This window comes from Equus asinus, chromosome 20 (assembly GCF_041296235.1).
Source record: "Equus asinus isolate D_3611 breed Donkey chromosome 20, EquAss-T2T_v2, whole genome shotgun sequence".
Lineage (NCBI taxonomy): Eukaryota > Metazoa > Chordata > Mammalia > Perissodactyla > Equidae > Equus > Equus asinus.
This window is the reverse complement of record NC_091809.1, coordinates 24,770,672-24,914,850: the sequence shown is the minus strand read 5'-3', so window position 1 is coordinate 24,914,850 and position 144,179 is coordinate 24,770,672. Positions and strand designations below refer to the sequence as shown.

Below are 144,179 nucleotides of genomic sequence, written 5' to 3'. Positions count from 1 at the left end.
CCACAACTAGAAGGACATGCAGCTAGGATGTGCAACTGTGTACAGGGGGGGTTTGGGGAGATAAAGCAGGAAAAAAAAGGGGGGGGGATTGGCAACAGTTGTTAGCCCAGGTGCCAATCTTAAAAAAAAAAAAGAAATATAAAATCATTAATAGAGAAATCATTAACAATATGCTTCTCATTTTTACAGAAAGCGTAGGGTAGGGAGAGTCTGTGAAAGTGAAGAAGATAGTCAGTTTGGAGAAAACTTCAGCCTTCTTCCAAATCTCAGTCTGAACAAGAAAACTACAGGAGCTAAACCATGGGGATGCAGTGCATGTGGAAGAGTCTTCATGCATCATTCATCCCTTAAAATGCACATTAGATGTCACACTGAACGTAAAACATATGACTATCAAAAATATGGAGAGAAGCCATATAAATGTAAGGGATGTGGGAAAGCCTTCACTTATTTCACTTTACTTCGAGCACATGAAAGAACTCATACTGGGGAGAAGCCCTATGAATGTGAAAAATGCAGTAAAGCATTCACTTGTTCCAGTCATCTTCTAAAACATGAAAGAATTCATACTGGAGAGAAACCCTATGAATGTAAAACATGCAGTAAAGCATTCACTTCTTCCAGTCATCTTCAACTTCATGAAAGAATTCATACTGGAGAGAAACCCTATGAATGTAAAAAATGCAGTAAAGCATTCTCATGTTCCAGTTCTCTTCAAGTTCATGAAAGAACTCATACTGGAGAGAAACCCTATGAATGTAAAAATTGCAGTAAAGCATTCACTTGTTCCAGTCATCTTCGAAATCATGAAAGAATTCATACTGGAGAGAAACCCTATGAATGTAAAACATGCAGTAAAGCATTCACTTGTTCCAGTTCTCTTCAACTTCATGAAAGAATTCATACTGGAGAGAAACCCTATGAATGTGAAAAATGCAGTAAAGCATTTGCTTCCTGCAGATCTCTTGAAATACATGGAAGAATTCATACTGGAGAGAAACCCTTTGAATGTAAAACATGCAGTAAAGCATTCACTTCTTTCCGTTATCTTCGAGTCCATGAAAAAAGTCACACTAGAGAAAAACCCTTTGAATGTAAGATATGTGGTAGAGCCTTCTGTACTACCACTTATCTTTCAAAACATGAAACAACACACACAGGAGGGAAGCCCTATGAATGTAAAAACTGCAGTAAAGCATTCGCTTCTTCCCGTTCTCTTCAAATACATGGAAGAATTCACACTGCAGAGAAACCCTTTGAATGTAAAATATGTGGTAAAGCCTTCAGTTATACCAGTTCTCTTTCAACACATAAAAGAACTCATACAGGAGAGAAACCCTATGAATGTGAAAACTGCAGTAAAGCATTCACTTGTAACAGTTTTCTTCGAAGACATGAAAGAACTCACAGTGCAGAGAAATCCTATGAATGTAAAGAATGCAATAAAGCCTTCACTGCTTCCAAATATCTTCGAGTCCATTTAAGAAGTCACACTGGAGAGAAAGCCTATGAATGTGAGGAAAGTCAGAAAGGCTTTAGTTCTCATGCAAACTTTTGAGGATATGCATGAATGCACACTAGAGGTAAAAGCAGGTAGATAGAAACAATTTGGGATTGTGGTGATCGCACTTCTTTCTTGAAGGCATGAAAGGACTCACTGGATAAAAACGTCTTGAATGTTCAGAGCATGAGAAAGAGTTCAGTTGGCCTACACCCTTCTATGTGAAACTCCCACCAAAAAGAAATGTAAATGTAAGTCATATGAGAAAGCTTCATGGAAATTAATTTGTACATGAGGTTCTAGAAAACTTTCAACAGGAAAGAGTCGTTATAAAAGTGGTAAATATATTGTATTTATCAAGCCTTTCTTAAAGTGCGACATTAGACTGGATTTCTATAAATTACTTCAGAAACAAATATTGAGGTGAGATGATTCTGCTAGTCCTTCAGAAGTAGTAAATAAGACTCAGGTAGTGCATTTCCCCTAAATCAGTTAGTTTTTTTTTTAATAATGTTTTAATTGTTCTGTGTTAAAGGGCTATTGAAAAATGGCAGTTTGTATTTGTTGTGTTTTCTTACTGGCCTTGTATTTACAGTTCCTGGATATGCCTCATCCATTGTACATATTGTACATGTTTTAGAGAAAGTGCCGTTTTGGGGGTGGTGGGTGGAGGAGCCTGTTTTTATTTTCTGTACTATTAAACAGTTGGAAAAAATTATGTATGGCAAGTTTATCCAAGAGTGTGCTTCCTGTGAATTCTTATTTTCCCATTTGGGCCTTTGCTGTTTGTCCTTCCTTCTGACTGGTATTTGGTGAATAGACTGAATTAAGTAGAGGCCTGTGGCAGGCAACAAAATCTAGAGCTGGACACCTCACCCCTGTACTGCGTTATGTCAGTGAGAGTAATCTGAACAGCGAGATCTTTAAGAATCCGTCCCCTTTATGGTGCCGTGTTTGGAATTCCCAAGTGGCCTCACTTGCATGAGATTTGGAAGGCAGAAGCACACAAGGCCTTAGGCCGATTTTCGAGCCACCACACAGGGATGGAGACAGTTCCATAGGAGCTTCAAGGACACCATCTTCCATCCCTTTTTCTGGATTCTTTGCCCTTCTTGTCAAGAGTATCTTGAAAACTACCAAGAATTAGTTGATTTCCATATTGTTAGAGATGCATTTTCCACTAGTTTCACATCAAAGATCCATTCAAGTTAGGGTCTTTCTGTAAGGCCTCTTGTGTCCACCAGGAAGCTAATTCAGACATTCGTGGTTGGGAGTATTCTCTGATTCCCCTTTTCTCTAGAGGATAATTGACTAAAGTCTAAGCTGTATAGGAAACACTTTTGCTGTTCATAGTACTCATGAGCACATTTTCCTGATTCACCATGGCATCTACAATGGGACATGAAAAGAAGAACCTGCAAGTTTGTTTCTCTGCTGCCTTGTGCAGCAGCTGCCTCGACCCAGTTGTTCCATGTGAGAACAATCACCTTTCTCATGTTGGGAAGACTGTGTGTGTTTCTGGTTACGTGTAGCTTGAATGTATTCCCTCGATGTGTTTTCAGTGACCTTTGAGTGTATGTCAATAAAAGTATGTCCATGTGTTTGGGAAATGAACACTTCTCTAGTTTCACTGATACATTTTATCAACTGTTCCAGTCCATCATATGTTAATAAATATTATCATGGATTTCATTTTTACAGACTATTAATATCCATTTTTGCTTATGGATTTTCAGATATACTTTGCAATGTTCTTCATTTAGTCATTATACATTTTGAGTCAATTTTATCATGTGCGGTCCAATTCAGGTGTTTCTTCATCAGGCAAACTGTAGTTCTTATTCTTTTACAGTGTAACTTTTGTCATGAAAATAATTTCTCATTCATTTTTAACCCCAAAATTAACCACCATGTTTTTCCTCAGTGCCCTCTTCCAGTGACCTGCAGGATTGCACCTGCAGTCAGAGAGGGGTGTAAGGAATTCTAGTAAGAATGACCACAGACCTAAAGGACGTTGAGGTGTAGCGGTAACGGTGCTCAAAGGACTTCTTACAAGATTTTGGCCTGTGTTTGTGGACTTGACTGCTATTCAAGGAGGCAGGTTATTTTCTGTATTCAATGATGTGAGGAGGTAAACTTAATCCTAACTTTTGTAAACTTGTTTTTTTTTGTGAACCGAGTTATTGTTTTCTAGAAGGCAAAAGAATGTAATGAGTGTAAGTTAATTTTTAAGAAGTTCCAGTCAGTCGTTTTAGTAAGAAGAAGGAAAACAGCCATTTTTATGATGTGGACTTTTATCCTTCATCATTTTTACCTCATAGGGTCACAAAATACTGTTAGTTTTGTCTTGGAAACTGTGTACTTTTAATGAACAAGCTGTCAGACACTTTTCTCTTCAGCAGGGTAAGACTTGGCCTTGCAGTGGATGCAGCCAGCTCCTGGTCCTCTGGAACAGCTTTGCCTTTCCTACAGTCAAAACACCGATGTATTTCCTGTGGTGAATTAGACACTGTTTACTGTGAAGTACCTCATTGAAATACATAACTTCTCTTCTTAGCATCCTACATAACATTTTCAATATCTGCTTTAGACTCAGCTGAGGCCTTTGAGTTTAGGTAAATTGTAAGACAGTGCAAACCCAGGCAAGGAAATAGGACCCCTGTGCCAATCTGACACCTTTCCTTCTCCGGGACTGTGCTCTTGCTGGTACCGTTTCAGCGTCCCTCACAAGCCATGCAGTGTGGAGTCAGTGTACTCACTGTAGCAGAGCTGAGACGCAGTAAGATCTGGATACAGAGCATGAAACAGACAAGTCCTGGCAGTCCTGGTGCTTCCATGTTTGTGGAAAAGCAGAAGTGATGGACACAGTGAAGCTTTGTTTTATAGAATAGAAGGAAGGCCTTTGAAGAAAAGTAAATAGCATGAGATAATAGGCTGAGGTGTGTTTATATCTTTTCTTTTAGGGTAGAAGAGCGAGGATGTCATTATTATCTGGGACTTGAGACTTCCTATTGATCTAAGCCACAGATATTTGTATTGTCTTTTGTTTTTAATGTCATTTGAGAGGATTTTTATATTACCATCAAATATTTAAAATGTTATTTTTGGCATTTTCATTTTGCTGCTCTGCAGACTGGAGTGTGCAACATGCACCCCAGTAAACCATGGAGTTCCTCCCACTTAGAGAGACAGTTGCCTTCACCTGCACTGTTCTAGCTCATCCTGAGTGAGTTCTATGAGTAGAGTGACATCTATGTGAGTCCGCTGTGATCTCCCCATGGAAACACCACAAAGAGTTCTGGGTCGTTAGAGGCAGTCTTCAAAGGAGCATTTGAGGTGAGCTGGAGAGAGAGAGTGTAATTTTTAGTAACATCCTAATTGAGTGTAAGAGGAGAAATGGGAAATTTTCACCATCTTTTCATCACAGGGGTGGCTGGAAGTCTTTAATTTCAATGATCCAGAAAGCCCCGGAGCCCAGGTAGCTGATCACAGGTTTCATTTCCGTATGCTTAGACGTCCAGCACATGGTGTGGAAAACTGGGGAAGAGCAATAACAGCTTCAAGGTTTAAAACAGCAAAGGGAAGGGAATGTTTTCCTTTCTTTTTTTTTTTGTTTTTAGTGTGAACTTATGAATTGGAGGGGTTTCATTCAAATGGACAGCACAGGATTGTTCTTTTCAGGTGATGGGATGTTTTTTACCTCTTGATGGCAGTATTCCTAACATTTCTGAAAACTCATGAAAGCACTTAAGCATTTTATATATGTGTTATATATGTACTTATTAGCAAGTGAATAGTATAATTCCTTTCATATGCTAGAAGAATGTCAAGGTCTCCTGAACCTGGATTTTTATGTGGTCAAATCTTTCCACCACTGTGGGATCCTTCTTAGGCCCGTTGAAGACTGAGTCCTTCTCAGTCTTCAACGGGCCTTTCTTGCAACCCTGGCTTATTTGAGAAAACACCCCCTAGGGTTGCACCTGCCCTCAGCTCGTGCTCATAACAGGAGTGAAGTGAGAGGGCTCCCAGACTCTTTGAGTTTAAATCAGGTTCGTGGACAGGTCTTTGGAAATTCTGTGGTTAGAAACATAAAAGTGTATCCCAAGCAGAATCTGCCTGGGGGCATCCTCATCCATGGATCCTCATCCATGTGGGGACATTTTAAATATTTGATGGTAATATAAAAATCCTCTCAAATGACATTAAAAATAAAAGACAATACAAATATATGTCCTTTTCAGTGCCGTCCATAGACCATTTGCAGCTCTTCACTTCCCAACTCAAGCCTACTCTATGTCTGCTTACTTGGGAAAACCTTTGAAATCCACACGTCTCACTCTATATTTTTTCTGAGGCAACAGGAGGGGGCTGTGAACTGAGACGGTGACAAAAGCAGTGGTAGAAACCATGTCCTGGGCATATTCTGTCAGCCACAGTGACACAGCCATCTCAAATTTATCAGATCTGCTTGCTTACTTATTCACACAACACTTAGAAATTGACTTACATTGAATTGGGAACAGAAGGCTCTGGAATGTTTGAAATAACATTCCATTCGTGTCCCCCTCCCCGCAGTCCTTCTCAAACATGCCTTAGCCGCCTCTCATTGAGCATCCAAGCGTCTCTAAACCCCCATGCTGGACATAAATTACCTAAGGCATTCTTGTTCCAGAACTATTCTCTTCATTGGGTGCTGCAGACAATTAGTGAAGCCACTGTGGCAACTGACAGAGTCTTTACGTAAATAGAGTGCCTTCCAGGGCCTGAATGGATGATCCTCCAAGCCAGCTTCCCATTTTGCCTTGGGTCCTGATTGTAGGCCCTCCCAGGCTTTCTAATCAAAAGCCTCCTCATTGAAGAGATGGGTATTTACAGCATGGAGCCAACATTGCTCCTCTGGAGTATCCCATGAACAGTCGAAAGTGCTTTGTTCTTCTCTGATGTTATCCATTCTGAGGAGATCATTTCCATTTTAGACACACTGGCCACTTGGAGAGTCACTTAGGAGCACATGGGTAACCAGGGTGTTCGTAAACTTTATGGACAGTGTGAACCATCACAGCCAACAGAGTCCACTGCAGAGATGGTGCCTTCTGTCGCTACATCAGACAGGCCATCCTTGATCAGAGAATGGACTGAATCATCAGACTAATCAAACAACAGTTATGTTAGGAATAGAAACTTTCTTAGCCCAGAATCCAACCCGTCTGTACATTTTTACAGATCCTGGGCCATTACCCATGATCCAGCTGTGCAGTCCCACGAATAACACCAACCCATTATCCAAGGTTGCCCACTATGTCTTAAAGAATTGTGGGAATATCTTGCCTGTCAAATACCCAACTACAAATCTGGCCTCTCCTTACTCTGCCCATATGAAACGTCAAACTGCAGAGGGTGATTTTTATTGCTCAGGGTGATCAATTGACTTGAATTTCTGAGACACATGTCAACACCTCAGACCTGATGGTGTTAACCTTGGCCTTACAGTCCCACATAATGTGAAACCACTTACAGACCTCTAACTTAAGACTCTAGGCAAAATTCAAGTGATTTCCCTCCTCTGCCATGGTTAACCCAGTGATGGACCAGTGAACCTGATGTGAAAAAGCAAGTCACTGGTAATATCATCAATGGACACAACTTCCACGATGAGGAAGTCGTCCCTACAGCTGATGGCAAGTAGACTTGGTAGGCCCATCACCACCTCCCCTGGGCTCCTTGCTGTGCTCAGACCATGGTAGAACTTGAAATGACAAATTACTCATGCCATCATACATTACCCTGCTGAAGCCAAAATGCAATGACTGGCCAAGATGCTCTAAATTTATTGATATTATCAGCTCAATTCTGAAAAGGGGAAACACTGGGCTCTCAAATCAGTTTTTCAGTGGACATTTTCCCTCTTTTACCACCGCAGGCTACCCACCTCCTAGGATGGTCTAATGGCCTCCTCAGGCCAGTTTGCTTTCTTCTCGATAGGTCTTCCTGCTCGTGGAGGCATGGATTAGACTCACTCCCAGTCTTTGGGGCTCATTGCTTTGTTGTCATTGTCAGGCTCACTGGCACCTGATAGATAGAAGCCTTTCCCTGCTGGACATTCCTGCCAGAACGGTCACACCTACAGGTCTCTGGTTTATTGTAACAGTGCACCCTGGCCAACACTGTCGTATCCTGCTGCCAAGTCTTACCCTCACATCGCCTGTAGTTTGTGTGCCCTGCATGTCGATACTTCATTTGAGGCACCTTCAAAACCCCTCTGGCTCATCACATACAGATGTGCTGTTTTCCTACCATTTGCCCTCACATGCTCATACTCATGGGAGTCACTGGTACTGACCCGGTAACACATGAAATCATTCAACAAACATCATTCCTGCCAATCAAGAAATGCCCTAAACACTCAAAATTCGTGTAGCAGACAGCTAGTGTTTGAGATGTTTTCCCTGAAGGAAAACCCCCTGGCAGCCGTGGTAGCTGCAGAGCAGTTGGCTTTAAAGTATTTATTACCCATCCGGGGAGAGCTCTCATCCTCTAAGAGGGCTGCCTGTGGTATATAGGTAGGAAGGTGCCACCAATAACACAACAAATGAGACAACAGGTTAAAATAATATCACTTAAATATTTGAACAGTTGTGGAACCATACTTACACTTTTCTGGATCCCTCCACACATTTGGATGATGATTCAAATTTTTTTGAGCCTTTGTCATCTTAAATATATGTTGTTTGCACTTTGCACATGAATGTCTAATTAATATTCAAATCAAATGTATTTGAATAAATAGTGGTATCATTCAGTCAACCAACCTCAGGACTGAACACTAATAAGACACTGACCCCAGGTTTGATATTTGACTCTCATTCAGCTGTAGACACCTGCTCACCCTGTCAGGCCCACAATGTTAAACAAGTTATGAAGGTTGACACGTGGCCCTGTGCTTTTTATGTCCGAAGATAGGAAGCTGAGACCTTTAAAATGTGAAGCCTCTAAACCTACACACCTTAAATGGCCAGCCTATGGTCCTTTGCACAAGCCACATGAAGAATCTTTCTCTCGCCCTACTCTCTTTAGAAAGCATTTTGGAGTAATAAACTTTTGTATTAACTTAATGCATGTGGTGACATAGTCCTGATGTCTGGTCTCACAAAGGTAGAGTATTAATCCTGTCCCCAAAAGGGCAATGATAAAACAGAAGGCAACTCATCGAAAATGTCTCTCATAAAGCACAGGAGCCCAGTGTTGGGAATTCTTAGAAGATGAGAATAAGAAATCCAAGAGCAGATTTACTATGAAGGAGTGATGTCAGCGACATGGCGGGGTGAGCTCACCCGGGACTCTCTCCCCTCCAAATTACAACAAAAAGGAGCAACTGCTTTCCAACCAAAACATCCTAATAACACAGAGATCATCAGAGACCCACAGCAGCCAAATGATGGAGGGTGGAGAGGCGGGAGCGCCCCTCGGAGGAGCTTGAGCAGGGTAAAAATGAACTTTGCTCCCTCCCCTAGAGACTGGGATCGCTTCCACAGGTGAGGGAAGGATGGGGGAGGGGTCGTGCATCCAGGGCATCGTCCAGGACTCCCACAGACCTGTCTAGTGGAAACCCTCTAATGGGGGAAAGCTTTAGTGGGGCGGGGGGGCCATAAAGCCAGGGCCCCATGAAAGCAGAGAGTGAGAACTGATCAGAATCCAGGTCTGCAGGCAAGAGAAGGTGCCCCTCCTCCCCGAACCCGTGCTGTGTGCTGCCATCATGGCTGAAGGCGGAGGGCTCAGAACGCACTGCTCTTGACCCCTGTCTAGTGATGACATGCTCTAACTGCAACCGAATAATAGCATTATGTGCAAAAACTGCTGCTCTTCCATCCAGCAATTTATAAAAGCTCCAGACCAAAAGGAAAACAATAAACACACAGAATTATGTCTGGAGGACTTGGAAATGTGTAAACTAAGTGAAAATGCATTCAGAATAGGTATCGTCAAAAAACTCAATGAGGTAAAGGGAAATATAGAGAAACAAGTCAATGAGTTCTGGAGTTACTTCACAAAAGAGATTAGAACTATAAAGAAGAATCAATCAGAAATACTAGAGATTAAAAATGCAATGGATCACATAAAGCAGAATACCGATTCCCTGAATGCCCCTGTAGACACCATAGAGGAGCAAATTAGCATAATCGAAGATAGACAAGTTCAATGGCTGCAGACAGAGGAAGACAGAGAACTAAGAATTAAAATAACAGAAGAAAATCTCCCAGAAATAGCAGACTCAATCAGAAAATGCAACTTAAGAATCATTGGAATTCCTGAGGGCATGGGAAAGGAAAATTCAGCCAAAAGTGTGCTCAACGACATAATAGCAGAGAACTTCACAAATCTAGAGATTGAGAGAGAAATGTGTATGGAGGAAGCTTTCAGATCTCCTAGATTTGTCAATGTAAAAAGACCTACTGCAAGGCATATAGTAGTAAAAACGGCAAAAATGAATGACAAAGTAAGAATAATCAGGGCAGCAAGGCAGAAGAAAATAACCTACAAAGGAACCCCTCACAGACTTTCAGTGGATTTCTCTACAGAAACCTTACAAGTTAGGAGAGATTGGAATGACATACTCAAAACCTTAAAGGATAAAAATCTTCAGCCAAGAATACGCTATCCAGCAAAAATATCCTTCAGATATGAGGGAGAAATTAAATCTTTTCCAGACAAACAAAAGCTAAGGGAATTCGCAGCCACAAGACCTCCACCAGCAGAGATCCTCAAGAAGGTCCTCATACCTGAATGAAGAACAAAAGGGAGAAAGGGGTCACAAAACACAGAGTAGGGAGACAAATAGATGGAATCAGAATAGGATAGCAAATATTCAAGTATAGCATACAATAAAGGGAAGGAAACCACCAGATCAAAGACAATCCTATCACTCTTACCACAAACTCACAACACAAGTTGGAATAAGAGATGAAAATAATAATTTAGGAGGGGAGGAGGAAATGGACTGAAATAGTCTAGGCTAAGGAAGTAAGAGACCTCCAGAAAGTGGACTATGTTATGCACGACATTCTGAATACAAACTTCAGGGTAGCCACTAAACTAAAAAACAGAACAGAGACACAAAACATAAATAAGGAAAAATCTAAGAAACCCAGCATAAGAAATTGCAGAAGTCAATGGGTAGGCTAAAACACACAGGACGAGAAACAAAGGAAAGGCGGGAAAACCAGAAAACAAGCGACAGAATGACAGCATTAAGCCCTCATGCATCAATACTCACCCTCATTGTAAACGGATTGAACTCTCCAATAAAAAAGACACAGAGTGGCAAAATGTATTAAAGAACAAGATCCAACAATTTGTTGCCTCCAGGAAACACACCTCACCTCCAAGGACAAACACAGGCTCAGAGTGAAGGGGTGGAAGACAACATTCCAAGCTAATAGGAAACAAAAGAAAGCAGGTGTCGCAATACTTACATCAGACAAAACAGATTTCAAGATAAGGCAGGTAAAGAGCGACATAGAGGGCCAATATATATTGATCAAAGGGACACTTGATCAAGAAGAAATAACGCTTATAAATATCTACGCCCTCAACACAGGAGCACCGAAGTTCATAAAGCAACTATTAAGAAACCTAAAAGAAGGTATCAAAAATAACACAATAATAGTAGGGTACCTCAACACCCCACTCATCAATGGACAGATCATCCAGACAGAAAATCAACAAGGAAACAGTGGAGCTAAACGAAAAGCTAAAACAGTTGGACTTAATAGACATATGTAGAACACTCCCTCCAAAAACAGCAGAATACACATTCTTCTCAAGTGTACATGGAACATTCTCAAGGATAGACCATATATTGGGAAACAAGGCAAGCCTCTACAAATTTAAAAAAAATTGAAATAATAACAAGCATCTTCAATCATAATGCTATGAAGGTAGAAATTAATTACAAGAAAAAAGCTGAAAAAGGCATAAAGATGTGGAGACGAAACAATATGCTATTGAACAAGCCAAGGATCACTGAAGAAATTAAAGAAGAAATCAAAAAATACCTGGAGATGGATGAAAATGATAATATGCCATACCAACTCGTATGGGATACAGCAAAAGCTGTATTAAGAGGAAAATTCATCACAATACAGGCACATCTTAACAAACAAGAAAAATCCCAAATAAGCAATCTTAAACTACACCTAACTGAATTACAGAAAGAAGAAGAAACAAAGCCCAAAGTCAGCAGAAGGAGAGAAATTATAAAAATCCGAGCAGAAATAAATGCTATTGAAACACAAAAGGCAGTAGGAAGGACCAATGAAACAAAGAGCTGGTTTTTTGAGAAGATAAATAAAATTGACAAACCCCTAGCCAGACTTACAAAGAATAAAAGAGGGAAAGTTCAAATAAAGAAAATCAGAAATGAAAGAGGAGAAATAACAACAGACTCTGCAGAAATACAAGGGATTATAAGGGAATAGTATGAAAAACTATATATACGACAACAAAATGGATAACCTAGAGAAAATGGATAAATTCTTGGACTCCTACAATCTCCCAAAGCTTAGTCAAGAAGAAGCCGACAATTTGAACAGACTAATCACAAGGAAAGAGATTGAAGCAGCAAACAAAAGCATCCCAAAGAATAAAACCTCAGGACCAGATGGCTTTCCTCGGGAATTCTACCAAACTTTTCAGCGAGGATTTAATACCTATCCTTTTCAAGCTATTCCAAAAAATTAGGGAGGATGGAACACTTCCTAACGCATTCTATGAGGCCAACATGACACTGATACCAAAGCCTGACAAGGACAACACAACAAAGGAGAACTACAGGCCAATATTGCTGAGGAACATAGATGCAAAAATTCTCAACAAAATTTTGGCAACCCGAATTCAGCAATACATCAAAATGAGCCTACATCATGTCAAGTGGTATTCATACACAGGGATGGTTCAACATCCGCAAATCAATAATGTGATACACCACGTTAACAAAATGAGGAATAAAAACCACCCAATCATCTCAATAGATGCCGAGAAAGCATCCAACAGCCATTTGTGATAAAAACTCTGAACAAAATGGGGATGGAAGGGAACTACCTCAACATAATAAAGGCCATATATGACAAACTCACAGCTGACATCATACTCAATGGGCAAAAACTTGGGCCATCCCTCTGCAAACAGGAAGGAGACAAGGATGCCCTCTATCACCACTCTTATTTAACATAGTACTGGAGGTTTTGGCCAGAGCAATTAGGCAAGAAAAAGGAATAAAAGGAATCCAAATAGGGAGGGAAGAAGTGAAACTCTCGCTGTTTGCAGACGACATGATCTTAGATAGAGAAAACCCGAAAGAATCCATTAGAAAACTTTTAGAAGTAATCAACAACTACAGCAAAGTTGCAGGGTATAAAATCAATTTACATAAATCAGTTGCATTTCTTTGCTCTAATAACAAACTAACAGAAAAAGAACTCAAGAACACAATACCATATATAATCGCAACAAAAAGAATAAAATACCTCGGGGTAAATTTAACTAAGGAAGTGAAAGATCTATACAATGAAAATTACAAGGCTTTTCTGAAAGAAATGGATGATGACAGAAAGAGATGGAAAGACATTCCATGTACATGGATTGGAAGAATACACATAGTTAAAATGTCCGTTCTACCTAAAGCAATCTACAGATTCAACACCATCCCAACCAGAATCCCAATGACATTCTTTACAGAAATAGAACAAAGAATCCTAAAATTCATATGGGGCAACAAAAGACCCCGAACTGCTAAAGCAATCCTGAGAAAAAAGAACAAAGCTGGAGGCATCACCATCCATGACCTCAAAACATACTACAAAGCTACAGTAATCAAAACAGTATGGTACTGGTACAAAAACAGGTGCACAGATCAATGGAACAGAATTGAAAGCCCAGAAATAAAACCATACACCTATGGACACCTAATCTTCGACAAAGCAGCTGAGGGCATACAATGAAGAAAAGAAAGTCTTTTCAACAAATGGTGCTGAGAAAACTGGAAAGCCACATGTAAAAGAATGAAAATTGACCATTCTTTTTCACCATTCCCCAAAATAAACTCAAAATGGATCAAAGACCTAAAGCTGAGACCTGAAACCATAAGGCTTCTAGAAGAAAATGTAGGCAGTACACTCTTTGACGTCAGTATTAAAAGGATCTTTTCGGATACCATGCCTTCTCAGAGAAGGGAAACAATAGAAAGAATAAACAAATGGGACTTCATCAGACTAAAGAGCTTCTTCAAGGCAAAGGAAAACAGGATTGAAACAAAAAAAGAACCCTCTAACTGGGAAAAAATATTTGCAAGAAATACATCCAACAAAGGCTTAATATCCATAATCTATAAAGAACTCACACAACTTAACAACAAAAAACAAACAACCCGATCAAAAAATGGGCAGGAGACATGAACAGACATTTCTCCAAAGCAGATATACGGATGGCCAATAGGCACATGAAAAGATGTTCATCATCGCTGTGCATCAGGGAAATGCAAAATCAAAACTACACTAAGATATCACCTTACACCTATTAGAATGACAAAAATAACTAAAACAAATAGTAACAAATATTGGAGAGGTTGTGGAGAAAAAGGAACCCTCATACACTGCTGGTGGGAATGCAAACTGGTGCAGCCACTATGGAAAACAGTATGGAGATTCCTCAAAAAATTAAAAATAGAACTACCATATGATCCAGCTATCCCACTACTGGGTATCTGTCCGAAAAGCTTGAAGTCAGCAATTCCAAAATCCCATGCACCCCAATGTTCATTGCAGCATTATTTACAATGGCCAAGATGTGGAAGCAACCTAAGTTCCCATCGACTGATGATTGGACAAAGAAGATGTGGTATATATATACAGTGGAATAGTACTCAGTTGTTAAAAAGAACAAAATCGTCCCATTTGCAACAACATGGATGGACCTTGAGGGAATTATGTTAATTGAAATAAGCCAGATAGAAAAGGACAATCTCTGTATAACTCCACTCATATGAGGAATTTAAAAATGTAGACAAGAGACCAGATTAGTGGCTACCAGGGGAAAGGTGGGGTGGGGGGTGGGCACAAAGGGTGAAGGGGTGCACCCATAACATGACTGACAGACAATAATGTACAACTGAAATTTCAAAAGATTGTAACCTATCATTAATTCAATAAAACGTAAAAAAAAAAAAAAAAAAAGGAAAGAAATCCAAGTGCAGAGACATTGTATGATAATGTTTCTAGGTGCACTAGTCAGAATAGAAAAACTTTGAAACAACCCACATGACTTTAGCAGTAGAATCAGTAAGTGAAAGTGGTGTAGTCTCCCAACGGAAAATACAGAGCAACAGAAGTGAGTGGATGATTTGTGTTCTGATATAAAGAGTTAGAGTGATCATTCTCATCTTCACAAGAAAAAACTGAACAACCTGAAAGCAGCACCTCTTCCTAGATCCATCAGTGACTTGAGATGACATGGCAACCAGTGCCCCCAAAATGAGAGACAGGTGAATATAGAGAATTACCATCTACTGTGAGTAGAGATGACTGGAGCCAGCCACCTCTAGGAACACTTAAACTGTTAGAGATGAATTTGCCAACGTGTGGACTAGTCTGAGAGTTAAAAACTTTCAGGATTCCAGTCTTAGGAACCTCCCCAAATTCATGATTTTTTCTTACAAGAGGCCAAGGAGGTTCTCACTGTGGAGAGTGGAAAAAAAGGTCTCGTTCTCCATGCAGGAAGTGGGGGAAACATTTTGATATACACACAGAGCATCCTCTCTGTAACTTCGGCCATCTCTCAAAGAAAACTAATTTGTCAAAACCATCTCTGATTGGGGAAAGAGCAGTCCAACAGCTTCCAGACTCTTTAGTTTTCCTCTCTGACAAAAGTGCAGGAATATGGGGGCCGGCCTCATGGCACAGTGGTTAAGTGCGCACATCCCACTTCTGGCGTCCCGGGGTTCACTGGCTTGGGTCCTGGGTGTGGATATGGCACCACTTGGCACACCATGCTGTGGTAGGTGTCCCACATATAAAGTAGAGGAAGAAGGACATGGATGTTAGCTCAGGGCCAGCCTTCCTCAGCAAAAAGAGGAGGATTGGCAGCAGTTAGCTCAGGACTAATCTTCCTCAAAAAAAGAAAAAAATGGCAGCAATACATGCTAAGAACCTGTTCCGAAGTTTACAGTCCAGGAATTCTGTCCCACCAAAACATTACACGCTGCATCATAACAGGAGATTTTCCCACCCTAATACCTTCCCACAATATCAACAGGGATCCAGTTCAGAAAGAGTGGATTAAAATGGGGTTGCAAGTCACAAACTCTATGTAAGATCGAGTTTCTAGGTATCCTCAAACACACAAGGGAAGAAAATATGAGGACACTAGAAGATATTGAAGCCCTGACACCTACAGCTAAAGTGAACATTGACAGTCAAAGGTGTGTTCAAGAAATCATACCACCTCATACTAAAAGACAATTTACCTCTTATCTTATTGTGAAAGTTCACAAATATGTGGAAATTAAAAAAACACTCTTGGACAATCGCTAGGTCAAAGAGGAAATTAAGGGAATTTTTTAAAAATCTCAAGACAAAAATGAAAACAACATAGAAAAACTTGTGAGATGCAGCATAAGTAGTAATAAAAGGAAAGTTTATACCCATCAACAACTATATTAAGAAAGAAATATATCAAAATAACCAAAAATTACACCTCAAGGAACTAGAATAAGAACAACAAACTAAACCTTAAATTAGCAGAGTTAGGAAGTAATAAACATTAGAGCAGAAATGAATAGAATATAGGAAAACAGAAAAATTTAAAAACTGTCAGATCTTTGAAGTGATAAACACAATGGACACACTCTTAACTGACTATGAAAAGAAGAGAGAAGACTCAAGTACACAAAATCAGAAGTGAAAGATGGCATATTAAAATGGATGCCTCAAGATAAAAAGAACCAAAAGCGACAATTATGAACCTTTATATGTGAACAAATTGGATAATCTAAAAGAAATGGATAAATTCCTAGCAACATACAGCCTACCAAGGAAGAATTACAAAATAGGAGCCTCAATAGACCAATAACAAATCCAAGGAATTAATACCAATCCTTAAACTCTTCCAAAAACTAGAAGGAATGCTTCCAAACTCATTTTTTGAGGCCAGCGTTTCCCTGATACCAAAATCAGACAGGGACATCCCATGAAAAGAAAACTACAAGCTAATATCTCCGTTTCAACTTGACTTGGCCATAGCGCCCAAATATTTAGTCAAACATTCTACTGGATAGTTTTGTGTGGAGTATTTCTCATGAGATCACATTTCAAGGGGTGGAGTTTAAGTAAATGAGATTACCTCCAAAATGTGAGTGCGCCTCATCCAATGAATTGTAGTTCTTTGTAAACAAATATTGACCTTCGCAGAACAAGAAGGATTATGCCACTAGAGTGTCTTTTGACATGAACTACAGTTCCTCCTTAGAGTTTCCAGCTGACCCATCTAGACTGCAGATTTTCAATTTACCCAATCTCCATAATCACATGAGCCACTTCTTTAAAGAATAAGAGTGATGGCAGCATTATGGCAGTGTGAGATTCTCCCTTTGTCTCTCCCTTTCAACCTGTAGCTAGTCAGACATTCATAACTCAACAAAGGTCCCTCTGCATTACACACAGGGATGCCAGAGAGATGCAGACATCTGCACATTTGAAGGTGGGTCAGTTAGAACACAGAGGAAGCAGAACTGGGGTAACAGTGGAGACGATTCCCACAACCCCAGTCCCCTGGGCACAGCAGCTGAGCCCACAGCCCCAGCAAACCTGGTAGCAGTGGCAGAAGCATGGCCCGTGATCCTGGCCTGCCCAGGGCTGTGGTAGGTCCACACCCTCCCCCACCACCCCCCAAGAACCTTGTAGCAGCAGTGCAGGTGGTGCATGTGATTTCGGCCCCCTGGCTGCTGCAGCACCCATGGCCACAGAGAATTGAGTAGTGGTGACCTTGGGCCTGCAACCTCAGCCCCCTACCTGCAGCCATGGTGCCTGCAAACCTGACAGCCCTGGATGTGGTGGAGGTGCCTTTGACCCTGGCCTCCCACTGACCTTCCCTCTCCCCACCAGCAGCAGTAGTGCCTGTGACCCAGGCATTCCTGGACACAGTGGAGGCATCTGCAATCCCAGTCACCCTGGGGGTGACCCCTGTGACCACAGTGACACAGGTAGCAACAAGGCACAAGCGAACTTGGAGGCAAAAGCAGCTACAACGAGGGCACTGGCAACACGTCTGTCAGAGGCAGTGGAAGGTTGAAAGTGCTGGCTTGTACATACAGGCAGAGGCAGCTCAGGTAATGGGACCCAAAACTTGTGCTATAGTGACACCTACTGGAAAAGAATGAAAGGCCTCTAAATACCCTTTTGTTGAACTGTGAGTATCAAAATAAACAAGGCTTTACCTAAAGAAGAAAGGTGTTCACCTCAAATGTGCTGTCAGAGGAGCGACTCATAAAGAATCATGAAAAATCATAACATGGTATCACAAAAGGAAAATGACAATTCTCCAGAAACTAAACAAATTCTCAGAAGGTTGTGGTCTATCTGATAGAGAATTCACAATAGCTGTCATGAGGAAACTCAATGAGCTACAAGAAAACTCAGAAAGACAGTTCAATGAGTTGAGGAATATAATTAATGATCAGGAGTACTTTACGAAAGAGATTGAAACTCTAACAAAAGAATCAAACAGAAATTCTGGAGTTAAAGAACTCAACAAATGACATGAAGAATGCAAGAAAAACCATTGGAAATACAGTAGACCATATGGAAGAGAGAATCAGAAAGCTCAAAGGTAGAAATCTAAAAATGATTCACATGGAACAGAGAGAGAACTAAGATTTTTTAAAATGAAGAAACTCTATTTGAACTGACTCCATTAGAAAAGGCAACATAAGGGTAATGGGAATCCCAGAAGGAGAAGAGGGGGAGAAGGGAGCAGAGAGCTTATTTAAGGAAAGAATAGCCGAGAACTTCCCAAATCTGGGAAATGAAATAGATATATAAGTCCACAAAGCTAAGAGAATCCCTAATTATCTCAATGCGAAAAGACCTGCACCAAGACGCATTCTATTAAAAATGTCAAAAGTCAGTGATAAAGAATTTAAAATGCAGCCAAGGAAAAAAGCCAGTAACCTACAAAGGTATCCCAATTAGACCATCAGAAGATTTCTCAGCAGAAACTCTGCAGGCCAGGAGAGAGTGGAATGGCATATTCAAATATTGAAAGATAAAAACTTCCAGCCAAGAATACTCTGTCCAGCCAAGTTATCCTTCAGTTATGAGGGAGAAATAAAGGCTTTCCCAGATGGACAAAACATACGGGAGTCCACCACCTCTAGACCTGCCTTACAAGAAATGTTGAAGGGATCTCTTCCACCTGAAGTGAAAAAGCAAAATCACTCAAGAGTTTGAGTAAGGTGATAAATAGACAGAAGCAGAAAATTGCACGGGTATTTCAGAATAGGGTGTTAAACACTTAATTATAGCATAAAGATTAAAGGATAAAAAATAATTAAAAATGACTATAGCTACTTCAATTTGGTAATGAACTCACAGCATATATTGGGATAATTTGTGACAACACAAGGTAAAAGGGGAGGAGGAAAAGCATGGAAGCAGTACAGGCAAATGAAGATAAGAAACTATCAGCAGAAAAAGGACTATTTTGTCTATGAGATGTTTTATGCAAATCTCTCGGTTACCACAAAACAAAAATTTAGAGCAGAGGAGCAAAACATAAAAAAAGAGGAAACTAAAAGAAACGGGCCAGCCCCGAGGCCGAGTGGTTAAGTTTGCGCGCTCTGCTTCGATGGCCCGGGCGCAGACATGTCACCGCTCATCAGGCCATGTTGAGGCGGCATCCCACATGCCACAAGTAGAAGGACCCACAGCTAAAAAGTACACAACTATGTACCAGGGGACTTTGGGGAGGAAAAGGAAAAATAAAATCTTTAAAAAAAAATACAAACAAAAAACATGCTGCTGAACAACTACTGAGTCAGTGTTGTCACAGATGAAATCTTGCCATTTGTGACACCATGCATGGATCTTGAGGGTGTTATGCTCAGTGAAATAAGTCCGAAGGAGAAAGAAAAATGCCGTATGTTTTCCTCATGTGGAATATAAAATAAAAACAAACTCAAGCCCTGTCACCCCAGCTGCCACTCCGAGGCCTTTCTTCCTGGGAAGAAGAGGACTTCAAATTGTCAAAGTCTGCCCCCGCGGCCTGTTGCTGAGGGTGAACAAGTGCGGGGCGAGTTGCCTTGAAAAGTTGGGACACCGTTGTTTCACTCCCTCCACATGGAACCAAGGCGACATCTGTGGGGTGGTGAAGTGACAATCCTGGGGCACTGGTCACCCTGTCCCAGCTGCTGAGGTGGCTGGAACCTAAGTCATCCATGAGGTGCCTGGAGACACAATGAAGACGACCTCTGGCCACTGTCTCTCCCCTCCCCTGAGCACTCAACTCCTGAAGTGGGATTGTCACTCAGAAAGAGGCTTCCCGTTGTCCCGCAGACAACTCCAGGGTCCCGGCACAGAGATTTTTCCTGAATGTGGAGGTGAAGCAAGCCATAAAACACATAGCTCTTCATACCTTTCCAAAGAATGAAGGTGGCTGGCAAGAGATCATGAGAAGTGCAAGTCAAAGGACGCTCTCAAAGAAGTGGAGAATGAGGTGAAAGGCGATTAACAGTAGATTTGAGTATTTCATAAAGATACAGCTTAGACTGTGGGCTGACTGGTTTTCTGGAAAGAACCAGAGAATTAGACTGCTGAGAGGCTTCCAAGGGTCACAACTAGAAGAACCCACAACTAAAAATATACAAATATGTACTGGGGGGCTTTAGGAGGAAAAGGAAAAATAAAATCTTTAAAAGCTGAAAAAAAAATGGAAAAGAGAAATAATTTATTTTGCTCTTTATTAAACCTCATAGCTCTTACTGTTGTTTCTGACTTTCCCACAATATAGCTTGACATCTAAACTTACGGAAATGAAACCAGTGAACAGCAAAACGGATTATAGGGCTTTGTGGATCATTGAAACTAAAGACTTCCAGCTGCTCCTGCTAAAAAAGACGGTAATTAATTCCCATTTCTCCTTTCATACTCAATTAAGATGTTACTCAAAATGATAACCTCTCTCTGCAGCTCACCTCAATCATTCCTTGGATGGTTGCCTCTCAACACCCAGAGCTCTGTGCTGTTTCCACTGGGAGATCACAGTGGACTCACAGAGATGTCACTCTACTCATAGAATTCACTCAGGATGAGCTAGAACAGGGCAGATGAAGGCAACTGTCTCTCTAAGTGGCAGGAACTCCATGGTTTAATGGGGTGTATGTTGCACACAGTCTATACAGCAGGAAAATGAAAATGCTAAAGACCATAACATTTTAAATATTTAAAGGTAAATCATCAAATGACATTAAAAACAAAATGACACCACAAATATCTGTGGCTTAAAACAGTTGGAAGTCTCAAGTCTCTGATAACAATAATAATGACACCTTCATTATTGAGGCTCCTACTCTCATATGAAAGATACATATACACCTCAGCCTCCCTATTAGCTCAATCTTATTTTTTTTACTTCAAAGCCCTTATTTCCCTCTTATAAGACAACAGTTTACCCCTTATTAATCATCTCTCTTTCTCCACAAACATAGAAGCACCATGACTGCAAGAACTTGTTTGTTTCATGCCAAAATATCCAAATCCTATTGGGCCCTATTTCTGCTACAGCAGGTACATTGCCTCTGAAGTGCATGGCAGGTGAGGGATGCTGAAACATTAGCGCCAAGAGCATAGTCTCTGAGGAAGACAGACTTGACTGGCACAGTGGTTCTGTCTCTCTCCCTTGCTGGGTTTGCACTGTCTCACAATTTTCCTAAACACAAAGTCCTCAATTGAGTCATAAAGGAGATATTAAAATTATGAATGTATATATTTTAACTGAGATACTTTATGGTCAACAGTGTCTAATACAACTTAGGAAATAGACGAGTGTTTTGATAAGTAGGAAAGGCAAAGGCTGTTCCAGAGGACCAGGAGCTGGCTGCATCCACTGCCAGTCAAAGCCATCCTGCTGAAGAGAAAACTGTCACACACTTCCTTCATTAAATGAACACAGTTACCAAGAAAAAACTAAGGGTATTTTATAACCATACCAGTAAAAATGGTAAAGATAAAATTCCAAATCATAAAAATACTTACTATTCCCTTCTTCTTACTAAAATGACTAATTGGAACTTTTTCCAAATAAACTTTAACTCCAGTGCATTGTTTTTGCCCTCTAGAAAACAGTGATTATGGTTACCAAAGATAAAATATTTACCAAAGATAGAATTAAGTTTGCCTCCTCACAGCATTCAGTACAGAAAATGACCTGCTTCCTTGAACAGCAATCTCATCACTTAACATATGGCAGAATCTTGTAAGCAGTCCTTTGAGCACCCTGTTACTGTTATAGCTCACCGTCCTCTATGGTCTGTGGTCCTTCTTCCCAGAATTCATTACAAGCCTCTTTTTGACCACAGGTGCAATCCTGCAGGTCACTGACCAGAAGGCACTGAAAAAGACATGATTTTTAAGTTCTGGGTGAAGAATGAATGAGAAGTTAGTTTTTTGAGAAAAACTGTAACTACAGAAGACTAAAAAATATAGTTTTCCTGAGGAAAAAATACCTGAATTTGTATGCACATGATAAAACTGACTCATAATATATAAGGATTAAAGGAAGAAAAATGCAAAGTGTATATCAAAATCTATAATAAAAATGGATTTTAATATATTCTCTGAGGAAAACCAGAAAAATATTCATTAGCATACAGTGCCTCAGAAAACAGTTGATAAAATATATCAATGAAACAACTACAGAAGAGTTCATTTCACAAGGAAATGCACATTGTTTTCATGACATGCAGTCAACCACTATTGAAAACATATTGAGGGAATGTGTTCAGCTACCAGTAACAGGAAACACAGTCTTCCTGGCATGAGCAAGGTGACTGCTCTCACATGGAAGAACTGGGTCAAGGCAGCTGCTGCACAATGCAGCAGAGAAAGTCCCACATCCTTCTTTTTATGCCCCATTATAGAGGCCACGGTGACCAGGAAAACATCCTCAATGGCACAATTAACAGGATAAGGTGTTTCCTGTCCAAATTAAACCTCATACAGATATGATCTAGAGAAAAGGGTAATCAGAGAATACTCCCAACCACAAAGGTCTGAAGTAGCTCCATGGTGAACACAAGGAAACTGTAGGGCATGTATTGCAAGCCTTACTGAAAAATCCCAATTCTAATGGATCTTTGACATGAATCTTGTGGAAACATCAGTGGAAAATACACCTGTAAGAAAATGGAAAATAAAGAGATGGTGGTGGTTTTCAAGATACTCCTCTCTAGAAGGGCAAAGAATCCAGAAAAAGGGATGGAAGATGCTGTCTTTGAAGCTCCCATGTAACTGTCTCCCTCCCTGTGTGGTGGCTCCAAACTCTGCCTAAGGCCTTGTTTGCTTCTGCCTTCTGTTGGTGAATTCCAACAAGGAACCATAAAGAGGATGGATTCTTAGAGATCCAGTTCTCAATATTACCTCACTGATATAATGCAATACAGGGTGATGTGTCCAGCTCTAGATTTTGTGGCCCCATCACAGGCTTCTACTTAATTCAAAATGTATTCACCAAACACCTGCCAGAAGGAAGGACACAGAGCAAAGGCTCTAATATGAAAATAAGGATTCACATGAAAGAATACTACTAAATTTGCCATACACAAAAATTTATTCCAACTGTTTAATAGTATGGAAAATAAAAACAGGCTCCTAAACCCACTACCTGAACAAAGGAGCTTTCTCTAAGAAAGGAACAATATATACAACAGATGAGGCATATCCAGAAACTGCAATATAAGGCCAGGAAGAAAACCCCAAAAAATACAAACTATCATTTTTCAATGGGCCCTTAACATAGAATGATTAAAACATTATTTAAAACTTAAAGTGAAAATATTATTAACATTTGAGGAAAAGCAGTAGCTAGTAATCTTATGCAGTACTGATGAAGAATGACTTACAGAATTATCTCACCTCAATATTCATTTCTGAGTCATTAATAGAAATCCAGAATACAATGTTGCACTCAAGAAAGAGGCTTGCTAAACACAATATATTTACAACTTTTATAACAACTCTTTCATGTTGAAAGTTTTCTAGAACATTATACACAAGTTAATTTCCATCAAGCTTTTTCTTATTACTTAGATTTCAATTTCTTTTTGGTGGGAGTTTCACATATAATGACATAGGCCAATTGAAGTCTTTCCTACAGTTTACTTTCAAGAGGTTTTTATCAAGTGACTCCTTTTATAACTTCAGAAAGAACTCAGATGACAAAAGGCTTTCATACACTCATTACATTTGTTTTCTCCTCTACAGTGTGTTCTCGTGTATCCTCAAAAGTTTTCACGAGAAATAAAGGCCTTCCCACTTTCTTGATATTCATAGGTTTTCTCACCAGTATGAGTTCTTTCATGCTTTCGAAGAGAACTGCTATAACCGAAGGCTTTACTGCAATTTTTACATTCATATGGTTTCTCTCCAGTATGAGTTCTTTCATGCCTTTGAAGAGAACTGGCAACATGAAATGCTTTACTGCATTTTTTACATTCATAGGGTTTCTCTCCAGTATGAGTTCTTTCATGTATTCGAAGATAACTGGAAGAAGTGAATGCTTTACTGCATTCTTTACATTCATAGGGTTTCTCTCCAGTGTGACTCCTTCCATGTCTCCGAAGTGAACTGGGAGAAATGAATGCTTTCTCACATTCCTTACATTTATAAGGTCCATCTCCAGTGTGACGCATCACATGTGATTGAAGGCTTCTGAGAGCAATAAAGGCTTTCCCACACTCCTTACATTTATAGGGTTTCTCTCCAGTATGAGTCCTTTCATGGACTAGAAGAGAACTGGAAGAAGTGAATACTTTATTGCATTTTTTACATTCATAGGGTTTCTCTCCAGTGTGACTCCTTTCATGTCTTTGAAGTGAACTGGGAGAAATGAATAGTTTCTCACATTCCTTACATTTATAAGGTCCGTCTCTAGTGTGAAGCATCATGTGTGATCGAAGGCTTGAGCGAGCTCTGAAGGCTTGCCCACATTCCTTACATTCATAGGGTTTCTCTCTAGTATGAGTTCTTTCATGGGCTCCAAGAGAACTGGAACAAGCGAATACTTTATCGCATTTTTTACATTCATAGGGTTTCTCTCCAGTGTGACTCCTTTCATGTGTTTGTAGTGAACTGGGATAAATGAATGCTTTCCCACATTCCTTACATTTATAAGGTCCATCTCCAGTGTGAGTAACCATGTGTACTCGAAGGCTTGTGAGAGCAATACAGGCTTTCCCACATTCCTTACATTTATAAGGTCCACGTGCAGTGTGAAGCATCATGTGCGATCGAAGGCTTGAGCAAGCTCTGAAGGCTTGCCCACATTCCTTACATTCATAGGGTTTCTCTCTAGTATGAGTTCTTTCATGGACACCAAGAGAACTGGAACAAGCGAAGACTTTATTGCATTTTTTACATTCATATGGTTTCTCTCCAGTGTGACTCCTTTCATGTATTTGAAGCGAACTGGGATAAATGAATGCTTTCCCACATTCCTTACATTTATAAGGTCCATCTCCAGTGTGAGTGACCATGTGTGCACGAAGGTTTTTGAGGGCAATAAAGGCTTTCCCACATTCCTTACATTGATAGGGTTTTTCTCCAGTATGAGTTCTTTCATGGATTTCAAGAACACTGGGAAGACTAAATGCTTTACTACAATGTTTACATTCATATGGTTTCTCTCCAGTGTGTCTTCTTCCATGTATTTGAAGTGAACTGGGAGTAATGAATGCTTTCTCACATGCCTTACATTTATAAGGTCCATCTCCAGTGTGAGAGATCATATGTGATCGAAGGCTTGATGGAGCTGTAAAGGCTTTCCCACATTCCTCACATTCATAGGGTTTCTCTCCTGTATGAGTTCTTTCATGGGCTCGAAGAGAACTGGGAAAAAGGAAGGCTTTCTCACATTCCTTACATACATACGGCTTCTCTGCATATTTTTGATAATCATCTTGTTTGTGTTCAGTGTGACATCTAACTTGCCTTTTAATGGATGAATGATGCCTGAAGACTTTTCCACAGTCACTGCATTCACATGGTTCTCCTCCTGTAGTTTTCTTGTTCACACTGAGATTTGGAATAAGGCTGACATTTTCTCCACATTGACTCCCCTCTTCACTTTCAGAAAGTCTCCCTACCAGAGGACTTCTGTAAAAAATGACAAGTACATTATTAATGATTTCTTTATTTTATGATTTTATATTTGTTATAATTGTTAAAATTTATAGGAAAAGTTTACGTTTTCTGCCTTGTCTGAATTCTCAGAAATTGAATATACTAAATGCTCTGGGAGAGGACTTCACCCTTGCTGTTATCCAAACAGTCATATTCATATATAGGGTTTATTAATACCTTTTCCAAGTGAACTATTTCGCAAAAGCTGACATTTACCTCATTTCTCAAAAAGTATATTTGGTGAAAATTTTCTAAGAATAGCTAAATTTGAAGTAAATGTTCTTTCTTTTGTTTCTTTTTAAAATTTCATAAGATACCATGATTGTCACGTGAGATCCTGCTTTTATTGTTGAGTGTGACTCACCTTTGCTTTCTCCCCCAGTTTTTGTGCTGATCTTCAATGTCATGATCTTCCCATGTTTTTCCTGAAATGCAGACCCAGAAAGTTGATTCCCAAGTATCAGAAATTCTAGAAACATTTTTAGATTCTAAGACCATGAGGAGCTATGCCAATTTCTACTTTATATACCAACATCTCCCCTTTCCATATTCTCCATCTTGGAACAGTGTTGATGGGCAAGAAACACATTCTCTAATTGATGAAGTGATGGAATGTCCTCACTCTTACCTACTGAGGCCAGGTGTCTGAAGGTTTCCTGCATCACATCTCTGTAGAGTTTCTTCTGTGAAGGATCCAGTAAAGCCCACTCCTCTGGGGTAAATTTCACAGCCACATCCTCAATGGCCACTGAGTCCTGAAACATCACAAATATGTGTAGAGTAGGAAACACAAGACAGACAGCCCTGGACATCCATCCTCCCTTTGTAGGAAGGTTACATATTATTCTGCCATCTCCAAACATTTACTCTGATGTGATCATCAAAAAACTGTTTGGGGGCTGGAATAGTGCTTAACACACTCTGCTTGAGCGGCCCAGGGTGTGCGGGTTTGGATCCTAGGTGCAGACCAACAGAACACTTGTCAAGCTATGCTGTGGCAGTGTACCACATACAAAATAGAAGAAGATTGGCATGGATGTTAGCTCAGGGCCAATCTTCCTCACCAAAAAATTAGTAATAAAAAAGAAGAAAAACCTCACTGCTTTTTTTTTTTTAAAAGATTTTATTTTTTTCCTTTTTCTCCCCAAAGCCCCCTGGTACATAGTTGCATATTCTTCGTTGTGGGTCCTTCTAGTTGTGGCATGTGGGACGTTGCCTCAGCGTGGTTTGATGAGCAGTGCCATATCCACGCCCAGGACCCGAACCAACGAAACACTGGGCCGCCTGCAGCGGAGCACGTGAACTTAACCACTCAGCCACGGGGCCAGCCCCAAAACCTCACTGTTTTTATGTACACATTTCCTCATCAATTTAACAGCATCATGAACACATGAAAATGATTTACACCTTTTTACTGTGATCACATTTCATCGTATTTCTCTGTAAAGGCAGGATCCAGAGAATGTTGGGTAAAAATAGATATGCTACACAATGAAGCAAATGTCATTATCCGACAAAAATATCCACACAATATCCATGAAGCCTAGGCCAACCCTCTATTACAGAAGGTTTAAAATATATATAATGGGAATACTTGAAGGAAAAGACAAAGAAACAAGTGAAGAAATAATCGCCAAAATACTCTAAAATTAATGACAGCCAGCAAAGTGTTCATCCAGGAAGCTCAGAGAACACTAAATACGATAAACTACAAAAGTGCACACCCAAGTATATCATATTCAAGCTAGAGAAAGATGTCATATTCAAAGTAGAGAAAAATCAAGGACAGAGAAAATATATAAAAATGCCAGAGAAGAAATACACCCTAGGTAGAAAGAAACAAAGATGTGAATTAAGTTGGACTTATTTTCAAGAACCACACAAGCAAGAACAGAGGCAAGTGAAATATTTAAAGTGCCGAAGGGGGCTGGCTCCTTGGCTGAGTGGTTAAGTTCGTGCACTCCGCTGTGGCGGCCCAGGGTTCGGATCCTGGGCACGGACATGGCACCGCTCGTCAGGCCACATTGAGGCGGCGTCCAACATCCCACAACTAGAAGGACATGCAACTCAGATATCCAACCGTGTACAGGGGGTGGTTTGGGGAGATAAAACAGAAAAAAAAAAAAAGATTGGCAACAGTTGTTAGCCCAGGTGCCAATCTTTAAAAAAAAAAAAAAGTGCTGAAAATAAAAAAAACTCTCCTAGAATTCTCTGTAGAGCAAAATTATCTTTCAAAAATAAAGGAAAATAAGAACTTTCTGAGACAAAAATTGAGGAAATTTGTCATGAGCACACCTACTTTGACGAAGTGCTCAAAAATGTATCAGAAAGAATGTAAATGATAAAGATGGAGTATTAGAACAGAAAATTGAAGGTAAAATAAATTTTACCCTTCTTATAATTAATATAACAGATGACAGTTTGTTTAAAAATCATATTAGCGGGGTTGGCCCGGTGATGCAGTGGTTAAGTTCACATGCTCCGCTTCGGCGGTCTGGCATTTGCTGGTTCAAATCCTGGGTGTGGACCTACACACTGTATCAAGCCATGCTATGGCAGGAGTCCCACATATAAAGTAAAGGAAGACGGGCACAGATATCAGCTCAGGGCTAATCTTCCTCAAAAATAATAATATGGGGCCAGCCAGGTGGCTCAGCGGTTAAGTTCGCACGTTCCACTTTCGTGGCCTGGGGCTCACCAGTTCAGATCCCAGGTATGGAACTACCCACCGCTTGTCAAGCCATGCTGTGGCAGGCATCCCACATGTAAAGCAGAGGAAGATGGGCACAGATGTTAGCTCAGGGCCAGTCTTCCTCAGCAAAAAGAGGAGGATTGGAGGCAGATGTTAGTTCAGGGTTAATCTTCCTCAAAAAATAAACTAACTAACTAACTAACTAAATAATATTAGCAACAATCTCTTGGTAATGAAAACTTTATGGACAAGTGATATAAATCACAGCCATGTGACAAGCCACAGGGAGGGGAAATTGCGAATACTGTGTTAAGAGGTACTTGCACACAGTGAAGTGGCATAGTGTTATTTGTCAGAGGAGGTGGGTTAGTTGTAAATGTATGCTGAAAACTCAACCGCAACCACTAAAAGGCTGTTTTTAAAAATGTGTAATTGATATGCTAAGAGAGGAGAAAAAAGAATCAGCTAAAATGTTCAATTTTAGCCAGAGACGGTGGAAAAAAGTGGAAGACAGAAACAAACAAGGACAAGATACAAAAAACAGTAAAAGAAGTGGTAAATATTAATCCAGCTATATCAATAACCACTTTAATCCTCAATGGTCTCAATACAATTGAAAGATACAGTAATATCAGATTTTTGAAAAACAAGCTGTGTTATATACTGTCTACAAGAATCCCACTTTCAATATAAAGACACACATAGATGAAGGGTAAAGGGACGGAGAAAAACAAACCATGACAACACTAATCAAAAGAAAGCTGCCAAAGGTATATGAATTATAGACAATACAGATTTCAAACCAAGAAAAATTCAGAGATAGAGAGGGACAGTAGAGCCTGATAATGGGGTCTATACTCCCAGAAAGTACAGCAATGCTTCTTTTGTACCTGCATAACAACAGAGGGGCAAAGTATATGAGGTAAGAACTGATAGAATGCGAGGAGAAATAGAGGAATCCAGTAAAACAGTTGTAGAATTCAACACCCCTTTATCACAAATTATAAATTCCATCTGGGACAAACTAAGGAAGGACAGAGGTGAACTGAACAGCACCATGAAGCAACCGGACTTCGTTGTAATCTATGGAATACTTCATACAACAATAGCAGAATATACATTCTTCTCAGTTCACATGGAACCTTCACCAAAACAAACCACATTCTAGGACACAGAGCAGCACACTTTAACAAATTACAAAGAAGAGAAATCACAAAAAGATGCTCCCGCACCACCTAGGCATTCATCCAGAAGTCAATAAGAGCAAGAGAGTGGGAAACCCCAAATATGTGGAGATTCAACAACACACTACTAAATAATACATAAGATCAAAGAAGAAGTCCTGGGCTGGCCCAGTGGCATAGTGGTTAAGTTTGTGTGCTCTGCTTCAGTGGCCTTGGGTTCACAGGTTCAGATCCTGGGTGCAGTCCTAGCACTGCTTATCAAGCGACACTGTGGTAGCATCCCACACAAAGTAGAGGAAGACTGTCACAGATGTTACCACAGCAACAATCTTCCCCAAGCAAAAAGAAGAAGATTGGCAACAGACATTAGCTCAGGGTCAATCTTTCTCACACACACAAAAAAGAAGTCTCAAGAGAAATGAGAAAATAGTGTGAACCAAATGAAATGAAAACACAACATACCAAAGGTTCTTGGAGGCAGCTAAAGCAGTGCCTGGAGGGAAATTTATGCCACTGAACAAATACACTGGAAAAAACAAAGATCTATAATCAATGATGTAAGCATCTACCTTAGGAAACAATAAAAAGAACAAATTAAACCCAACGTAAGCACAATCAAAGAAATCACAAAACTTAGACAATACATCAATTCATTATGGGAAATCAATGGGTAAAAATTAAAACAAAAACTGCTGGTTGCTTGACAAGACTAACTGATAAACATCTGGTCAAGATAAAGACAAGAGGCAAGACAGAAATTACTAATATCAGAAAAGAAAGGAGGGGGAAACGAAAATAAAAAAGGCCTTTATAAAATCCAACATCCATTTACGATGAACTAGTAATAGAGGGAAACTCCCACTTCTTGAGAAGGAACATCTTTATGAATCCTGTACCTAAGTTTATAACATTTATTTCATACAGCATGTTTGTCTCTGTGAAACATCTGAAAGAATTCACAATAGAAATAACTCCTGGAATTAATAAGAGAGTATAGCAAGGTTGAAGGATATGTGAGTCAATGCTTTCCTTATAGACCCACACAAATTCAGTCAAATGATGTTTGACAAAGAAGGAAAGGCAACACAAATGAAAAGGAAAGTTTAAACAAATAGGAGTGGAAATATTGGATATCCACATGCAAACACACATATATACATGCACCCCCAGCTTTCCACGGCTCTGCAGCTCCTCTCAGGATAAAGGCTCCTTCCATGGGGGTGTGAGGAGTAGGATACCTGCAGGGGGAGGCTCCGCAGGAAGGACAATGGGCCTGCAAGGCCTTCCTTCTGCAGGCTCAAGGGGGCCTTAGGTTGAGCCTTTGACCACAGGCGTCTGCTCCCCACTGGAGATGCCTTGGAACATCATTGTTAGTTCAAATAACACAAACCCAGTGTTTGAATAATCCAGCAAAATCACTTAAACCCAGCCTTTCCATGGAAAATAGGGAAGAAAATTATAAGGCATTTTTAGTAACTCAACTGGAAAACCCCAAAGGGCTATTCCTTTCAGACAAAAAAAAAAGTCAGTTAATTATTATTTCCATGGCAAGAAATCACACTTGAACACTTGTGGTCTGCATGCCTAAGCCATGGAATTTCATTTGAAAACATCCAAATGTAAACAACAGAACTCAAAAACTTACCACACATGTTCCGTGAAAGTATAAAACAAGTATTCTTTTTTTTTTCTGCTTTTTTTCTCCCCAAATCCCCCCAAGTACGTAGTTGTTTATTTTAGTTGTGGGTCCTTCTAGTGGTGGCATGTGGGACGCCGCCTCAACATGGCCTGATGAGCAGTGCCGTGTGCACGCCCAGGATCCGAACCCTGGGCTGCCAAAGCGGAGTGTGCAGACTTAACCACTCAGCCACAGGGCTGGTCCCAAAATAAGTATTCTTAACAAATGGAATGCAATACAGGAATGTTTTATTTTTTCTGAAATTCACCTCTTTGTTGCCTGTTTTGAACTTTTATATTGCCTTTCAAGCTCTATTGATTAAATATATTTACCCTTGTTGAAAAATGGAGACTTAAAAAAGTGAATAAATCTTTTGTATGTCACAGATCTAGGGAGGGGCTATGTCAACAGGACGGACCACCCAGGAAAGTTTCTGGAGAGGAAGCTCCAACTAAAGGACTTCCCATAGGATGTCTGTACCCAGAAAGATCCCGGTGGGGGGAGGCACAGGGATTTCATGCAACGTAGGTTCCAGGTGGTTATTCTGTTTTCCTCTCATGTAAAATATCCACAGACAAATATAATCTTTAAAAAGATCAATCCATGGCTCTGGGGGATAATGATAAAGGGAAAATATTGGGTCTGTTTGATGCACCACGGAGGACGAATAGTTGATAAAGATGCTGTGAATCAGAGAGGGGCAGGTGGCTTTGGAGTTCCAAGGGGGGATCTGGAAATTCAGAGACTTACTGGCAGTCCTAGGAAGAGCTGGGCTGGGGGACAGGGTCGTGGATTTGAGACCCTGCTCCCCACATATTTTGAAAACTCAGGACAAAATGAGTGCCCCCTGGGGAGCCCCTTGGAGAAAAAGGAGCTACTGAAGACCCCACAGACACAGCTCCTCCCACACGTGAACCCCAAAGACCGAGTCACAATTGTCCTTGATGACCCTCCCTGTGTGGTCACCACACAGTCTGGGAAGATTCGGGGCAGCACATGCAGAGCTGCCCAGAGAGGCTCCAGGCTGAAGTCACCACATGCAGCGATGAGAGGACACCCCAGGGTCCTGGCTGCCAGCCCAGCCCCTACACTGCAGGCCAGAGAGAACTGAGGTCCAAGCGGCACCACCAGGGACTCGGGTCCACAGACTCTAGAGGTGACCGTGGGAAGGCCGGGTTCCACCATGGCCAGTTCCAACCAGTCCCTCCTCCCCATCTGCTCACCCCGGGGCCAAACACTCACCATTTCCAGGTCTGCTGGGTCCCCTGAGTCCTTCCTATGACTCCCACAGCCAGTGCAGATCACAGCATGGCAGAGCCACCAGGGACCCCTAATGGCAGGAGAAAATGGATCCCACACCTGGCACTTGGCTGTTAATATATTTTCTCCGTTTTTGTTTATTTGGCAAAGTATTTTATCTTCATCTTTTACCAGGCAGTTTTGGTGAATATAAGGTTGACAAGTTCTTTTCTCTGTGTACTTGGACTATTTTGTCCCTCTGCCTTAGTCTAACCTCCATTTTCTCTACTCACACACCTGTTAATTTTACTGGGGTTTCCTGTAAGACTTGGGTAATTTTTTTAATTGCTGTTTTTTCCCACTGTATACTTCCTACTTTCCTGTATCTTTGCATGTCTCATATTTTTTATGTAAACCAGATATTTTAGGCAATATACTGTAGCAACTCTGGGTACTGGTCCCCTTCTTACCAGGGCTTTTTATTGTTATTAGCTTATTTACCTTTCCAGTGACTTGATGGATTGTTTTAGCCAAGTCTGTCTCCTCAAAAGAGAGTGAAAATTCTTTTTCCTTTTTTAGTATTTTTTTAAGGTATGCTTTTTGGTGAGGAAGATTGGCCCTGAGCTAACATCTGTGGCCAATCTTCCGCTTCTTCCTTCTTTCTCCCCAAAGCCCCGGTACATACTCGTATATCCTGGTTGTACATTGTTCTACTTCTTCTATGTGGGATGCTGCCTCAGCATGGCCTGATGAGCACAGCTAGGTCTGTGCCCAGGATCCAAACCAGGGAACCCTGGGACACAGAAGTGGAACATGTGAACGAACTTAACCACCATGCCACCAGGCCGGCCCCTGAAAATTATGATATAGCCCAAGAATAACTCCTAGAATCGGGCATAGCTTTGGGTACATAAACTGTCATGAGACAGTAATAATGACAAGGCTGTCTTCCTCTTTCATGGACACACCCCGTAGTTAAACTAGATTAAATGCTGGCTGATTGCTCTACTGTTTTCACCAATGTCCTGGGGGCATAACCTGCTCTACCAAATACTGCAGTGAAATTCTGGCTCCTGTGTAGAAATGCTTTCTGAAGTCCCTGTTTGATATTTGTTATCACCCTTGGAAGCCTCCTCCCAGGAGTCAACTCCCTGGTCCTTTCCAGAACACTAGTCATCCTACATCCAAGCTGTATCTTCATTAAACACACAAAGCTACTAATTGCCTTCCACCTCATTCTCTACTTTCTGAGACTGTCATCTGTCTTGAACCTTCCATGATCTTTTGCTGGCCAACTTAATTCCTTTGAAAAGGAATTAAGAGCTGTGTTTTATAGCTGGCTTTTCCCCATGTTTGGGTAAAATCTGTGTGCCAGGACTCTGGAGCTGTGGTGGGGACAATAGGAAGTCTCTCTCTGGGTGACAATCCCATTCTAGGGGCTGAGTGATCAGTGCAGTGGAGAGACAGCAGCCAGAGTCCTCTTGATTGTCTCATGTTACAGCCACCTCATGAGCTGGGGAAAGAGTGGTCAGTGCCCAGCATTCTCAGCACAGCATGAGCACAGCAGAGCCTCTGCACCATGAGGAGGGGCTGGGGCAAGAAGGGGTCCCCACATTTCACAGGAACCAACGAGGGACTGAAATTCAGCAACAGGTAGCTGCGGGCAGGATGGGTAATGTTGAAGTCCTGCTCCTCCTGGGAAAAAGTCCCCCTTCTGGAAGCTTAGGGAGGGAGAACCTTGTCTTCTGGTTGGGGGCAGGGGGCAGCGCTGTGGAGAGGAGGGCTCACTTGCTGAGCTGAGAGCAAGGAGGGAGAGGACATGGTTCAAATCCCACACTCCCCTTCTCGCTGAATTTCCATTGGTTTTCTTGAGTAGATGTTCCTCGTTTGCTGTTTGCCTTTAGGACAATTTCCAGAGGCTTCACAGGGTTATTTTAAAATAATTCCCACCAGTTTCACTGGGGAGTGGGTCAGTGGAGCTCCTCATATTGTTCTTATACCCCCTAGTGCATTCACTACAATGCCCATATCAGCAAACCCTCTCCAGACTGATAGACAATGGCACCACAGGCTGTAATATCCCTTGTCATTGTACAGAGAAACAGAATGGAGGAAATTAATTTTTATGGTTTGTAAAACGTACTGCACACTTCAAAAAAGTATTGTTTAGAGAATTAACACAAACAGCTGTGGCTTCCTTTTAAAAATACTTTACTTATCTGATTATAAACTATTGTTAAAAAAAAAATCACAGGCCCCAAATGGGGTCACTTTGCTGGGCGCATGTCTCCAAACTGGTGCTCAATACCTAGCCTGCCTGCAGCTTCCACCTTCGCCAGGGAAGCAGTCATAACTGGTCAGTCTAGGATTCTCTGGTCAGCACCAATGAGGTAATCTGCCACATGGGCCTCTCCATCTCCCAAAGATGAGGTCATCCACCTAATAAGACCCTTTTGTCCCCAAAGGGAGGTAACCTTTCTAAAGTAATCCTTTATTTTGTTTATGACTTCCTGTTTCCTGCCTTTAAAATCCTTTCCCTTTCTGTAGCCCTTTGGAGCTCCTCTCTACTTGCTAGATGGGATGCTGCTCAACTGACAAATTGTTTCATAAAGCCAATTAGATCTTTAAATTTACTTGGTTGACTTTTTGTTATTTAACAGATTTGGTGGCAGTAACATGATCTAAAGCAAACTTCTGACAGCTTTTGGGGACGATGAGAAACACACGCATGGTACCCAGGAACTTCTTTTGACTTCTGCCTTTCTCACCCTTTCCAAGGGTGGGGGATAAGTTCCCTCTCATTCTGAGCACCACTGTCTTTGCAGAAAGCTCCCAACCTAATTGGCTTTCCAGTCAGTTCCCCATTTATCTGGAAACACTAGTGCCACATTGGGAATGGCTGCTAGCTCTGACCACAACTCCTCATTTGATTGGTTATGTCCCCAGATCCCATGTTGGGAACTGCCAGTGGCAGCTGGAGTTTCCCATCTGTCTGGCATCAGTCTGCAGTCCCTATGTGTTGAGGTCTGCTGGTTCACCACTTTCCCCACTCCCAGGTTCCACATTGGGAATCGATGGTGTGCATCAGACGTTTTTCTTTGCCAGTCACAGGAACATCTTTTGGTTACTTCTGGTGTGTTAAGGTGCACGTTTGTTTTTCTTGTTTTATGTAAATAAAGGCTATTGCTAAAGAGGATCTCAGAGACCAAAAAGCTGCAAAAACTCGTGGGCAATGGGTGGGGCACTTAAACACTGTTAGAGTGCTCACCACCTAACTCAAAGGCTCCCATGTTAGGATACGTTTACAAGGAATAGGTTAGACAGATGCTAGGTCACCAGCCAAGATCAAGAAAATCTCCACGTAACGAGGTACACTCTGAAACATCACACAATCTCCAACCCAGTGGTACAAACATTTCAGGTATCAGTTTGTCTCTGAGAGGCCCAAAGTAACAGAATCCTTAAAAGTAACAGAATCTTTAAGATCTAGATAATAAAGTGCACCACCTTTGGGCACACCTGCATGTTTCTAGAAATCATAAAAAGTATAATATGTCTGCCAATCCACCAAATGATAATGTAAAAGACAGTTCATAATTGCTTTCTTCTTCACTTTCACTATAAGTTGAAGATTTCTAAGGGTTAAACATTCTAATATCAGTAATTAAAACTACTAAAAGTAATAAGGAAAAGAAATTTTGTGTGTGGTCAGGGCTGGCTTAGATTGGAACAAATTTAATGAAGTAAAAGAGTTGTAATATCGAAAGTAAGCTGCTGCAAAATTACTATTTGGTTTTCTCTCTGTTTAAAGGACAAAGGTTTCCTGAACTATTGGTCTGCTCTTGATAATCACAGATTATAAAATGTTTGTTTCGTTACCTTTTTAAGTAATCTTCCTAGAGAAAAAAAAAAAAACAAAGACCTTGTGTCTTCTCAAAATAATCACAGATATAACTGTGGTCTTCATCTGGTCTTGGATTACTTAAAGCCAAAAGCTCTCAATATTAAAAGAGCTAAACTGTGTTCATGAATATGTAAACTTCTGTATTTGCCCTTAAAATCTTTTATTGTCACTTTGGTCAAATAATTAATTAAAACAATTAAGTAATTGTTTCATAATGATCTGTGATCCTATTTGGCAAGTATCTAAAACCTTTTGATATTTTTGCCAAACTTCCCCAAAATCCAATACTAAATGAACTCTTTCTTACTTTGAACTAACTTTGGGTTTTTCCAGAGGGCCCCTAGAACATCTCAAAGGATTTGTTCTCTCTCCTTATAAAAAAAAAAAAAAAGGAGACATTAAACTAATCAGGTGTATTTGATATGTTAAATTACATGGATAAATAAACGTAACAAGAAATAATACTAAGCTTTATGTTGTGCCTATATAGGTAAATGTTCTAAGTGTTCCAGAAATTCTGTGAAATTTCTGGTAATCTGATATGTCCTGATATTATGTTATCAGTCAAAATTCCAGTTATCTTAAAATGTTGCATATTACAAAACTAACCAATTTTCCTTGTCATATCCATTATAATGAACTCTCATCAGATCTTTAACCAAGGGCAATTTTAAGTCTTTTGTCATTTACAGAGAGCCATTGTTTTACTCTGATGCTTTTAAAAAAGTGTTCCTGCAAAAGTGCTTCATCTTCAAGGACATTCAAGAAAGGACTTTTTGATAAGCACAAATTTCTAGTAACTAAGTTCATAAAAATGAACTGGTAAGAATGAAGACTACTCTTAAATCTCCCTGGAAGAAACTGTACCAGGTCCTCCTCACTACCCAGATGACAGCCAAACTTCAGGAACCTGAACCTTGGATATACCTCTCAAAGCCGAAGTAGTCCACCTGACATCTGGCCCTGTGCAGATGCTGGAGACCTCCAAGTGAAATTGACGAGGAAGAGAAGCAGCTGACATGGGTGTAAACTGCTTCCTCCTAAGATGCCAGATCAGCACTCCCTAATTTAGCTAAACCTAAAACACTTACTTCTTTTCTTTATTTCTTTAGTCTGGCAGGGGCCTGGAAAGATGTCACCATCATTTGTATATCCCAGGTCATTTCTAAGAAGGGTAACCTATGGAATTTAGACAAACATTTTATTTCAAGCTAGGAGGAAATCTAACTGACCCCTGGATTGAAGAGGCAAAACCAAAATCCTCACAAATATATTCATTAACAATGCCAGCTTAGTGAGAGTGGTTTGGGTCCTTACAGGATTTATCTTTGTCTGTAGTGGTGATCCTTCTCCTTGGGCCTACGAATGCCTGGATGGCTGGTGCATAAGTGAGCAATGGCTGTCACATTATCTACCTGAGCCCCTAACTTTTCACAAGTGAACTCAGACATCTCACTGGTTGACTCCCCTGAATTTACATCAATGAGTTAGAAACTACTCACTAGGAGGCATTCAGGCCTCAGGATTCACTTCCTTTGACAGGGCCATACTTCCCCGATTAGGAGTAAATGTAAATGAGAATATAATCAGAAAACCTCTCCTTAGCTCTTCAAGATATTGCAGAATCCATAGCTAAGACAAGAGCTGCCCAACAAAGATCCTTAGACTCTCTGGCCAAAGTTGTTCTTGGCACCAGGACAGCCCTTGATTCTCTTTTAGCTGAGCAGGGAGGTGTCTGTGCTGTGGCCACCACCACCTGCTGCTCCTGAATGAACACTTCTGGGGGAGTTGAAACTCAGTTACATAAGATCACTGAACAAGCTATTAAAAGGTGACTTCTTCGATGTGGTCTTTCTTTGACTCATTTGATGGTGATTGGTTTGGGTCTTGGGGACCATGGCTCCAAAGTGCAGGCCCAGATATTGAGAACTGTCCTCTTATTACAGTCATAAGAAGCTCTCTGGTGCACTGTGTTCTCTCAAAAGCTTTAAGAGTATGTTTGCAGCTGCTAATCACCAAGCAGTGATCTAAGACTGAAACCTCAGAAAAGGAATGAAGAGATGACCGACTGGAAGACAGTAAACCTGCAGCCTTGACCTGCGAATGTCACAGGGGTTAAGGAAAAACATCATGACCTCTGGATACCATTCAAAGAAAATACAAAAACAGAAAATTTCACAGCGGTGGCTGAGACTGGTGCTAATGTATTAAATTTTAATCATGTCTCTCAGTTAAGCTGTGAGTTGGATGAAAACAGGGGAAATTGTGAAAAAGAAAACCACAGGCCCAAATGGAGTCACTTTTGCTAGGCCCATGGAACCAAACCAGGGCTTAATACCTAACCTGACTGCAGCTTCAAGCTTCCCCAGGAATGTAGTCTAAGCAGTTGGTCTAGGTTTTTCTGGTCAGCACCAATGAGGCAATCTGCCACATGGGCCTCTCCATCGCCCAAAGGAAGGTGAGATAACGCACCCAATAAGATCCTTTTGTCCCCAAGGAAGGTAAGTTTGCCTGAAAGAATCCTTTTTTTTTCTTTATGATTTCCTTGTCCTGGCTTTGAAAGCTTTCCCTTTCTGTAGCCCTTTGGAGCTCCTCTCTACTTTCTAGATGGGATGCTGCCCAATTGAGGAATTGCTCAATAAAGCCAATTAGATCTAGAAAATTTACTTAGTTGAATTTTTGTTATTTCAAAACTAATAAAAATAAAATATGGTTCGGGCTGGCCCAGTGGTGCAGTGGTTAAGTTCACAGGTTCCGCTTTGGCGGCCTGGGGTTCACCTGTTCGGATCCCAGGTGCAGACATGGCACCACTTGGCAAGCCATGCTGTGGTAGGTGTCCCACAAATAAAGTAGAGGAAGATGGGCACGGATGTTAGCTCAGGACCAGTCTTCCTCAGCAAAAAGAGAAGGATTGGCAGCAGATGTTAGCTCAGGGCTAATCGTCCTCAAAAAAGATAAAAAATAAAAAAATAAAATAAAATATGGTTCATACACTTTTTTTTGTTTATCATGAGTGTTTATGGTGAATATCAAGTTTTAACAACTCAGCCTGAGGCACCAGCCCCAGTGGCATAGTAGCTAAGTTTGGCATGCTCTGCTTTGGTGGCCTGATTTTGGTTCCTGGGCAGGAACTCTTATCACTCATTTGTCAAGTGGCCATGCTGCGATGGGGTCTTACCTAAAAAAAAGAGGAAGATTGGCAACTGACGTTATGTCAGAACAAATCTTCCTCAGCAAAAACAAAATCTTCCTCAGCAAAAGAAAAAACTTAAAACCTCTGCCTGAGATTGAAAGCATGCCTAAAGTCTCACTCCTAGCATGAATTCTAGCACTGGCATCTAGGTTCCCCATGTTCATGTAGATAACAATGTAATTCATTTCTGATAACTCTTTTGATCACTTATCTAAAAATAAGCAAGTCAAAGTATGTATTTTTTCTTCCCTTTCATAGGCAAATGTCAAGTGGTTTACACTGTGAAATATGCTTTGCTTTCTAGTTCATGTAAAAATAAATCCTGCAACTAATTTCATATCAATGGTGGTGTGTCACCAGCACGTGTGATGGAGAACACTGGACAGCTGCTGCTGCTGTCCCTAACCAGGCCGTCCCTGATCAAAGACAGGCAATCATGCTAGAAGATGAGCTGGATGAACAGTCCACCTCATCTTCACAGTTTTACAGACTTTTAGCTCATTGCTGATGGTCTAGCTGCCTGGCAACAAGAACAACATGAGCTCCTTATCCAAGGTCACCTTTGGGAGAAAGCGCTTTGGGAGAATCTTGCTCATAATCACTCAAATGCATAAGAAGCTCACATGTCTCTGCACATACTAAATATCAAACCACAGAGCCTCACCTCAACTTTCAGGCTGATAAATTAGTTATGATTTCTGAGAATATGACATCTCAGTTGTACTCAGAAGCAGAAAAAGCAAACGGGGGTGTGGGAGGCAGGCTTTGGAGTATTGAGACAGTGGGTGCCCCTAAGTTCCCATGGGAGGAAGTCAACGGCTTATTTGAATAATTCTGTGGACAGACATGGTAATGAGACCCACTATGCTAGAGACCAAGACTGTAATACTATCTGTAAAAGTATAACTGCACCAGACACTACAAACTTATACATATGTTAATTATATATTTGACTTACATATAATATAAACTAATTATGTATAATACTGAACTATATGCTACCTATCCTATAAACAGGTAATACACTAAATATACCATAAATATATATATATACCGTATTCTAAATTCTGTCTATATATATATATATACACACACAGATATACAATATATGCAGCATTAATTTTATAGTATATACTACATAGTAATACAGCGACAAATACCTATTTTCTTTTTCTTTTTTTTTAATTTTTTTTTCTTTTTTTCCCTTTTCTCCCCAAAGCCCCCCGGTACATAGTTGTATATTCTTAGTTGTGGGTCCTTCTAGTTGTGACATATGGGATGCTGCCTCAGCGTGGTTTGATGAGCAGTGCCGTGTCCGCACCCAGGATTCGAACCAACGAAACACTGGGCCGCCTGCAGCGGAGTGCACGAACCTAACCACTTGGCCACGGGGCCAGCCCCCCTATTTTCAATATAGATGGAAAAGGCCTACACAAAATACTAGAACACTGAATCTAGCAATATACAAAATGACCTAAACACCATGACCACATGGGATTTAACCTGGGAAGGAAATACTGGATTTCAATCTGAAAATCAATTAACATAAGAAATAATTAATAGAATCATCTCAACAGGTACAAACAAGCATTAGACCAAGTTCAACAGCCCTTCACAAGGAAAACACTCAGGCAACTAGGAGAAACTCCCTCAGTCAACTCCCTCACCCTGAAATAAAGCATCAGTGAGGAACCCACAGCTGACGTCACTCTTGATGGTGAAGGACTGTGGGCTTTCTCTCTCAGATCAGAGAGAAGACACAGATGTCTGCTCTCACCAGCTCCACCCACCGTGGTGAGAAAGGAGCTACCAGGGCAGTTAGGCAAGAACATGGGAAAACCAACCACTCCAGAATTCAAACACACACACACACACACACAGCTCCACAGACAGACTTACAAAATCACACATGCTTTGTCATGGCACATATAGGAGGACACACACAGACACAGACACACAAACTCACAAACCCTCAGAGTTAATGGCTCAGAGACACACAGATGTTCCCATAGACACACAGGCCCAGGCCCTCTGCACTCCTCCCCAGTTTTCTTCACTGTTTAGGGCCCATCATCAGACACATGGTATAATTTTACTTATATATTTTCTTTTTCTCTCCTAAAATGTCAGCTTTAGAGCAAACAGGGATATGTGCTCTGCTCTGTTCACCAAAACACCTACCAAAAGCCCTGTCACACCAGTACTTCCTGCATATCAGGGCTCACAGAGACACACACAAACACACACTCACATGGAAGCTTTACACAAACCTCATCACAGGCCCAGATCTTCACAAAGTGCGTTCTTCTCACTCCCATCCCACCTGGTACAGGGGTGTCTCCTGGCTCCCAAACCAATCCCCAAAGAGGGGGTCTCAGCCCCTCCAGATGGGGAAGGGATTTCACACCTCCTGACACCACACAGTACAAATGGGACATCTCTACAAAAAACACAACATGGGAGACTGGATGGCAGTCAGGGCCCAAAATGGCTGGAGTCATAACGTTCTAGCCCCTCTCACTGCTACAAATGCATCCAGAAACCCCCTCATCATGAACTGTCCCTTTGTCACTTTGCTTTTCTATCGTGGGCTCAGTGAGGGGACCAAAGGTGAGCATCTCCTCGCTCAGCCCCCATGTCCCCTGCTGCAGGCTCCTTGGGAAACATCAGCTCTGCTGTGGACTCACATTCCCACAGACCTCACTCCGTCCTCCCACGGTGGCGCCACCATCTTCACTCAACACTTTCTCTTCAGGATTAGTGTCCAATTTGTGCCCTTGAGATTTTAATTTACAGAGGTGACTAAGTGACAACATGGACAGGCCAATGTCATTTAAAGAAGTTTATTACTTATATTTCCCAAGATTAGTGCACGCCATGCCAGGCAGGGTCAAAGGGGCTGCATCAGGGTTGCTCAGGAGGCAGAATCAGGAGGGGGACACAAACCTGGGCCACAGCCTTCATTTGGGTCCCACAGGAAACGTGAGTCAGGGCAGAGTGAGCAGCTCAGGACTGGCTGCTTTGAACAATCCCAGTAGCCTCTGGGGCCTAGGGACGGCCCTCAGTCATCTGGTTCCTGGCCCTGGGTGGGTTTAGGGCAGGGAATACTGTCTGGCGTGTGAGAGGCAGATAAGGAGGTCTGTAGGGACAGGGCACTGGATCGGGCGGTATGCACGTGAGACACCTGCTCCAGACAAGCTGTCCACCGCCAACGTGGAATGAGGTGTCCCTGGGAGGGGCAGGGTCTCCCTATGTCTGAGAGGACCCCCAAGATGTCAAAACATCTTAAGAAGCACTGAAGAAAAGCACGTGACTAATACAATCAGAAAGAAGACAAGGATTTGTCTGCTCACACCAGTTCAATTCAGCATGGTGAGGGAGGTGCTACCAGGGCAGTTAGGCACCAAATTACATAACAGCATTCCAGATTTTAAGAACATACACACACAGCCCCCCAGACAGACAGACAAAAATCACACAGGCTTCCTCACTGGACACACATGTGCACACATGCACACACAGACCCTCAGAGGTAATGGCCCAGAGACCCACCGCCCAGGCCCTCACACTCCTCTGCGGCTTCCTCTACCTCCTCAGGACTAGGCCCCATCTGACACAGTGCATGTCTTACTGTATCGCTTGTTTCTTGTCTCCTAGAATGTCAGCTCCAAGGGGTCAGGGGTATTTGTTCCCTCGGTTCACTGCAGCACCTACCAGAAGGCCTGGTACACAGGAGGAGTCCACACTTACTGAATCACGGCCTCACAGACACACCCACAAACACACGCCCCAGGCTTTACACAAACCTCCTCAGCCCACATGCACTCAATCATAACAGAGTGAACAGTTCTCAGCTAATCTCGTGTGACAGAGGGGTGACCCCTGACTCACAAACCAATCTCCACAGGAGGGTCCATCTGCCCCTCCTGATGGTGAAGGGCCTTCACACTTCCTGAGCCCACACAGTACAGCAAGGTCATCTCTGTAAGAGTCACAGCTCAGGCCCTGAAGAGGGGAGAGTCAGGGCCCACAATGGCTGCAGTGATCACCATGTCCCAGCCCCTCACGCTGCTGTGATCACTTCCCACTGGAAGCTCAGTGCGGACAACAAAGGTCTGTGCGTCCTCACCCAGCTGCCGTGTCCTCTGCTGCAGTCTCCATGGTCTGGGATCCAGCACACCTGAGGCCTCGCCAGCATGCAGACCTCAGGTGTGTCAGCCCCATGGGCCACCCACACTGAGGCCTTGATCGCCACCCTGCCCTGGAACAGAGCTGATGGGGGTGGAAGCCTGGGGACGTGAGACCCCAGGTCTCGCAGCCACAGAAACATCAACTTGGAGACCCAGGAAAGCACTAGAAGTTGTTGCAAGGGCAGGTAGGGATGTGGATTGACCCATTTCTGTCTCTTTCTTTCAAGAAACAGGGACATGGCTTCCAACAAAGGAGGGGGCATACCTGTGCCCAGGCAATTCAGGAAAGGGGCAATCCCCGCCATTTCTGGCCACTTCCTTTGACATAGTGCCACTTTGCATTCTGAGAGACTTGTAAAGCTAGAGGGCCCCATGACTCAGGAAGGTCTAGCTGAGACTAACATTTCCCACAGGCCTTGGGGCTGGACTTCTGCAGGGTGAGTCTTGTTCCAGAAAAAGTAAAAGCACCTGCCTTGGTGGGTGGGCTCCAAACTCACTCCAGAGGCGGGTTCTGAGGTGAGGGAGCCAGGCGTGGTCAGCACATGAGCCACTGAATCCACAGGGTGGAATGTGCCAGAGCTCTCAGGAGAGTGCTTTAGGCACAGCCAGGCACCTGAGGTACTCCCAGAGCTAGGACAAGACAGGGCATCTCTTTTTGACATTATTGGTGATAATGAGACTATTGAGAAACTGTGCTTGCTGGTGCAGGGGGGGTGTTTATGCAACAGGAGAGATTATTATCTTTCAGGGTCATGTGCCTCATGACGTGGGGTCTGGGTTCTGCCACTGCCTCAACTCACAGTCACCTGGGGTTCTAAATGTGAAAACAAACACAGGCAATCTCATGTAAAATGGAGGCAGGAAGCCCTGGAAGGGGAGCTCTCATGCACTACTGCTCACCATACCTTACAAAGCCCAAACAGGGAGAAGTGTCCCTCCCATTCCCCATCAGGAAGAAGCTTACTTTACAGACCCCAGGAGGAAAAAGGAAGAACTTCTCCTTGCCCAGCAACAGCCCAGGGCCAGGAGCCATGCTACCAACGCCTATACAGCCGTCTGACAGGGTCCGGGCTGAGAAGGGCCGAGGGGCGCAAGGACGCCCCTCGGTGAAGAATGGCTGGCCGACATCCCTGATATTTTCTGAAATGTATGCATAGTTTCTATCAAGGTTATGGCTATACTTTTTTCTGCTTTTTATTCTTGAAGATATATAGTTTAGCTTAGCTTTTCAGCCCTTTACCTTACTAACAAAATGATATTTTCTCCGGGCAGTGTGCTCAAGGGACTGTTAGCCCTGCCCCCTAAAAGACAAAGGAATGCTTTCACCCCCTAAGGGGCGCGGGAATGTAAAGATGTTTAACTGCCCACTGAGAACGCACATAGCCCTGGGGATAAGACACCCTGGAGTCGCCTTTTGTTCCCATTAACCATCTACACTAATGGCGTAAATGAGGGAGGCAGGGGTGGCTCCCCCAGGATGTAACCAGAGGGAATGCTGTCCTGTCCGGAGGTCTGGACCTTCTCTCTCTGATTTAACTTTACCATGAATTACAACAGATGTCAAGGTACCTATCTCTTTTAGCTTAGAGACAACAAACAATAGGTAATTGTGGAGAAGATGATCATTAACCTTATGCTCTATAGAATAGAATGCTAATAAATATTCTTGTGCTCGTTTTTTTTTTAATTTTTTTTTTAAAGATTTTATTTTTTTCCTTTTTCTCCCCAAATCCCCTCAGTACATAGTTGTATATTCTTCGTTGTGGGTCCTTCTAGTTGTGGCATGTGAGACGCTGCCTCAGCATGGTTTGATGAGCAGTGCCATGTCCGCGCCCAGGATTCGAACCAACGAAACACTGGGCCGCCTGCAGCGGAGTGCACGAACTTAACCACTCGGCCACGGGGCCAGCCCTTCTTGTGCTCGTTTTTTACTTCCTTATCTCTCTGAGAATATTTGTAGAGCTATTTCTGTACTAATCCTGAAAAATATAAAAACGACACTTGTGCACAGTAAAGTTGGACTTGATAACACCAACCCAAGTCTCACGTCTCTTCCCTCACTGCGCCGACTCCGTCCATCCCTCAGGAACATGGACTCAGCTGGAGCAGGACTCCGGCAGCCCAGCCAATGAGAAGCCACCACACTCAACCACTGTCACCACCCTAAACTCTCATTTTTCAATGGACTGCTATTCCATTCAGGCTCTCCTAGCTTCCTCCTGTCCTCTGTAAAAGCAAGCCTGTCTGTTCTGTTCTCCCTACCTGCCTATGGTTCACCATAGCTTGCATGTCCTGAATTGCACTTTCTCTGCCATTCCCAAATAAACTCATTTTACTGGCAAAATAATTGTCTGTTTTTATTTTAAGATTGACACACAGAAAATTTCCAGAGTGGGACAGGTGTTGCAGTTAAACACGTTTCCCAACAAGGAGGTACAAAGTAGGTTTGAGACGGGAAACTCAAGAGCTGGAAACGGCCTCAAGACCTGCTCTGGGAAGACAGGACATTGATGCCCAAGGATTACATGAGGATGTACTCGGACAGTTTCCACTTGAAGAGACGTGTCAGATGCACCTTTAGGTTTCAGGATGTGACCCAGGAAACCTGGCGTCAACTCAAAGATGAATGCCAGGAGCCACATCACTTTCTCACCAGTTATGTGAATGGCATGTGGGCAGGTGTAGCCCTAGAGGGAGTTTTCTAATTCAGACTGGGTACCAGGAACAGTCCATAGTGGTCTTTATTCTTCTTCCCCAGTCCTGCCACTTTTTCCTAAGAAGGAACTCAAGGTGGTACAAGGAAGTGTTGCACACGTAGTAATCAAACTTCAGGAGAGCTTAATATTCTCCTAGCATATGAAAACATTTTTCTTGTTTTCTATTAATTGTTTTTAGTATATTCACATACTATTTTAAGAGCAACTGTGAGTTTTCACAAATGTACAGTTACCACCATCAGGATGGAGAACACTCCATCACCCCAAAGGAACCCTCTCATGGTGGCCATTTGCACTGAACCCTCCCACCCTAAAGAACTGATGTGTTTTAGGCTCCTACTTTGCCTTTCCCAGAATGTCATATAAGTGGAACACCATGCTGCCTATGGGTCCTGTTTGGAAACTTTGATGCCTCATTTGTGAAAGCGAATAATTATACAAATCTTGCAGCATTCTTGTGAGTTCAAAATTTTTGACATTGCCCACTATGCCTTCAAAACTAAGACTCCTCTGTTATGAGCTCTGTGAATTTGGGTAAGACCCCATGCTTAACTTTCTGTATTTGCATCATGGGAGGAAGGAATGCTCATCACAAGAGGTTATTCTTTTCTTTTTATTGCGTCTATATGAGAAGATGGATGTTAGCTGACCTACTGTGATAAGTATTTCACAATATGTGTAAATCAAACCATCATGTTGTACAGCTTAAATTTATACAGTCGTGTATGTCAATTTTTTCTGAGTGAAACTGAGAAAAAAGCAGTCAGAGACTTCTGGTCCTGGCCTGTCATGTAGGGAGCTTCAAGCTCAACTCCAGTCTTCAGAAAAAAAAAGCCAAGAAACTTGAAATCGACAACTCTTCCATCAGAGAATTGAGGTCACAGGGTAAACCACTGTCTCCACAATTAGAGAGAGACACACAAAAAAGTAGCCATTTGAAAATATACCCAAAAGGTTCTATTCTGATAAAGCATGCCCTAAAACCAATCTACTTAATAAGAGCATAAATGACTGCGAGTTTCGAAAAGCTAAATGGAAACAAGCGAACAAGCAACAAGGGACCGGGGCAAGGGAAACAGCCAACTTGAGTCTCTTCTAGCCTTTTCTTCTCTCAAAGGGGGGACAACTGTGAAGATGATGGGGTTTTCTCCCCCTCCTGACATCAGATATTTCATGTCTGTTCCAATGTCACTTTTCCAACTATCACTGAAGAAGTATCCAACAGTTTGATTCAATTCTAACACTAACTACCCAGAATTCACATCAGACTCCACAGGTTAAGAGCTCAGTCCCACAAACTGCCCCTTCTTTAGATGCCAACCACAGATGGGGCGCCCAGGCTGCCAACGTTTCCACTCAGGCATCTACAGATCCACAGATTCCCTGAACATCTAATAACATTTGGTAATTTACTGAAACAATAGTGAGACCACAGCAAACAGCTTTAATTACTGTTATTGGTTTACTATAAATGATACAACTCAGGAACAGACAAAAGGCAGAGATGCATAGGGCAAAGCAGCATCGTGGTATGTGTGAGGGGAGTGGAGGTGGAGGGGGCTGCAGAGATTCCACATCCTCTCTGGACACTCCACCCTCCCAGCACCTGCATGTGTTCACCAATGCAGACTCTCTCAGAAGGGGCCAGCTCCGTGGCCAAGTGGTTAAGTTTGCGCACTCAGCTTCTGCAGCCCAGGATTTCCCTGGTTCAGATCCTGGGCGTAGACAGGGCACCGCTCACCAAGCCATGCTGAAGTGGACTCCCACATGCCACAACTAGAAGGATCCACAACTAAAAATATACAACTAGGTACTGGGGGGGCTTTGGGGAGAAAAAGGAAAAGTAAAAATGTTGGGGAAAAAAAAAAAATCTCTGTGAATTCTATTTTTTTTTTCTGCTTTATTTCCCAACCCCCCCCCCTCCCCGATACATAGTTGTATATCTTAGTTGCAGGTCCTTCTAGTTGTGGGATGTGGGATGCCGCCTCAACGTGGCCTGACGAGCGGTGCTATGTCCGCGCCCAGGATCCGAGCCTTGGGCCGCCGCAGCAGAGCACGCGAACTTAAGCACTCAGCCACGGAGCTGGCCCCTCTGAATGCTATCTTTAAGGGGTCTGATTGAAGTTTCATTACACGGGCACAATTTATTAAATCATTGGCCATTGGCCATGGGTCAAGTCACTTTCCAGCCCCTCTACTCTACACAGAGGCTGGGAGCTGGGGCTGAAATTCCCAAACCTCTACTCAAGGCGTGCTGTTTCTAGTGTCCAATCCCCATCCTGAAGCCATCTGGTAGCTGGCCAAGAGTTGCTTCATTAAAACAAAAAACACTGTGTCACTCTTTTCATTCAAGCAATTCCAAGGACTTCAAGAGGATTTTGCTAGGAACTAAGGACAAAGAACAAATATCTTTCTTACTATATCACAGAAGGTCAAGCCCAGGGACACAGGCTCACTGAAAGACTGAGACCCAACTGCTGGACTGGAGGATGCTCGCCCTCTGCCCACACCTCCCTCTACATCAACTGGGCTCTTGTTTAATAGTAGTGGACTACACTGAAAGAACTACACGCTTTCCAGCAACATCAAAAAGAAGGCAAGTTTGTCCCTTCTTACTCATCCTCATCAACCTTGTATTGGAATTCTTAGTTAATGAAATTAGACACAAAAAGGAAATAAAATGTACATAGATTGGGAAGCAGGAAATAAAACTGTCCTGGGGCACAAGATTGTCTATAGAGAAAATCTCAGAGGATCTCCAATAACAAAGAAAACCCCTTGAACTAAGCAGAGAGTAGAGGAAGACTGAAAGAAAAATGTATTACTATAGAAAAGTCTATTGCTTCTTATGAATCCACACATACAAAGATGAGTTGAAATCATCTTTGACAAAGGACCAAGGGCAATTCAGGGGGAAAACACAGTGTTTTCCTCAAATGATTCCAGAAAAACTGGCCACCAACATGCCCAAAAAAGGAATCTAGACACTTACTTTACATTTTTCAGAAAAATTAACTGAAAATGAATCATAGATATTAGTATAAAATGTAAAACCACCAGACTCCTAACAGACAACATAGGAGGAAATCTAGGTGACTATGGGTTTGGTGATTAATTTTTACATACAACAGCAAAAGCAAGATCCAAGACAGAAAACAATCTGTTTGACTTCATTAAAATGAAAATCTTCTGATCAGCAAAACACAGTGTTGGGCGAATAAAAACATGTCACAAACTGGCAGATAATCTTTGAAAGTCAGTTATCTGACAAAGGACTGGTGCCCAAACATGCGAAGAACTCCTAAAACTCAACAAAAAGAAGACAGACAGCCCAGCTATAAATGAGCAAAACATCTGAACACACACTTCAACAACGATTTACACATGGTAAATAAGCACACAAAAACAGGTCCAAAATCAAACGTCACTAGGAAATTACAAATAAAAGTAGAATGAGATATGTTCACACACTTATTACAATGGCTGGAATTAAAAACACTGAGAACAATGAACGACGATGAAGATGGACAGCACCAGGAACCCTCAGGCCTTGCTGGTGGGAATGGAAAATGGTGTACCTACTTTTGAAGAAAGGCAGTTTCTGAAACACAGTCTACTCTTCCCATATGATACAGCTATCAGGTTCTTTGAAGTGACCCAAATGAGTTGAAAACTGATGCTCACAAAAATCCCTATGTGGGAATGTTTATAGGAGCTTATGCCTAACTGTCAAGACCTAGATGTAACCAGGATAATTTCAATAGATGAATGGATAAACAATCATGGGTACATCCATAGGATAAAACATTCTTCAGTGATGAACACAAATGAGGTTATCAAGTAAGAAAGACATGGAGAAATTTTAAAATCATACTGCTAATGAAAGAAGCCAACAGGACAAGGCTCCACACTGTATGATTCCAAGCATGTGACATTCTGGAAAAGATCAAATATAAGACACTGAAAGATCACTGGTTACCAGGGATTTGGGGTGGGAGGGAGGGAAGAATGAATAGGGGAGCACAGGAGATTTTTAGGACAGTGCAAGTGTTCCATATGATGCAGAAATGACAGAGACATGTCATTTTCCACTAGCGAAACCCCAGAGATTGTATAAGACAGAGTCAACACTAATGTAAACTATGAACTTTCATGTGTCAAATTGGCTCATCAAATGTAACAAATGCACCACAGTGATACGAGATATAAAACATAGGGCAAACTGTGTGGAGGCAGAGGGGTTATGTGGGAAATCTCTGTAATTTATGATCAAGTTTTCTGTAAACCTAAAACTGATCCTAAAAACAAGTCAACTAGGAATAAAAGATAAAGACAAACACATTAATATTCACCCCTGATGACTGACTGAGGACAGAAACAGACTATCTTTCATTCAACTAATCTGAACTTATTTCAATAGGCCATTATGCTGCTCTATGAGGTCTGCACCGCGAGGCTCGGAAGAGAGAACCTTCCATTGAATGTCTTGTTAAGAGCCCAGCACTCTATGTTCTGAGAAGTGAAGTCATGTTAAGGAGAAACAATTGTCCTCAATACTATATTCCTTAAGGCCCCAAAGATCATCAGGGGCACCCTCCTTAAATTTACCAGGATCCCAGGTATAACTGTAATTTGACACCTCGGTCGATTAACTGCTTCAAAGTTTCTGAAATTGCGCATCACATCAGAGAGCAAAGTTAATTCAGAAGCAATGTTGTAGAGGCCCAAACGCCAAGCAGTGCACCTTCATCTGTTTTATTCTGTAAATTCTCTTAGTATATTTTGGATTTCAAATTAGTTCAAACTGTAGACCTTTCAACAGTTTTCTCTTTTGCTCCCTCCCTCTTGTCCTTCCCTTTTTTTGTAGTTTTTTTGGGTTTTTTTTGTCATTGGATATACTTTGGGGGAAAGGGCATCCTATCTACCCTAGTATTTATATATTTTTTCTTCCCAAGAACCTCTAAACAGTGTCATCAAGTTTAGGAGCCTCCCCCATGACTACTGGATGTTGTAGTGAGTTTAAGATCTCTGGACTTAAGTCAGATTTCAACTAATCCCTTTGCTGTGTCACAGCGGTGCCATGGGTGTTGTCCCCTGTAGGGGATGAGGACATTTCCTCTTCCCAAATGTGGGTTCGTCTGGCCGGAGAACGAATTAAATTCACATGAGACAGAATAGCAAGAGAAAATTAAACAAAGCTTTATGAGGAGCCATGGCCCGGGGCCTTTCTTCCCGAAGGAAGAAAGGGCACCGAAGAAGTGGGGTACACATAGTGGTTATATACCCCCAAACAGGGTGTTTCACATGTGATTGAAATGTCCCTCCCACAACAGTCACAAGATTGCCCTGTCGGCACAGCGCTTGATGGACACAGCAGGCAGTGGTCTGCTGTCTTGGTGGGCGTAGCCAGAGGCAAGTCGATTGTCTGGAGCTGGGCGGTCACAGGTGAGCTCAGCAATCAGTTCCTAGCCTAAAGAAAGATGCTTAATCCTTAAATGCCAAAGTTGGGAGGGGGAGGGAAGTCAGTTAAAGGAGGTTACCAGACTAGCACAATAAAATGCAGATTTAAGTCCTTGCCTTTGGTATTGATTAAGAGTTTCTAGAGAGAAGGTCATCTCCTTTCTTCTTCCTGGTACAGAGAGGGAGGCACCTTTTACAGATAGAGATTTACCTTACAAATGTAAAGGTGTCCTAAGGAAGGGCAAGTTCCATTCCTCAGAGCCTCCTTCCCTGTCCCAGTTTATCAAAAGCAATCAGCCTCAAATAATCCTGATGCCAAAGAGACATATCTTGGGGTGGCCAATTCCAGGTCCCCACATCCCTATAACCCCAAGGGACAGGTTCTTTGTCATAGTAGAGGCAGGGGCAGCAGCAGCAACAGAGGTACTTAAGGGTCCAGGTGAGCCCTCGGGCATTAGGGTGTGGATTCAGCCTGCCATCTACGGCTGCCCTTCCCCTCTCTTCTTTTTGTCTTTTTAAATGACAGCTGTTTCAGGTGTGACCACTGATGGATCCTCCTCTTGAACAGGGTATAGTCCCCCTGTGCCACCCCCATCTCTGGGGCATCTTGGAGCGAACTCAGCCGCTGTCACAGCTTCACTCTAACTGGATAAATCCCAGCAAACACATTGAAACAGGACCACTTTAAAGACACCCCAATCCCATACTTCAGTTCCCAAATGCCTATAAATTCTTGAAATTGCCAACTCTGCTCAGCTGAACCTAGAACTGAGGCTTTGAGAGTCAACAATGCAACACGGGGCAGCACAGCTCACAGCACGAGCTCCCCCAGCAAGCAGCAGCCCGCAGCTCATGCCACCACTAGGCAGCAGAGAAGGAGAGCAAGAGAAGACAGACCCACGGGTGGGGTCACGTCTGGACATGCTGCTCAGGGCGCCAACTGTTACGGTCACCTGCAGAGGGGTGGTTCCTTTGTTCGGACTGATGCCAGGGTGGCACACACACACACAGGGTAGGACAAGACTTAGGACTCACATAACAGAGGTCTGAGGGGAGGGCAGGGCTGGCCTCTCAAGCAGCTCTGACAGGGCTCAGAAAGCAAGGAATGGAGCCTGGCCTGGGGCTTCACTGGGCCTGGGGGTGGGGCCGGGGCAAGAGCTCTGCACACAGGCAGGGGCTGGGGTGGTGGGAATCTCCTGCCTGCTCTAGAGGAGAGAGCACCCAGGCTTCTCCTCAGCTTGTCCAGGTGGGGGCACAAGGGGAAGAGGGTGGGTGAGGCTTAAGCTGTGAGCAGTCACCCAACATGTGGAGTCTGACTGCTCGCTACAAGGACAAACATGGGTAAAACTATATGAATTTGCAATTGCTTGTTTTTATATAAAGAAACACTAACAGGAAGCTGAAAAATTAATCAAAACTGTGTATTTGGGGGGTGACTTGAGTAACAGCACTGGAGGGGACCAGGATATGTTGGCCATGGGTCTTAATTTAGACTTTGCTTTCTTACAGATTTATTTTTTAAAAAGAGAGAATCTGATATATATTTCATTATTTAACACTTCTATTTAACTTTTGCACATAGGAAACTATTCTAGGATTTAATTCCTTTAAACACTAACAGTTACAAAAGTGACAACCACAAAATGAAAATTTTCAAATCTCTTTCTAACTAAAAGAACAAGTGGCAGCCTAGTTTGTCCCTCCCCTATAAGTCACATGGGGGTATTTTCACGAATAAGGAGTATATTTTAATGCTATAAGGGTTTGGGTTTAACCTGTTAAATGTATTGGATTTTCAAAGATTTACATAAGCTTTCAGAAGTTTTCTCACATCAATCAAAATAGAAGTTCAATCGCTTTAGCCTTTTAAATTTCTATGTTCTCTAGAGACAGGCACATAGAAAAAACTGATCTAAAAAAGGAAAATGTGCTGAAAAAGTTAATACATTTATCAAACATCTTAGGTTCTCTTGCCTAAAAGGAACAAAATTTGTATTTGGTGCCACAATTTTTTTGCTTTCCTCACATCCCATCTCTCCATCAACTTACAATCTCAGGGCCCAAGTGTTAAGGGAAACTGGAGCCAAAGGGCTGCACTAGTCCATCGATAAAGGAATCCAAGGGAAGAAACACAAACACTGGAATCAGCTCAGATGAGCAGCCTGCTTCCCACAGGACAGAAGGAAAGCCACAGTCAGAAGGTCCGGTGTTCCTGCCTCTCCTGGTGGAGACAGAGCCCTGGAGGGGGTCAGTCCCTGGAGAAGGAGGGGAGGGCACCTGAGCAGCCACAGGAAGGAGCTCTGGGAGCCCCACACACCCTCCTCTCCCCAGGGAACAGTGCACATGCTCCCTCTCTCAGGCTCCATTCTCACAGTGAGGAAACTCAGCTGGATTCAGTTTAAGGTGCTGACCCAAATGAGGTCCCTAATTGACAGACCTTAATCCAGCACACAAAGCTCCTGACATTCACAGGCTTGCTCAATGTAAACAAATTACTATCTGAGTGCACCTACACTGTGGATGCAAAACTCCAAATCTAGAAGTAGGTCCAAGGAAATCAGTTACCACCTCAGAAAGGGCATCACTCCCCACCCCATGAGCACGTGCACCCCCAGCTGTCCAGGGCTCTGCAGCTCCTCTCAGGATCAAGGCTCCTTCCATGGGGGTGTGAGCAGTAGGACACCTGCAGGGTGAGGCTCCCCAGGAAGAACAGCTGGGCTTCAAGGCCTTCCCTCTGCAGGCTCAAGGGGGCCTTAGTTTAGATTCACTTCCCTCAGTCCTCTACACCCATTGGAGATTTTCTAGACGACCAATGATGCCTTAAATGATGCAAATCCCATGTTTGAACAGTTCTACTAAAACACTCAAACCAGTCTTTACGTGGAAATCAAGGAAAAAAACTGTATCACATGTTGCTAGCTCCTACAGGAATGTACTGAAATCCAGGAAAATAATGTTAATTATTTCCATGAAAAGAAATGGTTTTATAAAATATTACTCATACTTGAGCACTTCAAGTCTGCCAGTTTCAGCCCTGGAAATCCATGGGAACTCACCCAAAATAAAAGAACAGACCTCAGAATATTAGTAACATGCTCGGGAAGAAAAAAAAAATCACAATTTTTAAATCATGCAAGGAACTACTGGCATGTTTTTTCTGAACTTCACCCCTTTCTTTCCTCTTTGGAAAAATTTTATATTGTGTTTCAAGCTGTATTGATTAAATAAATTTCTTTTCCCTGAAAACCTGACTAAAAAAAAAAGAATGTATCTTTTAACGGTAACAAACCCAGGGAGGGGCCGTGCTGACTGGACAGATCACATGGAAAAGTTTGCCCAGAGGAACCTCCAACCAAAGGACAGAGGATTGAAGGTCCCTGCCCAGGACCCAGCCTGGGAGGAGAGGCCGAAGGAGTTCACACAACGCGCTTCCAGGTGGATTCGCTACTTTTTTCTCATGTAAAACATACACAAACAAGGAAGAAACCCATTCAAAAGGGCCGCCCATTGACTGTGGGAAAATGATAAACAAAATATCGGGTCTGTTTGTAGCTGATAATGATGCTGTGATCAGAGACCGGAAGCTGGCGTTTGGGAACGTGAGGAGGGATTTGGAAATTTAGGGCTTTATTGTCGGTCCTGGAAGAGCTGGTGGACAGGGTCAGGGATTTGAGACTCTGCTCCTCAAAAGTACGGAAAATTGAGAGGAAAACAGGTGCCCCTGGGGAGAAAGGAGGCCCTGGGGACCCACAGACCGCAGCCCCTCCGCGCACGGACCCCGGAGACCGAGGCCCGACTGCCCTGCGGACCCTCCCGCGGGCCCCGCACCGTCTGGGACACGCGGGGCTGCGGACGCACAGCGGCCTAGAGACGCTCCGGCCCAAGTCGCCGCGCGCAGGGACCACAGGACGCCCGGGGCCCGGCTGCCGGCCCCCACGCTGCGGCCGGAGGGGCCTGAGGGCCGAGCGGCGCCACCGCGAACTCGGGGCCGCAGAGCCCGGAGGGGACCGCGGGAGGCCGGGCCCGCCCCGCCGCTTCCGAGCAGCCCTTCCTCCTCCGGGGCTGAACTCTCACCATTGCTGAGGCTTGTGGGTTCCCCGGTGTCCGTACTATGATTCCGTATAGGTCACAGCGCGACAGACTCAGCCGCAGAGCACCGTGGACCCTCTGAGTGCATGTGACCCGTCACCGGAAGGACTGTGAAGCGACAGAAAGTCGCAAGTGGTTGCGGTGCGTCGCCCCGCCCACCTGCCCCAGCGACGACCCTGATTGGACAGTTCAAAAGGCCCCTCGGTCCACGGTGACAGCAGGATGGAGATTGCGTGGGAGCCAACACACAGCTGGAAGTGGTCCTCTTTAGGGACGGTTCCGCTGAAATGCAATGCTGCTTGGCCACTCAGGGATCTGTGACCCTTCTTTGCAAGCACATTTAAAATCACCTCCCGGTATGTAATTGATGCAGGGTCCGTGAGCCAAAGAGTCGAAAGAAAGATTTCCTGGACTCTCAAGGTCTGGCAGTAGTGATCTTTTATTTAGAGAATAGTATGGAATAGCATGGGGACAGGACCCATGGGCAGTCAGAGCTGCTGCTGCTGGCATGGGGACAGGACCATGGGCAGTCAGAACTGCTGCTGCTGGCATGGGGACAGGACCCATGGGCAGTCAGAACTGCTGCTGCTGATGCTGCAGACATGGGAACAGGACCCATGGGCAGTCACAGCTGCTGCTGCTGCTGCAGCAAACATGGGTTGAGAGTAGGGCTAAATTTAAGGCATAGGTATGTGAGTTATCTCTTTACAAGACAAAGGAAAGAATATGTAAATAAAAGTCATTAAAATGGTCTCGGTGCAGGTGGAGTCTGGTTATTGGGTGGTCCTATAACTTTTAGATAAGAATCAAACCAGATTAAGTAAATGACAGAAGCCACCACCTTAAATGTTATCTTCAGCTAAAGACAAAGGAGGATGTTGGTGGTGGGGGGAGTCAGCTACATGAGGTTACCAGACAAGCACAATAAACTAGACTTAAGTCCTTGCCATCCCCATTAAGAGTTTCTAGAGATAAGGTCATTCCCCCTTTCTCCTGATGCAGAGGGGGAGACACCCCCCACAGATGGAGACTTCCTTCACAAATGCAAATATCTCTCATCAAAGGGCAAGCAAATTCCACTCCTCAGAGCCTCCTTCTCATCTGCAGTTTTTAACAGTAACCAGCCTAAAATAATCCTCATCATGAAGATTAGTCTGTCTCCACTTTGATCTTTGATCTTTTTCCCAGTGCTTCCCCACCTCCACTGATATCAATCTTTAAAAAATCCTACAGCCTCCCAAGCCCTTAGCTCTGATGGGAAGTTGGAACCCACAGCCCTAGCTGGGCTCAAGTTCTCTTCTCAGTCTAACTACATGGTGTGAGATGTGTTCATTCAATTCTCAGGTGTACATCTTACACTGGAGGGAAATTTCTTTTAGGTCATTTTTTGAATGTATCCTGAGAGAAGTTTGAAATGTAAAAGTCTATAATATCCCCAAGGTAATTCAATTCCTATTTGGACTGATAGAACAAAGAAACAAGAAAAGACTTTGTAAATGTGGGATGTATCTGGAATATTCATATGTTTAACAGACTGGAACACAAAACTCTTTTGCATTGCAAAACTCTTAATGCATTTATGCACTTATTTGAACAGTTGTGGGTTTTTGTGAGAAACAGTACACATACAACATAGCCCTTTAATGTCTACAACTCACTGTCTTCAGTATATTCACAGATACCGTGCAATCATCACTGCAGTCAATTTCAGAATATTTCCATCACCTAAAAAGAAACCTCTATACCCTTAACCTCTCACTGCCCTGTCTTCCCACCTAGCTCCTCTGAGCAACAGCCCTAGATGAGCACTAATCTATTTTCTGTGTCTATAAATTTCCACGTTTGTTGACTTTCATATGAGTGAAATTGAATAATGTGTGGTGTTTGTGTTGACTTCATTCATTCAGTATAATTTTTTTAGAGAATTCCATGTTGTAGCATGTATCAATACTTCATTTTTTTTAAATTGAGATATAATTGACAAGTGATCTTATATTTATTTCAGGTCTACCACAATAAGTCCAGTCAACCCAGACATCACTACACAGAGTTATAATTTTTTTTCTTGTGTTGAGAACTTTTAAAATCTACTCTCTTTGCAAATGTTAAATATACAATTCAGTATTATCAACTATAGTCACTATGCTGTACATTACATCCCCATGGCTTATTTATTTGATAACACAAAGTGTGTACCTTTTGATTACCTTCTATATTTACTCCATCAAAGTTCCATCTTATCCATATTTAAGTGTATAGTTCAGTACTGCGAAGTACACTGACATTGTGAAACCAATCACCAATGCTTTTCATCTTGAAAAACTGCTCCTTTCTGAGTATTAAACAACACTTCCCACTTGTCCCTGAGCCTCAGGTCCTGACAACCACTGTGCTGATATCTCTATGAACATGACTACTCTATGAACTTCCTATCAGTGGAATCATACAATTTTTGTCCATATTTTCACTGCTTTGTTTCACTTAGAATGATGTCCACAAGTTTCACCCATGTTGTAAAATGTGTCAGAATTTCTTTTAAAGCTGAATAATATTCTATTCTATGTATATACCACATTTTGTTGATCCATCTATCTGTTGATGAACGCTTGGGTTGCTTCCACTTTTTGGCTACTATGAATAATGCTCTTATGAACACAGGTGTGCATATACCTGTTTGAGTCCATGTTTTGACTTCTTCTGGGTATCTACTCAGAAGTGGAATTGCTGGATCATATGGTAACACTTGCTGTAATATTTGAAAAAAGTGCCATACTGTTTTCCACAGTGGCATCATGGTTTGCATTCCCACCAGAAGTGCACAAGGGTTCCCATGGCTGTTTTCACTTTCCTGATGGTGTCCTTTGAAGCAAAAAAGTGATTAATTTTGATGAAGTTCAAATTATCTATGTTTTTAGTGTTTTTACTTTTGGTATTATAACTCATAATTCTTTGCCAAATCCAAGGTGCCATTTTTGTCTCTGTTTTTTCTGAGTACTATTGTCTTACCTCTAGTTTAGGTCTTTGATCCATTTTAGTAAATTATTGTGTGTGGTATAATGTAAGGGTCCAACTTCATTCTTCTGCATGTTCCTATCCAGCTGTCCAGCACTAACTTTTGAAAAGAATATTCTTTCCTCATTCTTGGTGCCATTTTTGAAAACCAGTTGACCATAGATGAATGGGTTTATATTTAGAATCTCAATTAAACCTATTGGCCTAGGTGTCTGTCCTTGTGTCATTACCAAATTACCTGGATTGCCGTGTGAGTAGTCAGATTTTAAATCAGGAAATGTTAGTCTTATTACTTTGTCTTACTTTTTCAAGATTGGTTTGTGTGGCCGGCCCCATGGCCGAGTGGTTGAGTTCCTATGCTCCGCTGTGGTGGCCCAGGGTTTCGCCAGTTCAAATCCTGGGCGCAGACATGGCACTGCTCATCAGGCCATGCTGAGGCAGCATCCCACATGCCACAACTAGAAGGACCCACAACTAAAAATACACAACTATGTACTGGGGGGCTTTGGGGTGAAAAAAGGAAAAAGAAAACTTTAAAAAAAATTTTTAAAAAAAGATTGGTTTGTGATTCTGGTTTGCCTGCAATTCCTATAATTTATCAAAAGCTTGCCAATTTCTATAAAGAAGTCAGGTAAGATTCTGATAGGGATTGTGTTGAAAATCCAGATCATTCTCAGAAGTATTGCCATCTCAACAGTATTAAATCTAAGGATCCATGAACATGGGCTATTTTCCCTTTTATTTATTGATTTATTTATTTTTAGGGTTCACTATTTTTTCTTGCCTCTATTTCTTACAGAGTAATAAAGAAAAAGGAAAAAGATGGCATCACTCCAAGGTCTTTGCTCATTTATTAAAGATTTGCAATGTCTGAATATCCCACCCTCTCCCAACCTCACCTGATTCGTTTTAATTTCCAAAAATGCAAATTACATTTTTGGCAATAAAAAAAAGTTTAATGGTTATTATCACTAGAAATTATTTTCAAGGAACATGTAGCTAGAAGAGGATGTTTCTCCACATACCCTCAGAATGCTTGCAGCTCTGTAACTGATATCCTTTTGCCTGTGTGTACATTCACTAATGACCATCCAATGCAGTGATGCATAGATTGTAAATTTAATATATTTGCAAGTATATAATCATTTTTCTGTCACCATGTGATTATCATAAATATGCATTTTTTGATACAGCTCCCTCTTTTTTCATTTTACCTTTTGACCCCCGTCACCAATTTCTTCTACCTCCCCACCCTGTGCCTCTGGCAACTACCACTTTCTTATCTGTACCCATGAGCTTGGTGTTTTTGTTTGCTTGTTTTAGGTTCCACATATAAGAGAGATCATACAATTATTGTCTTTATCTGATATATTTCACTTAGTGTAATGCCATCGAGATCCATCCACGTTGTCACAGATGGCAAGATTTCATTCTTTTTTATGACTGAATAATTTCCATTGTACATTTATAACACAATTTCTTTATCCATTTATTTATTGGTGGACACAGGTTATTTCCGTATCTTGACTATTGTAAATAATGGTGCAGTGAACATGGGGGTGCATATATCTTTTTTTTTTTTTTAGGAAGATTAGCCGTGAGCTAACAACTATTGCCAGTCTTTTTTTTTTTTCCTGCTTTTTTCTCCCAAAATCCTCCCAGTACATAGTTGTATATTTTAGTTGTGGGTCCTTCTGGTTGTGGCACGTGGGATGCAGCTTCAACATGGCCTGATGAGCGGTGTCATGTCTGCGCCCAGGATCCCAGCTGGGGAAACCCTGGGCTGCTGAAGTGGAGTGCGTGAACTTAACCACTTGGCCACAGGGCCGGCCCTATTTCCTTTTCTTTCTAAACAATTCTGGCTAAAATATCCAGTACATTGTCAAATAGAAGTAGCAAGAGCAGACATCCTTGTTTTCTTCCTCATTTTTGGGAAAAAATATCTGGCCTTTCACCTTCAAATACAATATTAGCTGCGGGTGTCCTATACTTGCTCATTATCAGGTCCACAAATTTCCTTCAAATCCTGGTTTGCTGAATGTTTCTATCATGAAAGGATGTTGAATTTTGTCAAGTATTTCCTCTGAGTCTATTGAGAAGATCAAGTCATTTTTGCTTTCAGTCTATTAACATGATGTCCTACATTAATGGGTTTTGAGAGGTTAACCCAGTCTTGCATCCCTGGAATTAATCCCACCTGGTCTTGGTGTATAACTCAGGTTGTTGCTGGATTAGGTATGGTATTAGTTGAGGGTTTTTTTTGACTCATACTGAAAAAGGAAATAGATCTGCAGGGTTTTTTTGGTGATACTTTCGTCTGATTTTGGAATCAGGATAACACTGGCTTCACAAATGAGTTTGAAGTGTGTTGATTCTGTTTGGGGGAGATTTTGTGAAGAATCACTGTTAAACCTTAGCTGTATGCTTTGGAGCATTCTGCTGTGAAATCCTCTGGGCCTGGGCTTTGCCTTATGGGTAGCTTTGGTTACTAATTCCACCACTTCACTTCCTATATTCTAATCAGATTTTCTGTTTCTTCTTGAGTCACTTTTGTGTATTTCTAGGAATTTGTCCATTTCATCTAAGTTATCTAATTTGTTTGCAGGCAATTGTTCATGTAATTTCTTTATAATCCTTTTTATTTCTATAATCTCAGTAGTAATATCCCCTCTCTCATTCTGATTCTAGGAATTTGAGTTGACTCTTTCTTTAGGTCAATCTAGCTAAATTGTCTATTTGTTCTCTATTGTTAATCTTTTTGGTCTTTTCATAGAACCCACTTTTGGTTTCATTGATTTTCTTTATGGGTTTTCTATTCTCTATTTTCTTAATTTCTGCTCTATTTTTTATTATTTCCTTTTCTCCTTACTTTTGGTTTTGTTTCTCATCGTTTTGAATGTGTTAGGTAAAAGGTTAAGTTATTGATTGAGTTATTGATTGATTTCTTTGTTAGTTTATGCATTTATGGGTATAATTTTTATCCATATAGTGTTTTTGATGTAGCCCATAAACTTTGGTATATGGGGTCCTCGTTTTCATTCATGAACAATGTTTTCTAATTTCCTTAATGATTTCTTTCACCTATTGGTTATTTCAGAGTGTCTTGTTTAATTTCCTCAAATGTGAATTTGCCCAAAGTTTCCCAAGACAGTAATTTCTTTTCTTTCTTTCTTTTTTTTTTTTTTGAGGAAGATTAGCCCTGAGCTAACATCTGCTGCCAATCCTCCTCTTTTTGCTGAGGAAGACTGGCCCTGAGCTAACATCCGTGCCCATATTCCCCTACTTTACACATGGGACGCCTACCACAGCATGGCTTTTGCCAAGTGGTGCCATGTCTGCACCTGGGATCTGAGCCGGCAAACCCCAGGCCACCAAGAATCGGAACTTGGGAACTTAACTGCTGCGCCACCAGGCTGGCCCCACGTTTTTTTTTTTAAATACTTTATTTTTCTGCTTTCTCCCCAAAGCCCCCTGTACCTAGTTGTGTATTTTGAGTTGTGGGTCCTTCTAGTTGTGGCATGTGGGACGATGCCTCAGCGTGGCTTGATGAGCAGTGCCATGTCCGCGCCCAGGATTCGAACTGGAGAAACCCTGGGCCACCACAGCGGAGCACACAAAGTCAACCACTCGGCCATGGAACCGGCCCCAAGATAGTCATTTCTAATTTTATTCCATTGTGGTCAGACATCTTACTTTATATTTTAAATTTTAAAATTCCTAGCATTTTAAATTTGTGAGGGGTTTTTTATGGTGAGGATATGATCTAGCCTAGAGAAATGCCCATGTGTGGCTGAGAAGAATATGTGTTCTGATGTGTAAGAAGTTGCACACCAGACACCACACGCCTTGTTCATATGCCCCAGTAATGATTCCACATTTGGAAAGCAACTATAATAGACACCCCAACCTATTTAAGTTCACGATATTCTAAATTCACTCTCCATAGTTTTTAACAAACAAACACGCAAATTAAAGAAGAAGGTGATAAAAAAAAATACCCCCATATATTTCAGGTTTTGATGAATGAACTCACCTCTCCAGTTCCTCCATGGATAAGGTGTTACTTCTGGGTTACAGTCTTTTTTGGGGAACAGATCAAGAAGCACCCACTTGGCCTTTTGCACCAGAATATGCCTCACTAAAAGTGTTAGGAAAGCAACATATGTATTTTGCACACTAATAAGTACGTCTGTTTTCATTACGCATCTTGGGCCCAATGAGCTAGTCTATTTTCATAATTTTGTTAAACATTGATAATTTATAATTTTTGTAAGACTTGTGCATGGACTTTGAACATTGTTATTGGAACATTCATATTTTGTTTTTGATTACTGAGAGCTATTTAAACTATTGATATTATCTTTTTCTCTATATTATTCTTGAAAATGTTTTCCCAGGCAGTGTGTCTATATCTTTTCTTATTATCAATGATATCTTTACATTTTCTAGTTTATCAAATTTATTTAAGTTTTCTTTACATTTTTCTTAGAATGTCATAACTTCGACTGCCTAAGTGTGCAGAAATACTTTCTGATGTTTGCTTTCAGTATTTTCATTTTATCTTTTAAAATATTTAACTCTTTGCTCCATATGGAACTTTTCTGGATGTAGTAGATAGGAGACTTATAGATTGCCACAACTCAGCATCTATTTTGTTCCATCCTTGTGTCTGTTTATAGACCACCAAGCATTTATCTGACTAGTCCATGGTTTCTCAACATTGACACTACTGACATTTTTGACACGATAATAATCTTTGCCGAGGTGACTACTTTGGGCATCAGAGGATCCTTAGATATCTGTAGCAGTGGTCCTCACATCCCACAGTTGGGACAGCCAGAAATGCCTCCAGATGTTGCCAAATGTTCCCCAAGAGGCAAAATCACCCCTATGACAAACAGCTGGTCAGTTCTTATGGTAGCAACAGACCATTAAATTATCACAACTCATTAATTTTTCTAATTGGTGCATCTAGTGAAACTTGTTCATCATTTTTTTTTTCCTTTTTCTCCCCAAAGCCCCCCGGTACGTAGTTGTATATTCTTAGCTGTGGGTCCTTCTAGTTGTGGCATGTGGGATGCCGCCTCAGCGTGGTTTGATGAGCAGTGCCATGTCTGCGCCCAGGATTCGAACCAACGAAACACCAGGCTGCCTGCAGCGAAGCGCGCGAACTTAACCACTCGGCCACGGGGCCAGCTCCTGTTCTTCATCATTCTTTATTTGAAATCATTTCCTGAATACCCTTTGGACCTATTTTCAGAGATATGCTTTAGAATTACTGTATTAAGAGGCAGAAACAAAGATCCTGATGCAAATTTAGGGGAAATGTCTTTAAAAATGTGGCTGTGTGTAGCGAGACCTGCATCTTTGATTCAGGAGTCTTCTAAGCACCAAAGTTAATTATATATCTGTGGCATTGATGCCTCTGTCATCTCATCGGGAATCACACATGTGATTCTATGAGCACATGTGTGAAATTTGTGTGCATATCGATCTCACACATGGCATTAGGCCTAAACCTCCAAATTTATTATATATTTTGCAGGACATGTGATTTTAATTCAATAAAATGTGTTGTTATGTATAATGTATGCATTTAAACAATATTCAGAAAATTGACCCCTTATCATTTCCAGTAATTTTCCAGTTATTTTCTCTTTAGCTTGTCAAATAAACAATGCTATTATTTCCAATAACAATAGTACTTCTTCCATCTTATTCATCAGGTTGATCATTGTGTTTTCTGACATGAGATTATAGATGAAAGCAATGATAAACATTTGGAGTGAAAAAAACATCTTTGATTGTTGTTTAGATTGGTTCCTCCTTTGAATGAGCGGAGTCACATACATGAGCTCCTCTTCATGCCCTGCTCCCAAACGTCTTCTATGAGTACGAGGCTGGCCCAGCAGTCATTATACCTTACAGTGACCATGAGATTTTAGCCCCCAAAAAAGACTAGAAATACTGAGACACACTGCAGATTTCAAGAAAAAGCAAAGGCAATCTATTCCATAGTGGGGATTTTAATAATGCTACTGGGGAAGAACAAAGATGTTTCTGATTCTCAGAGAGGGTCTGTCCTAGTTAATGAACCATTACTCCTAATTTCATAATAAGAGGTGAAGGGAGCTCAGTGGCAAAGCTTGGTCTGAGTCGGGCAGCCTGGTGATGAATCCGAGCCCCCTCCTGACTGCCTGTGTAAAGTCACAGCCGTCACTCAGCTCCCCTAAGTCTCGGTTTCCTCTCTTATCAAATAGGATGATGCTGGTGCTTCTCTGTTAGAAGTCTGTGCAGATGAAAAGCAACGAGCCAGTCCCCCTAAGGTGCTGAGTGCCGTGCCTCACACTCAGTAAGCCTCCCCAAAGTGCCTTATTATTAGTGTCAGCGTTCCTGTTACAATTCTCACTGTCATTCTCATCATCATCTTCATAACGACTTAGAAAGCAGAATTCTCTCAGTGGAATCTACATTTTACCGTGCAGATGACCCAATGGTTCCTTGACATGTAAGGTTGCAGTGGCCTGTAAGGTTACTGAAAACTAACGCTTTTAATAAAGTTCTGTGCTGACCACTTTGATTTCTTCTATGGGTGTGTACTTTCCCATACTTTGAAATCTTCACTGGATAAAAGCTGTGATAACCAGTTTTTGGTAATTTATGCCTTCCTCACTAGATAGAACAATTGATTCTTCCTCCCACCACTACCTCAGACACCATGTCATAGTTCAGTCAGACCAGGAAGAAAAAGTAGTTTTAAAAGTGCAAACATTCATCTTGATGTTGTGCCATTCAGAGGTACTTAATGCTTCCCAGCAAAAGAAGGATCAGTTGCTCTCTCATTTTCATTCAGAGCTAAGAGCATGTTCGTTCACAACCTCGAGAGTTTGGGTGACATCTGAAACTGGATCCTGTCCACAGAGGGCATGGAGAGACTGAGGAACGAGGCAGATGACTCCAGATGGGGAGGTGGCAGTTTTAATAAGCAAGGGAGTTTATATGTGAGGCTTGTCTTAGGTGGTGCAAGATGAGTAGATTTCTGCACCCACCCATCAGAAACTTAAAATTTTATTTAGAGGCTTTACTTGGGCTCAGTAACATGTACAGTCCAGATGGTCTCAACAACACATTATTCTCTCCAGGCTGCATCCTTGAAATAGCTCTTAGTTCAGGAACAGTGGGTGGAATGTATATTCCAAGGACAGGGGATGGGAAAGGAGCCTCCAATTGCCCAAGTCTAGCTGGAGGATCACCCAGTGGTCACATCCTCTCAGTGACCTCCAACAGAGCATCTTCCATTAGGGCCATTTTTCAAAGACATGGAAAACAATCTCGCTCTCCATACCTACAAATAACTTCCTCTGCTGCTGCTGCTGCTGCTACTGCTTTTTTTTAAAGATTGGCACCTGGGGCTGGCCTGGTGGCACAGTAGTTAAGTTTGCACACTCTGCTTCTGCCGCCTGGGGTTAGTCCATTCAGATCCCGGGTGCTGAACATACACACCACTTGTCAAATCATGCTGTGGCAGGCGTCCCACGTATAAAATAGAGGAAGATGGGCATGGATGTTAGCTCAGGGCCAGTCTTCCTCAGCAAAAAGTGGAGGATTGGTGGCAGATGTTAGCTCAGGGCTAATCTTCCTCAAAAAAAAAAAAAAGGAAATGTTGGCACCTGAGCTAACATCTGTTGCCAATCTTTTTTTTTTAAATTTATTCTCCCCAAAGTCCCCCAGCACATCGTTGTATATCATAGTTGTAGGTCCTTCTGGTGCTGCTATGTGGGACGCCACCCCAGCACAGCCTGATGAGTGGTGCCATGTCCGTGCCCAGGATCCGAACCAGCGAAACCCCGGGCCATCAAAGCGGAGCACACAAACTTAACCATTTGGCTACAGGCCGGTCCCTCCCTGTGCTTCTTAAGAGGAGCTCTTTGTTTGGCTTACAAGAGCTCCTTGTAGGATGCATCTTGAGTTCTCATGGGCTTCCCTCAGTGTACGTGGATGCATCAACACTCTAAGTGTATTCTAGCCCTCATGTTTGCCATGATGGAGATAAACAGGAAGCACATCCTCTTACTAAACACAACCTTAAGATATCATGTCTTAGGCCGGCTCCCTGGCCAAGTGGTTAAGTTTGTGGGCTCCACTTGGGCAGCCCAGGGTTTGATCCGGTTCAGATCCTGGGTGCGGACATGGCACCGCTCACCAGGCCATGCTGAGGTGGCATCCCATATGCTACAACTAGAAGGACCCACAACTAAAATATACAACTATGTACTAGGGGGATTTTGGGAGAAAAGGCAGGAAAAAAAAAAGATATGTCTATGATGCTGATCACAGTGGTTAAAGGATCTTTGAGAGCACCATGATGTGACCTCAAGACAGAGTAAGACTGTCCCTGTTACCTGTGAGAATCAGAACAATTTATCAATTCATCAGTGCAGGAAGCACAACCCTGGTTTCTGACCAGATGGGGCCACTACTGAACTGTACAATTCCCACAGATGAAAATAAAAGTAGGGTTGGGAAGGGCATTGATGAAATGTAGTTTCCTCAGCACCATGTTTCTGAGAGTGAGAGCAGAGCCAGACTCATGCACCTTCCCAAGGTGAGTGCGTATCATTAGTATGGTGTGTCGTTTATTTGCAGTGGACATGAGGAGTTAGGTTATAAAATTTAAAAAACAGAGGCATTCCTGACTTAGGAAATCAAAGTGATTTCCAAGAAAACTGCTTCTAGACTGTTATTTTCCAGACAGTTCTTAATGGGAAGATGAAAAACAGATAACAAAATGGAAATATCTTCTTCATCTCTCAGTGCTTGGTGCTGAATATCCACAGAATTTTCTTCCTACACTGGATGGTGACTGATGCATGATGCTACTGCCCAGCAGCGTCCCTCTTGTATGATGAGCACTGGTTGCAAACTGGGCCCTTCTTTTCTGTTTTCATTGAGATCACTTGTGGTTCTTTAGCTCTGCCCTTCAGTTTCCATGTGTCAGATGGCCTCCAGGGATCCTTCTGTCTCTGGGCATGGTGGAGTTATTGCTGAAATTCAGGTGGACTTGGGAGGGGCATTTTGACTCAAATGATATCAAAGATGAGCATTTCCTTAGGAATTGGGAGAGGAAGTTGTTAGAAGTGGTATCTTTGCAAACTATATGAAGAGGATGCCTGTCCTGGAGTGATTCTGACATCATCAGAATGAATGTTACTCTCTAGTATCATAGACTCACCAATCAGTGAGATGATTATTTAGATGAAATTCAGTTCTTTGATAAGTCTCGTTACAGATGGATTAAATAGTGTAACCACAAGTAAGGTGTGGGTCATGACCACGGAGAATGATTTCACCACCAGTGAGAAAAAGTCCCTGATTGTATTTTCCATGGGATACAAATATATTCATGTCAGAAACATTTTCTAAAGTTAACCATTCTGAATACCTAGAAGTCACTTTTCTTCTGAAATGATGGCTTGTGTTTGCTCCCAATACTGTTATTCTGAATCTGATTGAAGTGTTGGAAGGATGCCCACCTAATGCATCCCTGATGTTGTAACTGAACTCAATGGGTTTACTTCTTGGTGATTGTGGAGCCAAACCACAACCAAGGCAGAAGTAGGTGAAGAAAGGTTTATTACTTGCACAAGCAATGCAGAACACCAGGGATCTCTCCCAAAGCAGTGCCTCCCCAAACATGGATTTGGGGGCGGGGGGCAGTGTCCTTTAATTGTTAGATCATAGTACAGTTCTCGAGTATTCAGTTAAGGAAAAGATGGGAGGTAATGGTTTATTGCCTAATGGTCATGTTTCTTTCAGTCTCATGGGTAGATGCAGACATGCTACTACATACATCACATGACCTAGAAATGGCTGCTTGGTCCTCCCAGAGGAGGAGAATTTAAACTATTAATGAGATTTTAATGGGCATTGTTCACTTTAGTTCACTGAAGAGCAGTTTGAGGAGGCTAGAACTGGCTTCAGCTAGCTTGCTTGTGGCAACCTTCTGTGGTTAGGCTCTTCCTGAAACTTTCCATCTGCAAACACTTGTCGACGAAAATAATCCATAACCAATCTATAAATGAACATTTGGGAGAGTTTATTCTGAGCTAAAATGTGAGGACCATGGCCTGGGAGAGTCCTTCTACAAAGGAACAGAGCACTCCAAAGAAGCGGGGGTATACAGTGTGGTTATATACCTTCAAAGAGGGTGTTTCACATATGATTGAAATGTCCCTCTTACAATAGTCACAAGATTGCCCTGTTGGCACAGCGTTTGATGGACACAGCAGTGTGGGTCTGCTATCTCAGCGGGCGCGGCAGGAAGCAAGTCTATTGTCTCCAGCTGGGTGGTCACAGGTGAGTGCAGCAATCAGTTCCTAGCCTAAGGAGAGATGCAAATGCCAACTTGGGAGGGGGAGGGAAGTTGCACCTTTATCTCAAGGGCCTTTGTTCCTGCCATAGGAAATGTCTAAAGCAGATATACAATGCGTGCTCAATGGCCAACAAGGGCAGGCCGAATTAGGTTTACACCAAATGGCTTCCTCACATACTCCAATATATCCTATTGCTTGCCATTCTATTTGTCACACTCAACAGATCATGTTAGTTTTTATCAGAGCCTCCTACCCCCTTCTTTGCCTAGTTGCCTGGTCACAGTATCCGTGCCTTTGTACCCATTTGGCAAAACTATGTCACACTCCAGTTGCCAACAGAGATCAAAATGGAAAGAGACTAATTATTGCATATGGTTAGGTGACCTTCAGTTGTGTGTGTATGTGTAAAGAATGAAGAGTTCTCGGAGTTGCCTCCCAGCACTACCTTTCAATGCAAATGTCCCTGCAGGGGATAACTTCTGACCCTCAGTCGGCTCAGACACCTAAACTCAGGGGCTGTCACTCAGACACAAGGGGGCGAGTCTTTTGAACTGTCCAATCAGAGGCGGCGCCGGGGGAAGGTGGGTGGGGCGAAGCTCCAACCACCCGGAAGTTGCTGCTGCTCCAGCCACTCTGGGCACCGCGTCTCCCCGCTGTTAAAGGCCCCACGTACCTCTGCCAGTTCTGTCGAGTTGTGACCCGTACCCACCGCGGGAGTCGTAGTAGGGATGCTAAGGGACGCAGGAGGCCTAGAATGGCGAGCCTTCGGGCGGAGTCAGGATTTAGGGGAGGTGTATCTGGCCAAACGTGGACTCCCCTTCTCGCTCCTGCCGTGCTCGGGTCAGTTGTCCCCTGCCCTTAACGGTCCTGGTGGCTCTGCCGCAGCCTCTGTCACCCTGTGACCTGCACTGGCCGTGGGGCTCGTAGGAAGGACTCAGGGGACCCAGGAGATCTAGAAATGGTGAGTGTGCGGCCCCGGGTGAGGACACGGCAGGCGGGGCTGGTGGGAAGCGGCGGGGCGGGCAGCGTGGGGGCGGGGCCGGCAGCCGGGCCCGGGCGTCCTGTGGTCCCTGCGCACGGCGACTTGGGCCGGAGCGTCTCTGGGCCGCTGTGCGCCCGCAGCCCCGCGTGTCCCAGACGGTGCGGGGCCCGCGGGAGGGTCCGCGGGACGGTCGGACCTCGGGCTGCGGGGTCCGTGCGCGGAGGGACTGTGGTCTGTGGGGTCCCCAGGGCCTCCTTTCTCCTCGGAGGGCACCCGTTTTCTCTGTATTTTCCATATATTGGTGGAGCAGGTTCTCAAATCTACAACCCTGTCCCCCAGTCTAGGTCTTCCTAGGACTGGCGACAAATGCCTAAAGGTACAGTCTCTCCCCAAATTCCCAAATGCCAACTTCCTGCCTTCGATTCACACCATTATTAGCAACTGTTTGGTTTTGGTGGATTTAAAACAGATCCATAATTTTAATTATCATTTTCTCACAGTCAATGGGTGGCTGTTTTTAAAAGATTTCTTTTGTGTGTGTGGATATTTTCCATGAGTGAAAAGCAGCCTCTCACCACCTGGAACTACGTTGTATGAAATCCTCCTGCGTCTCCCCCAGGATCTTCCTGGGTGCAGACATCCTGTGGGAAGTCCTCTGGGTGCAGATTCCTCTTGAGAAACCTTCCTGGATGATCTGTCCTGTCAGCACTGTCCCCACCTGGGTTAGTCACCTTTAAAAGATTTATTCACTTTATTTTAGCCTCAGTTTTTCAATGAATAAAAATTTATTTATTCAATATGACTTGAAAGACAATATGAAATATTTCCAAAGAGACAAGAAAGAGGTGAATTTCAGAAAAAATAAAATATTCCAGTTTTATATTGCATGTACTAAATTCTTTCCCTTTTTTCCCTCCCATTGTGTAAACTAATCTTCTGAAGTCTGTTCTTTGATTTTGAGTGAGTTTGAATGGATTTCCATGGCTTAGACTTGTAGACCTGAAGTGTTCAAGTATGATCAATAGCTTATTTAAAAACTACTTGTCATGGAAATAATATTATATTAACATTGGTTTTTTTTTCCCCAGAATGCAAAACATTCTCGTGGGTTTTCTTGTTGAGCCAGCAAAGTGCGATACAGTTATCTTCCCTGATTTCCACATAGAGACTAGCTTGAGTGTTTTAGCTAGATTGTTCAAACACTGGGTTTGCGTCCTTTAGAATACCAATGATGGTCCAAAAAACTCCAATGGGGCAGAGGCCTGAGGGCAGTGTCTTTGAGCTAAGGCCCCCTTGGACCTCTAAAGGGAAGGCCTTGCAGGCCCAGTTGTCCTTCCTGGGGAGCCTCCCCCTGCAGGTGTCCTACTGCTCACACCCCCATGGAAGGAGGCTTTGTCCTGAGAGGAGCTGCAGAGCCCTGGAAAGCTGGGGGTGCACGTGCTCCTGGGGTGGGGAGTGATGCCCTTTCTGAGGTTGTCACTCTGGATTCCTTGGGCCTGTTTCTAGACATAATTGGAGTTTTGTATCCACAGTGTAGGTGCACTCAGAGAGTAATTTGTTTACACTGAGAAAGTCTGTGAGAGTCAGGAGCTCTGTGTCCTGGATTAGGGCCCATTAATCTGGGGGTCCATTTGGGTCAGAACCTTAAACTGAATGCAGCTGAGTTTCCTCACTGTGAGAATGGGAGCCTGAGAGAGGGAGCGTGTGCACTGTGCCCTGGGGAGAGGAGGGTGTGTGGGGCTCCCAGAGCTCCTTCCTGTGGCTGCTCAGGTGCCCTCCCCTCCTTCTCCAGGGACTGACCCCCTCCAGGGTTCTGTCTCCACGAGGAGAATCAGGAACATGGGACCTTCTGACTGTGGCTTTCCTTCTGTCCTGTGAGAAGCAGGCTGCTCATCTGAGCTGATTCCAGTGTTTGTGTTTTTTTCCTTTGGATTGCTTTATTGATGGACTAGTGCAGCCCTTTGGCTCTAGTTTCCCTTAGCACTCGGGCCCTGAGACTGTAAGTTGATGGAGAGATAGGAGGTGAGGAAAGCAAGAAATTTATTTCATTTTTTGATTGGTTTTCTTTCGTGCATGTCTCTAGAGAACATATTAATTTAAAAGGCTAAAGCAATTAAATTCTATTTCAGTCATTGTGAGGAAAACTTCTGAAAGCTTCTGTATATCTTTGAAAATCCAATACAGTTAAGGGTTTAAACTGAAACCCTGATTGTATTGTAATATATAATATGCCACTTATTCCTGAAAATACCCCAGTGAGAGACATAGGGGGAGGACAAACGAGGATGCTGCATGTCCTTTTAGTTAAAAAGAGATCTGAAAATTTTATTTTGTCTGGTTTACACTTTTGTAACTTAGTGTTTAAAGGAATTGCATCTTAGAATGGTTTCCTATGTACGAGACTTAAAATTACAGAATATAAATGTCTCTGTTTAAAAAATCAATCTGTAAGACAGCAAAGTCTAACTTGAGAAGGCTCACTGCCAACATATCCTGGTCCCCTCCTGCACTGGTACTCAGTAACATCCAGATACACAGTTTTGATTATTTTTGAGCCCCTGTTAGTGTTTCTTTTTATAAATCAATGAGAATGCATACTTTTCCTTTCCACTTTGTCCTTGTAGTGAGCAGTCAGACTCCACATTTTTGGGTGACTGCTCACAGCTTAAGCCTCACCCACCCTCCTCCCCTCATGCCCCCACCTGGACAAGCTGAGGAGGAAGCCTGGGTGCTCTCTCCTCTAGAGCAGGCAGGAGATTCCACCACCCCAGCCCCTGCCTGTGTGCAGAGCTCTTGCCCCGGCCCCACCCCAAGGCCCAGTGAAGCCCCAGGCCAGGCTCCATTCCTTGCTTTCTGAACCCTGACAGAGCTGCTTGAGAGGCCGGCCCTGCCCTCCCCTCAGACCTCTGTTATGTGAGTCCTATTCTCTGTGTGTGCATGCTGCATTGGCATGAGTCTCAACAAGGGAACCACCCCTCTGCAGGTGACCATAACAGTTGGTGCCCTGAGCAGCATGTCCAGACATGACCCCACCCGTGGGTCTGTCTTCTCTTGCTCTGACTTGTTCCCCTGCTCTGCTGCCTGGTGGCGGCATGCACTGTGGGCTGCTGCTTGCTGGGGAGCTCGTGCTGGGAGCTGTGCTGCCCCGTGTTGCATTGTTGACCTTACCAGGCCACAGTTCTAGGTTCAGCTGACCAGTGTTGGCAGTTTCAAGAATTTCTAGGCATTTGAGAGCAGGTATGGGATTGGGGCCTCCTTAAATGAATCCTGGGTCAGTGATTTGGTGGGATTTTTCTGTGTGTTAGAGTGAAGCTGTGACAGAAGCTGGGTTGGCCTTTCATGCCTGAGGGATGAAGGTGGTGGACAGGGACTATACCCTTTGCAGGAGGTGGGTCCATCGGAGGGTCACTGCGGAAACAGCAATCATTTAAAAGAAAGATAAGAGGGAGGGAAACACAAGCTGTAGGTGGCAGGCTGAGTCCACACTCCTGATAGCAGAGGGCTTCCCATCACCCTTCAGTACCTCTGCTGCTGCCCCTGCCTCTACTGTCACAAAGATCCTGACCTTCAGGGTAATGGGGGACAACACCCATGGCTCCCCTGTTGCACAATGTATCAATTCAAACCTGACTTAAGCCCCAGGTTTAAACCCTATAAAGCAAACAGTGTCAAGGGTGGGCTCCTCACCCTGATGGCACTGTTTTGAGGCTCTTGGGTGGAAAAAAAAATTATAAATAGCAGGGTAGAGAGGAATCCCCTCCCCTGAAATCTATCCCATGAGGAAGATAATGAAACAGGAAAGATCAGGAGGAAGGAAACGATAGGTAAATTCCTGAAACAAAGGTCCATAATTTGACCCAATTGGGAATCCAGAATGTACTGAAAGAATTTACATAACAAAACAGATGGAGGTACACTGCTTGCCTTTTGGGCCTCTACAACATAGGTTCTGAATTACTTTTGCTCTCTGATGTAATGCACTAGTTCAGAAACCTTCAAGCACTTAATCAACCCTAGGTATCAAATTGCAGTGATACCTGGGGTCCCACTAAATTTAAGGAAGGTGCCCCTGATGATCTTAGGGGTGTTAGTGAATATAATATAGAAGACAAATAGAAATGTTTCATCTTTAGCCATCAGAACTATGGTCTTGCCTAAATTCTCCATGGTCATGGCCTTCATTGTCCTAAAACATCCCATAGTGAGCTGGGAAGCTGTGATCCAGTGAATAAGAATTTAAAATTAAGTGAAGTGTTTGCCACTTATAAATTAGCATGACAAATTAGGACTCCAAAGATGATATGCTTCAAATCAAGTAGTTAATATGGCCCAATGTAAATTACACAGGACGTTGAAGGATTGAAAACTACAGAAAATCTAGTTAACGAAGGGTTGATTATTCCCAGTGCTGCTTTTTTTTTTTTTTTTTAAAGATTTTATTTTTCCTTTTTCTCCCAAAGCCCCCTGGAACATAGTTGTATGGTTTTTTTTTTTAGTTGTGGGTCCTTCTAGTTGTGGCATGTGGGATGCCGCCTCAGCAAAGCCTGATGAGCAGTGCCATGTCCACGCCCAGGATTCAAACTGGCGAAACCCAGGGCCACCAAAGCAGAGCACGTGAACTTAACTACTTGGCCATGGGGCCACCCCCCAGTGCTTCTTTTAACAACTCAATTTGTCCTGTTATATGTAAACCTGGAAAGAGTGGATGACCCCTCAGAGTGGTTTACCTCAACTTGAGGCTGTGGCTGCACCACACAGACCTCTGTACCCAGTCCCCACAGTGTGGAAATTATGGATTCCATCCAGTCAACAATTGATAAGTATCCTGCTCTCACAGATCTGGCTGAGTCTGTTCTGTCCAGTCCTGTGTCCTCAGCCTCTCAGCTGCACTTGGCCTTCCCTCTGAGGGACATGATGCCCCTTTACTGGGTTGTCCTCATGGATCTTCCACAGCTGTGCCCTCCCACAGTCATTGCAGGCGGGGTCTGAACTGCATCCTGGTTTCTCCAAGAACACAGGTATGACATTACATTAATGACATCTTGTCTGAGGACATTTAGGACATACAAATATTGTAAAAACGAGCTCACAAAAACTGGATGGCACATTGTCACTCATATGATGTGAGGCCCTGACAACTTTGTTAAATTTCTGGAAATTATTTGATAATCTGAAACTATGAAGAAATAGCTGTTGTTTCCCTCAGCATCCACAACATCTCCTGGGTTCTTCTCCTGTTCCAGAGGTAACATATTTCTTGTATTCAAATTTTATTTGAGCCTATTTGTGCTGTTGCTTGCAAATTTTCCACCTGGAGTGGCACCCCCTACCACAAAAGTCTGGAGACTCTCTTTAAATTGTCATACAACCAACTCTCCTGTTAGTGCCCTCAGAGACTCCTTCACTATAGAGGCCTCAGTGACCTTCTGTCATGCCTTCTGGGGTACCCATGGTGGCCTTAAGTTGTCCATGGGCTTCTGATGGAAGAACCAGCCCTAGGCCCACAGTATATGTCATTAGAGCTGCAGTGACCTCTACTTACAAGGCTGTCCTGCCAGTAGATGGCCCTGAGCATGGGACCATGTATCGAGCAGTCCGTTTTGACTTGTGACCTGGGAACAGCACTCCAGGAGCTCAGCATGGTTATGGAGACCCCCTGGAGACATGATGAAGCCAAACCTGGGCCCTCTGGGATATCCTACCTCCAGGAGGAGGTGATATTCCCTGTCTTCAGTCTCCTGCCGGGTAAAATGGTGTTGAAGGAGGTCACCCCTTTCCCAGAATCCCAGGCTCCCTGGGGAGCTCCTTAGGACTCCCTAAGTGTAAAGCAACAGGAGTTCCTAGACTTTGGGGATGACATCATCACATTTGCACAAATGGAGCCCAGGCGGAGTTGCTGCTTTTCATGTCTTAATTGTGACATCTCTGATGGACTGGACACAAAGGTCAACGCACTGACCACACAGCAAGCACTCATCGTAGCACTGCCCAACATTGGGCTCCAGCTGCAGACATTACAGACTATGGGCGATTCCCTGAGAGCTGCCCCTTTGTGGTAAAAGGACTCTAGGAGTCTCTTGCCTCACAGTTACCTACAATATAAATCAAAGTAACACTTGTCTCTGCGCATATGAAGGCCACACACAAAGTCTCACCAGGACACTCTGTCCACATGGGAGTTGCAGACACTACTGATAGTAATGAAGGCACTCATTTCACTTCTCAGAATATACAGTGCTGGGCTCTTAACAAGGCGTTCAATGGAAGTTCCTCCTCTCTTCCAAGTCTCAGGGTGCAGGCCTCAGAGAGAAACTTAATGACTTATTAAAATAAGTTCAAATTAGTTGAATGAAAGATGGTCTGTTTCTGTCATCAGTCACTCACCAGGGGTGAATATTAATGTGCCTGTCTTTACTGTTTTCCTAGTAGACTGCTTTGTTTTAGGGTCAGTTTTAGGTTTACAGAAAACTTGACTGGAAAGTACAGAGATTTCCCCCATAATTCCTCTGCCTCCACACAGTTTGCCCTACATTTTATATCTCCTATTGCTGTGGTACATTTGATACATTTGATGAACCAATTTGATGCATGAAATTTCATAGTTTACATTAGTGGTGACTCTGTGTTATGCAATCTCTGGGCTTTGGCTAATGTAACACTTTACATTGCATTTATGTGGAACACTTGCACTTCTCTAAAAATCTCCTGTGCTCCACCTTTTCATTCATCCCTCCCTCCCCCAAATCCCTGGTAACCAATGATCTTTCAGTGTCATCTTTAATCTTTTGTAGAATGTCCCATGCTTGGAATCATACAGTGTATAGTCTTGTCACACTGCCTTCTTTCAGTTAGCAATATGATTTTAAAATGTCTCCATTTCTGTCTTGATAACCTCATTTGTGTTCATCACTGAAGAATGTTTTACCCTATGGATGTCCCCATGATTGTTTATCCTTTCACCTATTGAAATTATCTTGGTTACATCTAGGTCTCGACAATAAGGCACAAAGCTCCTGTCAACATTCACGTGCAGGGATTTTTGTGAACATCTGTTTTCAGCTCATTTGGGTAAGGTCAAATGCCAGAGTCCAGCTCCAGCAGAGTCCAGGTTCCTGAGGGATGAACGGCATCGGAGAAGGGAAGGGAATGAGACTGCACACCAAGTTGGTGGAAGCAAGTCTGAAGTCTTTATTGTCAAGCGTGTGTTTATATATATTTTGAGGATTACATAAGCGTCTGGGGTACATCTATTTTCTCCCCTGAAGTAGCTTGATTTTTCCCCATGATATCATTTTACTTCCTTAATTTATCTGGGTCATCAGCAGTTTCTAAAGGTTACTTCCCTTATTCAGTCCTGGGAAAGAGCTGTTCTTTTCATTTTCTGGGTAAGTGCAGTTAATATTTATAGATCTCTACAGTATTCTTTGCAGGGGCTGAGACTCGGGTTATGCTGGAGGACGGAACAAGCCTTGGGGCAAAGATGAGCCAAGGTATGTTTAGACGAGGCACATACAGGGCCCCACACCCTCTTATATAACTCCCACACTGAGACATTTGACCCTTTAACCCTCTTTCTTCGGCAGGGCCCTGGGGATGTTGAAGGAGTGTTAGTCAGAAGAGGGTCTTTCTTGTCTACTACAGTGGGATTCACCTTTCCCAGCAGATTCCCCTGGGTAAGCACAAGCGTCATGAAGAGAGCCAATACAGCAACTAGTAACAGCAGATTGAGCAAGGAGGACCCTCGGCCGTTCCTGCAGGGGTTGCTTTGCAACTCCCGTGCTTCGTGTGCCCCGACTGTGTCACTGGGCTGCAGCGGTTGCAGGACGGCGTCTGTCATTCAAAGAACGTGATGGCTGCAATCGTATGGTAAGAGTAGGCTTAGGTTAAGAAACTGCCTTTTTTCCAGAGTAGACATTCCATTCTCCGTTCCCACCAGCAGTGAGTGAGGGTTCCTGGTGCTCTCCATCTTCACCATCGTTCACTGTTCTCACTGTTTTAATTTCAGCCGTTATAAGTGTCTGGTTATATCTCATTCTTTTTTTATTTGTAGTTTCCTAGTGATGTATGATTTTGAGCATCTTTTCATGTGCTTATTTACCATCTGTATATCATTGCTGAAGTGTGTGGGTTGATTGTCCATTTTTAACTGGGTTGATTGTCTTCGTTTGTTAAGTTTTAAAGATTTTATTTTTTTTCCTTTTTCTCCCCAAAGTCCCCTGGTACATAGCTGTATATTCTTCGTTGTGGGTCCTTCTAGTTGTGGCATGTGGGACGCTGCCTCAGCCTGGTTTGATGAGCAGTGCCATGTCCGCGCCCAGGATTCGAACCAACGAAACACTGGGCCGCCTGCAGCGGAGCTCGCGAACTTAACCACTCGGCCACGGGGCCAGCCCCTTTTTGTTAAGTTTTACGAGTTCTTTGGATTGTTTTGGTTACCAGTCCTTTATCAGATAAGTGATTTCCAAAGATTATCTGCCAGTCCTTTTTTTTTTTTCTCCTTCATCTCCCCAAATGCCCCCCGTGCATAGTTGTAGATCTTAGTTGCAGGTCCTTCTAGTTGTGGCATGTGGGACGCCGCCTCAATGTGGACTGACGAGCGGTGCCATGTCCGCGCCCAGGATCCGAACCAGCGATACCCTGGGCCACTGCAACGGAGTGCGCGACCTTAACCACTCGGCCATGGGGCCGGCCCCCTGCCAGTCTTTTACTTGTGTTTTCATTCTCTTAACACTGTGTTTCACTGAGCAGAGGTTTTCATTTTAATGAAGTCAAACTTTTTTTCTATCTTGGATCTTGCTTTTGGTGTTGTATCTAAGAATTAATGAGGAAACAAAGGTTGCCTAGATTTTAAACTCGGTTATATTTTAGGACTGCTGTGGTTTTACTTTTAACACTAAGGTCTATAATTAATTCTCAGTTAATTTTGGTGAAATTTATCAAATCTGTGTCTAGACTGGTTTTTTTTGGCCAGCAGATGGCAAGATTTTCTGGCAGTATTTATTGAACACTACATTTTCCCATTGAATGGCCTCAGGTCCTTTGTCAAAGATGAGTTCACTATATGTGTGTGGATCTACAGGAAACTATTGACTTGTATATTAACATTTTATCTTTCATCCTTCCTCTACACTCTTCTTAGTTCAAGGGGTTTCTTATTGGGGATCTTTGAGATTTTCTCCATAGACAATCTTGTGCCACAAGGACAGTTTAAATTCCTGCCTCCCAATTTATGTACCTTTTTATTCACTTTTCATGTCTAATTGCATTAGCTAAGAATTCTGGTACAGAGTTTACTAGGAGTGGTGAGAGGGGACATCCTTGCCTTCCTCCTGATGTTACTGGAAAGCATCTAGTTCCTTCAGTGTAGTCCACTAACATTAAACAAGAGCCCAGCTAAGGTAGAGGGAGGTGTGGGCAGAGGGGAAGCATTCTCCAGTCCAGTGATTGGGTCTCAATCTTTTAGTGAGCCTGTGTCCCTGGGCTTGAACTTCTGTGGTATAATGAGAAAGATATTAGATCTTTGTCCTCAATTCCTAGCAAAAACCTCTTGAGCGATAAGGGTGATAGAGAGTTTTTTGTTTTAATGAGACAACTCTTGGCCAGCTCCCAGATGGCTTCAGGATGATGGTTGGACACTTGAAACACCCAGCCTTGGTTAGAGGCTTGGAACTTACAGACCCAGCTCCCAGCCTCTGTTTAGAGGAGAGGGGCTATAGACTGAGTTAATCACCAAGAGGCAATGATTGAATAAATTGAGCCCATGTAGTGAAACCTCCATCAGAACCCTGAAAGACAAAATTCAGAGAGTTTCTGGGTTGGTGAACACATGCAGGTGCTGGGAGGGTGGAGTGTCCAGAGAGGATGTGGAATCTCTGCCGTCCCCTCCGCCTCCACTCCCCTCACCCATACCACTACCCTAGTTTGCCCTACGCAACTCTGCCTTTTGTCTGTTCCTCAGTTGTATCCTTTATAGTAAACCAATAATAGTAATTAAAGCAGTTTGCTGAGATCTCATAATCATTTCAGTAAATTACCAAATGTAATAAGATGTTGAGGGAATCTACGAATTTGTAGACAGCTGAGTGGAAATGCTGGCAGCCTGGGCACCACATCTGTGGTTGGCATCTAAGGAAGGGGCAGATTGTGGGACTGAGCTCTTGTCCTGTGGAGTCTGACGTGAATTCTGAGTACATAGTGTTAGAATTGAACTGAAGTGTTGCACACCTCTTTGGTGATGCAGAGTTGGAGAAGTGGCATTGGAACACAGACCAAAGGTTTGGTGTCAGGAAGGGAAAAAAATTCTATCCTCCCACGTGTGCCACCTTTCAGAGCAGAAAAGGCTAGAAGAGACTCAAGTTGGCTCTTTCCCTCCCCCCAGGTCAGGTGGATTCTGGAAAAATCCCAGTCAGTTAACTGCTCTCGTGAGACAGATTACTTCTAGGGCATGCCTTGTTAAGAACAGAATATTTGGGGTATATTTTTAAATGCCTACATCTTCTCTAATTGTGGAGACAATGGTTTACCCTGTGACCTCAATCTCTGATGGAAGAGTTGTTGATTTCAAGTTTCTTGGCTTTTTTCTTCTGAGGACTGGAATCTGGCTTCTGAGCTCCTTACATGACAGAGGAGAGACCAGAAGTCTCTGACTCCTGTTTTCCCCCAGTTTTTGGGTTTTTTTTTTAAAGATTTTATTTATTTATTTTCCTTTTTCTCCCCAAAGCCCCCCAGTACATAGTTGTATATTCTTCGTTGTGGGTCCTTCTAGTTGTGGCATGTGGGACGCTGCCTCAGCGTGGTTTGATGAGCAGTGCCATGTCCGCGCCCAGGATTTGAACCAACAAAACACTGGGCCGCCTGCAGCGGAGCTTGCAAACTTATCCACTCGGCCACGGGGCCAGCCACCCCCCAGTTTTATTGAGAAAAATTTGACATACACGACTGTATAAATTTAAGGTGTCCAACATGATGGTTTGATTTACACGTATGGTGAAATGCTTACCACAGTAGATCACCTAACATTCATCTTCTCATATAGACACAATAGAAGGAGAGGAAAGAAGAAAAGAATAATCTCTTTCTGATGAGAACTCATAGCTTTTACTCTCTTAACAGCTTTCTTATGTTTCATAGAGCAGTGTTAGCTATAATCATGTCGTACATTACATCTCTAGTAGTTATTTATCTTATAACTGGAAGTTTGTGCCTTTTGATCACCTTCCTCCAATTGCCTCTCCCCCACCGCCCCAGTAATCAGCAGTCTGATCTCTTTTATATGAGTTTGTTTTGGTTTTGTATTTTTAGATTCCACATATAAGAGAGATCATAAAGTGTTTGTCTAACTTATTTCACTTAGCATAATTCTTCAAGTTTCATTTGTTTTCAGAAATGGTAGGAATTCCTTGTTTTTATGGCTGAATAATACTCTGTTGTCTGTATATTTATATATACCAAAACTCTGTATCCATTCGTCCATTGATGGACGCATATCTTCTCTATGGTAGGTAGGGGCCTCAGTGAGTGAGGATGTCAACATTGATGATTGTTTTCCCACGATATAATATATTTCAAACACTGTTGGAGGAACTGCTCAGGTGTGGATGCGAACAATGGATAGCTATACCAAAAGTCCTGCATTCTTGGGATTATGAGAAATGGTTCCCCATAAAGATAAAGGCATGGACATATTTCATCTTCATTTTAGCTGTAGTTAGATCTTTTATTGCATGTGCTATTCGATCATGATCCAGATACACAATTATCTGGAACTCCAGACTTCCATTGCTTGGGCCATGGTATTTGTGGTATTTATGTTTCTGTTTAACATCAGTTGAAAGGATTTGAAATTGCCTTTTGATTCAGCGTATCATTTTGCTGCTATTCCGACTGAGAGACAATTTGTCCCCCATGAAACCTTTGAGTTTCTCCCAGTTTGAGGAAGGGTTCTGGTCGTCTGCACAGTTGTAGCCCGTCATGGCTTTTCCTCTGAGTAAAATGACACCTGTGGAAGTTCAATGTGATTTCCTGGTTAAAATGTTAAAAAGAGCTATGATGGTGGGGGATGGGAGGTGAGCACAGAGGGTGAAAGGGAGCACTTATATGGTGATGGACAAGAAATAATGTACAACTGAAATTTCACAATGATGGAAACTATTATAAACTCAATGAAAAATAAAAAATAAAAAATAAAAAGTATGAATGTTTAGAGGGTAGTAATCCAAGGAGTAATTAATGTGACCTGTAGACAGAGGCTCAGTATCATTTTGAGTAATGTCCTATGTGGTGGCAAAGGAGGTAAATTTGATATCCTCAAACTGGGAAATTTTCTATGCCTTTTTATAAGAGGATTAGTTGGGAGGTTTTGTTTCATTGATTCACAAAGCCACCAAAGCACATTTTTACTGTTTTCAGGGATCATTTGTATATGTTTACATTTCCAGGAGATGTTATAGAAAACAGGGTAAAACTTGAAAGAGCTTTTGTTTCACTAAACAACAATGGAAAACCAAACTTGTTCCCTTTTTTTCAGTGCTAATTTATGTTTTCTGAGCAGTGTAGAAATTATGTGATTCTGTAATTATTGGTGTATCATTTGATCCCCTGTCCCTGTCCTTCCTCCCATGATGCAAGTGAAGAAAAGTTAAGCACGGGGTTTCACCAAAATTCACAGAGCTCGTAACAGTGGAATCTCTCAGTTTTGAAGACATAATGGGCAATGTCAATCATTTTAAACTCACAAGAATGCTGCAAGGTTTGTATAATCATTCACTCTTACAAATGTTCCATCAAAGTTTCCAAAAGGACTCATAAGACAACATGGTGTTCCATTTATATCACACTCTGGAAAAGGCAAAGGTATAGGAACCTAAACACATCAGTTCTTAAGAGTGGGAGGGTTCAGTACTAATGGGCACCATGGGACACTTCCTTTGGGTTGAGTTCCTTTGGGTTGGGTTGTTCTCCAACCTGATGGGGGTATAACTACATATTCATGAACTCACAACTTCTCTTAAAATAGTATGTATATATGCAAAGAACAATTGAGATAAAACCACAAAACCGTTTTCACATGCTAGGATAGTATGAAACTCTCCTGAAGTTTGATTGCTACGTGTGTAACACTTCCTTCCACCACGTTGGGTTGCTTCTTAGGATAAAGAGGAAAGACTGGGGAAGAAAGACATAGGCCACTATAGACTCTTCCTGGTACCCACTTTGACTTAGAAAACTCCCTCTAGGGCTACACCTGCCCTCAAGTCGTTCACATAACTGGTGAGAAAGTGATAGGGCTCCCGGCCTCCATCTTTGAGTTGACACCAAGTTTCCTGGGTCATATCCTGGGAATGCGGTGGTCTGAAACAAGCATAAAGGTGCATCTGCACACGTGGGATCTGCCTGGGCACATCCTAATCTAACCCTTGGGCATCAACATCAGGTCTTGAGGCTGTTTCCAGCTCTTAAGCTTCCCATTTCAATTCTACTCTGTGCCTCCTTGCTGGGAAAAATGTTTAAATGCAACACCTGTCCCACTCTGGAAATTTTCTGTTGTATTGACCTTAAAATCAAAAGGGCCAATTATTTTACAAGTTAAATGTGTTTATTCAGGAGCAGCAGAGGAAGCATGATTCAGGACATGCAAACTGTGGTGAACCATAGGCAGGCAGGGAGAACAGAACAGATGGGCTTGCTTTTATAGAGGACAGGAGGAAGCTGGGAGGGGCTGTTTGGAACAGAAGTCCATGGCAGGAGAATGAGAGATCAGGGGGGTGACAGTGGTGGTTTCTCATTGGCTGGGCTGTTGCTGGGCAAGGAGAAATTCTTCCTTCTGCTGGAGACTGTAAAGTAAGCTTCCACCTGTTGGAGAATGGGAGGGACACTTTTTCTGTTTTAGCTCTGCAAGGTCTGGTGAATAGTAGTCCCCCTTCAGGGCTTCCTGACTCCATTTTAAATGAGATTTCCTGTATTTTCACATTTGCAGCCCCAGGTGACTGTGAGGTGAGGCAGTGGCAGAACCCAGAGCCCATGTCATGAGGCACAGGCCCCTGGAAAACAGTACTCCACACTGTCACATAAACGTCACTTCTGCACCAACAAGCACACTTTCTCAGTAGTCTCAAAATCACCAATAATGTCAAAAAGACAAGGTCTGCCTTGTTCTAGCTCTGGGAGTCCCTCAGGTGCCCAGCTGTGCCTAAATCACTCTCCTGAGATCTCTGGCACATTCCATCCTGTGGTTTCAGTGGCTCATGTGCTGACCACGCCTGGCTCTCTCACCTCAGAACCCGCCTCCAGAGTGAGTTTGGAACCCACCCACCAAGGCCAGTGCTTACTTTTTCTGGAACAAGACTCACCCTGCAGAGTTCTAGTCCCAACACCTGTGGGAAATGGTGATCTCAGCCAGCCCATCCGCGGTCATGGGGCCCCCTCCCTTCATTTGGCTCCTAGAATGGAATAGGCACCACGCCAAAGGAAGGGGCAGGAATGGCAGGTGTTTCTACCTTTTCTGGATTGGGCAGGCACAGGAGTTGGTGCCCTGTCCTTTGTCGGATGTCACACCTACTGTTTCTTGAAAGAGGCAGAAATGAACCAAACCACATCCCACTGTGCCCTTGCAACAACTTCCAGTGCTTTCCTGGGTCCCCAAGGTGATGTCTGTGTAGTTGGAGACCTAGGGACAGAGGTCTAAGGCCTCCACCCCCCTATCAGCAAATGTTTCAGGATGGAGCAATGAGGGTGGCCAATGGGACTGACCCATGCAAGGTCTGTGCATAAGTGAGACCTCGGGGGTGATGGATCTCAGACTGTGGACACCATAGCCAAGGACTTGCTGCCTCGTGAGGATGCACAGACCTTTGTTGTCCACACTGAGCTTCCGATGGAAAAGCAAATTGAGGAAGGGGCACATGGTGGGAACACATTTCTGGGAGTAATCATAGCAGCGTGAGGGGCTGGAACACGGTGATCACTGCAGCCATCGTGGGCCCTGACTCTCCCTCTTCAGGGCCTGGGCTGTGTGTCTCTGGGCCGTTATCTCTGAGGGTCTGTGTGTGGGTGTGGGCACATGTGTGTCCAGTGAGAAAGCCTGTGTGATTTTGTATGTCCGTCTAGGGGGCTATGTGTGTATGTCCTTAAAATCTGGAATGCTGTTATGTCATTTGGTGCCTAACTGCCCTGGTAGCCCCTCCCTCACCATGTTCAATTGAACTGACGTGAGCAGACAAATCCTCATCTTCCTTCTGATTGTGTTAATCATGTGCTTTATTTTGTGTCTCTTAGGTGTTTCGACTTGTTGGGGGGGGCCTCTCGGACATAGGGAGACCCTGCCCCTCCCAGGGGCACCTCATTCCACATTGGCGGTGGACAGCTTATGTGGAGCAGGCCTCTCATGTGCATCCTGCCCGATCCAGTGCCCTGTCCCTACAGACCTCCTTATCTGTCTCTCACACGCCAGACAGTATTCCCCACTCCAAACCCACCCAGGGCCAGGAACCAGATGACTGAGGACCATCCCTAGGCCCCAGAGGCTGCTGGGATTGTTCAAAGCAGCTGGTCCTGAGCTGCTCACTCTGCCCTGACTCACATTTCCTGTGGACCCAAATGAAGGCTGTGGCCTAGGTTTGTGTCCCACTCCTGATTCTGCCTCCTGAGCAGCCCTGATGCAGCCCCTGTGACCCTGCCTGGCATGGTGTGCCCTTATCTTGGGAAGTGTAAGTAATAAACTTTCAATGTCATTGGCCTGTCCATGTTGTTACTTAGTCACCTCCGTAAATTAAAATCTCAAGGGTACAAATTGGATACTGATCCTGAGGAGAAAGTGTTCAGTGAAGATGGTGGAGCCACCGTGGGAGGACGGAGTGAGGTCTGTGGGAATGTGAGTCCACAGCAGAGCTGATGTTTCCCAAGGAGCCTGCAGCAGGGGACATGGGGGCTGAGGGAGGGGATGCTCACCTTTGGTCCCCTCACTGAGCTCACAATAGAAAAGCAAAGTGACAAAGGGACAGTTCATGATGAGGGAGTTTCTGGATGCATTTATAGGAGTCAGAGGGGCTCGAACATCATGACTCCAACCATTTTGGACTGTCCTGCGGACCCTCCCGCGGGCCCCGCACCGTCTGGGACACGCGGGAGTGCGGGCGCACAGCGGCCCAGAGACGCTCCGGCCCCAGTCGCCGCGCGCAGGGACCACAGGACGCCCGGGGCCCGGCTGCCGGCCCCGCCCCTACGCTGCGGCCGCCGGAGGGGCCTGAGGGCCGAGCGGCGCCACCGCGGACTCGGGGCCGCAGAGCCCGGAGGGGACCGCGGGAGGCCAGGCCCGCCCCGCCGCTTCCCACCAGCCCCTCCTCCCGCGTCCTCACCCGGGGCCGCACACTCATCATTTGTAGGGCTCCTGGGTCCCCTGAGTCCTTCCTAGGACTCCCACGGCCAGTGCAGGCCACAGCGGGATAGAGGCTGCGGCAGAGTCATCAGGGACCATTTAGGGCAGGCATCACGCAAACCCAATCCCAGCAGGAGTGACAAGGGACATCTGTGCCAGTGCAGCGCACCGTCCCACCCACCTGCCTCAGCGGAGTCCCGGATTGGACAGTTCCCAATGGAAACGGCCTCCGAAACCTGAGTGACAGCAGAGCAGGAAGACGCCGGGGTCTGCCCAACAAGCTAGTGCCAGTGGCCCCTAACTATCCCCTTCTGGGTCATTTACATTCAAACAATGTTTTCCAGGCCTGGGACCACACTGTTGTTTACCCCACCGCTTTATGACGCGTGGTTAACAGGTCTGCACAGGCACTTCCTGATTCAGTTTCAAGAGCAAGTACAGAGTGGACCAGGCTGGGTGACACGGGAACAAGAGGATCTTATGTCCTCTAAGGGTCAAGGGCTTGGTGTAAGGCTGCGAGGCCACTCATGGTAGCCTGATCCTTGTTTAGAAACAGACACTTAAATGTGACCTCACCATCTGTGTCTGGTTCCATTTTGATCTTCCGCCTTGCCAGCCTTCAGCCTTCCACCCACCCCTGCCCCACCCCGATTCGTTTCATCTTAAGATAGAGAACCCGGGAAATCTTGCTCTGGCAGGAAGTAGGAACCCGACAGCCCTAGCTGGGTGCAGGGACTCTTCTCACCAACCACAAGCTGTGAGATGTGGTCACTAAATCCTCAGTTTTACATTTTACACTGGAGATAAATTTATTTTAGGTCATTTTTTGCCTTTGCCCCTAGAGAAGTTTGAAATGTAAATGGTTATAATACCCCTAAGGCAATTGATTCCTAATTTCACTGATATAAGAAAACTAATAAATCCTTATGTAAATATTGGATGCACCTATAAAATTTTTCCCCATCTTTACTGAGGCATAATTGACTAATAATATTGTCTATATTTAAAGATTTCAACCTGATGGCTTGATATATGTATAACTGTAGACAGTGGATGAAGCATTCTCACCACGCACACACACACAAAGTAACTATGTCGGGTGATGGACGTGTATATTAACCTGGAAATTTTAATAAGCCTCAGAGAAGGGATTGCAAAACTCTTTTGCACTGTAAAGCTCTTAATCCATTTATTTACATACGTGAACAGCTTTACTGAGGTATAATCCATACACAGTCATGCCCCACATAACGAAGTTTGGGTCAACAACTGACCACATATACCACAGTGGTCCCATAAGGTTAGTACCATAGTACTTATCCATAGTACATAAGCCTATATTTCCTATTATTTTCCTATTATTCCTCTTGGTGTCATATCTAACATATTTTTGCCAAATCCAAGGTCAGGAATTTTTTTCTATGTTTTATATACTTTTGTCATACATTTACTCTCATCTTTAGGTCTTTGATGGTTTTTGGTAAGTCACTGTATGTTGTGGGTTTTAAGGATACAATCTCTTCCTTTTACCTATGCCTATCCAGTTGGCCCAGCACCAATTTATGAAAAGAATATTCTTTCCTCACTTTGGGGACCTTTGTCAAAGATCAGTTAACCATAAATGTGGGGTTTATTTCTCTAATCTCAATCTTCCACAGATCTCTGTGTCCATCCTTGTGTCAGTACCACGCTAGGTTGATTACCTTTGTTTAGTATGAAGTTTTGAAATCCAGAAATGTTAATCCTACTACTTTGTTTTCCTTTTTCCAGATTGGTTTGGCTATTCTGGTTCCCTTGCAATTACATGAACTCATGAAACATCTTGCCAATTTCTGTAAGGGGTACAGCTGGGATTATGATCGGTATCAGCATTGAATCTCTAGGTCATTATGTGCAGCCGTGCCATTTCAACAATGTTAAGTCCTGAAAACCATGAAACTGGGATATTTTCCCATTTATTGATACATTTCTTAATTCCTTTTGAACATGCTTTGTCGTTTTCAGAGTACTTGGGTTTAGTTTGTTGTTCTTCTAGTTCCCTTAACTTGCTGTCTTTTTTTTGTTTTGAGGTATAATTAACTGCTGCACCACTGGCCCGGCCCCAATATCTTTTTTTTTTTAAGATTGGCACCTGAGCTAACAACTGTTGCCAATCTTTTTTTTTTTTCTGCTTTTTCTCCCCAAATCCCCCAGTACACAGTTGTACATTTAGTTGTGGCATGTGGGACGCCACCTCAGCATGGCCTAATAAGCAATGCCATGTCCGCGCCCTGGATCTGAACCAGCAAAACCCTGGGCCACTGAAGCGGAGCACACCAACTTAACCACTCGGCCACAGGGCCAGCCCCTTTCTTTTTTAATACAGGTGTTTATCGCTGTAAGCTCTCTTACTACGCCTTATGCCATATACAAGTGTCCTTGTGTTTTTCTCCCCTGGTGTGTTTGCACATCCCTCGAAACTCAATCTTGGGTCGTCTGTGTCTTGCAATCTTGTTTTAACCCACTGTTTCTATACTGGAGCCCTGTTGACATGTGGGAAGGTATTAGGGTGAGAATATGCTCTTTTTTTAAAAAAAAAAAAAAAAGATTAGCCCTGAGCTAACATCTGTGCTCATCTTCCTCTATTTTATATGTGGGATGCCTGCCACAGCATGACTTGATAAGCACTGTGTAGGTCTGCACCCGGGATCTGAACTGGCAAACCCTGGGCTGCCAAAGCGGGATGTGTGAACTTAATCGCTGCGCCACGGGGCTGCTGGCCCAAGGGAATATCTTATGTTATGATTAAACCTGTAATGTTTTGATGGGACAGAATCCCTGGACTGTGAAGTTCAGAATATGTTCTTAGCATTTATTCCTCCCCTTTTGTCAGAGAGAAATCCTGAAGAGTCTGGGAGCTGTCTGACTGCTCTTTCCCCAACCAGGCAAGGTTTTGGCAGATTAATTTTCTTTGAAAGATGGCCTGAGTTACAGAGCACAGAATGCTTTCTGTGTACATCACAAGGTTTCCCCCCCAACCATTTCCTGCATGAAGCATGAGACAACTTTTTCTAGTCTCCAGAACAAGAACCTCCTTGGGCTCCTGATGGAAACATACATAAATTTTGGGAATTTACTAAGACTGGAATCCCTAAAGCTTCTAACTCTCAAGCTAGTCCCATCTGTGTCTCCAGGAAATTCATCAACAGTTTGTGTTACCAGAGGTTGTTGGCTCCAGTTTCTCCTGCAGGTAAGCGATAATTCTCTGTACTTGCTGGTCTCTCATTTTGGGAGCATTGGTTTGCCATGTAATTTCAAATCTCTCTTGGATCTAAGAAGAGGTGTTCCTTTTTACGTGGTTCAGTTTTTTTCTTGTTGTGAAGATGAGATGATCACTCAGAGCTCTCTACATGTCAGAACAGAAACCATCCATTCACTTCTGTTGCTATTTCCCCTTGTGAGATGATTCCATTTTCACTTATTAATTCTCCTGCTAGTGCCATGTGGGTGGTTTCAAAGTTTTTTTTTTTTTTTCCTTTTTCTCCCAAAGCCCCCTAGTACATAATTGTGTATTTTTAATTGTGGGTCCTTCTAGTTGTGGTGTGTGGGATGCCACCTCAGCATGGCCTGATGAGCGGTGCCATGTCCACGCCCAGGATCTGAACCAGTGAAACCCTGGGCCACTGAAGTGGATTATGCGAACTTAACCACTTGGCCACGGGGCCGGCCCCTCAAAGTTTTTTTCTAGCTAATGCATCTAAAAACATTATTATATTGGAATCTCTGTATTCAGATTTATTTTCATCTTATAAAAACTCCCTAAGCTGAATACCATTTTGTCACCCAAAAGACACTTTCCACTGTTTACCTACAGTTTTATAATTGCCCTTTTGGGGGCACTATTAACACCAAAACCTAAAAGGGGATTGGATGTCAAGACTATGTCTCAACATGCATCAAGTTAAGTGAAATATGTTTATGACTCAAAGGTACTTTCTAAGGAGAGCAGGGCAAGGGTAAGTGGGTTGGGGTGGCTAGTGCAAGGGAGAATGGCTTGAACTCTTAAGGTGTATATGAGTAGAGGCTGCAAGTTTTCAAGATTTGACCTTCCTACCCATTGGCATAAGAAGAAAATGGGCATGTGTCACCCTTCCTGACTTATTTACCCGTTGTGGACCAGACAGGGTGAGCCGGTATCTAAAGCCGATGAAGACTCAGATATTAACAGTGAGGTGAGTGTCTTTATTAAAGTTCACTCCTGAGACTTATTGACTGAATGATGACATCTCATTAAATGAATTTGAATTTCAGTATTAATTGAAAAGTCATGTGAAAAGGACAAGCCATTATAAGTAGGATCACAAAGCCTCCAAATATTTGACTCCCGTCATCCCAAGGTGTTGGAGATCCAGGAAAGTGTCAGTGTGGTTCCAGAACTATGTTCAAATATTCTAGTAATCTTATTGTTTACTCTAATTTGTTGTCTCATCTGTTGTGTTCTTGGTGGCACCCTGCCAGTGCAGCCTGCCCACATGCAGCAAGCAGCTCTTTTAGGGAACAGAGCTCTCCCTGCCTGGTTAATAAATAGTCTAAACCAAAGTAGTCAGCAGCTACCATGGCTGCCAGGGCGTTTTCCTTCAGGGAAAACATCTCGAACATTAGCTGTCTGCTGCATGTGTTTTCAGTGTTTTGGACATTTCTTGATTGGTATTAAGGATACATTGTTTGAATGACATCATGTGTTCTCAGGTCACTACCAGTGACTCCCATGACGACGAGCATACGAGTGCAAATGATAGGAAAACAGCACATTTATGTTGCATGGACTCAATGGGGTTTGAGAGAGAGCACCCAAAATGAAATATTGACACAGGGCACAGACTACAGGTGATGTTAGGAGGAAGATCCTGGAGTGGGATATAAGAGTGGTGGCCAGGGGGCACAATTACAAGAAACCAAAGACCTGTAGGAGCGATCATTCTGACAGAAAAGCCTAGTATAGAAAGGCTCTAAATACAATGTGCCAGTAATCCTGATGATCAAAACAAAAGCCTGGGGATTGAATGTAACTCCAACAGCAGGAACATCTATATAGAAGAAAGCAAGGTTCGTCTAAGTAAGCCCTAGCCATCCTAAGAACGCTGCAGCCTGGGTCACGAGAGGTATAAGATCCATTGAATACCTTTCTCAACAGCCCAATGTTTCTATATTGAGACATTAGCTGATAATATCAATAATTTCTAGAGCATCTTGGTGAGTCCTTAATTCTGGCTTCAGGAGGATCTATATATGACAGGAGGAGTAATTTGTGTATAAAAGGTTCTACCGTGGTCTGAGCATAGCAAGCAGCCCAGCAGATGGGGTGAGCAGCCCAACAAAGTCCATGTGCCATCAGCTGTAGGGACCCCTCCTCCACCTGGACTTAATGTGCATGGATTCTATTGCCTGTGACACACACTTTTCACATCAGTGAGACTGACTACTGTGTTGGACAGTCACTAAATTGTCCATGGGAGGTGAGGGAAGTCCACTGAATTTTTCATAGACCTTTAGGTGAGATGCCTCTTACTTTGTATTACAATGTCCCATGTGTCAAGATTAATGCCGTGAGGTCTGAGGTGTCAGTATATGTCTCAGAAATTTGAGTGAATTTATCACCCTGAGCAATGAAATGAGCCCCTGCAGACTGAGGTGTAAAATATGTGCAGAGTAAGGAGTGACTTTGAGTTGTAACTGGGTATTGTAAGTTGTCCCAGAATTTTTGATGCCAAAGCAGTGCCTTAGCTAGAGAGTTGTTGCTATTGGTGGGATGAGGCAGCTAGATTAATGGTAACAAAGGATCTGTAAAAATGTGCAGATGAGGTTGATTCTTGCCCAGGGAATTCTCTGTTGCTATCATGATTACCTGGAGTTTGACTCATCAATCTGTTCCAATCCGTGATCAGGGCTGGACTGTTTGATCTAGGGAAAGAACACAGCAACTCTGCAATGGACCCATCAGTTGTGGTGGTGCACACTGTGCATAAAGTATAAGAATTGCAGGGTCATTCACGTGCTCCCATCACTTCTGAAGTGGCCAATGTGTCTAAAAGGGGGCATCTCCTCCAGAATGTATTACATCAATCAGAGAAGAGGGGAACACTTTCTCGTGTAGGGGTGATATGCCAGAAGTGCCATTTTTGGCCCTATGCTGTAAGTACCCATCTCTTCAACGAGGAGGCCTCTGGTTAATAAGCCCAAGGTGGCCTGCATTCATGACCAAAGGGAAACGGGAAGCTGGCTGTGGCGGATCAACTCAGACCCTGGTAGGGCCCCTATTTACAAAAGGCTCTGCCAGTTGTCTTCTTGGCATCTGTAACTGTGTGCAGTACTGGACGAGGAGAATGGTTTCTGGTATTAGAATGCCTTGGGCAATTTATGTCCAACATGGGAGGTTTGGAGACTCTTAGATAAATAGGAGGCTGGCAAAGCCTTTTTGGGGAAGGGGTGTGTGGAGGCAGACGCTAATGAATCGACTTATTTTAACAAATTCTGGAGACATTTATTTCCCTGCTCAAGGTCACTCAGTTTAAGTATTGTTGAGTAAGTAAGCAAGCCGATCTGATAAATATGGAATGTTCCTGGTCGCTATGGCTGACAGATTGTGCCCATGACAAGGGTTCTAGCACTGCTCCTGTGCTCACAGGCCCCTGTCATTGTCCTGTGGAAATTTTCCACAGTGGGATCTGCATGGATTTCTAAAGATGTTTCCGATAAGCAGGCACAAGTAGGCTTGAGCTGGGAAATGAAGAGCTGGAAATGGTCTATGGATAATAACGGAAAGACACTGCTGATGCACATGAATGAGGATGTCCTCAGACAGAGCCCACCTAGAAAACACAGTGTTTCAGAACCACAGTATTTCTACAGATCTGTTCACAGAACCCGACTTAAAGTCAAGGACAGATTCTGGGAGCCCTCTCACTTCACTCCTATTATGAGTATGAGCTGAGGGCCACTGAAACCTAGGAAGTGTTTCCTCAATTAAGACAAGATTGCCAGAAAGGCCTGTTGAAGGCCAAATTCTTCTTTTCAACACTTCAATTCTTCCTCTAAAGGATCCCACAGGCTAGAAAGAAGTGTTGAATGCATAAAAATCAAGGTTCATGAGCATTCAACATTCTCCTAACATAATGAAAAGTGATTCAATTATTCATATTCTAATTTTATTATTATTTTCTTTATTTTTCCTTCTTTTCCCCAAAGCTCCCCAGTACATAGTTGTGTATTTTCAGTTGTGGATCCTTCTAGTTGTGGCATGTGGGATGCCGCCTCAGCATGGCCTGATGAGCAGTCCCACGTCTGCACCTAGGATCCAAACCAGCAAAATGCTGGGCTGCCAAAGCAAAGCGCATGAACTTAACCACGTGGCCACAGGGCCAGCCCCCATTTTCTATTAATTACGTAAATATATAGTATTTCAGGCAGTGTTATGAATTTTTACAAATATATAGCAATCCTATCAAAAGATGGAAACATGCCATCAACAAAAACAACACTCTTGTAAGTGCCCATTTGAATGACACCCCTCCAAAACCTAAGTTAACACTAAAAAGAAAATGGAAAAGAGAAATAATTTATTTTGCTCTTTATTAAACCTCATAGCTGTTACTGTTGTTTTTGACTTTCCCACAATATAGCTTGACATTTAAACTTATGGAAATTAAACCTGTGAACAGCAAAATGGATTATGGGGCTTTGAGGATCATTGAAACTGAAGAATGAATGAGAAGTTAGTTTTATGAGAAAAACTGTAACTACAGAAGACTAAAAAATATAGTTTTCCTGAGGAAAAAATACCTGAATTTGTATGCACATGATAAAATTGACTCATAATGTATAAGGATTAAATGAAGAAAAATGCAAAGTATATATGAAAATCCATAATAAAAATGGATTTTAATATACTGAGGAAATGAAAACCAGAAAAATATTTATTAGCATATAATGCCTCAGAAAACAGATGATAAAATATATCAACGAAACAACTACAGAAGAGTTCATTTCACAAGGAAATGCACGTTGTTTTCATGACATGCAATCGAATACTATGTTCAGCTACAAGTAACAGGAAACACAGTGTCTTCCCAACATGAGCAAGGTGACTGTTCTGACATGGAAGAAATGGGTCAAGGCAGCCACTGTGCAATGCAGCAGAGAAATGAACTCCCACATCCTTCTTTTTATGCCCCATTGTAGATGCCATGGCGACCAGGAAAACATCCTCAATGGCAGTACTAACAGTATAAGGTGTTTCCTGTACAAATTAAACCTCACACAGATATGATCTAAAGAGGGGAATCAGAGAATACTCCCAACCACAAAGGTCTGAAGTAGCTCTCTGGTGGACCCAAGGAAACTGTAGGTCATGTATTTCAAGCCTTACTGAAAAATCCCAATTCTAATGGATCTTTCATATGAATCTTGTGGAAACATCAGTGGAAAATACACCTGTAAGAAAATGGAAAATAAACAGATGGTGGTGGTTTTCAAGATACTCTTGACTAGAACGGGAACGAATCCAGAAAAAGGGATGGAAGATGGTTTCCTTGAAGCTCTTATGTAACTGTCTTCTTCCCTGTGTGGTGGCTCCAAACTCTGCCTAATGCCTCCACTGCTTCTGCCTTCTGTTGGTGAATTCCAACATGGAACCATAAAGGGGGTGGATTCTTAAAGACGCAGTTCATAATATTAACTCCCTGACATAATGCAATACAGCGGCGATATGTCCAGCTCTAGATTTTGTTGCCCTAATTTAATTAAATTAATTTAAAGTGTATTCAAGGGCCGGCCTCATGGCTGAGTGGTTATGTTTGCATACTCTGCTTTGGCAGCCCAGGGTTTCACCAGTTTAGATCCCGGGCATGGACAGGGCACCACTGAGCAGGCCATGCTGAGGCAGCATCCCACATGCCACAACTAGAGGGACCCACAGCTGGAATATGCACCTATGTACTGGGGGGGATTTGGGGAGAAAAGGCAAGGGGAAAAAATGATCCGTAACAGTTGTTAGCTCAGGTGCCAATCTTTAAAAAAAAAAAACGTATTCACCAAATACCTGTCAGAAGGAAGAAGAGTGAGCAAAGGCTCAAATATGAAAATAAGGATTCACATGAAAGAACGCTGATAAATTTGCCATACACAAAAATTTATTCCAACTGTTTAATAGTACGGAAAATAAAAACAGGCTCCTATACTTACCATCCAAAAAAAGGAGCTTTCTCTAAGAAAGGAACAATATATACAACAGATTAGGCATATCCAGAAACTGCTATATAAGGCCAGGAAGAAAATCCCAAGAAACACAAACTGTCACTTTTCGATGACCCCTTAACATAGAACAATTAAAACATTATTTAAAATTAAAGTGAAAACATTATTAACTGATTTAAGGAAAAAGCAGTAGCTAGTAATCTTATGTAGTATTGATGAAGAATGACTTACAGAATTATCTCACCTCAATATTCATTTCTGAAAGTCATTAATAGAAATCCAGAATTCAATGTTGCACTCAACAAAGAGGCTTTGCAATATATTTGCAATATATTTACAACTTTTATAACAACTTTCATGTTGAAAGTTTTCTAGAACATTATACACAAGCTAATTTCCATCAAGCTTTTTCTTATTACTTAAATTTCAATTTCTTTTTGGTGGGAGTTTCACATATAATGATGTAGGTCAATTGAAGTCTTTCCCACACTGTTTACTTTCAGGAGGTTTTTATCAAGTGACTTCTTTTATAACTTCAGAAAGAACTCAGATGACAAAAGATGACAAAAGGCTTTCAGACATTCATTACATTTATAAGTTTTCTCTTCTACATGCGTTCCCACATGTCCTCAACAGTTTGCATGAGAAACTCACTTCTATGAGTTCTTTCATGCCTTCGAAGAGAACTGGGAAAATCAAATGCTTTACTGCATTTTTCACATTGATAAGGTTTCTCTCCAGTATGAGTTCTTTCATGTTTTTGAAGAGAACTGATATAACTGAAGGCTTTATTGCATTGTTTACATTCATATGGTTTCTCTCCAGTGTGACTCCTTTCATGTCTTTGAAGTAAACTGGGAGAAATGAATGCTTTCTCACATTCCTTACATTTATATGGTCCATCTCTAGTGTGAAAGATCATGTGTGACTGAAGGTTTGAGAGAGCTCTAAAGGCTTTCCCACATTGCTTACATTCATAGGGTTTCTCTCCAGTATGAGTTCTTTCATGGACTCGAAGAGAACAAGGATAACTGAAGGCCTTACTGCACTTTTTACATTCATAGGGTTTCTCTTCAGTGTGTCGCCTTTCATGTCTCTGAAGTGAACTGGGAGAAATGAATGCTTTCTCACATTCTTTACATTTATAAGGTCCATCTCCAGTGTGAAGCATCACATGTGATCGAAGACTTGAGGGAGCTCTAAAGGCTTTCCCACACTGCTTACATTCATAGGGCTTCTCTCCTGTATGAGTTCTTTCATGGACTCGAAGAGAACCGGGGCAAGTGAATACTTTATTGCATTTTTTACATTCATAGGATTTCTCTCTCGTGTGATTTCTTTCATGTATTTGGAAAAGTTTAAGAGAAATAAAAGCCTTACCACATTCTTTACATACATAGGGTGTCCCTCCAGTGTGAGTTTTTTTGTGTTTTTTTAAGTAAGCATGCAAACTGAAGGCTTTCCCACATTCTTTACATTCATAGGGTTTCTCTCCAGTGTGACTCCTTTCATGTCTTTGAAACAAACTGGGATAAATGAATACTTTCCCACATTCCTTACATTTATAAGGTCCATCTCCAGTGTGAGTGATCATGTGTACTCGAAGGTTTGTGAGAGCAATAAAAGCTTTCCCACATTCCTTACATTGATACGGTTTCTCTCCAGTGTGACGTCTTTCATGTATTTCAAGAATTCTGGGAAGACTAAATGCTTTCCTACAATGTTTACATTCATAGGGTTTCTCCCCAGTGTGTCTCCTTTCATGTATTTGAAGTAAACTGGGAGAAAGGAACGCCTTCTCACATGCCTTACATTTATACGGTCCATCTCCAGTGTGAAAGATCATGTGTGACTGAAGGCTTGCCAGAGCTCTAAAAGCTTTCCCGCATTCCTTACATTCATAGGGTTTCTCTCCTGTATGAATTCTTTCATGGACTCGAAGAGAACTGGAAGAAGTGAATGCTTTACTGCATTTTTGACATTTATAAGCTTTCTCTCTAGTACAGGTTCTTTTATATATTTTAAGAGAACTGGGAAAAGGGAGGGCTTTCTCACATTCCTTACATACATATGGCTTCCCTGCATAATTTTGATAATCATATTGTTTGTGTTCAGTGTGACATCTAACTTGCCTTTTAATGGATGAATGATGCCTGAAGACTTTTCCACATGCACTACATTCACATGGTTCTCCTCTTGCAGTTTTCTTGTTCACACTGAGATTTGGAATAAGGGTGACATTTTCTCCACACTGACTACCCTCTTCACTTTCACAGAGTCTCTTACCCATAGGACTTCTGTAAAAAATCACAAGTACATTATTAATGATTTATTAATGATTTTGTATTTGTTATATTTGTTAAAATTTATAGGAAAAGTTTAGGTTTTCTGCCTTGTCTGAATTCTCAGAAACTGAATATACTAAATGCTCTGGGAGAGAACTTCAGCCTTGCTGTTATCCAAACAGTGATATTCATATATAGGGTTTATTAATACCTTTTCCAAGTGAACTATTTTGCAAAAGCTGACATCTACCTCACTTTAAAAAAGTATACTTGGTGAAAATTTTGTAAGAAAAGCTAAATTTGAAGCAATTGTTCTTTCTTTTGTTTGCTTCTTTTGAAAATTTCATAATATACCATGATTGTCACGTGAGATCCTGCTTTTATTGTTGAGTGTGACTCACCTTTGCTTTCTCCCCTGGTTTTTGTGCTCATCTTCAATGTCATGATCTTCCCATGTTTTTCCTGAAATGCAGACCCAGAAAGTTGATTCCAAAGTATCAGAAATTCTAGAAACATTTTTAGATTCTAAGACCATGATGAGCTATGACAATTCCTAGTTTGTTTACCAACATCTTCCATTTCCATATGCTCCATCTTGGAACAACATTGATGAGCAGGAAACACTTTTCTCTAATTGATGCAATGAAGGAAGGTCCTCATTCTTACCTACTGAGGCCAGGTTCCTGAAAATTTCCAACATCACATCTCTGTAGAGTTTCTTCTGTGAAGGATCCAGTAAAGCCCACTCCTCTGGGGTGAAATTCACAGCCACATCCTCAATGGCCACTGAGTCCTAAAACATCACAAATATGTTTATAGTAGGAAACATAAGACCGATAGCCCTGGACATCCATCCTCCATTTCTAGGAAGGTTACATATGATTCTGTCATCTCCAAACATTTACTCTGATGTGATCATAAAAAACTCACTGTTTTGAGGCTGGCCTAGTGGCATAGTGGGTAAGTTCATGCAGTCTGCTTCAGTGGCCCAGAGTGTGTGGGTTCGGATCCTGGGAGCAGACCTACACAACACCTGACAAGCAATGCTGTGACAGCATACCACATAAAAAATAGAGGAAGACTGGCATGGGTGTTAGCTCAGGGCCAATCTTCCTCACCAAAAAAATTAATAATAATAATAATAATAATACTAAAAAAAGAAAAAAACCTCACTGTTTTTATGTACACATTACCTCATCAATTGAACAGCATCATGAACTCATGAGAATGATTTACACATTTCTGCTGTGATCACATTTCAGCAAATTTCTCCGTAATGGCATGATCCAGAGCATGTTTTGGAATGACAGAAATGCTATACAATGAAACAAATATCATTACCAGACAAAAAGAATGAACACACAATATCATCAAGCCTAGGCCAACCCTCTATTACAGAAGGCTTAAAATATACATAATGGGAATACTTGAAGGAAAAGACAGAAAGAAAGAAACAGAAGAAACAAGTGAAGCAATAACCAGCAAAATATTCTAAAATTAATGGGAGCCAGCAAGCTGTACATCTAGAGTTCTCAGAGAAAACTCAACATGATAAACTCCAACAGTGCATACCCCAGATTATCACACTCACATTACAGAAAAATCAAGACAGAGAAAATATATAAAAATGCCAGAGAAGAAACACACCTGAGGTATAAAGAAATAAAGATGTGAATTAAATTGGACTGATTTTCAAGAACCATGCAGCAAGAACGGACTAGAGTGAAATATTTAAAGTGTTGAAAATTAAAACAAACCCCTCTCCAATAATTCTCTGTACAGCAAAATTATCTTTCAAAACTAAAGGAAAACAACGACTGAGACAAAAGTTGAGGAAATCTGTCATGAGTGCACCTACTTTGAATGAACTGCTCAAAAATGTATCAGGAAGAATGTAAATGATAAAGAGGATTAGAAAAGAAAAAATGAAGGTAAAGTAAATTTTACACTTCCCATAATCAACATAACACGTTTACAATAATATTAGCAACAATGTCTTTGGTAATGAAAACCTTACGGACAAGTGATATAAATGACAGCCACGTGACAAGGCACAGGGAGGGGAAACTGGGAATACTGTGTTAAGTGGCACTTGCACACAGTGAAGTGGTACAGTGTTATGTGTCAGAGGAGGTGGGTTAGTTGTAAATGTATGCTGAAAATTCCACCACAACCAGTAAAAGTGTTTTTAAAAATGTGTAATTGATAGGCTAAGAGAGGAGAAAAAAAGAATCAGATAAAAAGTTCAATTTTAGCCAGAGAAGGTGGAAAAAAGTGGAAGACAAAAAGAAACAAACAAGGGCAAGATATAAAAAACAGTAAAACAAGTGGTAAATATTAATGCAGCTTTATCAATAACCACTTTAATCAAGGGTCTCAATACAATTGAAAGATACAGTAATATCAGATTTTTACAAAACAAACTTTGTTACATACTGTCTAAAAGAATCCCACTTTCAATATAAAGAAATGGACAGATAAAGGGTAAACGGATGGAGAAAAACAGACCATGCCAACACTAATCAAAAGAGAGCTGCCATAGGTATATGAATTATAGACCATGCAGATTCCAAACCAAGGAAAATTCAGAGATAGAGAAGGGCATTGGAGCTTGATAATGGGGTCTATCCTTCCAGAAAGTACAGCAATCCTTCATGTGTATACGTGTAACAACAAATGGGCAAAATGTATGAGGTAAGAACTGATAGAATGAGAGGAGAAATAGATGAATCCAGTAAAACAGCTGTAGAATTCAACACCCCCTTATCACAAAGTGTGAATTCCATTAGGCAGGCACTGAGGAAGGACAGAGGTGAACTGAACAGCATCATAAAACAACTGGATTCACTGTTATCTATAGAATACTTCATACAACAACAGCAGAAAATACATTCTTCTCAAGTTCACATGGAACTTTCACCAAAACAAACCACGTTCTAGGACACAGAGCAGCACACTTTAACAAATTTCAAAGAAGAGAAATCATAAAAAGATGCTCTTGCACCACCTAGGCATTCATCCAGAAGACAATAAGAGCAAGAGAGTGGGAAACCCCAAATATGTGGAGAGCCAACAACACACTACTAAATAATACATAGGATCAAACAAGAAGTCCTGGGCTGGCCCAATGGCATAGTGCCTAAGTTTGTGTGTTCCATTTCAGTGGCCTGGGGTTCACAGGTTCAGATCTGGGTGCAGACCTAGCATTGCTTGTCAAGCCATGCTGTGGCAGCATCCCACAGAAAGTAAAGGAAGACTGTCACAGATGCTACCTCAGCAACAATCTTCCTCAAGCAAAAAGAAGATTGGCAACAGATGTTAGCTCAGGGCCAATCTTCCTCACACACACACAAAGAAGTCTCAAGAAAAATGAGAAAATAGTGTGAACCAAATGAAACAAAACACAATATACCAAAGGTTCTTGGAGGCAGCTAAATCAGTGCCAAGAGGGAAATTTATGCCATTGAACAAATACACTGGAAAAAACAAATACCTATAATCAATGATGTAAGCATCTACCTTAGGAAACAATAAAAAGAACAAATTAAACCCAAAGTAAGCACAATCAAAGAAATCACAAAACTTAGACAATACATCAATTCATTATGGGAAATTAATGGGTAAAAATTCAAGCAAAAAATGCTAGTTGCTTGACAAGACTGATAAACATCTGGTTAAGGTAACAAAGACAAGAGGAAAGACAGAAATTACTAATATCAGAAAGGAAAGGAGGGGGAAATTAAAATAAAAAAGGCTTTTTATAAAATCCAACATCCAGGGGCCAGCCCAGTGGTGCAGTGGTTAAGTTCACACATTCAGCTTTGGCGGCCCGGGGTTCACCAGTTTGGATCCTGGGTGAGGACCTACACACCACTTGTCAAGCCATGCTGTGGTAGGCATCCCACATATAAAGTAGAGGAAGATGGGCACGGATGTTAGCTCAGGGTGAGTCTTCCTCAGCAAAGAGGAGGAAGATTGGTGGCAGATGATAACTCAGGGGTAATCTTTCTCAAAAAAGCCACAAACATCCAACATCCATTTACAACAAACTAGTAATAGAGGGGAACTCCCACTTCTTGAAAAGGTACATTTTTATGAATCCTGTACCTAAGTTTATAACATATATTCCATATGGCATGTTTGTCTGTGTGAAATATCTGAAAGAATTCACAATAGAAATAACTTCTGGAATTAATAAGAGACTACGGGAAGGTTGAAGGATATGTGAGTCAATGCTTTCCTTATAGACCCACACAAATTCAGTGAAATGATCTTTGACAAAGAAGGAAAAGACAATGCAAATGAAAAGGAAAGTCTTTTAAACAAATAGGAGTGAAATATTGGATATCCCCGTGCAAACACACATGTGTACGTGCACCCCCAGCTTTCCAGGGCTCTGCAGCTCCTCTCAGGATCAAGGCTCCTTCCATGGGGGTGTGAGCAGTAGGACACCTGCAGGGTGAGGCTCCCCAGGAAGAACAACTGGGCCTTCAAGGCCTTCCCTCTGCAGGCCTGAGGGGGCCTTAGGTTGAGTCTTTAACTGCAGGCCTCAGCTGCCCACTGCAGATGCTTTGGAACATCATTTTTATTTCAAATGAGACAAACCCAGTGTTTGAATAATACAGCAAAATCACTTAAACCCAGCCTTTCCATGGAAAATAGGGAAGAAAATTGCAAGGCACTTCTTTTTTAAAAAAGATTTTATTTTTTATTTTTCTTTTTTCTCCCCAAAGTCCCCCGGTACATAGCTGTATATTTTAGCTGTGGGTCCTTCTAGTTTTGGCACGTGGGACGCTGCCTCAGCATGTCTTGATGAGTGGTGCCATGTCCGTGCCAAGGATTCGAACCCACGAAACCCGGGGCTGCCGAAGCAGAGAGCGCAAACTTAACCACTTGGCCACCAGGCTGGCCCCTACAAGGCACTTTTAATAACTCAACTAGAAAATCCCAAATGGCTATTCCCTTCAGAAAAAAAAAAGTCAGTTATTTCCATGGCAAGAAATCACACTTGACCACTTGTGTTCAGCACGTCTAAGACCTGGAATTTCATTTGAAAACATCCAAATGTAAAGAACAGAACTCAAAAACTTACTACACATGTTCTGTGAAAGAAAGTGTAAAGTAAGTATTCTTAATAAATGGAATGCAATACAGGAATATTTTGTTTTTTCTGAAATTCACCTTTTTGTTTCCTCTTTTAAATTATTTTATATTGTCTTCCAAGCTGTATGCATTAAATATACTTACCCTATTGAAAAATGGAGACTTAAATAAGTGAATAAACCTTTTGTTATGTCACAAATCTAGGGAGGGGCTATGTCAACAGGATGGATCACCCAGGAAAGTTTCTGGAGAGGAAGCTCCAACTAAAGGACTTCCCATAGGATGTCTGGGCCCAGAAAGATCCTGGGGGAGACGCACAGGCATTTCATGCAACATAGTTCCAGGTGGTTATTCTCTGTTTCCTCTCATGAAAAATATCCACAGACAAATATAATCTTTAAAAAGATCAATCCATGGCTCTGGGGGATAATGATAAAGGGAAAATAGTGCATCTGTTTGATGCACCACGGAGGACGAATAGTTGATAAAGATGCTGTGAATCACAGAGGGACAGGTGGCTTTGGGATTGCAAGGGGGGATCTGGAAATTCAGGGACTTACTGGCAGTCCTAGGAAGAGCTGGGCTGGGGGACAGGGTCGTGGATTTGAGACCCTGCTCCCCACATATTTTGAAAACTCAGGACAAAATGAGTGCCCCCTGGGGAGCCCCTTGGAGAAAAAGGAGCTACTGAAGACCCCACAAACCCAGCTGGTCCCACACAGGAACCCCAGAGACCGAGTCACAATTGTCCCTGATGACCCTCCCCGTGGTCACCACACAATCTGGGAAGATGCGCGGCAGCACGTGCAGAGCTGCCCAGAGAGGCTCTGGGAAGAAGGTGCCATGCGCAGTGACAACAGGACACCCCAGAGTCCTGGCTGCCAGCCCTGCCCCTAGACTGTAGGCCAGAGGGGACTCAGGTCTGCAGACTCCCAAGGTGACCGCGTGGAGACTGGTCCCAACCGGTCCCTCCTCCCCATCTGCTCACCCCGGGGCCAAACACTCACCATTTCCAGGTCTGCTGGGTCCCCTGAGTCCTTCCTATGACTCCCACAGCCAGTGCAGATCCCAGGGTGACGGGCTGTGGCAGAGCCACCAGGGACCCCTAACAGCAGGAGAAAATGGACCCCACACCTGGCACTTGGCTATTAATATATTTTCTCAGTTTCTGCTTTTTTTGGAAAGCATTTTATCTTTATCTTTTACCAGGCAGGTTTGGTGAATATAAGGTTGACAAGTATTTTCTCTGTACACTTGGACTATTTTGTCCCTCTGCTTTCTAACCTCCATTTTCTCTGCTCACACACCTGTTAATTTTCCTGGGGTTTCCTGTAAGACTTGGGTACTTTTTTCAATGCTGCTTTTTTACTAGTGTATACTTCCTACTTTCCTGTATCTTTGCATGTCTCATATTTTTGATGCAAACCAGATATTTTAGGCAATATACTGTAGCAACTCTGGGTACTGGTCCCCTTCTTACCAGGGCTTTTTATTGTTATTAGCTTATTTACGTTTTCAGTGACTTGAAGGATTGTTTTAGCCAAATCTGTGTCCTCAAAAGAGAGTGAAAATTCTTTTTCCTTTTTTAGTATTTTTTTTAAGGTATGTTTTTTGGTGAAGAAGATCGGCCCTGAGCTAACATCTGTGGCCAATCTTCCTCTTCTTCCTTCTTTCTCCCCAAAGCCCCAGTACATACTTGTATATCCTAGTTGTATGTCGTTCTACTTCTTCTATGTGGGATGCTGCCTCAGCATGGCCTGATGAGCAGAGCTAGGTCTGTGCCTAGGATCCAAACCAGGGAACCCTGGGCCACAGAAGTGGAACGTGTGAACTTAACCACTATACAACCAAGCTGGCCCTTGAAAATTATGATATAGCTCCAAGAATAGCTCCTAGAATCGGGCATAGCTTTGGGTACATAAACTGTCATGAGACAGGAATAATGGCAGGACTGTCCTCCTCTTTCATGGACACACCCCGTGGTTAAAGTAGATTAATTGCTGGCTGATTGCTCTACTGTTTTCACCAATGTCCTGGGGGCATAACCTGCTCTACCAAATACTGCAGTGAAATTCTGGCTCCTGTGTAGAAATACTTGAAGTCCCTGTTTGATATTTGTTCTCACCCTTGGAAGCCTCCTCATTAGTCTAATCCCCTGGTTCTTTTCAGAAAACTAGTCAGCCAACGTCCAAGCTGTATCTTCATTAAATACACAAATCTACTAACTACCTTCCACCTCATTCTCCACTTTCTGAGACTGTCCTCTGACTTGAACCTTCCATGATCTTTTGCTGGCCAAGTTAATCCCTTTAGGAAGGAAATAAGGGCTGGGTTTCATAGCTGGCTTTTCTCCACGTTCAGGTAAAATCTTTGTGCCAGGACTCTCGAAATGCTGGGGGACATCAGGAAGCCTCTCTCTGGGTGACAATCCCATTCTAGGGGCTGAGTGATCAGTGCAGTGGAGAGAGTCCTCTTGATTGTCTCATGTTACAGCCACCTCATGAGCTGGGGAAAGAGTGGTCAGTGCCCAGCATTCTCAGCACAGTATGAGCATAGCAGAGCCTCTGCACCATGAGGAGGGGCTGGGGCAAGAAGGGGTCCCCACATTTCACATGAACCAACGAGGGACTGAAATTCAGCAACAGGTAGCTGCGGGCAGGATGGGTAATGTTTTGCTTTGTTTTGTTTTGTATTTTGAAGAAGATTAGCCCTGAGCTAACTGCTACCAATCCTCCTCTTTTTGCTGAGGAAGCCTGGCCCTGAGCTAACATCCGTACCCATCTTCCTCTGCTTTATATGTGGGACGCCTACCACAGCACGGCATGCCAAGCGGTGCCATGTCCGCACCTGGGATCCGAACCAGCGAACCCCGAGTCGCCGAGAAGCGGAACATACGAACTTAACCGCTACGCCACCAGGCCGGGCCCCTGGATGGTTAATGCTGAAGTCCTGCTCCTCCTGGGAAAAAGCCCCCTTCTGGAAGCTTAGGGAGGGAGAACCTTGTCTTCTGGTTCAGGGAGCCAGCGCTATGGAGAGGAGGGCTCACTTGCTGAGCTGAGAGCAGGGAGGGAGTGGACATGGTTCAAACCCTACACACTCTCCCCTTTCTCACGGAATTTCCATTGATTTTCTTGAACAGATGTTCCTCGTTTGCTACTTGTCTTTAGGAAATTTCCAGAGGTTTCACTGGGTTATTTTAAAACAATTTCCACCAGTTTCACTGGGATGTGGATCTGTGGAGCTCCTTATATTGTTATACCCCTCTAGTGCATTCACTACACTGCCCATATCAGAAATCCTCTCCAGATTGACAGACAATGGCACTACAGACTGTAATATCACTTCTCATTGCATAGAGAAACAGAATTGAGAAAATTAATTTTTTATGGCTCGTAAAAATGTATTGTACACTTCAAAAACTTATTGTTTAGAGGATTAACAAAAACAGCTGTGGCTTCCTTTTAAAAATACATTACTTAACTGATTATAAACTATTGTTAAAATGAAAATCACAGGCCCTAAATGGGGTCACTTTGCTGGGCGCATGTCACCAAACTGGTGCTTAATACCTAGCCTGCCTGCAGCTTCCACCTTCCCCAGGGAGGCAGTCTTAACTGGTCAGTCTAGGATTCTCTGGTCAGCACCAACGAGGTAATGTGCCACATGGGCCTCTCCATCCCCCAAAGATGAGGTCATCCACCTAATAAGCCCCTTTTGTCCCCAAAGAGAGGTAACCTTTCTAAAGTAATCCTTTATTCTGTTTATAACTTCTTGTTTCCTGCCTTTAAAATGTGACAAGATGTTTGAAAGGATTTAATAACCTTATAACCAGAAACATGGCCAAATTGCAAGCTGATATTCAGAGCTTGATAGAAAAATATATATATTTTTTGCCTTCTCCTCTATTCTAAATGTACCCAGAGGGAAAGGAAAACATTCTTTGGGTGGATGAGTCACCCAAATGGGTGGACGGATGGGTGTCTCAGTCCTTTAGCACCTAGGGTACAACTCACTTCTGTGAGGAATTGGGAGTAACTGTCTTTATCTCACAAATCCTTGCTAAACTAGAAATGAAGCTCCACAGGCAGATAAATTCCTTTTATCAATCCCCAAACCTCCCCTTTTCATCCTAAAAGGCTTATAAATTATGGGCCTTAGGAGATCAAAGTCTTCCTTGGACAAATGTGCATTGCTTCCCTGTGCCTCTGAGATATAAATGTTAAAGTATGAACTTCACGGAGGTAATTCTTATCAACAGAAAAATAAAAGGAGGAAAAGTCACTTGAAACTCAGGCAAAGAAAAATCTCTTAAGTGCTTCTCACAGATATTAGTGAAAAGCTTAGCCATCTCAGTAAGTGACCTTAACTTATTCCATCTACCAGAAAAACAGCTTAGATCCAACTTCTTAACTAGCATGTCTTACATTATCATACCTGTCTATAATAAACGCCCTGGTGTACTGCGTTCTCTCAAAAACTTTAAGTGCATGTTTGCAGCTGCTAACCACCAAGCAATGATCTCTCTTGGACTGGAAATTCAAGTAATTCCAAGGGCTTCAAGAGGATTTTGCTAGGAACTGAGGACAAAGATCAAATATCTTTCTTATTATATCATAGAAGGTCAAGCCCAGGGACACAGGCTCACTAACAGATTGAGACCAAATCACTGGACTGGAGGGTGCTTCCCCTCAGCCCACACCTCCCTCTACACCAGCTGGGCTCTTGTTCAATATTAGTGAACTGCACTGAAACAACTACGTGCTTTCCAGTAACATCAAAAAGGAGACAAGGATGTCCCTTCTCACTCATCCTCGTCAACTTTGTATTGGAATTCTTAATGAAGTTAGACAGAAAAAGGAAATAAAATGTACACAGATTGGGAAGCAGGAAATAAAACTGTCCTTGTGGCATAAGACTGTCTATAGAGAAAATCTCAAAGAATCCCTAACAGCAAAGAAAACCCCTTGAACCAAGAAAAGTGCAGAGGAAGGCTGAAAGAAAAATTTGTTAACATACAACAGTTTTTTACTTCTTATAAATCCACACAAAGATGAGTTGAACTCATCTTTGACAAAGGACCAAGGGCAATTCGAGGGAAAAACACAGCCTTTTCAGCGAATAATTGTGGAAAAATTAGCCACCCACATGCCCAAAAGAAGAATCTAGACACAGACTTTACACTTTTTAGAAAAATGAACTGAAAATGAATCAGATCTTAGTATGAAATGTAAAACCAGGGCTGGCCCAGTGGTGCAGTGGTTAAGTGCGCACGTTCTGCTTCAGCGGCCCGGGGTTCGCCGATTCAGATCCCGGGTGCAGGCATGGCACCGCTTGGCAAAGCCATGCTGTGGTAGGCGTCCCACATATAAAGTAGAGGAAGATGGGCACGGATGTTAGCTCAGGGCCAGTCTTCCTCAGCACAAAGAGGAGGATTGGTAGCAGTTAGCTCAGGGCTAATCTTGCCCCCCCAAAAGAAAAGTAAAACCACAACACCCTAAAAGATAACATAGGAGAAAATCTAGGTGACTTTGGGTTTGGTGATTAATATTTAGATACAACACCAAAAGCAAGTTCTAAGATAGAAAAAAATAAGTTTGACTTCATTAAAATGAAAATCTTCTGACCAGTTAAACAGTGTCAAGTGAATAAAAACACAAGTCACAAACTGGCAGATAATCTTTGGAAGTCACTTATCTGACAAAGGACTGGTGCCCAAACATCCGAAGAACTCTTAAAACTCAACAAAAAGAAGACAAACAGCCCAGTTATAAATGAGCAAAACATCTGAACACACACTTCAACAATGATTTACACATGGTAAATAAGCACACAAAAACAGGTCCAAAATCAAACGTCACTAAGAAATTACAAATAAAAGTTGAATGAGATATCTCCACACACTTATTACAATGGCTGGAATTAAAAACACTGAGAACAAGGAACGACGATGAAGACGGACAGCACCAGGAACCCTCAGGCCTTGCTGGTGGGAATGGAAAATGGTGTGCCTACTTTTGAAGAAAGGCAGTTTCTGAAACACAGTCTACTCTTCCCGTATGATACAGCTATCAGGTTCTTTGAAGTGACCCAAATGAGTTGAAAACTGATGCTCACAAAAATCCTTACGTGGGAATGTTTATAGGAGCTTTATGCCTACCTGTCAAGACCTAGATGTAACCAAAATAATTTCAATAGATGAATGGATAAACAATCATGGGTACATCCATAGGATAAAACATTCTTCAGTGATGAACACAAATGAAGTTATCAAGTAAGAAAGACACGGAGAAATTTTAAAATCATACTGCTAATGAAAGAAGCCAACAGGACAAGGCTCCACACTGTATGATTCCAAGCATGTGACATTCTGGAAAATATAAAATATTGAAAGATCATTGGTTACCAGGTATGTGGGGGTGGGAGGGAGGAAGAATGAACAGATGGAGCACAGGAGATTTTTAGGACAGCGCAAGTGTTCCATATGATACAGAAATGATGGAGACACGTCCTGTTCCAGTGAAACCCCACAGATTGTATAAGACAAAGTCAACACTAATGTAAACTATGAACTTTCATGTGTCAAATTGGCTCATCAAATGTAACAAATATACCACAGTAATACGAGATATAAAATATAGTGTAAACTGTGTGAAGTCAGAGGGGTTATGTGGGAAATCTCTGTACTTTACGATCAAGTTTTGCGTAAACCTAAAACTGATCCTAAAAACAAGTGAAGTCAACTAGGAAAAAAAGATAAAGACAGGCACATTAATATTCACCCTTGATGACTGACTGATGACAGAAACAGACTATCTTTCATTCAACTAATTTGAATTTATTTCAATAAGCCATTATGGTGCTCTATGAGGCCTGCATCATGAGAATTGAACAAGAGAAGAAATTTCCATCGACTGCCTTGTTAAGAGGGCAGCACTGTATATTCTGAGAAGTGAAGGGGCTGCCTTCATTACTATCAGTAGTGTCCGGAACTCCCATGTGGATAAAGAGTATCCTGGTGGGGCTTTGTGTGTGGCCTTAGTATGTATAGAGACAAGTGTTATTTTGGTTTCTATTGTAGGTAACTGTGAGGCAAGAGACTCCTAGAGTTCTTCTACCACAAACGGGCAACTCTCAGGGAATCACCCATAGTCTGTAACGTCCGCAGCTGGAGCCCATTGCTGGTCAGTGCTAAGAAGACTGCTTGATGTGTGGTCAGTCTGATGACCTTCAGGTCTGGTCCTTCATCAGATTTATCCCAATGAAGACATGAAAAGCAACTCTGTCTGAGCTCCATCATATAAATGAGGTGTCCCTAAAGTCTATGAACTCCCATTGCTTTTCACTCAGGGAATCCTAAGGAGCTCTCCAGGGAGCCTCAGGGGTCTGAGAAAGGGTGACCTCCTTCAATACCATGCACCTGGTAAGGGACTGAGAAGAGGGAAGACCACCCCTTCCTGTCGGCAGGATATCCCAGAGGGCCCAGGTTTGCCTCCATCATGTCTCCAGGGGGTCTCAGTAGCCATTCTGAACTCTTGGAGAGGTGTATCCAGGTCCCAAGTCAAAACGGACTGCTGGATATTTGATCCCATGATCAGAGCCATCTACTTTCACGATAGCCTCGTAAACAGAGATAATTACGCTCTAATGGCATATAATGTCGGGCCTAGGGCAGGTTCTTGTATCAGAAGCCTATGGGCAACTTAAGGCGACCATGGGTACCCCAGGAGACATGACAGTAGGTCACTGAGGCCTCCGTAGTGAAGGAGTCTCTGAGGACACTAACAGGAGTGTTTGCAGAAGGACAGTTTGAAGAGTCTCCAGACTTTCATGGTAGGGGTGCCCATTCAAGGTGGCAAATTCACAAGTAACAGCACAAATGGGGTCAAGTAAAATTTGTAAACAAGGAACATACTGCCTCTCAAACATCAAGAGAACCTAATAGTTTTTGTGGGTGCTGAGAGGAACAACAGCTATTTCCTCATGGTGTCAAAGAAGGAGTGGGTCTCAGATTATCAAATAGTTTCCAGGAATTTAACAAAGTTGTCAGGGCTTCACATTATATGTGTGGCAATGTCTCATCCATTTTTGTGAGCTCATTTTTTCAATATTTGTATGTCCTGAATGTCCTCAGAGGAGATGTCATCAATGTGGTCTTGGAGAAACCAGGATGCAGTTCAGACCCCGCCTGCAATGACTATGGGAGGGCACAGCTGTGGAAGATGCATGCGGATAACCCAATAAAGGGGCATCATGTCCCTTCAGAGATGAAGGCCAAATGCAGCTGAGAGCCTGTGGACATATAGGCACTGGACAGAAAAGACTTAGCCAAATCTGTGAGAGCAGATATTTACCAATTGCTGATTGACTGTAGTCAGTAATTTCCACACTGTGGGGACTGGGTATAGAGGTCTGAGTGGTGCAAACACAGCTGCAAGGTTGAGATAAACCACTCTGAGGTGTCAATCATTCTTTCCAGGTTTAATAAGACAAATTGAGCTGTCAATCAAAGAAACACTTAGAAAAATCAACTCTTCACTAACTAGACTGTCTAAACAGTTTCCAATCCTTCAAGGCCGTGTGTAGTTTACATTGGGACATATAATATACCTTGATTTAGGGGGTAATGTCCCTGGGATCCCAATTTGTCAAGCCAATTTGTAAGTGGCAAAGACTTCACTTAATTTTAAATTACTGATCATTGGATCAGAGTTTCTCAGCTCACTTTGGGATATTTTAGGACAATAAGTGCTATTACCAGGGAGAATTTAGGCAAGACCATAGTTCTGATGGTTAAGGAGAAACATCTGTCCTCAACATTATATTGATTAAGGCTCCTAAGATCATCAGGGGCACCTTGCTTAAATTTAATGGGATCCCAGATATAACTCTAAAATTCCAACTAGGATCGATTAACTGCTTGAAGGTTTCTGAATTTGTACATTACATCAGAGAGCAAAATTAATTCAGAAGCTATGCAGTAGAGGCCCAGAAGACAAGCAGTGTACCTCTTATCTGTTTTGTAATGTAAATTCTTTTAGTATATTTTGGATTTCAAATTGGTTCAAACTGTGGACCTTTCTTTCAATAGTTGTCTCTTTTGTCCCCTCCCTCTTGTCCTTCCCTGTTTTGTTTTGGGTTTTTTTGGTCATCGGATATACTTTGGGGGAAAGGCATCCTATCTATCCTGGTATTTATATATGTTTTCTTCCCAGTGTCATCAACTTTAGGAGCCTCCCCCATGACTACTGGATGTTGTAGTGAGTTTAAGGTCCCTGGATTTAAGCCAGATTTGAATTAATCCCTTTGCTGTGTCATAGTGGTGCCATGCGTGTTGTCTCCTAAAACCCCAAGGGTCAGGTTCTTTCTCCAGTAGATGCAGGGAGAGCAGCAGAGGTACTTAAGGGTCCAGGTGAGCCCTCTGGCCTTAGGAGTGTGGACTCCACCTTCCATCTACTGGCTGCCCTTCTCCTTCTCTTTCTCTTTTTAAATGGCAGCTGTTTCAGGAGTGACCATTGATGGGCCCTCTTCTTGCACTGGCTGTAGTCCCCCTGTGCCACACCCATCCCTGGGGCAGCTTGGGGCCAAAGCAGCCTCTGTCACAGCTTCACTCTAACACACAGATTAATCCCAGCAGACACAAAACAGGACCTCTTTAAAGAGACCCTAAGGGGCCGGCCCCATGGCTGAGTGGTTAAGTTCGCCCGCTCCGCCACGGCGGCCCAGGGTTTCGCTGGTTCGGATTCTGGGTGCAGACATGGCACCACTCATTAGGCCACGTTGAGCTGGCACCCCACGTGTCACAACTAGAAGGACCCACAACTAAAATATACAACTATGTACTGGGGAGATTTGAGGAGAAAAAGCAGAAAGAAAAAAAAAAAAGAAAAACGAAGATTGGCAACAGTTGTTAGTTCAGGTGCCAATCTTTAAGAAAAAAAAAAAAGACCCCAATCCCATAATCCTGCTCCCAAATGCCTATAAATTCTTGAACTTCCCAACTCTGGTCAGCTGAACCTAGAACAGAGGCTTTGAGAGTCAACAATGCAACATGGGGCAGCACAGCTCACAGCCCAGCTCCCCAGCGAGCAGTAGCCCACAGCGCATGCCGCCACCAGGCAGCAGAGCAGGAGAGCAAGTCAGAGCAAGAGAAGACAGACGGGGTCACGTCTGGACATGCTGCTCAGGGTGCCAACTGTTATGGTCACCTGCAGAGGGGTGGTTCCCTTGTTGAGACTGATGCCAGGGTGGCGCGCGCGCGCACACACACACACACACACAGGGTAGGACAAGGCTTAGGGCTCACATAATAGAGGTCTGAGGGAAGGGCAGGGCCGGCCTCTCAAGCAGCTCTGACAGGCCTCAGAAAGCAAGGAATGGAGCCTGGCCTGGGGCTTCACTGGGCCTGGGGGTGGGGACGGGGCAAGAGCTCTGCACACAGGCAGGGGCTGGGGTGGGAATCTCCTGCCTGCTCTAGAGGAGAGAGCACCCAGGCTTCCTCCTCAGCTTGTCCACAAGGGGAAGAGGGTGAGTGAGGCTTAAGCTGTGAGCACTCAAACATCAAAACTGTGGATTCTGACTCGTTATTAATAGGACAAACATGAGTAAAAATATATGAATTTGCAACAGCTTGTTTTTATACAAAGAAATAATAACAGGAAGATCAAAAAATAATCAAAACTGTGTATCTGGGGATGACGTGAATAACAGCGCTGGAGGGGGGGTACCAGGATATGTTGGCCATGAGTGTTAAGTTAGACTTTGCTTTACTTATTTTTAAAAAACAGAGAAACTACATTTTGTTAACACTTATTTACTTTTTTTTTAAGATTTTATTTTTTTCCTGTTTCTCCCCAAAGCCCCCCAGTACATAATTGTATATTCTTCACTGTGGGTCCTTCTAGTTGTGGCATGTGGGATGCTGCCTCAGCGTGGTTTGATGAGCAGTGCCATGTCCGCACCCAGGATTCGAACCAACGAAACACTGGGCCGCCTGCAGCGGAGCGCGCGAACTTAACCGCTCGGCCACGGGGCCAGCCCCAAAGGAGAGCCGTTTTGTTTTTTTTGAGGAAGAGTAGTCCTGAGCTAACTACTGCCAGTCCTCCTCTTTTTGCTGAGGAAGGCTGGCCCTGAGCTAACATCACGCCCATCTTCCTCTACTTTATATGTGGGACGCCTACCACAGCATGGTGTGCCAAGCGGTGCCATGTCTGCACCCGGGATGCGAACCAGCGAACCCTGGGCCGCAGAGATGCAGAACATGTGAACTTAACCGCTGCGCCACCGGGCCAGCCCATAACACTTATTTACTTTTAACTTCTGTACATAGGACACTACTGTAGGATTTAATTCCTTTAAACACTAACAGTTAGAAAAGTGAAAACCACAAAATGAAAATTTTCAAATCCTAGTCTGTCCTTCCCTTATATCTCACACTGGGGTATTTTCAGGAGTAAGCAGTATATTTTACTGCAATAGGGGTTTGTGTTTAACCCTAAACTGTATTGGGTTTTCAAAGATTAACATAAGCTTTCAGAAGTTTTCTCACATCAATCAAAATAGAAATTCAATCAGTTTAGCCTTTTAAAATTCTATGTTCTCTAGACACAGGCACATAGAAAAAACTGATCTAGAAAAGGAAAATGTGCTGAAAAAGTTAATACATTTATCAAACATCTTAGGTTCTCTTGCCTAAAAGGAACAAAATTTGTATTTGGTGCCACAATTTTTTTTTGCTTTCCTTACATTCTATCTCTCCATCAACTCAGTTTCAGGGCCCAAGTGCTAAGGGAAACTAGACCCAAAGGGCCGCACTAGTCCATCGATAAAGGAATCCAAAGGAAAGAAACACAAACACTGGAATCAGCTCAGATGAGCAGCCTGCTTCCCACAGGACAGAAAGAAAGCCACAGTCAGAAGGTCCCGTGTTCCTGACTCTCCTGGTGGAGACAGAGCCCTGGAGGGGGTCAGTCCCTGGAGAAGGAGGGGAGGGCACCTGAGCAGCCACAGGAAGGAGCTCTGGGAGCCCCACACACCCTCCTCTCCCCAGGGAACAGTGCACATGCTCCCTCTCTCAGGCTCCATTCTCACCGTGAGGAAACTCAGCTGGATTCAGTTCAAGGTTCTGACCCAAATGGACCCCCAGATTAATGGGCCCTAATCCAGGACACAGAGCTCCTGACTCTCACAGACTTTCTCAGTGTAAACAAATTACTCTCTGAGCACACCTACACTGTGGATGCAAAACTCCAATTATGTCTAGAAACAGGCCCAAGGGAACCACATCAACAACCTCAGACAGGGCATCACTCCCCACCCCAGGAGCACGTGCACCCCCAGCTTTCCAGGGCTCTGCAGTTCCTCTCAGGATAAAGGCTTCTTCCATGGTGGTGTGAGCAGTAGGACACCTGAAGGGGGAGGCTCCTCAGAAAGGACAACTGGGCCTGCAAGGCCTTCCCTCTGCAGGCTCAAGGGGGCCTCAGCTTAGAGACACCGACCTCAGGCCTCTGCCTCCACTGGAGTTTTTTTGGACCATCATTGATACCTTAAATGACACAAATCCAGTGTTTGAACAACGCAGCTCAAACACTCACACCAATCTTTATGTGGAAATGAGGGAAGAAAATTGTATAGCATGCTGCTGGCTCAACAGGAAACCCTACAAGAATGTACTGCATTCCAGGAAATCAATGTTAATTATTTCCATAAAAAGAAATTGTTTTACAAAATATTACTCATACTTGAGCACTTCAAGTCTGCCAGTCTCAGCCCTGGAAATCCACTGGAACTCAGCCAAAACAAAAGAACAGTCCTCAGAATATTACTAACATGTTGGGGGAGAAAAAAAAATCGAATTTTTAAATCATGCAATGAACTACTGGAATGTTTTATTTTTTTTTTCTGAAATACACCCCTTTCTTTCCTGTTTGGAAAAGTTTCATATTGTCTTTCAAGCTGCATTGATTAAATAAATTTCTTTTCATTGAAAAGCTGAGACTATAAGAAAGTGAACATACCATTTAACAGAACAAACCCAAACAGGGGCAGTGCTGACAGGACAGATCACCCGGAAAAGTTTGCCAAGAGGAACCTCCAACAAAGGACTTAGGATTGAACGTCTGTGCCCAGGACACATCCTAGGAGGAGAGGCGGAAGGAGTTCATACAAGGAATTTCCGGATAGCCATTCGCTACTTTTTTCTCATGTAAAACATCCAGAAACAAGAAACAAATTCTTTTAAAAGGGCCACCCATTCACTATGGAAAAATGATAAATAAAATATTGGGCCTGTTTCTAGTTGATTACGATGCTGTGAATCAGAGCCAGGAAGTTGGCGTTTAGGAATGCGAGCAGGGATCTGGAAATTCAGAGATTTATTGTCACTCCTGGGAAGAGCTAGGGGGACAGGGTCGCGGATTTGAGACCCTGCTCCCCAAACATTCAGAAAACTCAGAAGAAAACGAGTCCCCTCCGAGGAGAAAGGAGGCCCTGGGGACCCACAGACCGCAGCCCCTCCGCGCACGGACCCCGGAGACCGAGGCCCGACTGTCCTGCGGGCCCTCCCGCGGGCCCCGCACCGTCTGGGACACGCGGGGCTGCGGACGCACAGCGGCCCAGAGACGATCCGGCCCCAGTCGCCGCGCGCAGGGAACACAGGACGCCCGGGGCCCGGCTGCCGGCCCCGCCCCCACGCTGCGGCCGGAAGGGCCTGAGGGCCGAGCGGCGCCACCGCGGACTCGGGGCCGCAGAGTCCGGAGGGGACCGCGGGAGGCCGGGCCCGCCCCGCCGCTTCCCACCAGCGCCTCGGAACCTCCGTGTCTGCGAAGCCCCGGCCAGAACGCTCACCATTGCTGAGTTTCCTGGGTCCCCCGCCGACCTTCTCACGACTCGGTACAGGTCACTCACAGCGAGACACGGTCAGCGGCAGAGCAACGTGGGGCGTGCAAAGGCAGGCGACCGGAGACCGGAAGCACTGTGGAGCTACAGGAAGTCAGGGGTTGTTGCCGTGCGTCGCCCCGCCCACTTGCCCCGAAGCCGACCCTGATTGGACGGTTCAAAAGGCCCCTCCGTCCCGAGTGACAGCGAGATGGAGATTACGTGTCTGAGCCAACCCAGAGCTAGAAATTGTCCTCTCTGGGGACTTTTCCGCTAAAATGGAATGCTACGAGGCCACTCGGGGAACTATGACCCTTCTTTGCAAACACACTTAAAATCACCTCCCCGTATGTAATAATTAATGTCTCCAGTCTGACCTTTGATCTTCCACCCAGCGCTTCCCCACATCCGCTGATATCATACTTTAAAAAAATCCTGTGGCCTCCCAAGCCCTGAGCCCTGGTGGGAAGTTGGAGCCCGCGTCCCTAGCTGGGCGCAAGGCCTTTTCTCAGTCTAATCACAAGCTATGAGATGTGTTCATTCAATTCTCAGGTATACGTTTTACACAGGAGGGAAATTTATTTTAGATCGTTTTTTGAATGTATCGTGAGAGAACTTTGAAATGGAAAAGGCTATAATATCCCTAAGGAAATTCAATTTCTATTTGGACTGATGTAACTGAAAAACAAGAAAAGGTTATGTAAATGTGGGATGTGCTGGAAAATATTCATATGAGTAAGAGATTGGGATGTAAACCTCTTTTGCATTGCAAAACAGTGTATTTACCCACTTATTTGAACAGTTGTGGGTTTTTTTGAGAAACAATACACATACAATACAATAGAGTCTTTAATGTTAACAACTCACTGGTCTTCAGTATATTTATAGTATGTGCAATCATCACTGCAGTCAATTTCAGGACATTTCCATCACCTAAAAAGAAAGCTCTATATCCTTACCTCTTGCTGCCCTATCTTCCCACCCAGCTCCCCCAAGTGCCAGCCCTAGATGAGCACTAATCTGTTTTCTGTGTCTATAAATTTCCATATTTGCTGACTTTTGTATGAATGAAATTGTATAATGTGTGGAGTTTGTGTTGACTTCATTCATTTGGTACAATTTTTTCGGGGAATTCCATGTTGTAACATGTATCCATACTTCATTTTTTTTAATTGAGATACAATTGATAAGCGACATTATATTCATTTCAGGTGTACCACAATAAGTCTAGTCAACAGCCATTACCATACAGAGTTACAATTTTTTTTCTCGTGCTGAGAACTTTTAAAATCTACTGTCTTAGCAAATTTTAAATATACAATTCAGTATTATTAACTGTAGTCACCATGCTATACATTACATCCTCATGGCTTATTTATGTGATAATATGAAATGTGTACCATTTGATTACCTTCTATATTTATTCCATCAAAGTTACATCTTATACATATTAAGTGTACAGTTCATAGTGTGAAGTACATTGACATTGTGAAACCAATCTCCAGAACACTTTTCATCCTGCAAAACTTCAACTCTTTGTGTATTAAACAACAATGCCCACTTGCCCTTGCCCTCCAGGCCCTGACAACCACTGTCCTGATGTCTCTATGAATATGACTACTCTAGATACCTCCTATCAGTGGAATCATACAGTTTTCGTCCTTTTTATGATGGCCCTGTTTCACTTAGCATGATGACCACACATTTCACCCTTGTTGTAGAATGTGTCAGAATTTCATGTCTTTTTAAAGCTGAATAATGTTCTGTTCTATGTGTATTTGTGTTTTGTTGATCCATTCGTCTCTTGATGAACACTTGGGTTGCTTCCACTTTTTCGCTACTATGAATAATGCTCCTATGAACACAGGTGTGCTGTTTCAGTCCATGTTTTGAATTCTGGGTATATACTCACAAACAGAAATGCTGGATCATATGGTAACACTTGCTGTAATATTTGAAAAAAATGCTACACTGTATTCCACAATAGCATCATGATTTTGCTTTCCCACCAGAAATGCACAGGGGTTCCCATGGCTGTTTTCACTTTCTTGATGGTGTCCTTTGAAGCACAAAAGTGATTAATTTTGGTGAAATTCAAATTATCTATGTTTTTAGTATTTTTATTTTTGGTGTTATAACTCATAATCCTTTGCCAAATCCAAGGTCATATTTTCCTCTTTGTTTTTTCTGAGTACTATTGTTTTACGTCTGGTTTAGGTCTTTGATCTATTTTGGTAAATTATTGTGGGTGGTATAATGTAAGGGTCCAACTTCCTTCTTCTGCCTGTTCCTATCCAGTTGTCCAGCACCAATTTTTGAAATATTCTTTCCTCATTCTTGGTGCCATTTTTGAAAATCAGTTGACCATAGATGAATGGGTTTATATTTGGAATCTCAATCAAACTGGTTGATCTGTGTGTCTGTCCTTGTGTCATTATCATATTACCTCGATTACCGTGCGAGTAGTCAGATTTTAAATCGGGAAATGTTCATCTTATTACTTGGTCTTACTTTTCCAAGATTGGTTCAATGATCCTGATTTGCCTGCAGTTCCATACAATTTATCAGCTTGCCATTTTCTATAAAGAAGTCAGGTAAGATTCTGAGAGGGAGTGTGTTGAAAATCCGATCATTCTAGGAAGTATTGTCATCTCAACAATGTTAAATCTAAGGATCCATGAACATGGGCTATTTTCCCTTTTATTGATTTATTGATTTATTTTTAGAGTTCACTGTTTTTTCTTGCCTCTCTTGGTTATGGAGTAATAAAGAAAAAGGAAAAAGATGGTATCACTCCAAGGTCTTTGCTCATTTATTAAAGATTTGCAATATCTGAATATCCAATCCACTCCAAACCTCACCTGATTCCTTTTAATTTCCAAAAATGCAAAATGTATCTTTTTGAGTTAGCATTTTTCCTTTCTTCGGATAAATCTCCAGAAGTGAAATTGCTGAATCACATGGTGGGTTTATTTTAATTTTTTGAAGAACCACCATACTGTTTTCCATAGTGGCTGAACCAATTTACATTCCCTCTTTTTGCTGAGGAAGATTGGCCCTGAGCTAACATCTGTGCCCATCATCATCTACTTTTTATATGTGGGACGCCTACCACAGCATGGCCTGCAAGCAGTGCCATGTCCACACCCGGGATCCAAACTGGCAAACCACAGGCCATCGAAGCAGAACGTGCACACTTAACCGCTGTACCACTGGGCTGGCCCCTATGGGTATAATTTTTATCCACATAGTATTATTGATGCAGCCCATAACCTTTGGTATATTATGTCCTCGTTTTCATTCATTAACAATGTTTTCTAATTTCCTTACTGATTTATTTCACCCAATGGTTATTTCAGAGTGTCTTGTTTAATTTCTTAAAAACGTGAATTTGCCCGAAGTTTCCCGAGATAGTCATTTCTAATTTCATTCCATTGTGGTCAGAGATCTTACTTTGTATTTTAAATTTTAAAATTCCTAGCGTTTTAAATTTATGAGGTGTTCTGTATGGCAAGCATATGATCTAGCCCAGGGAAATGTGTGCCTGAGAAGAATATGTGTTCTGTTGTGTAAGAAGTACACCAGACACGAGAAGCCTTGTTCATATGCCCCAGTAATGATTCCACATTTGGAAAACAGCTATAATAGACACCCCAACCTCTTTAAGTTCATGATATTCTAAATTCACTGTCCATAGTTTTTTAAGAAACAAACATGCAAATTAAAGAAGAAGGTGAATAAAAAATGCCCCCGTACATCTCAGGTCTTTGATAATAGAACTCATCTCTGCAGTTCCTCCATGGATAAGGGGTTATTTGTGGGTTACTATCTTTGTTGGGGAACAGATCAAGAAGCACCCACTTGGCCTTTCCCACCAGAATATGCCTCATTAAAAGCATTAGGAAAGCAACATAGACATGTTGCACGTTAATAAGTATGAATATTTTCATTATATATCTTGGGCCTAGTGAGCTAATCTATTTTCATGACTTTGTTAGGCATTTATAATTTTTTTTGAAGATTTTATTTTTTTCCTGTTTCTCCCCAAAGCCCCCCAGTACATAGTTGTATATTCTTCGTTGTGGGTCTTTTCTAGTTGTGGCATGTGGGACGCTGCCTCAGCGTGGCTTGATGAGCAGTGCCATGTCCGAGCCCAGGATTCGAACCAATGAAACAGTGGGCCGCCTGCAGCGGAGCTTGCGAACTTAACCACTCGGCCACAGGGTCAGCCCCTATAATTTATAATTTTTGTAAGATTTGTGCATGGACTTTGAACATTGTTATTGGAACGTTCATATTTTGTTTTTGATTACTAAGAGCTACTTAAACTATTAATGATATTATCTTTTTCTCTGTATTATTATTGAAAATGTTTTCCCAGGCAGTGTTTCTATATCTTTTCTTATTATCAATGATATCTTTACATTTTTCAGTTCATCAAGTTTATTTAAATTTTCTTTACATTTTTCTTGGTATGTTGTGACTTCCACTGCCTAAGTATAGAGAAGTACTTTATGATATTTACTTTCAGTATTTTCATTTTATCTTTTTTAATGTTTAACTCTTTACTCTGTATAGACTATATTTGGATGTAGTACACAGCAGAGTTATAGATTGCCACAATTCATCATCTATTTTGTTACATGCTTGTGTCTGTTTATAGACCATTAAGGGTTCATCTGACTAGTCCACAGTTGCTCAACATTGACACTACTGACATTTTTGACAAGATAATAGTCTTTGTCAAGGGTAGTATTTTGTGCATCACAGGATCCCTAGATGTCTGTAGCAGTGATCCCCACCTCCCACAGTTGTGACCATCAAAAATGCCTCCAGATGTTGCCAAATGTTCCCTGAGAGGCAAAAACACCCCTATGACAAACAACTGGTCGGTTCTTATGGCGTCAACAGGCCATTAAATTATCACAACTCATTAAGTTTTGTAATTGGTGCATCTGGTGAAACTTGTTCTTCATCCTTTATTTGCAAGAACTTCCTGAATACCCTTTGGACCTGTTTTCAGAGATATGCTTTAGAATTACTGTATTAAGAGACAGAAACAAACATCCTCATGCAAATTTAGGGGAAATGTCTTTAAAAACATGGCTGTGTGTAGAGAGACCCGCATCTTTGACTTCAGGAGTCCTCCATGCACCAAAGTTGATTGTATGTTGGTGATGGTGATGCCTCTGTCACCTCATCAGGAAACACCCATGTGATTCTATGTGCACAAGTGTGAGATTTCTGTGCATATAGACCTCATATATGGCATTAGGCCTAAACCTCCAAATTTATTATATATTTTGCAGGGCATGTGATTTTTTTTTAAAGATTTTATTTTTTTTCCTTTTTCTCCCCAAAGCCCCCCAGTACATAGTTGTATATTCTTCGTTGTGGGTCCTTCTAGTTGTGGTATGTGGGATGCTGCCTCAGCGTGGCTTGATGAGCAGTGCCATGTCCGCACCCAGGATTCGAACCAACGAAACACCAGGCCGCCAGCAGCGGAGCACGCAAACCCAACCACTCGGCCACAGGGCCAGCCCCGCAGGACATGTGATCTTAATTCAATAAAATGTGGTGTTATGTATAATGTACGCATTTAAACAATGTTCACAAAATTGACCCCTTATCAGTTGCAGTAATTTCCCGGTTATTTTCTGTTTAGCTTATTAAATAAACAACGCTATCATCTCTAATAACAATATTGCTTCTTCCATCTTATTCATCAGATTGATCATTGTGTTTTCTGACATGAGACTGTAGATGAAAGCTATGATAAATACTTGGGGTGAAAAGAAGCATCTTTGATTGTTGTTTGGATTGGTTCCTCCTTTCAGTGGATTGTCCACACATGAGTTCTTCTTCATGCTCTATTCCCAAACATCCTCTATGAGTACTAGGCAGGCCTAGCAGTCATTATGCCTGAGAGTGACCATGGGATTTTAGCACCAAAAAGTGACTAGAAATACTGAGGTAGCCTATGCAGATTTCACTAAAAAGCAAGGGCCATCTATTCCATAATGGGGATTTTAATAACCCCAGTGGGGAAGAACAAATTTTTTTCTGATTCTCACAGAGGGTCCATCTTAGTTAATGAAGCATCATTCTTAATTTCAAAATATGAGATAAAGAATGCACAATGGCATAGCTTGGTCTGAGTCAGGCAGCCTGGTGATGAATCAAGCCCCCTCCTGACTGCCTGTGTAAAGTCACAGCTGTCACTCAGCTCCCCTAAGTCTCAGTTTCCTCTCTTATCAAATAGGATCATGCTGGTGCTTCCCTGTTAGAAGTCTGTGCAGATGAAAAGGAATGAGCCAGTCCCCCTAAGGTGCTGAGTGCAGAGCCTCACACTCAGTAAGCCTCCCCAAAGTGCCTTTATTATTAGTGTCACTGTCATTCTCATCTTTTTTTTTAAGATTTTATTTTTCCTTTTTCTTCCCAAAGCCCCTTGGTACATAGTTGTGTATATTTTAGTTGTGGCATGTGGGACGCTGCCTCAGCATGGCCTGACGAGCGATGCCATGTTCATGCCCAGGATCCGGACCAGCAAAACCTGGCCCGCCGAAGCAGAGCTGTGAACTTAACCACGTGGCCACAGGCCGACCCCTCATCATCATCTTTATTTTTATTTTTTTTCCTTTTTCTCCCCAAAGCCCCCCAGTACATAGTTGTATATTCTTCATTGTGGGTCCTTCTAGTTGTGGCTCATCATCATCTTTATAACAACTTAGAAAGCAGAATTCTCTCAGTGGAATCTAAATTTTACACTGCAGATGATGCAATCATTCCTTGACATGTAAGGCTGCAACTGCCCTGTAAGATCACTGAGAACTAACGATGACTATTTTCATTTCCTCTATGGGTGCTTATTTTCCCATATTTCGAAATCTTCACTGAATAAAAGCTGTGATAACTACTTTTGGTGATTCATGCCTTCCCCGCTAGATAGAACAATTTGGTTGATCCTTCCTCCTACCACTACCTCAGACACCATGTCGTAGTTCAGTCAGACCAGGAAGAAAAAATAGTTTTAAAAGTGCAAACATTCATCTTGATGTTGTGCCATTCAGAGGTACTTCATGCTTCCCAGCCCAAGAAGGATCAGTTGCTCTCTCATTTTCATTCAGAACCAAGAGCATGTTGGTTCACAACCTCGAGAGTTTGGTTGACATCTGAAACTGGTTCCCATACAAGGAGGGCAAGAGAGACTGATGAAAGAGGCAGATGACTCCAGATTGGGAGGTGGCAGTTTTAATAAGCAAGGGAGGCTTGTCTTAGGCGGTGCAAGATGAGTAGATCTCCACACCCACCAAACAGAATCTTAAAAGTTTACACAGACGGGGGCTGGCCCTGTGGCTGAGTGGTTAAGTTCCCGCGCTCCGCTGCAGGCGGCCCAGTGTTTCGTTGGTTCAAATCCTGGGTGCGGACATGGCACTGCTCATCAAACCACGCTGAGGAAGCATCCCACATGCCACAACTAGAAGGACCCACAACGAAGAATGTACAACTATGTACTGGGGGGCTTTGGGGAGAAAAAGGAAAAAAATAAAATCTTTAAAAAAAATTTATACAGACGCTTTAATGGGATTCAGTAATATATACAGTCCAGATGGTCTCAACAACACATTATTCTCTCCAGGCTGCATTCTTGAAATGGCTCTTAGTTTGGGAAGATTGAGTGGAATGTATATTCCCAGGGCAGCGGAGTGGGTAAGGAGTCTCCAATTGTCCAATTCTAGCTGGAGGGCCAACCAGTGGTCACATCCTCTCAGTGACCTCCAACAGAGCATCTTTTTGAATCTTGGGTAACTCCTTGCATTAAGGTCATTTTTCAACATCATGGGGAAAACATCTGTCTCCATACCTACAAATAAGTCCCTTTGCTGCTTCTTCTTCTTCTTCTTCTTCTTCTTCTTCTTCTTTTTTTTGAGGAAGATGAGCCCTGAGCTAACATCCATGCCCATCTTCCTCTACTTTATACGTGGGATGCCTTTATAGCATGGCTTGCCAAGTGGTGCCATGTGCACACCCCAGATCTGAAGCGGCGAACCCCAGGCCACCAAAGCAGAACATGTGAATTTAAGTGCTGCACCGCTGGGCCGGCCTCCTTTGCTTCTTAAGAGAAGCTCCTTGTTTGCCTTATAAGACCACTTTGTAGGATATTCTCGAGTTCTCATGGGCTTCTCTTAGGGCAAGTGAATGCAAGGACACTCTCCTATCCCTCAAGTTTGCCATGAGAGGAATGAACAGGAACCACATGCTCTTCCTAAAGACAACCTTAAGATATCATGTCTATTGTGCTAATCACAATGGCTACAGAACCTTTGAGATCACCATGATGTGACATCAAGACAGAGCCAGACTGTCCCTAATGTTATTTGTGAGAAGCAGAACAATTTATCAGTTCATCAGTGCAGGAAGCACATTCTCAGTTTCTGCCCAGATGGGGCCACTACTGGAACTGTACAATTCCCACAGGTGCAATGAAAGTAGGGTGGGGCAGTAGGGCAGTGATGAAATGTAGTTTCTCAGCACCATGTTTCTGAGAGTGAGAGAGTGTTTCTGAGAGTGAGTGCGGAGCCAGACTCATGCATCTTCCCAGGTGAATGCACATTCTTAGGATGGTGTGTCCTTTATTTGACGTGGAGATGAGGAGCTCAGAGATAAAACAAAAAACAGTGGCATTCCTGACTTAAGAAATCAGAAATAACTTCCAAGAAAACTGCTTCTAGGCTATTATTTTCCGGATAGTTATTAAAGGGAAGATGAAAAACAGATAATGAAATGGAAATATCTTCTGCATCTCTCAAAGCTTGATGCTGAATACCCACAGAACTTGTCTTCCTACATTGGATGGTGACTGATCAATGGAGCTACTGCCCAGCAGTCTTCTCTCTTGTATGATGAACACTGGTTGCAAACTGGGCCTTCCTTTTCTGTCTTCATTGAGATCACATATAGTTCTTTGTCCCTGCCCCTCAGTTTCCATCTGTCAGATGGCCTCCAGGGATCCTTCTTTCCCTGAGCATGGTGGAATTATTGCTGAAGTTCTGGTGGACTTGGGTGGGGCTGTTTGAGTCACATGATATCAAAGGTGAGCATTTCTTCAGGGAATTGGGAGAGGAAATGGTCAGAAATGGTATCTGTGCAGACTGAATGGAGAGGATGCCCGTCAGGGAGTGATTCCAACATGTCAGAATGAATGTTACTCTTTAGTATCATAGCCTCACCAATCAGTGGGATCATTAGATGAAATCACCTAAATTTCTGTTAAGAAAACTTAGTTTTCTAATGTGTCATTATACATGGATCAAATAGTGTAACAACAAGTAAGGGGTGGGTTGTGACCACAGAGAGTTATTTAACCATAATGAGAAAGAGCTCCTTCTTATATTTTCCATGGGAAACAAATACTTTTATGTCACATTTTCTAAAGTTAACCATTCTGAATACCCAGAAGTCATTTTCTCCTGAAATTATGGCTTGTTTTTGCTCCCAATGCTCTTTTTTTCTTTTTTAATTCTTCTTCCCAAAGCCCCCCCAGTACATAGTTGTATATTCTAGTTATGAGCGCCTCTTGTTGTGTTATGTGGGACACTGCCTCAGCATGGCCTGATCAGTGGTGCCATGTCGGCACCAAGGATCTGAACTGGTGAAACCCTGAGCCGCAGAAGTGGAGCATGGAAACTTAATGGCTCGGCCACAGGGCCAGCCCTGCTCCCAATGCTTTTATTCTGAATGTGACTGAAGTGTTGGAAGGATGCCTACCTAGTGCATCCCTGGTGTTGTAACTGAACTCAATGGGTTCATCTATTGATGAATGGAGAACTGAAAAGCACAACCAAGACAAAAGTAGGTGAAGACAGGTTTATTACTTGCAGAAGCAATGGAGAATATGGAAGGTCTCTCCCAAAGCAGTGTCTCCCCAAACAAGGGTTTGAGGTATCCTTTTATTGTGAGGTCATAGTACAGTTCATGAATATTCAGTTAAGGAAGAGGTAGGAGATCAAGGTTTATTGCGTAACATTCATGTTCCTTTAAGGCTCACAGGGTGCGTGTACACAAGCTACTACATACATCACATGATCTAGAAATGGCTGCTTGGTCTCTCTCAGAGGAGGAGAATCTAAAATATTAATGAGATTATAATGGCAACTGTTGATGAAAATAATCCATAACCAATCTATACATGAAATTTGGGTGAGTTTATTCTGAGCTAAAATGCGAGGACCATGGCCCGGGGCCTTTCTTCCCGAAGGAGGAAAGGGCACCAAAGAAGTGGGGTGCACAGAGTGGTTATATACCCCCAAAAAGGATGTTTCACATATGATTGAAATGTCCCCTTTACAATAGTCACAAGACTGTTGGCACAGCAACTGATGGACACAGCAGGTAGGTCTGCTGTCTCAGTGGACACAGCAGGGTGGCAGGTCTGTTGTCTCGAGCTGGGTGGTCACAGCTGAGCTGGGTGGTCAAAGGTCAGCACAGCAATCAGTTCCTAGCCTAAGGAAAGATGCTTATCCTTAAGGAAAAGCCAATGTGGGGGGAAGTTGCACCTCCATCTTAAGGCCATTTGTTCTTGCCATAGTAAATGTTTAAAGCAGATATACAATGCTTGCTCAAGGCCATAGTCAGGCCCTTTTGGAAAAAACAAAGTCAGGCCGAATTAGGTTTACACCAAATGGCTTCCTCATGTACTCCAATACATCCTATTGCTTGCCATTTCTATTTGTCACAACACTTCCCTTCGGTTCACTCAAGAGCAGTTTGAGGCGGTTAGTTTGAGGCGGTTAGTTTGAGGCGGTTGAAGAACTGGCTTCAGCTAGTTTGCTTGTGGGAACCTTCTGTGGTTAGGCTCTTCTTGTAACTTTGCATCTGCAAACACTCAAGAGATAATGATAGGTTTTATCAGATTCTCTCTATCTCTTTATTTACCTAGTTTTTGGGTCACAGTGTCTGTGCCTGTGTACCTATCTGGTAAAACTACTTCAGACTCCCATTGTCAACAAAGATCAAAATAGAGAGAGACTAATTATTGCCTATGGTGAGGTGACTTTCAGTTGTGTGTGCTCGTAAAGAAGGATTTTAGTTCCACAGGTCGCCTCCCAACACTACCTGTCAATGCGAATATCCCGGCAGAGGATAACTTGTGTCTGGCATTCTGCTCAGACACCTAAAGTCAGGGGCTGTCACCAGGCACAAGGGGGGGGGGGCGAATCTCTCAAAGTGTCCAATCAGAGGCGGCGCCGGGGCAGGTGGGTGGGGCGAAGCTCCCCAAGCCCCCGGAAGTTGCTGCTGTTCCAGCAGCCTGGGGATCGCGTCTCCTCGCCGTTTAAGGCTCCTCTTGGCTCTGCCGCTTGTCTTGTCGATTTGTGACCTGACCGAATTGTCGCACTGAACGCATGAGTCGTATGAAGGACGCCGGGGGACCCAGGAGCCCTAGAAATGGTGAGTGTGCGGCCCCGGGGTGAGGACTTGGAAGGAGGGGCTGGTGGGAAGCGGCGGGGCGGGCCCGGCCTCCCGCGGTCCCCTCCGGGCTCTGCGGCCCCGAGTCCGCGGTGGCGCCGCTCGGCCATCAGGCCCCTCCGGCCGCAGCGTGGGGGCGGGGCCGGCAGCCGGGCCCGGGCGTCCTGTGTTCCCTGCGCGCGGCGACTTGGGCCGGAGCGTCTCTGGGCCGCTGTGCGCCCGCAGCCCCGCGTGTCCCAGACGGTGCGGGGCCCGCGGGAGGGCCCGCAGGACAGTCGGGCCTCGGGCTCCGGGGTCCGTGTGCGGAGGGGCTGCGGTCTGTGCGTCCCCAGGGCCTCCTTTCTCCTCGGAGGGTACCCGTTTTTCCTGAGTTTTCAACATGTTTGGGGAGCAGGGTCTCAAATCCACGACCCTGTCCCCCCAGCTCTTGCAGGACCGACAGTAAATCTCTAAATTTCCAGATTCCTCCTCACGTTCCCGAACGCCCACTTCCTGTCTCCGATTCACAGCATGATTATCAATTGCAAACAGACCCGATATTTTAATTGTTTATCATTTTTCTCTAGTCAATGGGTGGTCCTTTTAAAACGCTTTCTTCCTTGTTTGTGGATGTTTTACAAGAGAAAAAAGTAGTGAACAGCTTCCTGGAACTGCCTTGTATGAAATATTTCTGCTTCTCCTACCAGGATGTGTCCTGGATATAAATATTCAATCGTAGGTCTTTTACTTGGAAGTTCCTCTTGGCAGACTTTTCTGGGTCATCTCTCCTGTCAGCAGTGCCCCTCCCTGGGTTTGTCAAATTTAAATGATATATTCAGTGTATTTTATTCTCAGTTTTTTAATGAATAAAGTTTGTTTAATCAATGTAACTTGAAAGACAATATAAAATGTTTCCAAAGAGGTTAGTTTCAGAAACAATAAAATATTCAAGTTTTACATTGCATGATTTAAAAATTGTTTTTCTCTTTTCCTCCCTGAGCATGTTAATAATATTCTGAGATCTGTTCTTTATTTTGAGTGAGTTAGGTGGATTTCCAGGGCTCAGTCTGGCAGACCTGAAGTGCTCAAGTATGATGAACAGTTTATAAAACAATTTCTTGTTATGGAAATAACTAATTAACGTGTTTTTTTCCTCGAGTCAAGTACAGTACGTTCCTGTGGGATTTGTTCTTGAGCCAGAAAAATGCCATACAATTTTCTTCCCTCATTTCCACATAAAGACGGGTTTGAGTGTTATAGCTGGATTGTTCAAACACCGGGTTTGTGTATTTAAAATATGAGTGATGGTCCAAAAAACTCCAGTCGGGGCAGAGGCCTGAGGGCGGTGACTCTAAGCTAAGGCCCCCTTGTACCTGCAGAGGGAAGGCCTTGCAGGCCCAGCTGTTCTCCCTGGGGAGCCTCCCCCTGCAGGTGTCCTACTGCTCACACCCCTGTGGAAGGAGCCTTTGTCCTGAGAGGAGCTGCAGAGCCCTGGAAAGCTGGGGGTGCACGTGCTCATGGGGTGGGGAGTGACGCCCTTTCTGAGGTTGTTGCTGTGGTTCCCTTGGGCCTGTTTCTAGACATAATTGGAGTTTTGCATCCACAGTGTAGGTGCACTCAGAGTGTAATTTGTTTACACTGAGAAAGTCTGTGAGAGTCAGGAGCTCTGTGTCCTGGATTAGTGCCCATTAATCTGGGGGTTCATTTGGGTCAGAACCTTAAACTGAATCCAACTCAGTTCCCTCACTGTGAGAATGGGAGCCTGAGAGAGGGAGCATTTACATTATTGGTACTGTTTCAACACAAGGTGGACATAAGGGAAGCCATGTTGTAGGAAAGAGACCATATTGTAACTTTGGTCTCTGACTAACTAACCCAGCTGGATATATACGACCTGCTCTGAAGGTGTTTCGACCCCTATTTGTGCATATACCTCCCATCTGCAATGAGACGATGACCTCATTCTTTTGAGTCCCTTAGGAATGTGATGACCCCCAAACCGGAGAGTCTAAGCTGATAGCCATCATCAACAGAAAATGAAAGATCTGATGTAGCAACTCCTTGGTCAACATTCCTAACCTCCTCCCCTAGAACTCACTGGCCTATATAACTGCTGCAAAATTCTGAGCCTCCTTAAGATTGTTCCTTTGGACATTAGTCGGCCATCTTCCCTCTTGCTAGCAAGCTGTAATAAAATGCCCTTTCTCTGCCACTATCTTGCCTCTTGATGCTTGGCTTTTGTCTTGTGGTGAGCAGATTATGCCCTTTGTGTGGTAACAGAAATCTGGTGACCACAAAGGGACCCTGAGTCCTGCTCATGGTCAATAAACCTCAAATGGGTTACCTGTTAGGTAAGCCCTTAGTGGCCACTGATACTCCTATTGTCTTGGGGATCTGCCTTTCCTCCTCTCTCATGCTGATGCTGGCTGCCTCCTAAGGCTCCCTATGGTGGAAGGACAATCAGCTACTTCTCGTGGATCGATGGGCTCACATCTGGAGTAGGGTAAGTCACCTCAGGGGTACACCACTGAAAACTTCCTTCCCCTACATCTGGGGTTCCCTCTTTTAAGAGAAGGGACCATCTGGTTAATAGGGCACCTTACCAGCTTGGGAAGAGGTATAGGACTTCACCTGAAATCTAGGAAGTGGCTCACTAGTGTTTGGTGTTTTGTGTGTTTGTGTCTGTAAAGAGTTCCAGGATCAAACGTCTTTTGGGTGAGTGACCTTGTTAAAATGCAGCTGTGCCTAAAATTGTCTACTATCTCATCAGGATCGTGGCTTAGAGGTCCACTGGTGAAATTTGGTTGTTGGGTTGAAGTCACAAGGCTAGGATTGTGGGAGACAGTATAAAGGGGTTATAGCCACTGGGGCACTCAAAAGGATCAGGTTAGAGTCCCAAGCTCCAGGGTAGGGTCCCAGAGTACCCGAGGTGAGAGTCCTAGAAGTATTGGATTTTGGTGTCTGTTCATGTTTGTCTATGTCTGACTGGTCTATTTGTTAACGTTGTCTGTTTGGGGACTGAGTTTCTTGGTGATTGTAACAGACTCAGTTTAGAAATTACCTTGTTTGTTGTGGCCTCTTTGGGAAAAGCCCCCTAAAATGGGGATAACTGTAAATAGCTAGCAAGATAACCTGGGATGATTTAAAATTACAGTGGCCATTTTGGGCTCTTTTTGAGCCTCCAAACCAAGGAACAAGGAAAAATCTTTAATGTTTAGAGTCGAGGGCTCCACCTTTCAGCCAAAAGATTCCAGGAGCTGTAAAGGTTTATAGAGGACAGCAGAATCTTACCGAGCTTGTTTGTGTCCTGAGGGCTTGGCTTGATAATTGTCAGGTTAGGGGGGAGTCCCAAAATATAGTCAGACAAAAATATGGTTGCACTTCATTTTGCAGTAAGAGATAGTCGGACAGAAATGCAGGTTGCACTCCTGTTTGTGGTTAAGAGTCCTACTGAACTGCCGTCAGCCTCAAGGGAATTACATTGGCCATAGAAGAAAGCCTTGGCTGGGCCTTCGTTGTAAGGGTCTTGATTTCAAGGGTGCTTGAAATTTTCACAATCTGATTCTAGCTGCAGCATAAATATACTTTTGACCGGCTGTGTCTAAATTCTGAAACAATAGGAAATGCTAATTCAGTCTCCGCCTGTAGTGCCTTAGGCTCCATTCTCCCAAATTGGGCAACTTTTAGCTACAAGTAAGTAGTATGAGCTACTGAGTCCTCATTGGTTTATTGATCCTTCTCCCAGAGACAGCCACTATTTTTCCTTGTCTCTGTTTTTTTTGTGTATGTCATTTGTCGTACATAGAGCAAGATGCAGGCACTCCATAAGCTGGTTGTCTGGGCAGCTGCAGTAGGCTTTGCCATAGGGCCTGCCTATGGAGTATGCGCATAGGTGGAAGCTGTTGCTAAGGGCATCTTGGAAGCCAAAAGGGCTGCAATGTTGGTGGGTGTGCATGGAACAGTTAAGAGCCGTTAGGGCGCTTGCCACCTCTAAAAGTCTCATACACAGTCCCCAACCCCACATCACCTCCCTGTAGGTATTAGTCTGGCTCCGAGAGACCCAAAGCGCAGCTAAAACTGTTAATGGGCATATAAGATGAGATTTTTTTCTTTTTGTCTAGTGATATATGTTGAGAGCTTGGCTTTGTGACCTCTTTGGTCATGTGGGGTCCCAGTCCATCGACAGCCTTTGTCGTCTCAATGTTTGTTGTTTGTTAGTGCACCACTGCCTGGGTGGCAGAAGACTTTGCTTTCTTGGACTTTTTTTTTTTTTTTTTGAGAGGGATTAGCCCTGAGCTAACATCTGCTGCCAATCCGCCTCTTTTTTTTTTTTCTGACTGAGGAAGACTGGCCCTGAGCTAACATCTATGCCCATCTTCCTCTACTTTATATGTGGGACGCCTACCACAGCATGACTTAACAAGCAGTGCATAGTTCCGCACCTAGGATCTGAACCAGCAAAACCCGGGCCGCCAAAGTGAAATGTTTGAACTTAACTGCTGCACCACCGGGCCAGCCCCTTCTTTGACTATTTTTGAGAGTGATCTTTCTGGATCTTGTGAGGGCTGCTCCTTTTGCACTCTCTTTTGGGGATGCTTCTTGCATTCATAGGTAAGCCATAAATGCTTGTAGATGCTGGAGTGTTAAAAACTGGCAATGCAAATATGACCCAGAAACTCCATCTTGGAGAACACTTGAGTGTTTTTCTGTGCCTTTATGATGTAGTTGGACAGGTATATTAACCTATAACATCATTTAAGTTACAACGCAATTTCTGAGAAATTAAGAGCAATAGTCCTTAAAGAAAAAATCCTTGAGAGACTGGAAATGCTGCTCTAGAGGCAGTTCAGATTCCACCCAGTTCCTTTATCTCAAAAAGTATTATGGCCACGTCTCTCTGGGAACTGTTGTCTAGCTCATCACTCCTAGGACTGAAGAAGAAAAAAGGAAAAGCAAGAAAACCAGCTGTAAGAGCGCCCTTGCCAAAAATCTAGCATCTTGAGTGTCTTCTTCCCAAGTATTAGTTAAAAAGGCTTAAAACAAAGTTTGGGTTCATAACTAGGGAGGCTTGTACCTGATTCATGGCAGTAATTTTAAAACAGCTGTGCAGTCTCTGTGTATGTGTGTCTATATGCATGTTATACGTGTGCTATTTTACCTCCAGGTGGTATTATTTCTAAAGAGCTTTATTCAGTTGGCTAAAAGTAAGCACATAAACTCTAAATGTAATAGAAACTAACCCAAATGTCATTCTAGTTAACATGATAAAAATAATCTTTGGTAATTGAAAGCTTGTTTAAGTTTATTGGTTTCATTAGAATAGACATATCCTCAGAATTGTCAGCATTGGCTATGATGCAAACATACTGCCTTTATTCTATATTTATTGGTCAAATAAGCAGTCTGTACCACAAAACTGGTTAGCAAAAATAATAACTTAAAATGATGGCTAATTTTGTCTCATGTCTCATGAAGTTTTGTAGGCAGTCCAACTAATTATTGAAAACAGGTAAATTAAATGTAAAAAGGGTAAAAGTTTTGGGGGAACTTTTTAACAATGATTATGTGTTATAATATATGTCCTTAACTTAAGATGATGGCTAGCTGCTTTAGTTTCACATGAAATTTTTGTGAGTAATCTAAATACGATTGTTACAAATGAATGGTCTAGTAAGTGAGATAAGAGTTTATAGATAAGCTTTTATCAATAATTGTAGTTTATGACATGAGTTCTTAAAATAGCTTCCAAAATCTCTTTGGTAACCTGAAATATTGAAATTTTGTTAGGTTAAACTGAATGATAAAAATTCATTGAGTATCGGGGCTGGCCCCATGGCCGAGTGGTTGGGTTCGCGCGCTCCGCTGCAGGCGGCCCAGTGTTTCGTCAGTTCGAATCCTGGGCGCGGACATGGCACTGCTCATCAAACCACGCTGAGGCAGCGTCCCACATACCACAACTAGAAGGACCCACAACGAAGAATATACAGCTACGTACCGAGGGGCTTTGGGGAGAAAAAGGAAAAAATAAAAATTAAAAAAAAAAAAATTCATTGAGTATCTAGGTCATTTCCAAATAAGATAGAACATTAGGGGTCAGCCCCATGGCTGAGTGGTTAAGTTCACGTGCACCGCTTCAATGGCCCAGGTTTCACCAGTTCGGATCCTGGGCACAGACTTAGCACCACTTATTAAGCCATGCTGAGGCTGTGTCCCACATAGCACAGCCAGAAGGACCTACAACTAGAATATACAACTGTGTACTGGGGAGCTTTGGGGAGAAAAAGAACAAGAAAAAAACAAGACTGGTGACAGATGTTAACTCAGGTGTCAATCTGAGGTGTTAATTATTATATGTGGTTTATCTGTTTTTGGCTTCTTAATACAGAGAAGGTAAAATATGTTTGGGTCTGTTAGTAAACATGTCTTGTATTTTATTAAAGGTTGTTCTATGAAGTAGCATGTTTCTAGAAATTATTAAAAAGTGTTTATGGGGGTCCGGCCCCATGGCCAAGTGGTTAAGTTTGCATGCTCCGCTTCAGCAGCCCAGGGTTTCATCAGTTCAGATCCTGGGCACGGACCTAGGACCACTCATCAAGCCATGCTGAGGGGGCATTCCATGTGGCACAACCAGAAGGATCTGCAACTAGAATATACAGCTGTGTACTGGGGGGCTTTTGGAAGAAGAAGAAGAAAAGAAAAAGATTGGCAACAGATGTTAGCGCAGGTGCCAATCTTTAAAAAAAGAAAAATTAAACAAGTTTTTATGAATTTTCCAAGCCACAGAATGTTAATAAAAAAGACAGTTCATAATTGCTTTTTAGTTTGTATTTAGGGTCTGTAAGGGTTAAAAGTTCTAATTAATATATGTAATTAAAGCTACTGAAAATTAATGAAGAAAACATCTTTGTATTCAAGGAAAGTAAGGTATATGTTTTCAGTGGACGAGGTATAAAGAATAGAGATTTTAGTTTTGTTAAAAAAACAATATTCCAATCCTGAATGAAGTCTTTCTTTTGAACTAGAAAGAAGGAAGAAAAATTTTTTTTCTCTTTGAGAATTTTCAGAGGACCCTTGGGACTTCTCAAAGAAATTTGCTCCTTCTTCCTATAAGGAGGAAGATACTAAACTTGTTAGACTTATTTGGTATGTTAAATTACATGGGAAGCATTGTCAAATAAGTGATGATAAACCTTCTTAGGTGGTATAATGTGCATAAATGTTACTGATATAAATGTTTTAAAAATTATGTAACATCCCTGAAATTCTAATCTGTCCTGGTTGTCAGGCATAATTCTGGTTATTATTTTAAAGTGTTGTATGTGGCAGAATTAACCAAATTTCTTTGTCAATTGCCATTTTGGGGTCATGTTGTTTACAGTTATTATTTTACTCTGATGCTTTTGAAAAATGTTTCATCTTCAGAGAAATTCAGGGAAAGGACTCTGACACTCTAGAATACTGGTTTCTGATAAACTTTCAGATTATGAAACTGAACTGGGTTAGAAATTACGGAACTCTAAGAGAGAAACTGATGACCTCAGATTACTGCTAACAGAAGATTAAGATCAAGAATTGGTTACACAGGACTGAATGAACTGATGAGGATGATTATAATTTATATGACTTTTTATTTGAGATATTGTTGATCTTTTGATTTCCTCCCCCCCCCCCCCCCCCCCCCCCCCCCAGATTCAAGGAAATCTTTTCCTCTTTTCTCTCATGCTAACTATGACTTATAGCAGTTTGGTAAATTATATCTTTGTAAGTAGAATTGAAACATTAATTTTTTTCTCCCTACTTGATCCCTTCAGAATTTGGAAACTCTTAGTGAGTGAGTATTGTTTTCACAGCCATATAGTTATTTGCATTAAGTTCAATAAGAAGCTGTTTTCCTTATAACAGGACACAATTGGAAACATTGGTTATATTACCAAGGCTTTGCCTGGAATGTCATATTTGAGAGAAACATACAGAGTCAGATATGACAAGACAGCTTTTGAGGAATAAAGGTTGACTCTGGAATAAAACCAGTAGGAAGTATTGGCCTGGTACCTTGTTTACAGAGTTTGTAGCAACCTCACTGTGTTAAGTAAGGAAAGTCACTTATCTGACAGGTGCCTGGAACCTTGAAATATTTGGGAGAAGCTCAAAAGAATAGAGGAATTCACCCACATCTGTAGGTATTGCAGGCAAAGTCTGATAACAAAGTTCTTGGCTTGGCTTTCCTGGTCTCAAGAGACCTTTAAAGTTCAATCTGAGATTCCTTATAAAAAGTTCTAGCAAAGCAGATTTAAAAGAGCCTATATGATCAATGGCTATTCTTGCTGTACCTCTGTAAATAATTGAATTAAGTTTTATTGAAACTAGACTTATTTTGCAAACTAATGGGTCTTAATTGGCTATCTTTGGTAAAAATGAGGGTGATTTTAGAAAAATTATGTTTCAGTAGAAACTATGGTATACATCAATGGATATTAGATCCTAGTTCTGTTAATTGTCTTTGAGGTTTTTGTTTTATATCTGTTAACTGGACTGGATCCTGAATTCTTCTAGTCTCCTGAAATATCTGGCTACAAGTCTCCAAACTAATGTTTAAAATTTTTTTTTGTCATTTTCATTTGGAATCCTTGCAAACTGAACCTGCCCTTTATCCAGAAGCCTTGCAAACTGGAGCTGGTGAACTTGATATAAACTTGAGAGATTCATGTCTGTTGCTGTGTAAGACACCTGAATACTTTTCTTTTTTAAACTATATTTCATTCTTTTTTTTTAAGGATATTATGTTTTTCCTTTTTCTCCCTAACGCCCCCCAGTACATAGTTGTATATTCTTCGTTGTGTGTCCTTCTAGTTGTTGCATGTGGGATGCTGCCTCAGCGTGGTTTGATGAGCAGTGCCATGTCTGCGCCCAGGATTCGAACCAAAGAAACACTGGGCCGCCTGCGGCAGAGCGCGTGAACTTAACCACTCAGCCATGGGGCCAGCCCAGACACCTGAATACTTGATGACATCATCAGAGGCATTTCAAACTGCAAAAGATGCTTCAACTGTGACATCTAGAAATCTTTTTAACTGGCTGCTGCCTGGACTCAGAAACTGGTTTATAATTTGCTCCCACTATTAACCTTGTTTTTCTTTTGTCTCTCTAGAAATGTTTCTTATTAAATACCTGGTTAGTTGCTTACACAGTATAGGCCTAAATTGGGGATCCCACCTGTATCACTATCTTACTAAAAGGCTAGTTCAGTGAGCTGGAACAACCTATGCCCATCATCAACAAGGTGTCCCTCAAGATTGAGGAATGAAAAACAAAAGGAGGGGATTGATACTGGGTAAACACAAGGTTGACATAGGGAAGCCATGTTGTAGAATAGAGACCATATTATAACTTTGAATGACCTCTAACTAACCCATCTGGATATGCACCCTCCAGGAGATCCACTTGCTCTCTAGGTTTTTTTGACCCTTGCTTGTACATATACCAACCAGCTATGATGAGATGATGACTTTGTTCTTTTGAGTTCCTTAGGAGTGTGATGACCTCCAAACAGAGAGTCTATTCTGATAGCCATCATCAATGGAAACTTGAAAGATCTGGTGTGGCAACTCCTGGGTCAACATTCCTAACCTCCTCCCCTATAACCCACCAGCCTATATAACTCCTTCAAGATTCTGTGACCCACCCCTTTAACATGGTTCTTTTGGACATTAGTCAGACATCTTGCCTCTTGCTAGCAAGCTGTAATAAAATGCCCTTTCTCTGCCACCATCTTGCCTCTTGACGATCGGCTTTTATCTCATGGCAAGCAGATTGTGTCCTTTGTGTGGTAACATTATTCCCTGGGGAGAGGAGAGTGTGTGGAGTTCATTCCTGTGGCTGCTCAGGTGCCCTCCTCTCCTTCACCAGGGACTGACCCACTGCAGGGCTTCTGTCTAAACTGGGAGAGTCTAGAATATGGAACTTTCTGAATGTGGCTTTCCTTTTGTCCTGTCGGAAGCAACCTGCTTATCTGAGCTGAATCCAGTATTTGTGTTTCTTTCTTTCCTTTGGATTCCTTTATCAATTGAATAGTGTAGCCTTTTGGCTCTAGTTTCCCTTAGTACTTGGGCCCTGAGACTTTAAGTTGGTTGAGAGATAGGATGTGAGGAAAGCAAGACATTTCTTTTGATTTTTAGGTCAGTTTTTCTATGTGCATCTGTCTACAGAACATAGACATTTAAAAGGCTAAAGCAATTAAAATTCTATTTTAATTGACGTGAGGAAAACTCAAAGCTTACGTAAATCTTTTAAAATCCAATGCATTTAAGGGTTTAAACTCAAATCCTGATTGCATTATAATATGCCACTTATTCCTTAAAATACCCCCAGTGTGAGATATAGGGGAAAGACAAACTAGGATGCTGCATGTCCTTTTAGTTTGAAAGAGACTTGGAAATTTTATTTTGTATGGTTTACCCTTTTGTAACTGTTAGTGTTTCTTAGATTTCTTATGTTGAAGAGATAAAATTAAAGAATATAAATTTCTCTGTATATTTGAAATAAATCTGTAAAATAGCACAGCCTAACTTAAGAAGATTCACTGCCAACATATCCTGGTCCCCTCCAGCACTGTTACTTAAGTTACACCAAATACACAGTTTTGATCATTTTTGAGCCTCCTGTTAGTGTTTCTTTATATAAATCAAGCAATTGAGAACGCATATTTTTCTTACCCACTTTGTCCTTGTAATGAGCCGTCAGACTCCACATTTTTGAATGCTCACAGCTTAAGCCTCACCCACCCACTTCCCCTTGTGCCCCCACCTGGACAAGCTGAGGAGGAAGCCTGGGTGCTCTCTCCTCTAGAGCAGGCAGGAGATTCCCACCACCCCAGCCCCTGCCTCTGTGCAGAGCTCTTGCCCAGGCCCCATCCCCAGGCCCAGTGAAACCCCAGGCCAGGCTCTATTCCTTGCTTTCTGAGCCCTGTCAGAGCTGCTTGAGAAGCCGGCCCTGCCTTCTCCTCAGACCTCTATTATGTGACTCCTAACCCTTTTCCTACCATGTGTGTTTCTGTGCCACCCTGGCATCAGTCTCAACAAGGAAACCACCCCTCTGCAGTTGACCATAGGCACCCTGAGCAGCATGTCCAGACATGACCCCACCCATGGGTCTGTCTTCTCTTGCTCTGACTTGCTCCCCTGCTCTGCTGCCTGGTGGCAGCATGCGCTGTGGGCTGCTGCTCACTGGGGAGCTCGTGCTGAGAGCTGTGCTGCCCCGTGTTGCTTTGTTGACCCACCAACCTCAGTTCTAGGTTCAGCTGAGCAGAGGTGGCAATTTGAAGGATGTATAGGCACTTAGGAGCAGGACGCTGGGGTTGGGGCCTCCTTAAATGAGTCGTGGGTCAGTGTCTGCCGGAATTTATCTGTGTGTGAGAGTGAAGCTTTGACAGAAGCTGTGTTGGCCTGACATACCCTAGAGATGGTGCTGCCACAGGGGGACTATACTCTTTGCAAGAGATGGGTCCATCAGATGGTCAGTATTGAAAGGACAGTCAACTTAAAAGAGGGGGAAAGGCACCCCTACCACAAAAGTAGGGAGAATCTCTTCAAATTGTCATAAAACCAAAACCCCTGTTAGTGCCCTTGGAGACTCCTTCACTATAGAGGCCTCAGTGACCTTCTGTCATGCCTCCTAGGGTACCCATGATGGCTTTAAATTGTCCATGGGCTTCTGATGCAAGAACCTGCACTAGGCCTCACACTATATGTCATTAGAGCTGCAATGACCTCTGCTTACGAGTCTATCCTGAAAGTAGTTGGCCCTGCGCATGGGGCCATGTATTCAGCAGTCCATTTTGACTTGGGATGTGGAAGCAGCCCTCCAGGAGCTCAGCATGGCTACTGAGACCCCCTGGAGACACGATGGAGGCAAACCTGGGCCCTCTGGGATATCCTACCTGCAGGAGAGAGTGGTCTTCCCTGTCCTTAGTCTCCTGCCAGCTGCCATGGTGTTGAAGGAGGTCTCCCCTTTCCCAGAATCCCAGGCTGCATGTGGAACTCCTTAGGACTTCCTGAATGAAAAGCAATGGGAGTACATAGATTTTAGTGACAACAGCACCACGCTTGTACATGATTTAGTTCAGCCAGAGTTGTTATTTTTCGATTGTTAATTGTGACATTTCTGATGAAGGACTGGACCCAAGGGTCATCACGCTGACCACACATCAAGCAGACATCTTAGCACTGACGAACAGTTGGCTCCAGCTGCAGACATTACAGACTATGGGTGATTCCCTGAGAGTTGCCCTTTTGTGGTAAAAGAACTCTGGGAATCTCTTGCCTCACAGTTACCTACAATATAAATCAAGGTAACACTTGGATGTTTTTGGTACCAGTCCTTTATCAGATAAGTGATTTTCAAAGATTTTTCTGCCAGTTTGTTGTTTCTGTTTTTATTCTCTTATACTGTTTCACCAAGTGGAAACTTTTTATTTTAATGAAGTCAAAGATTTTTTTCTATCTTTGATCATTCTTTTTATGTTCTATCTAAAAATTAATCACCAAATCCAAGGTCACCTAGATTTTCTGCTGTGTTATCTTTTAGGAGTATTGTAGGTATACATTTTATACTAAGATCTATGGCTCATTTTGAATTAATTTTTGTGAAAAATGTAAAGTCCATGTCTAGATTCTTTTTTTGCCTGGGGATGGCTAGTTTTTTTCATATTATTTGTGGAAAAGACTATGTTTTCCTATTGAGTAGCCTTTGGTCCCCTGTCAGAGATGAGTTCACTATATCTGTGTATCTACAGGAAAGCAATTTGACTTTTCTATGTTAACATTTTATCTTTCAGCCTTCCTCTACACTCTTAGTTCAAGGGGTTTCTTTATTTTTGGGGATTCTTTGAGGTTTTCTTCATAGACAATCTTGTACCACAAGGACAGTTTTATTTCCTGCTTCCCCATAAATACACCTTTTATTTTCTTTTCCTGTCTAGTTGCATTAACTAAGAATTCTAGTCCTAGTTTGACTACAAGTGGCGGGAGGAGACATCCTTGCTGCCTTCTTGATGTTATCAGAAAGCATCTAGTTCCTTCAGTGCAGTCCACTAATATTAAAGAAGAGCCCAGTTGATGTAGAGGTAGGTGTGGCCTGAGGGGGGGCATTCTGTAGTCCAATGATTGTGTCTCAATCTTTTGGTGAGCCTGTGTCCCTGGGCTTGTCCTGTGATATAATAAAAATAGTTTTTCCTTTGTCCTCAGTTCCTAGCAAAAACCTCTTGAGGCCCTTGGAATTCCTTGAGTCATGAGGGTGATAGAGTGTCTTTTGTTTTAATGAGGCAACTCTTGGCCGGCTCCTAGATGGCTTCAGGATGGGGGTTGGGTACCAGAAACACCAAGCCTTGATTAGAGGCTTGAAACATTCAGTGCCAGCTCCCAGCCTCTGTGCAGAGGAGAGGGGCTGGAGACTGAGTTGACAAAGGGCCAATGGCCAGTGATTTAATAATTTGTGCCCATGTAATGAAATCACCATCAAAATGGTTAAAGAGAATTCAGAGAGTTTCTGCATTGGTGAACACATGCAGGTGCTGGGAGGGTGGAGTGTCCAGAGGATGTGGAATCTCTGCAGCCTCCTCCACCTCCACTCCCCTCACCCATACCACTGCCCTGTGTTGCCCTATGCATCTCTACCTTTTGTCTGTTCCTGAGTTGTATCCTTTTTATAAACCAATAATATTGAGTAAAGAAGTTTGCTGAGGGGCTGGCCCCGTGGCCGAGTGGTTAAGTTCGCATGCTCTGCCGCAGGCGGCCCAGTGTTTCTTTGGTTCGAATCCTGGACGCGGACATAGCACTGCTCATCAAGCCACGCTGAGGCAGCGTCCCACATGCCACAACTAGAAGGACCCACAACGAAGAATATACAACTATGTACTGGGGGGGCTTTGGGAAGAAAAAGGAAAAAAAAATCTTAAAAAAAAAAAGAAGTTTGCTGAGTCCTCAGAATCATTTCAGTAAGTTACCAAATGTTATAAGGGGTGTTGAGAGAATATATGAATCTGTGGAAGGCTGAGTGGAAATGCTGTCAGCCTGGGCACCCCATTTGTGGTTGGCATCTAAGGAAGGGGCAGTTTGTGAGACTGAACTCTTAATCTGTGGACTGATGTGAACTCTGGGTAGTTAGTGTTAGAATTGAATTGAACTGTTGCACAGCTTGTTGGTAATGTGGAATTGAAGTTTCATTGGAACAGACACCAAATATTTGGTCTCAGGAATGAACAAAACCCTACCATCCTCTCAATTACCCCACCTCTCAAAGCAGAAAAGGCTCAAGTTGGCTATTGCAGTGCCCCTGGTCAGTTAGGCTTGGGAAAATCTTAGTCAGTGCTCTTGTGAAATAGATTGTTTTTAGCACATGACTTGCTAAGACCAGAATATTTGGGATATTTTTTGAATTGTACATATTTGTCTCTATAATTGTGGAGACCTTGGTTTACCCTGTGATCTCAGTTCTCTGATGCAAGAATTGTTGATTTCAGTTTTTTTTGCTTTTTTCATTTGAGTACTGGAATCTGGTTTCTGAGCGCCTTGCGTGACAGACCAGAGACTAGAAGTCTCTTGACTCCTTTTTTCCAGGTTTATTGAGAAAAAATTGACATGCATGACTGTATAAATGAAAGGTGTACAGCATGATGGACTGATTTACATATATTGTGAAATGGTTACCACAAATTCAGTTAACATTCATCTCATATCGATAAAATAAAAAGAAAAGGAGGAAGAATAAAGAAATAAATTTTCTCTATGTAATGAGAACTCTTAGGATTTACTCTCTTAATTGCTTTCCTATGCATTATATATCAGTATTAGTTATAGTTGTCTTGTTGTACATTACATCCTAGCACTTATTTATCTTATAACTGGAAGTTTGTGCCTTTTGACTCCAGTTGCCCAACCCCTCCACCCCCATCTCTGGTGACCACAAGTGTCATCTCTTCTATGAGTTTTTTTTTGGTTCCACATATAACTGAGATCATAAAATATCTGTCTGTCTCTAACTCTTCTCTCTTAGCATAATGCGTTCAAGTTTCATCCCTGTTTTTACAAATCATAGGATTTCCTTGTTTTTTTTTTTTTTATGGCTGAATAGTACTGGATTGTTTATATATATACCACAACTTGTGTATCCATTAGTCCAATGATGGATGTTTATCTTCTCTGTGGTAGGCAGGGCCCTCAGT

At 42.7% G+C, this 144,179-nt stretch overlaps 3 protein-coding genes and 2 long non-coding RNA genes across 10 annotated transcripts in view; 3 read left to right on the top strand and 2 right to left on the bottom strand.

Moving 5' to 3' along the window:
• Positions 1–3,113, top strand: part of LOC106835966 (zinc finger protein 709-like) — a 16,164-nt gene extending 13,051 nt beyond the window's left edge. Inside the window, exon 4 of the mRNA XM_044751816.2 lies at positions 190–3,113. Coding sequence (XP_044607751.1) covers positions 190–1,558 — 1,369 coding nt within the window. The 3' untranslated portion in view covers positions 1,559–3,113. The remainder of the gene's footprint in view (positions 1–189) is intronic.
• A 20,236-nt stretch (positions 3,114–23,349) lies between these two features.
• Positions 23,350–56,417, bottom strand: LOC106835979 (zinc finger protein 709-like). Of its 4 annotated transcripts, none has more exons than XM_070492128.1 (5): positions 56,273–56,407; positions 30,280–30,343; positions 26,570–26,696; positions 26,306–26,366; positions 23,350–25,914 (listed from the first exon to the last, which is right to left on the bottom strand). In XM_070492128.1, exons 3-5 carry the CDS (start codon positions 26,601–26,603, stop codon positions 24,042–24,044), a joined length of 1,968 nt encoding a protein of 655 aa, XP_070348229.1. In that variant the 5' UTR covers positions 26,604–26,696; positions 30,280–30,343; positions 56,273–56,407; the 3' UTR covers positions 23,350–24,041. The 4 variants fall into 4 exon arrangements, with proteins under 4 accessions (XP_070348229.1, XP_014704093.3, XP_070348228.1 ...); XM_070492127.1 differs by lacking the exon at positions 30,280–30,343 and adding an exon at positions 32,738–32,825 and having other exon boundaries at positions 23,356–25,914; positions 56,273–56,400; XM_014848607.3 differs by lacking the exon at positions 30,280–30,343 and having other exon boundaries at positions 56,273–56,417.
• A 14,285-nt stretch (positions 56,418–70,702) lies between these two features.
• On the top strand, positions 70,703–86,583 carry LOC139039726 (uncharacterized). Its single transcript, XR_006516083.2, has 3 exons — positions 70,703–78,144; positions 78,238–78,520; positions 85,928–86,583. It is a non-coding gene; the product is annotated as an uncharacterized lncRNA (long non-coding RNA).
• Positions 86,584–96,171: 9,588 nt separating this feature from the next.
• On the bottom strand, positions 96,172–117,626 carry LOC106835990 (zinc finger protein 709-like). Its single transcript, XM_014848612.3, has 4 exons — positions 117,488–117,626; positions 99,209–99,335; positions 98,944–99,004; positions 96,172–98,554 (listed from the first exon to the last, which is right to left on the bottom strand). Exons 1-4 carry the CDS (start codon positions 117,488–117,490, stop codon positions 96,865–96,867), a joined length of 1,881 nt encoding a protein of 626 aa, XP_014704098.2. The 5' UTR covers positions 117,491–117,626; the 3' UTR covers positions 96,172–96,864.
• Positions 117,627–128,612: 10,986 nt separating this feature from the next.
• Positions 128,613–141,932, top strand: LOC139039760 (uncharacterized). Of its 3 annotated transcripts, none has more exons than XR_011496191.1 (3): positions 128,733–128,965; positions 131,401–137,680; positions 137,813–141,932. It is a non-coding gene; the product is annotated as an uncharacterized lncRNA (long non-coding RNA). The 3 variants fall into 3 exon arrangements; XR_011496192.1 differs by lacking the exon at positions 137,813–141,932 and having other exon boundaries at positions 128,754–128,965; positions 131,401–131,465; positions 134,750–137,738; XR_011496190.1 differs by lacking the exon at positions 137,813–141,932 and having other exon boundaries at positions 128,613–128,965; positions 131,401–137,738.
• Positions 141,933–144,179: the final 2,247 nt, after the last annotated feature.

Excerpts from the sequence above, each read along its gene's own strand:
- LOC106835979 (XM_070492126.1), bottom strand. The coding sequence starts at position 26,804 with ATGTTTGGAGATGGCAGAATAATATGTAACCTTCCTACAAAGGGAGGA. Across the intron at positions 26,367-26,569 it reads CAGACACCTGGCCTCAGTAG|GAAAAACATGGGAAGATCAT; the intron begins GTAAGAGTGAGG and ends TCTGCATTTCAG. Across the intron at positions 25,915-26,305 it reads AACTGGGGGAGAAAGCAAAG|AAGTCCTCTGGTAGGGAGAC; the intron begins GTGAGTCACACT and ends CATTTTTTACAG.
- LOC106835990 (XM_014848612.3), bottom strand. Across the intron at positions 99,005-99,208 it reads CAGGAACCTGGCCTCAGTAG|GAAAAACATGGGAAGATCAT; the intron begins GTAAGAATGAGG and ends TCTGCATTTCAG. Across the intron at positions 98,555-98,943 it reads AACCAGGGGAGAAAGCAAAG|AAGTCCTATGGGTAAGAGAC; the intron begins GTGAGTCACACT and ends GATTTTTTACAG.